The 141,632-nt window shown below is 33.3% G+C and overlaps 15 protein-coding genes and 2 long non-coding RNA genes across 32 annotated transcripts in view; 7 read left to right on the top strand and 10 right to left on the bottom strand.

The window, feature by feature from the left end:
* LOC108470497 (gamma-glutamylcyclotransferase 2-1-like) overlaps positions 1-322 on the bottom strand; it is a 2,901-nt gene extending 2,579 nt beyond the window's left edge. The window contains exon 1 of the mRNA XM_017771836.2: positions 141-322. The gene's annotated coding sequence lies outside the window, so the exon portion shown is untranslated. The remainder of the gene's footprint in view (positions 1-140) is intronic.
* Positions 323-2,209: 1,887 nt separating this feature from the next.
* Positions 2,210-10,666, bottom strand: LOC108454774 (cell division control protein 2 homolog A). The gene is made up of 9 exons (XM_017753347.2): positions 10,426-10,666; positions 10,180-10,231; positions 9,910-10,094; positions 9,263-9,383; positions 7,538-7,711; positions 6,865-7,028; positions 3,283-3,370; positions 3,128-3,181; positions 2,210-2,540 (listed from the first exon to the last, which is right to left on the bottom strand). The coding sequence occupies exons 2-9, from the start codon at positions 10,186-10,188 to the stop codon at positions 2,451-2,453; spliced, it is 885 nt and encodes a 294-aa protein (XP_017608836.1). The 5' UTR covers positions 10,189-10,231; positions 10,426-10,666; the 3' UTR covers positions 2,210-2,450.
* Positions 10,667-36,990: 26,324 nt separating this feature from the next.
* LOC128295117 (uncharacterized) lies at positions 36,991-44,398 on the bottom strand. Of its 2 annotated transcripts, XM_053030325.1 has the most exons (3): positions 43,795-44,398; positions 37,704-37,786; positions 36,991-37,022 (listed from the first exon to the last, which is right to left on the bottom strand). In XM_053030325.1, exons 1-2 carry the CDS (start codon positions 44,390-44,392, stop codon positions 37,746-37,748), a joined length of 639 nt encoding a protein of 212 aa, XP_052886285.1. In that variant the 5' UTR covers positions 44,393-44,398; the 3' UTR covers positions 36,991-37,022; positions 37,704-37,745. The 2 variants fall into 2 exon arrangements, with proteins under 2 accessions (XP_052886285.1, XP_052886286.1); XM_053030326.1 differs by lacking the exon at positions 37,704-37,786 and having other exon boundaries at positions 37,001-37,022.
* A 9,642-nt stretch (positions 44,399-54,040) lies between these two features.
* LOC108450515 (uncharacterized) lies at positions 54,041-56,056 on the top strand. 2 transcript variants are annotated; one of them, XM_017748181.2, is made up of 4 exons: positions 54,041-54,668; positions 54,792-55,100; positions 55,179-55,371; positions 55,456-56,056. In XM_017748181.2, the coding sequence occupies exons 1-4, from the start codon at positions 54,240-54,242 to the stop codon at positions 55,842-55,844; spliced, it is 1,320 nt and encodes a 439-aa protein (XP_017603670.1). In that variant the 5' UTR covers positions 54,041-54,239; the 3' UTR covers positions 55,845-56,056. The 2 variants fall into 2 exon arrangements, with proteins under 2 accessions (XP_017603670.1, XP_052886536.1); XM_053030576.1 differs by having other exon boundaries at positions 54,041-55,100.
* A 512-nt stretch (positions 56,057-56,568) lies between these two features.
* On the bottom strand, positions 56,569-65,959 carry LOC108450507 (protein arginine N-methyltransferase 1.5). Its single transcript, XM_017748168.2, has 23 exons — positions 64,993-65,959; positions 64,775-64,892; positions 64,417-64,526; positions 63,430-63,519; positions 63,267-63,332; positions 62,886-62,965; positions 62,716-62,791; positions 62,475-62,561; positions 62,259-62,343; positions 62,074-62,165; positions 61,953-61,988; positions 61,640-61,708; positions 61,417-61,485; positions 61,229-61,282; positions 61,064-61,138; positions 60,054-60,146; positions 59,846-59,949; positions 58,888-58,936; positions 58,712-58,798; positions 58,527-58,632; positions 57,858-57,945; positions 57,172-57,265; positions 56,569-57,026 (listed from the first exon to the last, which is right to left on the bottom strand). The coding sequence occupies exons 1-23, from the start codon at positions 65,131-65,133 to the stop codon at positions 56,943-56,945; spliced, it is 1,953 nt and encodes a 650-aa protein (XP_017603657.1). The 5' UTR covers positions 65,134-65,959; the 3' UTR covers positions 56,569-56,942.
* A 523-nt stretch (positions 65,960-66,482) lies between these two features.
* LOC128295527 (uncharacterized) lies at positions 66,483-68,837 on the top strand. The gene is made up of 2 exons (XR_008286019.1): positions 66,483-66,791; positions 68,177-68,837. It is a non-coding gene; the product is annotated as an uncharacterized LOC128295527 (long non-coding RNA).
* A 2,805-nt stretch (positions 68,838-71,642) lies between these two features.
* On the top strand, positions 71,643-77,920 carry LOC108481379 (serine/threonine-protein kinase STY13-like). Of its 3 annotated transcripts, none has more exons than XM_053030614.1 (4): positions 71,643-71,922; positions 72,350-72,505; positions 72,813-73,826; positions 77,237-77,920. In XM_053030614.1, the coding sequence occupies exons 3-4, from the start codon at positions 72,919-72,921 to the stop codon at positions 77,574-77,576; spliced, it is 1,248 nt and encodes a 415-aa protein (XP_052886574.1). In that variant the 5' UTR covers positions 71,643-71,922; positions 72,350-72,505; positions 72,813-72,918; the 3' UTR covers positions 77,577-77,920. The 3 variants fall into 3 exon arrangements, 2 of the variants coding, with proteins under 2 accessions (XP_052886574.1, XP_017640013.1); XM_017784524.2 differs by having other exon boundaries at positions 71,747-71,922; positions 72,330-72,505; XR_008285698.1 differs by lacking the exon at positions 72,813-73,826 and having other exon boundaries at positions 71,761-71,922; positions 72,330-72,505; positions 77,237-77,376.
* Positions 77,921-79,245: 1,325 nt separating this feature from the next.
* On the bottom strand, positions 79,246-83,101 carry LOC108481370 (aspartate--tRNA ligase 2, cytoplasmic). Its single transcript, XM_053030613.1, has 9 exons — positions 82,447-83,101; positions 82,238-82,351; positions 81,633-81,923; positions 81,443-81,553; positions 81,194-81,247; positions 80,803-80,882; positions 80,583-80,698; positions 79,781-79,895; positions 79,246-79,600 (listed from the first exon to the last, which is right to left on the bottom strand). The coding sequence occupies exons 1-9, from the start codon at positions 83,068-83,070 to the stop codon at positions 79,474-79,476; spliced, it is 1,632 nt and encodes a 543-aa protein (XP_052886573.1). The 5' UTR covers positions 83,071-83,101; the 3' UTR covers positions 79,246-79,473.
* An 88-nt stretch (positions 83,102-83,189) lies between these two features.
* On the top strand, positions 83,190-85,973 carry LOC108481399 (uncharacterized). 6 transcript variants are annotated; one of them, XM_017784556.2, is made up of 5 exons: positions 83,371-83,495; positions 83,671-83,729; positions 84,095-85,152; positions 85,530-85,566; positions 85,763-85,973. In XM_017784556.2, exons 3-4 carry the CDS (start codon positions 84,257-84,259, stop codon positions 85,564-85,566), a joined length of 933 nt encoding a protein of 310 aa, XP_017640045.1. In that variant the 5' UTR covers positions 83,371-83,495; positions 83,671-83,729; positions 84,095-84,256; the 3' UTR covers positions 85,763-85,973. The 6 variants fall into 6 exon arrangements, with proteins under 6 accessions (XP_052886575.1, XP_017640033.1, XP_017640030.1 ...); XM_053030615.1 differs by lacking the exon at positions 83,671-83,729 and having other exon boundaries at positions 83,190-83,495; positions 84,533-85,152; XM_017784544.2 differs by lacking the exon at positions 83,671-83,729 and having other exon boundaries at positions 83,355-83,495; positions 83,971-85,152.
* Positions 85,974-86,113: 140 nt separating this feature from the next.
* Positions 86,114-88,479, bottom strand: LOC108481390 (cytoplasmic 60S subunit biogenesis factor REI1 homolog 1-like). Its single transcript, XM_017784533.2, has 5 exons — positions 88,190-88,479; positions 87,238-87,765; positions 86,966-87,135; positions 86,673-86,888; positions 86,114-86,550 (listed from the first exon to the last, which is right to left on the bottom strand). Exons 1-5 carry the CDS (start codon positions 88,292-88,294, stop codon positions 86,391-86,393), a joined length of 1,179 nt encoding a protein of 392 aa, XP_017640022.1. The 5' UTR covers positions 88,295-88,479; the 3' UTR covers positions 86,114-86,390.
* Positions 88,480-89,422: 943 nt separating this feature from the next.
* Positions 89,423-95,751, top strand: LOC108476887 (protein KAKU4-like). 5 transcript variants are annotated; one of them, XM_053030836.1, is made up of 13 exons: positions 89,423-89,930; positions 90,546-90,610; positions 90,810-90,889; positions 91,145-91,260; positions 91,349-91,485; positions 92,200-92,382; positions 93,057-93,306; positions 93,447-93,523; positions 93,722-93,758; positions 94,398-94,461; positions 94,622-94,695; positions 94,970-95,015; positions 95,174-95,363. In XM_053030836.1, exons 1-13 carry the CDS (start codon positions 89,651-89,653, stop codon positions 95,175-95,177), a joined length of 1,413 nt encoding a protein of 470 aa, XP_052886796.1. In that variant the 5' UTR covers positions 89,423-89,650; the 3' UTR covers positions 95,178-95,363. The 5 variants fall into 5 exon arrangements, with proteins under 5 accessions (XP_052886796.1, XP_052886795.1, XP_052886794.1 ...); XM_053030835.1 differs by having other exon boundaries at positions 94,913-95,015; XM_053030834.1 differs by having other exon boundaries at positions 89,426-89,930; positions 95,100-95,751.
* A 3,504-nt stretch (positions 95,752-99,255) lies between these two features.
* LOC108469910 (peroxidase 16-like) lies at positions 99,256-101,048 on the bottom strand. Its single transcript, XM_017771022.2, has 4 exons — positions 100,652-101,048; positions 100,360-100,560; positions 100,101-100,266; positions 99,256-100,026 (listed from the first exon to the last, which is right to left on the bottom strand). The coding sequence occupies exons 1-4, from the start codon at positions 100,862-100,864 to the stop codon at positions 99,611-99,613; spliced, it is 996 nt and encodes a 331-aa protein (XP_017626511.1). The 5' UTR covers positions 100,865-101,048; the 3' UTR covers positions 99,256-99,610.
* Positions 101,049-101,892: 844 nt separating this feature from the next.
* On the top strand, positions 101,893-105,591 carry LOC108450993 (uncharacterized). The gene is made up of 3 exons (XM_017748744.2): positions 101,893-102,530; positions 102,929-104,665; positions 105,095-105,591. Exon 2 carries the CDS (start codon positions 103,070-103,072, stop codon positions 104,318-104,320), a length of 1,251 nt encoding a protein of 416 aa, XP_017604233.1. The 5' UTR covers positions 101,893-102,530; positions 102,929-103,069; the 3' UTR covers positions 104,321-104,665; positions 105,095-105,591.
* LOC108450969 (E3 ubiquitin-protein ligase MBR2-like) lies at positions 105,272-109,466 on the bottom strand. 2 transcript variants are annotated; one of them, XM_017748735.2, is made up of 6 exons: positions 108,806-109,466; positions 106,385-107,593; positions 106,234-106,284; positions 106,065-106,163; positions 105,780-105,947; positions 105,272-105,668 (listed from the first exon to the last, which is right to left on the bottom strand). In XM_017748735.2, the coding sequence occupies exons 2-6, from the start codon at positions 107,567-107,569 to the stop codon at positions 105,513-105,515; spliced, it is 1,659 nt and encodes a 552-aa protein (XP_017604224.1). In that variant the 5' UTR covers positions 107,570-107,593; positions 108,806-109,466; the 3' UTR covers positions 105,272-105,512. The 2 variants fall into 2 exon arrangements, with proteins under 2 accessions (XP_017604224.1, XP_017604211.1); XM_017748722.2 differs by having other exon boundaries at positions 108,814-109,466.
* Positions 109,467-116,527: 7,061 nt separating this feature from the next.
* On the top strand, positions 116,528-119,246 carry LOC108476879 (uncharacterized). Of its 2 annotated transcripts, none has more exons than XM_017779242.2 (2): positions 116,528-116,783; positions 117,405-119,246. In XM_017779242.2, the coding sequence occupies exon 2, from the start codon at positions 117,429-117,431 to the stop codon at positions 119,070-119,072; it is 1,644 nt and encodes a 547-aa protein (XP_017634731.1). In that variant the 5' UTR covers positions 116,528-116,783; positions 117,405-117,428; the 3' UTR covers positions 119,073-119,246. The 2 variants fall into 2 exon arrangements, with proteins under 2 accessions (XP_017634731.1, XP_052886405.1); XM_053030445.1 differs by having other exon boundaries at positions 117,396-119,246.
* Positions 119,247-126,342: 7,096 nt separating this feature from the next.
* Positions 126,343-127,909, bottom strand: LOC108456766 (probable WRKY transcription factor 17). The gene is made up of 3 exons (XM_017755462.2): positions 127,029-127,909; positions 126,787-126,912; positions 126,343-126,702 (listed from the first exon to the last, which is right to left on the bottom strand). Exons 1-3 carry the CDS (start codon positions 127,733-127,735, stop codon positions 126,528-126,530), a joined length of 1,008 nt encoding a protein of 335 aa, XP_017610951.1. The 5' UTR covers positions 127,736-127,909; the 3' UTR covers positions 126,343-126,527.
* Positions 127,910-135,206: 7,297 nt separating this feature from the next.
* Positions 135,207-136,720, bottom strand: LOC128295203 (uncharacterized). Its single transcript, XR_008285543.1, has 3 exons — positions 136,641-136,720; positions 136,078-136,160; positions 135,207-135,386 (listed from the first exon to the last, which is right to left on the bottom strand). It is a non-coding gene; the product is annotated as an uncharacterized LOC128295203 (long non-coding RNA).
* Between the last annotated feature and the right edge of the window lie 4,912 nt (positions 136,721-141,632).

Here is a 141,632-nt window from a genome sequence, read left to right as displayed (position 1 = left end):
AGCAAAGATGTATATGTTTTTTTCCACGGGCTTGGGTATCCTCAAACAGCAATTACAGTGTAAGCCCCAGGTCCTCATCAAAGATGTAAACCTTATGAGAAATGATAACGAACAAGTATGCAAAAGAGGAGAGGACTTACAGTAAGAAATGAAAGAGAGAAAGCAGAGGACGGTAGAGGCAGGAAAAGTGAGTACAGAGAGACGAATCCCCACTTTCTCTCTTTCTTCTCCGATTCCGGCTCTTAGTGCATTTGGAATTTGTTTTTGGAGAATAAATGAGGGAAACAGAGTATTTATAGCTCCCCAGGCGCCCCCAAAAAAAAAATTCTCAATTACGTTGTTTTCCAACTAATGCCTGCCTGCCTTCCACTTGCCCACCAGTGTTTTACTTTTATTATAGGGATGTGGGTTGCAACGCGTGGAAAAATATATGAAAACTAGATTCATTGAATCTGGACAGTACGGGAAAGAGGCAGGCAGTCTCGATTTCCGCCACCAAATCTGATTAAAATCTAATTGACATGTCATTCATAACTCCAGGACTTAAGGTTTGAATCTAAGGCAACCGACTCTGGACTTCAAATTCAATGAATCTGGACAAATATTATCACATTAGCAGTTAAGATCAGGAAACGAACCGAAAAAGATAGCAGTTGGGCCATTGACCAATTCTATTTTCCATCCAAATCCAAAGGAAATAATACCCTACAAATCCAAACTTGAAAAGGTAGGCTACACTCAGGCTTATTTTTATTTATATTATTTTATATTTTAGTTATTTATGTTTAAAATATTATATTTTAATTACTTATATTATTATATTGTAACATTTTAGTCACTAAACTATTAGTTGTTGCTAACAATGTAACATAAATTGACTTAGAGCGTTAAATCATCATTTCAAATAAAAATTATGTTAAATTATACAATCGGTCTCTAATTTTTTCATTTTGAACTCTTTAAATTTTTTTATGTTCTTTTAACTTTCATTGTTTTCTTTATTTTCCATTCTCTTCTATTTCTCTCATTATTTTTCTATCTTCTCTATTTCTTTTAATATATAAGGAAATTAAATTAGCACTGAAAAAAAAAAGTCAAAAGCTATCATTGCCTATAACTAAAATCTATAAACCCATTCATTGCTTCTTTGTTCACTACTAATTCGACTCTTGATGTGATAAAAGAAATGGAAAAGGTAGGAAAACAGAGAGAGAAACAAAAAAGAAAAAAAAGAAAGTTAAAAGAATATAAAAAAGTTTAAATTGCTCAAAATATAAAAAATATGAGAACTGATTGTATAATTTAACCCAAAATTTTGTTTAAAAAGATGATTTAACCTGCCACATTAATTTAAAATATTACAACACGATAATATAAGTAACTAAAACGTAATATTTCAAATATAAATAACTAAAATATAATACGAGGTAATTAAGACTATGGGAGTAGTTTACCCAATTTTGGAATTGGAATTTGGATGTTCAAACTTCTAAGTTCGAACAATACATATGGGAGCATCGTCTTTCTTATGTTCAATTCGGTCAAATTCAAAGGCCTAAGTCGCCTATTCAATTAAATTATTCCAAGCCCGAGATATTTTTAAATTCAATGTCGGTGAAATTTCTACGTCGGTGAAAAACAATAAATTTTAAAATAACAAACATATTATTTATTTATATTTTGAAAAAGAAAAACTCACATTAAAAAGACATCCTCATAAATCATTCGCTGACTAATTATAATCAAATTTTAACATTTTTTGTCATTTCAATGCTAAGTTAGTATCGTTGAGTCAAATAACATCAAACTCACCCGCAATATCAGAGACAAATTCAGTCACAATCATTATAATTGTATATAAACATACATCTCTCATGAGTTTTTCATTGTGATTTTGCTGCTACTAATATTCCAAACCTAATTTGGTAGCCATTGCCAACCGGCCTCCATAATTAAATGAAATGAAAGTATAGCTGGATTATGGCTGTTTGTTTCAGCGGTCAAACCAAAAGCCATAGAAAAAAAGTATCCCGAAGGATTGTATTGTATAATATTTGCACTGCAGAGTAGCACCATCGCAGTAACTAGGCCAGGTTATAAATAAAAAATGTTTTTTACCAATAACAAAACAATGGTCCAATACCAAAACAATAACCCAATTACTCATTAGGCAAAGAAACATGCGACAGGCATTGCTTTACTAGACGAGTTCCAAGGTAACTGCAAAAAAGCCAGTTCCATTTAATAAAAGTATATAAAATCTATCTGCTCCGTCCATGGGAAATTGAACACAGCGAAACAAAACAAAACAAAGAAAAATATAATAGACTAGACCACACACCATTTAATTTCTCACAATTAAAATCCCACAAATTGCTACACAATACATTTAACTAATATAGACACTTTCTCAGGAAGATAGTTGGGGGAAGGCGGTTCAAAAGGTATCCTCAGGGTACAAACCCTATATCCTTCAAGTATTCATGCTCAAGAGCACTTCTTGCTGTAATTCTTTTGCTGGGATCCATGCACAGCATTTTCTGGATGATTTATAGACAGAATGTATCATCAGTTAAAATTGCAGAGATGCCATATATGGTTCTTAATTTCTGAGTATGAAATTATTCCAAAACCATCATCCTGAATGGTAATAATATGTTAAAGACCTCAAAAACTGTTCCATATCAGAAATATGGTAGCCTTTAGATAAGAGAAGTTCAAAAGGAAAGCCACTTTTCTAAAATTTATTAAGATCAGCCAATTTGAAGATGGAATGAGATTGTACTAAAATTTATCAAGTCCAGGGGCTTGGTCTCTTTTGCTTAATGATTTACCGAGTGTTAGGTACATGAACCTTTGTAATAACTAGGCTCAAGTCTGAAGCCTACTCTTTCATTTTGGGGAAAAAAAAAAAAAGAGCCGAGATGATAGTCCAAAGTCATCCGTGCATACACTAAAGCTTTCAATTAAATTTTCTCAAATTAGCATAAGAAAAAAATCGGCATGTCGCTTTAGCTCACAACTCTCAAGAACTATGAACGATATTTCATCTTAAATCAATCTGACTTATACTTTGTAATTCACACTCGGGTGAAGCAAAAAATAAAGACACCAAATAAATACTTACAGAAAGAAGGTCAATTCCAGTAGATTCAAGATTTGGAACAACAGTTGCCAAATCCTGCAAGTAAAAGGTGTATTGATTAGTTCAAACAAAATTGTCTCTCTGATAGGTTCACAACAGAACATACAACCTCTAGATGCCATAAACACAAATGTTACCTTAGCTGGCCACTTTGGAAAAGAAGACTTAAAATCAGGCAATGAAGTCACTCCAGGCCATGTATCCTCATTTGGAGTACCCAAGATTCTTCATAAAAAAAAACATGTTATGATACTAGATCAGTCTAAAAAGAACACACAAGTTTTAGGAGGCAAATTTGCACCAATATTTTCCTACAATATATACCTAGAAGACAATTCTTTTATATTCAATGACTTAAAACTAAAAGTGCCCCATTTTCTTTGAACATAAATGTACGAAGGTATCCATGGTTATATACACCTGTTAAATACCAGTAAAGAGCCGAAATAGGCCATTCCTCAGGAGGAAATTAAAAATAATAATACGAAATAAATCCAGTTGTCAATGTAAGAATTTCTGACGTCATTCATATCTTCTAATGCCAAATGACTCTTCTTTTAGCCTCTAGTCAGTATAGACTCTTCTTTTAGCCTCTAGTCAGTATAGCTGCAAGTTGCAGTCTAGCAAAATTCAAAACACATGCAGAGGGTTTTTTTGGTAAGGTGAGGAGACACTACAATCTAGTAAAACAAGATGTCGTGAAGAGATGGTTGAGAGGAAGATTGGAGCAGACTCTGGAAAACAAGTGCTGTGGCAGGTAGTGGTGATGAAGGCAATAAGTAGTTAAGAAAAATGAGAGTTACGTTGAAGGTTGTGATGAGCTTCCAAGCCATGCTTTCCAGGACTTCCCAAAAGTGGAACAACCCAAGAATCCTGCCAACCTTCCAAGGCTGCTCTCGACAAGGTGCTCATGCAAAGAACGATATTTCCCCGAAACAACTATTGATAGAACAATTAATAACCAAAAACAAGTATCTACAAGTATCCATGGTTATGACTTATCACAACGCATTGTCTTCTACATGTCAAGAATAATGTATGACATGTCAGAAGAGCAAAATTGTGAGACTTAAAAAAAGGTTACTACAAAATTTGACCCTGAACTATACCACCTTTCAAGATTTGGAAGGTAAATAATTATTCAAGATTAGGCACCCAACTTACATTCTATCAAGCATTTTGCGCCACTGACGAACAATATTAGTCGAAATGCTGATGTGGCAATATTCACAAATAAAAATGTTCCAAGAGTTATTTATTTTTAATTTTTAACAAAAAATAAAAAATGAAAAAAACTAGAATAAAAAATCACTTCATTTTAAAAATCAAAAAAGAAAATTCCAAAAGAAGAAGATAAAGAAATGTCAAGAAGGAAGAGAAGAGAGGGAGAAGTGGGTAGGAGGGGGAGGGCAACGCATGACCGTAGCAAGGACAGTTTGAGCAAACTATAATTGCCATTGATTAGACCTCGCCTTCTCCCTTGACCTCTCTGTTGGTGTAAAAGCCCTACAAATCACTCATCATTTGCTTGTACTATTACAAACATGTAATATCATGTATACATACATTATATTTTATTTAACATATATGGTGTATATTGTTATTAGCAATAACTTATGCAAATAAGCCAATGAAACAGTAATGGCCTTGCAAAGGAATTGTAAATAAGTTATGATCATAAGATCCTTATGCATTAAAGTCGTGCTGCTACAAACGTTCCTAGTCGTTGCATTGTCCAGATTAGGCACCAGCAATGCTTAAAGACTAGCATATGCTAAACTTCCATGCATATAATGATGCAACCAATCTCATAAATTGAAGTATAAAAGTACTACGGATAACATATGGCCACTAGTTAGTTGAACAAGTACAATGAATATGGGTGTGTTTAGCATTGCTTTTGGTTGGCTAGACTCTAGATCACATGACAGTAAAAGCAACATTAAAAAAGGGCTTTTGCCATCCAAAAGACCCTTAAAAATGCTTTTGGAACCAAACCAAGAAGCCAGCCACTAGATGCTAAACTAACCCAAAAACTTGTTATGAAAGTTCCATTCAGTAATTTACACTAGTGTGACACTACTTCAATGTGGATTGTGATGCTTGACTTTATCATGAATCAATCTCAAGGGATGCCCAAAGATTCATCAACCTAATTGATATATGGGAATCCAGCTTGCTAATGGCCGGTAATAACCAAAAGTCCTTAGCCAAGGCATCACTTAAAAGATTAATATATAAGCTGCTCAAGTAATAAGGAAAAGGTTTAAGAGTAAATCCTACACCATGCTCTTACCTCCAAGACATTTGATAAAAGGATCGAATTACAATAAGATACTCTTCACCGAAAGACTTGTCAAACCATATTGACTTTCCTAGCATTTCGGTGGCCTTGATGCATTGCTAGAGTTCACAGTCTACAGATAATTCTAAACCAAATTGATTTAATTCATTGACATGTTGGGACACACATAAAGGTGACTTGAAGAATTAAAATGAAATAGAACTCAGATTAAAGAAATAATGACTTCTCAGGGCATAATAGAATGGTTCAATTAAATATAAGGGTCACACTGCAACTAAACCTAGCTATAAAAGCTTTGCTTTGGCTCTCCCTTAATGTGTATGTGAAACATAGTTTGCTTCCATGTTCTCTTGCTAGGTGCACCTTTCCTTGAGAAAAAATAAAAATTTGTTTTTCTAAGTTCACGAAATAGACAACTGATAAAAGGCTAACGAAAGTTTTACAAAGCCTAAGTTACTGGTATAATTCTTGGCTAGGCAAAATCCTAATACCTTTTCAAAAGGTTTCTTGAGTCACCTGTGTGGATTACCATTAAAGGTTGGACTCTTAGACAGCTTTGGCATAGGACAAAGAGGTTAGGTGTGCAAGAAAAGAAGAAACCAGATGAGAGAAACAGACTTCAGCAGTTTTATGAGGTATGATATTTCAGTTTCATGCATCTATTAGAAGTAGATTGATTAAAATGAACAAGTGGATTTGATGGGAAGGATTTGGCTTCTCTATGGCATGCTTTCTTTCCATTGCATTGTTCTACATTTCACTTTTAATCAGATAAAAACTCATCATTCAAGCATGCTCCTAATTCCAAGACTCGCTTTACCGGCTATCTTTTTTTTTTTTTTTAAATTTCAAATGTTTTTTGAGGAAAAAAACACACTAATGTAACTAACCATGTCAACACATTATTAACAAAGAGTACCTAGGGCGAAATGCAGGACGAAATGGAAGTTAAAGCACCTCATCAAGATATTTTTTTCTATAGGCACCAAATGTTAAAACTGTAACAGCTTAGGGCCTGAAACCATATTGACCCTATCAATTTAAACATAATCAAGACGACCCATTTATAATTTAAAAAAGAGTTCTACCAAAGAAAAACTAAAAGAGTTTGCCTAGCTTAGTTAATTTTTCTTGTTTACAAGGCATGTAACATTTAAGATACAGATTAGCTCTTAATATCCAAATTCAACCCAAATTTAGCTGAAATGCAAATTTAAGAACAGCCCCATAACTAAATAATATCCTAAATCATTTTTGAATAACATATTCCAAGATTATCAGAGCAAAGACTTTTAATGAATGCAGTAGCAAAAAAGAAAAGATAAAAGGACACGAGAATCAAAAGTAAGAACTTTACCACTTCAGCAATTGAAACTAAAATAAAATGGAGGCTACAATAAGGAGAGTACAACACCTGAAGATCTTGAACAGCTCATCGATCTCAGAATCCCCAGGAAATAATGGCCGTTGATTCACCATCTCAGCAAATATACAGCCCACTGACCATACATCAACAGGAGTAGAGTAATGGCGAGATCCAAGCAGTATTTCAGGTGCTCTGTACCACAAAGTAACGACCTAGAGACAGTGACAATTTTAGAAGCCGGGCCAATATTGGTATGCTTATGACTGAAATATTGAGCATGCAGATAATAGCCAAGCACTTCTCTACTAGAACATTAGGACATATCCAACTAAAAACTAATTTACTGATGCTCTAAAGGGGCCTAAAGTTGCATTAGAGAACCCAGTAACAAAAATCCTAAATTGATGTAAAGGAAACTATTTGATGCTACTAACAAATTGCAGTTCGTCAGACTATCTTTTCCTATTTTAAGCCTTAGAATTTCTTGTCAGAATTAGAAACAAAATACTATTGTCCTACAAACGTGCAGCAAAGTCCGGGCGTTTTGCCAGAAAATTGAAGTTTCTTTGTTCCAACTTGTAATAGTTATTATTCATATAGAAAGAAGATGAAACATTACTTTTGAGAGATAATCGACAATAAATGTCTAGCAAAACACAGCAACATAAACCATATGACATTGCACAGCCCAAAAAACCACAAACTTGGTGATTCTTAGTACCTCATGTGTAAATGTTCTGACAGGAATACCAAATGCTCGGGCCAGACCAAAATCAGCAAGCTTTAGTGCATTGGTACGGCGATCTATCAGCAAATTTTGAGGTTTTAGATCTCGATGGAGAACCCTATGAGAATGACAATAAGCAACACCACGGAGAATTTGATAAAGGAATGTCTGCAAGACGATCAAATGATAAAAGTACTATTATGAGTAATATTTATCACCAGCCAAATCAATTAGATAACCAAGGTCAACCAATGACTGATAATAGCTAGGTATTTATGCATTTGGAACAAGATGCTAACCTGGAATAGTTTAATTAATATGATAAAGAGAAGGGTTCTGCAATTAGACATTTCTTGAACAGCAGTTCAAACAGCACTATATTTATACTTAGTTTTGTCCAACACATAAAAGGTGTAAGATCAAAGATGACATACTTTATGGCTTCTAATAGACACTTCAATGAAAAGATTACCAATGAAAGAGCTACAATTAGTCACACTTCAAAAAATATTTGTAAATCATCTCTACTAAACAGCAGAAAACCAACAGTACCCACTTTATTAAGTCTTCCCAAATATAATTTCTATTCTTTTTTTTCCCTTCCTATTTCTTTTTATTTCCTTTTATATTACTAGAGTAAATAACAAAAACGCTGGATTCTGCAGAACCCATTTTTATGTTATAACTAAGTCCTTTTGTTGAATACTATCTATCAAAACTCCTATAACACAAGCCTTCTGACAAAATGCAGCAATGCTTTAATTTTCAGGATTTTTTATGCTCCTATCTTGTAATCCTATCTTGATTACACTCGATTCCCCTGTACAACAAAGGGTTCTTTTATATACAATAATCGCATTGTAGCGACTATACTTTAGTCGTAAAACTGTGATTCATTCTACCAATCCCCTTAAGAGTTAAGGGTCCCTTGGTTTGATTCATACTCCAAACAAAAAATTTGTTTCTTAAAAGGATTTAATCCTTTACAATTACCTCTCAACTAAAGATTTGAGGGAGTATATACAGTCTCATAATCTGGACCCAAGGGCCAATTAAATTATATATAATTATATAATTATATTATAAATTAAAATTAAAAATTTGGATTATGAAATTACAAAACAAACAATTTTTTTTCACATTAGATCAATACTTTCAATAGAATGAGGAAATGATCCATGTATAAAGAGATAGAAAGGTGTATTTCTAATCGTAACTAAATCTTCCCCTTTTTTTTTTTGATGGGATAGAAGCAAAATAGCTATTAAACGATAACGTTGGTTTACTAGAGACATTTACATCTTGTTTTAGCTTGGTGGAAACAAAATGCTTTTCCTAAGGATTTTGTCAAATAGAAATAGAGAGTAAAGTAACTAGAAAATTGTATTATTCTAATCCCACTTTTCCAGAAAGATCATGTAGAATGCATTCAGACAAAAAAGCTAACATAGATGTTATGGGCCGAATTCTTATTTTGTTTCGTTCCTGACTTATCTTATAAAAATTATATTTTTCTTTTTTCTTTTTCTTTTACTTTTTCTTTTTCTTTTTCTTTTTCTTTTTCTTTTTTTTCTTTTTTTGAATTTATCCATCTTCCATAAAGGAGCCAAATGAAACCAAAATTTCATGTGATGCGTTGTGAAATTTTAAAACTGTTAAACTCCAAAGAGGTAAACCTTGAGCTTATAAACTTTCAAACAGAAGAATAATCTGACTCACTTTTATCATTCGTGGATCTTTCCCAAATTCTGGACATGAATCCATGTGCTTCTTTAAATCCAAGTCCAGATATTCAAATACCAAATATAAACGCTTCTCACTGTGCACTACATCCTGCAACCTGTCACCCAAGGAGCAATCAGAGAAGCTGAGGGAAAAACGATTACAGACATTGTATACAAGAGAAGAATTTTGCTCATATTCTCGAATATGACCAGAATATACCATGGTTTCAAAACTTTGATATCAAAAAAAGACAACTCCTGGGCTTAACGAACAAGCCTATGTTGACTTACTTCTTAAAGAAAGTAGAGCAATACCATAAGCTTCTTTCCGCTTCCAGAAAAGTATGGTATTGTCTTTTTGTTTTTTGGTTGCCTTAACTTTTTAATAACTGATTCACACTTCATGTTATGTTAAAGTAGGAGAAGCAAAATTTAAATAAATAAAAAAAAAGAAACTTAAAATCCTTTGGCAGGCAAGACAAAATGAAGAACTAGCAATAGCACGAGTTCTGTAGTCTGATAAATATGTATATGCCGACGTTAAAGAGTAGCACAAGCAGAAGAAAAATCAGTGTAAACCAATGAGTGGTGAAACAGCAATGTGATATAGGATGAGTTGTGCGGTGAAGTGCATTTGCATACCTGACGATATTACCATGTTGCATTTCCTTCAAGAGAGAGATTTCTCTAATTGCAGTGCTAGGTACACCCTCGTCTTCCTGCTCTAAGCGAATCTTCTTCAAAGCAATTGTTTCATTGGTGACACGATCACGAGCCTTATAAACAACGCCATAGGTTCCCTCACCAATCTTCTCTACTTTCTCGTACTGGAAATTTCAGAAAAAAAGCGTGAGGGAGCAAAACTAGAGGTGAATTGAAACAAAATGGAATGACAAGGGTTGAGTCACTTACCTGGTCCATGTGCAGCTCCACCAGACGAGAAGAATCAAAATGTTCAAATAAGCTAAAACGAAGAGGGAAAAAAACAATTAACTCATCTCAAACATGAATCTCAGAAATATGAATTGATTGTAATCCTTGAAAAGCCCAACTATAGAAATGAAACAGGGAAGCAAGCAAATGAATAAGAATGCATCCAATTCAAACAAGAGAAAATAAAATCAATAGAAGTAAAATGCAATGTGAGAAGAGAAGTACCTCAAGTGACAGTCGGATTTGATTTCAAGCGAGAGTGTGAGTAAGTTGAGGAGGGAAGAGAAGAGACGAGATGTATGTATCTCTTATTTCTATTTAAGTATTTAGAGTAAGAAATGATGCTCTCAAGCATCAACCCTAAAAGTAAAACTGAGAGACTCGTTGTGACCCATTTTGAGTTGACTTCTCTCTCGCTCTCCCTTCCGATATTTTCTTTTCTGCCCAAATAATATTTTTATGGTATTTTTTATCTTAGACAATAATATTAACCGGATAAAATTCAAAATTAAATTCTACCAAAAATAAAAATAAAAATTAGTATTTATGTCACCCATTAATACATCCTTTCTCGAAAATATAATATTTACAACAAAATCTATAATTTTAGGTGAAATTGTTAGAATTAAGTGACCCAAATTCTTATTTAAATAAAATACGATGGAAAATAAAATAAAAGTAAAATCCATATAGAACTAGACTTCTTTTATTTTATTTTAGAATAAGGTTTTAAACCTTATTAAACTCCATCTATTTTATATTGATTAGGATAAGGTGTTTCAATCCTACTAGAATATGGCTTTGCAAGCCTATAAATGACATAGTCTATTCCTCTTGTATTTGAGTAAAAATTTTTCGACATAGTGAATTTTCTTCTCCTCCTGCGTGGTTTTTTCCGAAAGGGTTTCACGTAAAATTTATGTGTTCTTTATTTTTATTTATTTTATTCTATTTTATTTTTCACAAATTGGTATCGAGCTTAGGGTTATTCATCTCGATCACGGTAATGGCGTCTTTGAAGTATGAAATTCATTGTTGAATCGCAATACAGATTTGCGTTGTGGCAAATTAAGATGCAAGCGGTTCTTACAGATGGATCTAGAGGATGCCCGCTAGGATAGATAAGATGCCTTCGACATTAACGAGATGAAGAGAAGAAGCGTAAGGATCGAAAGGCATTAACACAATTACATCGCATTTGTCCAACGAAATTTTGCAGGATGTGATGAAAGAGAAAACCGCCATTGCATTATGGAAGAGGCTAGAACAAATATGTATGTCGAAAACTCTAACAAGCAAGTTGCATATGAAGCGGCGTCTTTATGCTCATCGTTTGGAGGAAGGTGCGTCGTACACGAACACTTAACAGTGTTTAAAGAAATTCTCTCAAACTTGGAGGCCATGGAGGTTCAAGTATGATAAGGAAGATCTAGGTTGATTCTACTTTGTTCGTTGCCCGTCTTATTCAACCTTTAGAGACACGATTTTATATAGCAGCGAGTCTCTCACAGTTGATGAGGTTTATGATTCTTTAACCTCGTATGATAAGATGAAGCATCTTGTGGTTAAACCCAACTCTCGGGAGAGGGTCTCATTGTTCGTGGGAGACAAGACCGGAATGTTGATGATGATCGTGGTAGAACACAGAACGGAATCCTCGTGGTAAATCTAAGGGTAGATCGAAATCTTCAAACAGAGGTAAAACTTGCAACTTCGCAAGAAGAAAGGGCACATTAAATCGAAAGTGCTATAAGCTACAAAATAAGATTAAAAGGAGGCTCATGAATCAAAAGGAAAACAACCGGAAAATTCGGTGAAGGCGATGTTGTAGAAGACTACGATGGTGAACTTCTAGTTGCTTCATCAATGATTCTAAAGTGGCGAGGAGTGGATACTTGATTCAGTGCACCTTCCACATGAGTCCCAATCGGGATTGGTTTACAACTTATGAAAAAGATCTGAAGGTGTTGTTTTGATGGGAAATAATGCTTCATGTAAAATCGCGGTGTTGGAACAATTAAAGTTAAGATGTTTGATGGAGTTGTCGAACACCGAGTGACGTGCGGCATGTTCCGAATTGAAAAGAAATTTAATTTCGTTGAGTACTCTTGATTCAAAAGTGCAGATACACATTTGAAAGTGGGGTTTTAAAGATTTCAAAGGGTCCTTGTTGTGATGAAAGGGCAAAGAAAGATTGCCAAGTTATATGTTTCTGAGGTTCTCATTATTCTTGGTGATGCAAATTGCCGCTTCCTCTTCCTTGTCGATGATGATATTACTAAACTTTGGCATATCGCCTAGGGCATATGAGTGAGAATGGCATGGCGAAATTAAGCAAAGAGGACTTCTTAATGGACAAGGAATTTGCAAACCGAATTTCGTGAGCACTTGTGTTTTGGGAAGCAAAGAGAGTTCGATTCACTAGAGGAATCCATAACACGAAGGAAACGTTGGAGTATATCCATTACGATCTGTGGGGGCCGTCCGAGTGCCTTCGAGAGGTGGAGCTAATTATATGCTAACCTTTATTGATGATTTTTCGAGAAAAGTTTGGGCGTTCTTCACGAAGCGGAAGCGATGTGTTTTCCACATTTAAGTCTTGGAAAATTATGATTGAAAAGCAGACGGAAAAGCAGATAAAATACCTCCGCATGACAATGGCTTAGAGTTCATTACGATGAGTTTAATAGATTGTGCAAGTCGGAAGGATCATGAGACACTTGACGATTCGTCATACTCCACAAACAAAAGCGGCGTTGCGAAGCGAATGAACGAAGCGATCATGGAGAAGGTTCGATGTATGTTGTCAAATGCCAACTTACGAAGTCATTTTGGCGTAAACAACCTCTCTTGCATGTTTTTGATCAACCGATCTCCATCCGTTGCCATTGAGAAAAGACTCCACAAGAGGTATGGTGCGGTAATCCCGCTAATTATTCGATTTAAAGATTTTTGGGTGTCCTGCGTATGCTCATGTTGATAATGGAAAATTGGAACCGAGATCCATTAAATGCGTTTTCTTGGTTATAAAGCTGGTGTAAAAGGCTATAAGTTATGGTGTCCGAAAATAGAAAAGTTGTGATTAGCGAGATGTTGTTTTTGATGAAAGCGCTATGCTACCTAACTTATCTCTTAAAGACTCTTCCAATAAAGAAAACCAAAAGCGGTGGAGCATCGATTAATACTGAATCAACTCCTCAAGCCAAGTACAAAATTGAGAATAGAGTTGCTTCTTCACCGCAATACTCTATCGCCAAAAACAGGACAAGAAGAGAAATTAAACCTCCAAAGAAGTATGCCGAGGTTGATCTAGTTGCTTATGCTTTAAATGTGGTGAAGATGTAGATGCGAATCAAGAGCCATTTAATTATTCCGAGGCGATTAGTGTGAAGACTCGAAAAGTGGATGTTTGCTATGCAAGAGGAGATGGAATCACTCCACAAAAACGAACATGGGATCTTGTAAAACTTCCTAAAGGTAAAAAGGCATTCGTTGTAAATGGGTGTTTAAAAAGAAAGAAGGACTCAGGAGTTGAAGAACCCGGATATAAAGCAAGGCTTGTTGCAAAGGGTTACTGATCAAATTCGTGAATGGACTTCACAGATGTGTTCTCTCCGGTTGTTAAGCATAGTTCGATTCGAGCTTTGCTTGGTATTGTTGCCATGCATGATTTGGAGCTTGAGCAGTTAGATGTAAAAGCGCATTTTGCATGGAGAACTTGAGGAAGATATTTACATGCAACAACCGAGGGTTTTATAGTCTCGAAAAAGAGGACTATGTTTGCTTGTTGAAAAAGTCCCTTTACGGTTTGAAACAGTCACCAAGAAAGTGGTACAAGAGGTTTGATTCCTTTATGACTTCTCATGATTTCAAAAGAAGTAGTTTTGACAGTTGTGTCTACTTTAAGAAAAAATGTTGATGGTTCTTTGTGTATCTACTTCTTTATGTTGGTGACATGTTGATAGCAAAGAAAAGATAAAGAGAGATAAGAAAGGTTAAAGCCCAACTAAGTGAAGAATTTGAGATGAAAGATTTAGGACCAGCAAAGAAGATACTTGGTATGGAGATTCTCGAGATAGAAAAGCAAGTAAATTGTACCTAAGTCGGAAGGGTACATTGAGAAAGTTCTTTGCGAGTTCAATATGCAGAGTGCTAAGCTGTTAGTACTCCTTTAGCGACCCATTTCGGACTTTCATCGGCCTTATCTCCTCAATCAGATAATGAGATTGAGTACATGTCACATGTTCCATACTCTAGTGCGAGGATCTCTCATGTATGCTATGGTTTGTTCACGCCCGATTTATCATATGCGATCGGTCAGATTAGCGATACATGGCGAATCTCGGTAAAGAACACCGGAAAGCGATTCGATGGATTTTAAGATACTTACGAGGCACTACTAATGTTTGCTTACAGTTTGGAAGAACTAAAGATGGAGTTATAGGGTATGTTGATGCTGATTTTCTTTGGAGACCTTGATAGAAGAAGATCTCTCACGAGTTACGTCTTTACAATCGGAGGTTGTGCAATTAGTTGAAAGCCACTTTGCAAACTACGATCGCTTTGTCTACCACCGAAGTTGAGTACATGGCGATTCTGAGGCTTGTAAAGAAGCTATTTGGTTGAAGGGACTATTTAGTGAACTCAATGAAGACCTTCAAATCAGACGAGATTTTGTGACGATCAGAGTGCCATCTTTCTTACAAAAGATCAAATGTTTCATGAGAGAACAAAACACATTGATATTCGGTATCATTTTGTTCGTGATATTATTGCTCGTGGTGATATTGTTGTGAGCAAAATTAGCACTCATGAAAATCCTGCAGATATGATGACTAAGTCACTTCCTATAACCAAGTTTGAGCATTGCTTAGACTTGGTTGGTGTTCATTGTTGAAGTTAAACCCTTAAGGGTTTTTGGAAGAGGTGAAGAACTTGTTTATTGAAAGTTCGCGATGAAGAACTTGTTCATTGAGAATTTGTGTCAAGGTGGAGATTGTTAGAATTAAGTGACCCAAATTCTTATTTAAATAAAATACGATGGAAAATAAAATAAAAGTAAAATCCATATAGAACTAGACTTCTTTTATTTTATTTTAGAATAAGGTTTTAAACCTTATTAAACTCCATCTATTTTATATTGATTAGGATAAGGTGTTTCAATCCTACTAGAATATGGCTTTGCAAGCCTATAAATAGACATAGTCTATTCCTCTTGTATTTGAGTAAAAATTTTTCGACATAGTGAATTTTCTTCTCCTCTGCCCGTGGTTTTTTTCCCGAAAGGGTTTCCACGTAAAATTTATGTGTTCTTTATTTTTATTTATTTTATTCTATTTTATTTTTCACAGAAATAAAAATGCTAAAAGTCGCGGCACCATCTTCTTTAGTAATAGTAATTTTAAATTTTATAGAACCTAACCATAAACGTGACTAGCTTGAATTAATGTTATCAACATTACCAACAAGAATGAGGAAGCAAAATAAAATGAAATTTATCATGAGTAATTTTAAATGGTTACATCAATTTGTGTATAAAATAAGCTATCATAATAAGTGACATATGCATAGCTAAAACAGTTACAGTTAATATTGAAAGTACTATCACAACATAACCAGCCATTTCTCTCTTTTTAACAAAATATTTCATTTGCACCATATGAATGGTGTATAATGACCGCATGGCAGTGTATGAACACTACGTAGAGAATTAGAATGAAATATAAAGAATTAAAAGTAACTTTTACTACAAGTGTTACAAATTAGTTATAATATTTATAAGTGTAATAATAGAATATTCAGAACAAATTTAAAGAATTGTTGATTTGGTAAATATGTTTATCGAGTTAATTACAAGCTAAGCAATTATTAATTTAATTAAATTTGAAATTATTAGTGCAAACCAGATATGAAAGTACATTGAGACTAATTCTAAATTATCAATTAAACTACTTAACTAAATTTTCTTCCTATTGACTTCGATTGTGCAAATTATAAAAATAATGGTTGATTGATTCGTTAATCATTAACTAAGTTGATGAACTTATATTAATTATATTGTTTGTCACTCTTAACTAGGAATCTCCTCTCAGTTTCATCCTAAACTAAAAGATAACATCTAAGTATTGGATAAATTCGATTTAGAAAATGGATCTCTATCACAACGAAAATTTAAAAATTTTGAAAATCGAGTTGGTTTGTAATATGTATAGTAATAATTTTTTTCTTGAAAAGTACTTGTGTTTTGTGTGAGATAGATCCTAGATGTCCTCGACTTTCAATCAAACTATCTTATCTATTTTTCTCGTATCACGAATTGCTTTGAATGTAGGCTCGAACAATCATGAACCAAAAACAAAACCAGAAACGAATTATTACTTTTAGTAGGGAAGTAAATCTATCTTAATAAAAACTGGTAAAATTGTAATTTTCAGAAAATATAATTTATTTTTAGAATATAAATTATCACTACTTCCCAACAAAATAACAACACAACAAACTTAAATATAACTTATATATAAATAATTCTACCAAATTTATCTATTTATAAAGAGAGAAATCATGAGTAAACTAGTAAAATATAAATAATATTTATTGAATAGAAAACAATATTTCACTCTAAGTATAATAGAGTGGGTGTCACACCCTAATAAATAATACTAGGGATGTCGCCCTTCTCTCTTACGATAAGGGAATTTAGGTTTCTCTTATATTTGGTACAATTATATATATTTCTTGGACTTTTAACCCAACATATTTTAATGACTTCTTGGACTTTTAACCCAACATTTTTAAATTTTATCACACTCAATACATGCTTTCTATTCCCAAAATAAATATTTATTTTTTTTCAATTAAATATTTTTTTCAACCAAATTCTAATTCCCTTAAAGCCATGATAATTTTGAAGGGATCAATGTTGGATTTATAGGAGCCTTAGCAATTCATGCCAGGATTGGTCATAGGGGGTTTCTAGAAAGTCCATTTTATAAAATCTTTGAGAGATAAAAAAAAGCACAGATGCTTTATTTATTCCCAAGTCGAGATGAATATTATATACTAGCGGTAGGAAATTTTTTGGCTTGAATCAGGGTATTCAGGAAGAACAAGTTGTTCCGGCTCAATACTACCAAGAATTCCTAACTATTGCATGAGAACAAGTTCATCTTCGAAGTATTTTTCCTTTTCAATATTTTCTATTAAAGCTTCCCTCATTCTTTTTATTGAGCATAATGACGGGAATTAGGCTTTAATGAGTTCTAATATGCAACGCCAAGCAATTTTGCTTTATCGTTCTGAGAAGTGCATTGTTGGAACTGGGTTGGAACGCCAAATGGCTTTAGACTCAAGAGTTCCCGTTATAGACAATCACAAGGGAAAGATCATTTTTATCGATACTAACAATATTATTTTATCAAGCAATGGAGATGCTCTAGGCATTTCATTAGTTATATATCAACGTTCCAACAAAAATACTTGTATGCATCAAACTGTCCGAGTTCGGCTAGGTAAATGTAATACCCTGAAAATCTTTACAGTAATATATTATCCTTGATATAATAAAATAAGGAAATAAAGTGATAAAAAGGGAAGTTTTGAGTTATGGCAACATTGGGAAGTAAATTATGATATCTTGATTCAGGAAAGGACTAAATTGTAAAAGTTAGAAAAGTTTTGTTGCCTAAGAATAAATACTTAAGACTTAAAGGGTTAAAGTGTAAATATGAAAAAGTTGAAGGACCAATAGTGTAAATATTTTAAGGGTAGAATGATCTAGAAACTAAGGAAAATGGATGGATTAGGACCAAATTGAATAAGTGAAGAACTATGAGGGACTAAATTGCAATTTTACCAAATTAAATGATGACTCAAGGATGGAATTCTAAAAGATCATGAAGGGCAAAATGGTCAATTAGTAAGAGAGAGAATTCTAGAATGTAATGATTGTGTTAATGATATTTTAAATTAATTAATTAGATAAATATTATTTTATTAATATTTTATGAGATATTTAATATTATTTTATTATTATTTATTTAGTATATAAGGAAAGAAAGATGAAGAATTTTCATCATCTTTCCTTTCCATGCAAACTAACGTGAGAGAAAGAGAGGAAGAAAGAAAGTTTTACTTTCTTTACAATTTGGTCCTTTACCAAAAATTCACCATTTTCACCCAAAAATCAAATGAATTTCCATAGCTACCAAGAGAGAAAATGTTAAGGAGAACATGGGGAGTTAGAATATCAAGTTGGATTCAAGAAATATAAGCTGGAGGAGAGAGAAAATCAAGTTAAAGATTGGTATCAAGAGAATAAGGTAAGTACATCAAGATTTCAATATGTTTTTAAGTTTGTTATTGTTGATAAATCATGGAAATAATGTTATAGTAGAGTTTTATTACATAAGGTCCTATGTTCTTGATATGTTAGTGAAGAGAAAATAAGAGAAAGTGATGAGAAATGGTGTAGAAAAAGAAAATAAGGGTGTTATAACATGGTAATTAATATCTTGCACTAAAACAGTTATGGACAGCAGCAGTAGTCTAACTTTGAAAAATCACCATAAATTTTATAAATTGAATTAGAAGATGAAAAAAATATGGAATTAAATCTTAATGAGTCTAGTTTCTCATAGAAGAAACAGTGTAAGCAATGAATTTGTAAATTTTGATATATAATGAATTTTGTGAGACAAGGTCAGAATGAATTCGGGTTCCCTGTTCAGACTTTGAAAATAATAAAAAATGAAGAAAAATAATTAGAGGCTTAAATTTATATTTATAGAATCCTGAACGAGTCTAGTTTTATTAGAAACAAACTAGAACATCATTTGAATTCTGTAAAAGGAGATAACTAATTTTTTTTTTTAGTGAAGAAGGGTTAGAACCATGGACAACGTAGCAGGGGTGACTTTAATGAATAAACTGTACTAATTGGCTAAACCAAAAATTCTGAAAATTTTATGATAAGAATACAGTGAGTCTAGTTTCAGGAAAAATTAACGGATCTTAATTTCGAGTTCTGTAGCTTAATATATAAATAATTTAGTGACTATGACGCAAATGGACAGCTTTGAATGTACATATAAGTAAATAGTGAAATTATTGATAATGTTACTTGTTGTATGTTATATAAATTAAGGATGTGGAATGGAGAGGAGGAGGAGGAAAATATGTATGAATATTCATCTAGCATGGCTAATTTGCATGTTTTAGGCTCAGGGACTAAATTGAATAAAAGTAAAATTTTATGGCCAATTTTGTAAAAATGTCAACAATGACTAAATTGCATGAAATAGATTATTTTATTATTTAAATTACAAAATTTAACGAAATTATCAATTTAGTTCAAGATCGGGAAAACATGTTTTAGGGATTAAATTGAAAAGTGTTGAAATTATGGAAAATTTTGATATTTTATAGAATTCATGGACTGTTATCAATATATATGAGAATAATAGTTGGAAATAAGGATTAAATTGCAAGAATTTTACTTTCCATCCCTAAGGATGAAATCGTCATTAATTAAAGTTTAGGGGCAAAATGGTAATTTTGCCTAGAGCATTAATTAAATGTATTAGAATATGAAATGAATGAAAATGATGATCAAATTTATTTATAAAGATCCGGACGACACAAATACGAGACTTGATCATGGAAAAGAAAATATATCGAATAATGAAATAATAAACACGAGCAATCAATGAGGTAAGTTCGTGTAACTTGAATTATATTCGAAATGCTTGAGATTGTATGTTATTGATGTGAATATGATTTGAATGTTCATTGTATGAAAATTTATAAAACATTGATATATTTGATAAAATGGGAAGAAATCCGGTTGAATGAAAGGAAAATTCGATGGATCTCGAAAAGGAATTGACGGTAAAAGGATCTAGCGGACGGGTGATCCTAACTGATATAGCCCTCCGAAGAATATGTGTAAAATGGATTTAGACGGATAATCCGAATTAGGGTCTCAATTTAGCTCGACTGGTAATTCAGATCCAAGCTCATTAGAGTAATTGTCGTTGCGAGGATTTAGCTCGACCGGTAATCCCGACAATACTCTATGAGTTTATATTGCGAGGATTTAGCTGGGTGGTAATCCCGCTGCAAGGATGAGGTTCATGGAGTGTGCTCTCGATATGAAATGTGTAAGACCATGGTTGAAAGATACCATGGCAACTTTGAGTGTAAGACCATGGTTGAAAGATACCATGGCAACTCGATATAAAATGTGTAAGACCATGGTTGAAAGATACCATGGCAACTGATATGAAATGTGTAAGACCATGGTTGAAAGATACCATGGCAACGTGATATGAAATGAACAAGACCATGGTTGAAAGATACCATGGCAACATGACAGAAAATGAGTAAGACCATAGTTGAAAGACACTATGGCATCATGTCAAAGATAAATAAGACCGTGGATGGGAGACGCCTAGCATCATTGAACAATTGATATTCGTGTAATATGTATCGATGACGAATGGTTATATGAAATAATTATGAAGATAGATAAACGAAATAAGTATAAGTACATGAAATATAATTTATGTTAAGTTTGATATAAGCTATTACTAGGAATAAATATACATAAAATATATGGAAATGATGGAGCATGAAATATTGATATAATGAAATGAATGATATATGCTTATGAAGAAAGCGGTAAGAGCATGATATGTTTCATGACATGTACATATATGATTATCTTTGATATGTTGATACAAGGAAATTATGTAATTGAGACTATTATTAAACTCAAGTGCGATATGTCGAGAAAATAGATATATCAGTGTTGAATTTATATGAGATATGTGCAAGTATACTAACAATGTTGCTGTTTGATGCTTATACAACTGTCAAACTGTTGATTGAATGGTAATATATTTATTTATATGATGCATTGAATCGGTAAGTATTTAAATTTTTTTTAGTGATCTGTAAATGGTAGTAATGCTCCGAAACCCTGTTCTGGCAGCGGATACGGGTTAGGGGTGTTACAGTAAATGCATTAAAAAGGGACAAATTTTAGCGAACTATGCCGCTATAAATGGCGGCGAACTTGCTTTGGACAAAAACGTACTAGTAGTTTATAGCCATGGGAAGGTTACAATAACTAAATGATGGTTTGTAATATTAGTTAGCCAGAAATGTTTTAACCCTATTTGCTGTGATGCTCATGAATGATTTAGAATATTATAAAGATTTTAACATATGGACCATTCGGGATGGCCTTACATTGTTGGCTATATATTTAATAAATTCATAATGGCTAATTAATTTAATTACATTTTTTAATTTCAATATTTTATTCATTAAATGATAATTTAAAAAACTTAAATTAATCCTTAAGTCATTTCTATACTTTGTGAGAAAACACATCATTTGTGAATGTGACTTGTTTTTCGGACTTCATCATTTTCATCTATTTTTGTTCATTTGGTTCTACATGCAATTCATTTTTTTGTTTCAATGAGTCAATGAGGGACCAATTAGACATATATAATTAGGGTTTAAATAATTTATAATTAAGTTTTAGTTTTTCGCATATTAATTATAAACTTATTTAGTCACGAAATCATTCCATTATAATATTATGATTGAGCTCTCCCTAATGACATACCATTACTAAAACTACTCAATAAATGCTCGCTCACTGACTTTGTCATAAGTGTGTTACCGTTATAGGATATTTTTAATCTCTTTGGAATACATCTGCTCTCCCAATATCATCCTATTTTATTTCATTATGATCATTATGAATATTTTACCTATAAAGACCCTTTTCCAAGTTTATTTATAAAAATGGGCCAATTTTTGCATTATTTACCGAAAAGGGCTGAAAATGACAAAACACGTTCACGTATTTTTGGTAAAATTTTAGCAAAACACTTTCCTAGAGGAGCAATTTTGCCATGTCAAAACAAGACGCGTTAACGTGGACGCGCTTTGCTGATTTGGCAAAATCGCTCCCCCAGGGGCGCGTTTTGCTCTGTGTTTTTCTAGGTTAGGGATTTTTTATAATACCCCAAAAATTTTTATAGTAAAATATTATCCGTGATATAGTAAAATAAGAAAATAAAGTGAAAAAAAGGGAAATTTTGAGTTATGTCAATATTGGGAAGTATATTATGATATATTGATTCAAGAAAGGATTAAATTGTAAAAGTGAGAAAAGTTTTGTGGCCCAAGAGTAAATACTCAAAATTTGAAGGATTAAAGTGTAAATATGAAAAGTTGAAGGACTAATAGTGCAAATATTTTAAGGGTGGAATGATCTAGAAACTAAGGAAAATTGATGAATTAGGACCAAATTGAATAGGTGAAGAATTATGAGGGACTAAATTGTAATTTTACCAAATTAAGTGATGACTCAAGATTGGAAGTTTAAAAGATCACAAAGGGCAAAATGGTCAATTGGAAGAGAGAGAAATCTAGAGACAATGATGATGTTGGAGATATTTTAGATAAATTAAATAAATAAATATTAGTTTATTAATACTTTAAATTGATTTTTAAATGATATTTTATTATTTTATTATTATTTTATTTAATATATATATATATATGTAAGGAAAGAAAGCAGAGGATGATCACCATTCTCATGCAACTAACGTGAGAAGAAGAAGAATAAAGAAAGTTTTCCTTTTCTTACAATTTAATCCTTCCTCCAAAAATTCATTATTTTCACCTAAAAATTAAAAGAATTTCCATAGCCATCAAGAGAGAAAGATAGCAAGGAGATGATGGGGAGCAAGAATATCAAGTTGGATTCAAGAAATAGAAGCTGGAGGAGAGAGAAAAATCAAGTTAAAGATTGAAGTCAATAAGAAAAGGTAAGTACATCAAGATTTCAATATGTTTTTAAGTTTGTTATTATTAACAAAGCATGGAAATAATGTTATAGTAGAGTTTTCTTACATAAGGTCCTATGTTCTTGATATGTTAGTGAAGAGAAAGTGATGAGAAATGGTGTAGAAAAAGAAAATAAGGGTGTTATAACATGGTAATTAATATCTTGCACTAAAACAGTTATGGACAGCAGCAGTAGTCTAACTTTGAAAAATCACCAAAAATTGTAGAAATCTAATTATAGGAATAAAATATGAGATTAAATCTTATTGAGTATAGCTTATTATAGAAGAAACGGTGTAAGTAATGTATTTTTAAATCATGAAATATAATGAATTTTGTGAGACAAGGTCAGAATGAATTCGGGTTCCCCTATTCTGACTTTGGAAAATCATCAAAAATTGGATAGAAATAATTAGGGGCTTAAATTTATATGTTTAGAATCTTGAATGAGTCTATTTTCAACAGAAATAAACGTGAATACCATTCAAATTATGTACGAGGAGATAATTAATTTTTAGTAAAGAAGGGTCAGAACTGTCAGACAACAGAACAGGGGTAACTTTAAAGAATAAACTGTACTTATTGGCTAAACCAAATATTCTGAAAATTTTATGGCAAGAAAATATATGAGTCTAGTTTCAGGGTAAAGTTTCTGATCTTAATTTGGAGCTCTATAGCTCCAGATATAAATAATTTAGTGACTATGACACAGATGGACAGCTTGAATATTCATAAAAGTAAATAAAAAAAAATATAGATAATGTTACTTACAAGTGTGTTATATACATTAACGATGTGGAATGGAGAGGAGGAGGAGGAAAACATATATGAGTATTCATTTAGCATGGCTAATTTGCATATTTTAGGCTCAGGGACTAAATTGAATAAAAGTAAAACTTTATGGGCAATTTTGTAAAAATGTCAGAAATGACCAAATTGCATGAAATGGATTGTTTTATTATTTAAATTACAAAATTGAATAAAACTATTAATTTAGTTCAAGATAGGGGGAAAACATGTTTTAGGGATTAAATTGAAAAGTGTTAAAATTATGGAAAATTCTGATATTTTATAGAATTCATGGACTGTTATCAATATGCATGAGCATAATAGCTGAAAATAAGGATTAAATTGCAAGAATTTTATTTTCCTGACCCTAAGGATGAAATCGTCATTAATTAAAAGTTTAGGGGCAAAATAGTAATTTTGCCTAGAGCATTAATTAAATGCATTAGAATATGAAATGAATGAAAATGATGATCAAATTTATTTATAAAGATCCGGATGACTCAAATATGAGACTTGATCGTGGAAAAGAAAAGATATCGGATTAATGAAATTATAAACACAAACAAGCAATGAGGTAAGTTGGTGTAACTTGAATTGTATTTTAAATACTTGAAATATGTGGTTATGTGATGAAAATATGATTTGAATGTTCAATTCATGATATTTGATGAAATATTGATAATATTCGATATAAATCGAAAATAAATCCTGGTTGAATGAAAGGAAAATTCGATGGATCTCTGAAAAGGAATTGACGGTAAAAAGGATCTAGCCCGAACTGGTGATCCTATTCTGATATAGCCCTCCCGAAGAATACGTGTAAAATGGATTTAGCCCAGACGGGTAATCCAAATTAGGGTCTGAATTTAGCTCGGTGGTAATTCAGATCCAAGCTCATTAGAGTAATTGTCGTTGCGAGAATTTAGCTTGGACCGGTAATCCGACAATACTCTATGAGTTTATATTATCGATTTAGCTCGATTTGGTAATCCCATTGTAAGGATGAGGTTCGCGGAAGTGTGCTCTCTGAAATGAAATGTGTAAGACAATGGTTGAAAGATACCATAGCAGCCTGATATGAAATGTGTAAGACCGTGGTTGAAAGATACCATGGCAACCTGATATGAAATGTGTAAGACCGTGGTTGAAAGATACCATGGCAACCTGATATGAAATGTGTAAGACCGTGGTTGAAAGACACCATGGCAACCTGATATGAAATGTGTAAGACCATGGTTGAAAGATACCATGGCAACATGACAGAAAATGAGTAAGACCATAGTTGAAAGACACTATGGCATCATGTCAAAGATAAATAAGACCGTGGATGGGAGACGCTATGACATCTGTTGAACAATTGATATTCAGGTAATATGTATCAGATGACAATGGTTATATAAAATAATTATTAAGATAGATAAACGAAATAAGTATAAGTACATGGAATATAATTTACGTTAAGTTTGATATAAGCTATTACCGGCATAAATATACATAAAATATATGGAAATGATGGAGCATGAAATATTGATATGATGAAATGAATGATATATGCTTATGAAGAAACGGTAAGAGAATGATATGTTTCATGACATGTACATATATGATTATCTTTGATATGTTGATACGAGGAAATTATGTAAGTAAAGACAATTATTAAACTCAAGTGTGACATGTCGAGAAAATAAGTATATCAATGTTGAATTTATATGAAATATGTGCAAGTATACTAACAATGACGTGGCTTGACGCTTAGACAAAGGTCAAGCTATTGATTGAATGGTAACATGTTTAATTATAAGAAGCATTGAAATGGTAAGTACTTAGATGAAAATAAAATTTAAGATTTTGCGAAATTCTTTATGATCCTGATTTAATTCCGGTTGGTTTTTAATGTATGTTTGGGGCTTCGAGGGCCCAATAAAGAGACGTTATGATTATTTTCAAAATATGAATAATAAATAACTCAGAATTATCTGAAAATGTTCAGTAAACTCCGGTAATGCCTCGTACCTATTCCGGCAATGGATACGGGTAAGGGTGTTACATTTTTGCATGTTTAGTCTCTAAGGTTTTTTGGTTTATGGTTTTTATGGTTTAAGGTTAGTGTTTTGTTAAACTAATTTATGGTTGGTGCTGTACGTTTAGGATTAAAATAATTTAGGTTTAGGGTTTAGGGATTTTAAAAAATAAACTAGGGTTTAGTTTTAAAAAAAATAATTAAATTAGGTTTTAAGGGTTTTAAATAAATTAATTAAATTAGGATTTAGAGTTTTTAAGAAAATTAATTAAATTAGGGTTTAGTTTTTTTAAAAATAATGTTGTGTTTAGGTTTAGGGTTTAGAGAAAATTGTATTGACAATAAGGATTTTTTTTCTGCACTAGCTCTTGAAAAAATAATTTTGAGAATATGGTTCTAAATAAATAGTGTCAAAAACGCTTCAAGCAGGATACACTATCAACAAAATTAATGAAAAAATGTAACACCCCCTACCCGTATCCGTCGCCGGAATAGAGTACGAGGCATTACCGAGGAGTACAAAACACTTACAGATAATTTAAATATATTTTCATAACAACTTGTCTCGATTTCATACTATTTCATATTTAAGCTTTACTCACCAAAGTATTTGAAATATCATCTTTATGCAAATAGCACACATGAGGTACATAATTCCATAATTAAGAATGAACACATTTATCAAACATATTCCACATTCATATATCAATGTCTCACGTTTCCATATATCAATAACCGTCATTTTTCTTGTTTTTCAGATAATTACGTGTAACCATTGATAATCATGCAATTCACTGTTTCTTCCTGTTAATCACAATTTTCAAATTAGGTGTTTAAATTCTGTCACTTTGATTCACATACTCATAATTTACTAACATATCCTGTCAAACACAATCTCTGAATGACAAAATCACATAATTGAGCTCAGTAATAATAACGATAACATTACTTACATTTCTTTTTCCACACGTTACATTTACGACTTACCAACTTGTCCATTCAAGGAATGGCTTACGGATTTGAGTACATCGTGATCTGAAGCCCGAAGTCTAGCTAAAGCACATAAGTGCTAAACGGAAGCCCGAAGGCTAACTGAAGCACATAAGAGCTAAATGGAAGCCCGGAGGCTAACTGAAGTACATACATAAGTGCTAAATGGAAGCCCAGAGGTTAACTGAAGCACATAAGTGCTAAACGGAAGCCCGAAGGCTAACTGAAGCACATAAGTGCTAAACGGAAGCCCGGAGGCTAACTGAAGCACATAAGTGCTGAACCTAAACCTCAAAAGGGTTAACTGAAACTCATATGAGTTAACGGAAGCTTGTAAGAGCTAAACAGAAAGCAAACACGAGAATTCGCAACAAATGTTGAATCTCGGTTTACTTGGGTAGTTTACCGTCAATTCATCTTTTTCACTGAAAGATTGTGCTCATTTACTTATTTTCAACAATTAACATACATAAATATTAATCACCATTCATAAAATAATATTGAAATTTAATAATATTAACAAATGGTCACTAAATTTAGTTATATAAGCTCACAAGTTCGATTTTTGTATTATAGCGATAATCATAATTTCATAATAAATATTCCAAATAAAACATTATATCGTTTCTAATTCAATACTTATCGATTATAATCGGGCATGTGATCAATTTATACACGAGTCATTCATATATTTTTCCTCCTCCTCCTCTCCATCCACATCCTTGGTATAAATAACACACTTGTAAGTAACATTATCCATAATTTTCACTAATTATTTATGTGAATATTCAAGCTGTCCATCTATGTCATAGTCACTAAATTATTTTTATCTTGAGCTACAGAACTCCAAATTAAGATCCATAAATTTTTCCAGAAACTAGATTCACATATCTTCTTACCATAAAATTTTCATAATTTTTTGTTAGGCCAATTAATACAGTTTATTCATTGAAGTCTCCCCTGTTCTGCTGTCTGATAGTTCCGACCCTTCTTCACTAAAAATTAATTATCTCCTCGTACAAGATTTGAATGATGTTCCCGTTTGTTTCTCTTGAAAATAGACTCATTCGAGATTCTAAAAATATAAATTTTAGCCTCTAATTATTTTTATCCAATTTTTTATGATTTTACAAAGTCAGAATAGGGGAACACGAAATCATTCTGACCTTGTCTCACAAAATTTATCGTATCTCATGATTTACAATTTCATTGCTTACATTATTTCTTCTACAAGAAACTAGACTCAATAATATTTAATTTCATATTTTATTCATCCTCTAATTCCATTTCTACAATTTTTGGTGATTTTTCAAAGTTAGACTACTGCTGCTGTCCAAAACAGTTTTAGTGCAAAATGTTGATTTCCATTTTGCCCCAAATTTCACAATTCATACAATTCAGTCCTTGCTCAATTAACCCCTTAATTAAGATAATTGTAACACCCTTCGCCCGTGTCCCTCGTCGGAACAGGGTTCGAGGTGCTACCAGATTTAAACTCATCCATTTATAAAAAACCAGACCGTAAAATTTTTTGATCAATTTTAAACTTTTCATACACACGTATATTATCCTTTAATCGGGCTTACAAGGCCCAAAATATTCATGAGGCATTATTAAATATTTACCAATATCTTAGTCTTGTATCATTTACTTACTCAACTTTACAACCCTATACATGCCATAGACTCGGAACACTAAGATTTATTTACGCCGATAGCGTAGACTTGACAATATGATAATATCTCTGACGGCCTCCAACCCGAGCTAACCTGGCAACCCTAGGGAATATGGGAAAGAAAAGGGGAGTAAGCTTTACGCTTAGTAAGTTCATAAGAAAACAATAAGCAACTCATTAAGAAGTTTTATCAGTGTGTACAACATAATCACAAATTCACTACAAGTTTTCTTCCTGAGCAATAGTAACTAAATTATTTATAACTGGAGCTAAAAAACTCCAAATCAATTACCGTTAATTTTCCCTAAAAATAGACTCATATATCTTGCATCCATAAAATTTTAAGAATTTTAGGTTTTTCCAATCAATACCATATTTTTCTTAAAGTTTCCCCTGTTTCACTATTTGACTAATCTGACCACTCTTCACTACGAATCAAATTTCTCATTGTACAGAATTCAAAATATGTTCTATTTGATTTCATTTGAAACTAGACTCATTAAGGAGTCTAAGCATATAAATTTTATCTTATAACCATTTTTGTACAAATTATAATGATTTTCTAAAAACAGAATAGGGGACCCCGAAGTCATTTGACTCTATCCCACGCCACTTCAAATATCTCATTATCAGCAATTTTTTTGCTTACACGGTTTATTTTATAAGAAACTAGACTCATTAAGCTTTAATTACATAATTTATACAGCTTCTAACTCAACTCCAACAATTTATGGTGATTTTCCAAAATCACGTTACTGCTGCTGTCTCAAGCAGATTTATTACAAATTTACTCTTTCACACATTCTTTGCATTCACATTATTTAAACATGTATATCACCAATCAATTTCATCACATATCTATAATTTCACTCAAGCATAATCTCAATACAACACATCATGCTCAATGATTCGCACACAACTGTTCAAATTAGCAATTATAAGATGATTCCGCACATAGTCCACCCTTATCGATAATTTACGATGGTTTTGCCCTTACTCACATATATGACATAGGCATTTTCACCTATGCTTTTCATTTTACACTCATGATTCAATTCCAATCGATCTAACATGCATAAGAATATATCACATACCTGGCCAACTTAATGTATTGAACAAATTCAATTGCTGATTTAACATAAGGTCTCATAGTCTTAGACTTTTATCAACTCACCGGCATTTAGCCTGCTAGGTTTTAAACCTGATAATATTATTCACTAGCTTAAAGCTTGCTAGGCTCAAAGTGTAATGGCGTAAATTCAATGTTATCGGAACAGTGGTTTCGTAACCACAAATCCGATTTAAAGAGAAATTTATTTTAATATTTTTGCTTGAAAATTTATATGATAGGAAAATCGTATGAAAATATTGATAGGAAAATTTTATCAATTTAGTGATTAGTTAGAAAAAGAAATTATTGAAGAAATTGGGTAAAATAAGGTATCGGGACCTCTATCTCGTAAAACCGAGTCAAAAATAATTTTATAAATATTTATGAAATGTTATTAATGTGGTATTAAAATTTCGTTAGGAAATTTTAATGTTTGAGTAGTCAATTAAATGAAAAGGACTGAATTGTAATAGGTGTAAAAGTTGCTTGAGTGATTAAATAGCTTATTAGTCTAATGAGAAAGGATATAAAAGGCAATTAGACCCAAAAGTTATTTGGGCTGGACGGCAAGGGTATGAAATCAACAGAAAAATTGATAAATTAAGGGTAAAATTGGAATATTGCAAAATTAACTAAATAAAACTAGGACTAAATAGGAAATATCTAGATTTCTCTTCATTTCTCTTCAATTCCAGCAGCTAAAAACGCCATAGGAGGGTTCTCTAAGCTGGTATTGCATAATTTTGCACCAAGTGAGTTAATCCTTACCTTTTCTTGTAATTTTGTGTTTCTAAGACTTTTACAACTAGATCCTACTATTAAATTCATTAGTTTTTGATTTCATGGATGAAATTTAAAGTCACCATGGTTGAGTGCTGTAAGTTTATGATGAAATAGAATGAAATTAAAGCTTTAATTTGTTTATGAGATGATTTTATTAGGCAATTTCAATGGAAATTGATTTTTGGGACCTAATTGTGAAAATGTTTGGAATTAAAGTCTATTGCTGAAATTCTGATTCCTAAAGGTTGTAAACTAGTTTAAGGTGATAGAATAAAATGTTAATTGAGAAAAATCAGCTCAATTGAGAGGCTAATTGAGTAGGGACGAAATTATAAAAAAGGTAATAAACAGCTTGCACTAAAACAGTTTGGACAGCAGTAGTAGACTAATTTTGAAAAATCACCAAAAATTGTAGGAATCGAATTAGAAGATGAAAAAAATATGAAATTAAATATTATTGAGTCTAGTTTCTCATAGAAGAAATATTGTAAGCAATGGATTTGTAAATTTTGAGATATAATGAATTTTGTGAGACAAGGTCAGAATGAATTCGGGTTCCCCTGTTCTGACTTTGAAAAATTATAAAAAAAATTGAATAAAAATAATTATGGACTTAAATTTATATGTATAGAATTCTGAATGAGTCTATTTTAATAGAAACAAACAAGAACATCATTTGAATTCTGTATAAAGAGATAATTTATTTTAGTGAAGAAGGGTCAGAACTGTTAGACAACAGAACAGGGTGACTTTGAAGAATAAACTGTACTGATTGGCTAAACCAAAAATTCTGAAAATTTTATGGTAAAAATATATATGAGTCTAGTTTCAGGAAAAATTAACGGATCTTAATTTGGAGTTCCGTAGCTCAAGTTATAAATAATTTAGTGACTATGACTCAAGTAGACAGCTCGAATGAACTATAAATAATAGTTGAATTATAGAGAATGTTGCATATGAACATGAAATGTATTAAATTGATAATTAAATTTATTTATTTAGATCCAGAAGATTCAAATACGAAGCTAGATCGAGGAAAGGAAAAGTTCGGGATTAATAGATTTTCTTGTTTACAAACAAGTATCGTGGTAAGTTCGTAACTTGAATTATATTCTTAAATTACTTGAGATTGTATGTTATTGATGTGAATATGATTTGAATGTTCATTGTATGAAAATTAATAAAACATGGATATATTTGATAAAATAGAAAGAAATCCCGGTTGAATGAAAGGAAAATTCGATGGATCTCTGAAAAGGAATTGACGGTAAAAAGGATCTAGCTCGGACGGGTGATCCTATCTTGATATAGCCCTCCCGAAGAATATGTGTAAAATGGATTTAGCCCGGACGAGTAATCCGAATTAGGGCCTGAATTTAGTCTGGACTGGTAATTCAAATCCAAGCTCATTAGAGTAATTGTCGTTACAGGGGATTTAGCCTGGACTGGTAATCCCGACAATACTCTATGAGTTTATATTGCAGGGGATTTAGCCTGGACTGGTAATCCCGCTGCAAGGTTGAGGTTTGCGGGAGTGTGCTCTCTGAAATGGAAATGTGCGCACATGAATATGAATTGATGGACCCGGAATTGTACACTAAAAGTGTACCTCTGAAAATCCATCGAAATTCTGATAAATTCAACAGGATAAATATGAAAAATAATAAGGGAATGAAAATCATGGTATTGATGAGTACATCAATCATGGTATATATATATATATATATATTATTGATACATGAAAATTATTGTACTAACTTGAATGTTGAGTTTGTGCATGTTAGGATAATAATGCATTGAATGGATATATGAATGTTTATTATATTGTATTGAAAATATTAGGTAAGTATAATTCTTGTTACATGAGCTTACTAAGCACAAAGTGCTTACCCGCTTCCTTTTTCCTGTTTTGTAGTGTTAAGAGCTGGAGGTCGATTTGGTGGAGACACATCACCTTTGTCAACCTCAGGATTTCGGTATATAAAGAAACTTTATTTTGGAAATCAATGGCATGTATAAGCTAACAAAGTAAATGTTAACGTGAAATGAATGTAAAGTTAGCCATTAGTATGGTTAACAAACCTAGTTATAGATATGTGATGACATTATCTTATATAAATGCATGAATCTATCATGAAAATATGTTGAATTGAAAAAAAAAAAATAATTCATAAACTCCGGTAATGCTTCGTACCCTATTCCGGCAATGAATACGGGTAGGGGTATTACACAAAGCCCAAATATCACCATTATAAAGTCGTCTCATAAACAATTCATATAATATAGCATGTATACCTGTTCACTTTGCTCTATTTAATCATTCAATCACAATTTATAATTTCCCTTTGAATCATTCGATATTTTGCACACTAAGTGTCATTCTCAATATCTCGCACACTAAGTGCCATTCTCAATATTTCGTACATTAAGTGCCATTCTCAATATTTCGTACACTAAGTACCATATTTGATTGCCCCGCACACTAAGTGCCACATTTTGTTGATATGTCATCAGACGTTAAAATATTCACGTATATACAATTTATACGATATTAAAGCATTAGAAACATAAATTTAACAATGCTTATTGCATACGAACTTACCTCGTTCGCGGTAACGAAAATTAAATCGACGAATCCGATACTTCGTTTTTCCCTTGATATAGACTCGTACGAGGCTTAACTTGATCTAATCAATCAAATTCAACTATTACAATTCATATTCTATTCATTTTAACTCAATTTCATATTTTGGTAAAATTACTATTTTACCCCTAAAGTTTTACTTTTATTCAATTTAGTCATTGAGCTCAAAAAAATGCAAATTAACTATTTTTAACCATAATTAAGCTTAACCGAATATTCATGGTATTAAAACAGCCCATAAATTACTTTATGGAAAAATTACATTTTTGCCCCTGATATTTCAATTTCTTTACAATTTAGTCCCTAAGCTCGAAAAATTAAATTCATTCAATTTTTGGCCAAACCCATGCCTAGAAAAATTTACTACTACTTCATAACAGCCCATATTTTCATTTATTCACACTTTCAACCACATAATTTCAATAATTCACAATTTAATCCAAAATTGACATTTTTACCAAAATTCACTTTACAAAACATGTATATCCAACAACAATAATTTATTTTCCATCATCAACTATCAAAATACTCATGCACTCAACAATGGCAACATTCAAATACTTTAACAGTTTTGAAATCAGAGATACGGGCTAGCTAGAATACGAAGCAACGATCTCAAAAATATAAAAATTATCAAAAACCGAACACAAAACATACCTAAATCACTTCATGCAAATGCCGAAACTAAGGAAGCTTCAATGACTTTCTTTTCTCCTCCATATTCGGCCAAGAGATAAAATTTGCATGGCCATTTTATGTTTTATTTTATTTAATACATTTTAATATTCCATTTACCTTTTGTCCTTTATAATAATACATAATTTCATATATGCCAAACCACCAATCTCCACTATCATAAAGTAATGGTTTAATTGATAAACAGGGACTTATACTTTAGTAAATCATGGAAAATAAACACTTAAACAATTAAAATGTAACTTTTCATTTTACGTGATTTAGTTCTTTTGCTTAATTAACTATCGAAGCGATAAAACTTTTCAACGAAACTTTAATACCATCTTTTGCCACTCGTAAATATTTATAAAAATATTTACGACTTCGGTTATATAAATGAGGTCCCGATACCTCATTGCCTAAACCCACTTGACCTTAGGGTCATACCACTTGAACTTAATAAATCACTTATAAAACAAATATCACAATATCAAAACATTTTTAAAATCACAATTAACTCGTAAATATTAAATATAATATTTACAAACCTACTCGTCGGATTTGGTGGCCCCGAAACCACTGTTCCGATTAACCCTAAAAATGGGCTGTTACAATAATTTTCTCAATTAATACTTTTCCTAAACATTATAAGTTATTTCATAACTATTGAATTTCAGAATTTCCACATAAAACTCTAACTTCAAACTCTTTTACAATTAGCTCCCAAACATTCACTTTCTATTCAATTCGTACAATAAAATCAACATATAAACAATTTAAAGCTCTAATTCCATGCCAACTCATCATATACTTCCAGCACATATGTATAGAAACTTTCAATTTCTTTCATAGAATCAAAAACTAATGAATTCAGCAATAGGACCTAGTTGTAAAAGTCACAAAAACACAAAAATTTCAAGAAATAATCAAGAATTGAACTTACTTGAAGTAAAAATATGAAAAACCAGCTTAATAGAACTCTTCCATGGCGTTTTTCTGATGAGAATGCAGAAAAATAAAGAGAAATCTAGATAATTCCACTTTTGTCCTAGCTTTATTAAGTAAATTTTGCAATTTTTCAATTTTGTCCTTAATTCTCCTTATTTTCTTGCTGATTTCATGCTCTTGCTGTCCAGCCCAAATAGACCTTGGGTCTATTTTCCTTTTAAACCATCTTTCTTTTATTAATTAAGCTATTTAATTATTTTCCACAATTTTGCATTTAATACAATTTAGTCCTTTTTGTTCAATTAACTATCAGAACTTTAAAATTTCTTGACGAAACTTTAATACTAACATATTAGCACTCTATAAATATTTATAAAAATATTTATTTCTCGATTTAAAATTCCCGAGGTCTCAATACCTCGTTTTTGATTCTAATTATTTTAATATTTATTTTTAGTACGCTATTCACTAGTTCAAAATTTTTCCTAACTTCACATTTAACTTATACTCACTAACTTAATAATATTTCATACTCATTTGTCGGATTTAGTGATCTCGAATCACTGTTCCGACATCACTGAAAATTAGGCTGTTACAAAAAACTCCCACGTGGACGCTCTTTTTCTATAATAGTTCCTGAAAAAATTATATTGAGAAGACGGTTCTAAACAAATAGTGTCAAAAACGCTTTAAATAGGATGCACTATCAGTAAAATTGATGAAAAGAGCTCCCATGTGGACGCTCTTTCTCTATAGTAGTTCCTGAAAAAATAATTTTGAGAAGACGATTCTGAACAACTAGTGTCAAAAACGCTTTAAGTAGGATGCATTGTCAGCAAAATTGATGAAAAAAGCTCCCACGTAGACGCTCTTTTTCTAAAGTAGTTCTTGAACAAATAATTTTAAGAAGAATATTCTGAACAAATAGTTTCAAAAATGCTTCAAGCAGGATGCACTATCAGCAAAATTGATGAAAAAAGCTCCCAGATAGATGCTCTTTCTCTATAGTAGTTCATGTTCGGCCTTAGCCTATAAATGAGTCAAATTTTATTATCGGGTTGCATAAGTTATAGCAAGAAAAATTAAAGAGGTTAAGCATAATAGAAATTGAAGATGAGTGAACATATTAGTGTTATTACTTACTATGATGGTGAGGTCCGTGACACCGAAAATAGCGTTATTTTTTATCGGAGAAGACAACGCGACTGGTTTTTAACTAGAACATAGATTTGACTGAACTTCGTAAAAGAATTAGGCGCAAAAATTTCGAAACGACTCCAATAAGGGTTTCTTCTATTAAGTATCGATTTTTTGATTCGATTGATCCCGTGACATATGACTCATTTAATATCAAAGGTGGTCGCAGCTTGGAGGCGATGGTGTAGACTCATCTCGCTAGTGGATACCCTATCTTGAGTTATATGTACAATTTTCATCGCCAAATGAAGCATTTGCGACTTCAACATTTGCTGTTGTTCGAGAAAAATACATGACCTGTAACGCCCCTTACCCGAGACCGTTGCCGGAGTCGAGCACAAGGCACTACTAAACTTATTTGAGCACTTAACCAAATTTAGATAATTTATATAATACTTTTCAGACAAGTTGTCCAACTGTGTCATAGTTGCTAAATAATTCATATCTCGAGTTATAAAACTCGAAATCAAAATCCGTAAATTTTCTCTGAATTTATACTCATATATCTACTTACCAATTTTTTTCTAGAATTTTTGGTCAAGCCAATTAGTACAGTTTATTATTTAAAATCTCCCCTATTTTAGGGTTTGACTACTCTGACCTTTGTGTATTACGAATCAGATATCTCTCGGTACAGAGCTTCAATGACTATGCCGTTTGTCTCTAATAAAACTAGACTCAATAAGGAATCTGTACATATAAAGTATGACTTCTAATTATCTTTTTAAAATTTATGGTGAATTTCCAAAGTCAGAACAGGGGATCCAGAAATCGCTCTGGCCCTGTTTCACAAAAATTTAAACATCTCATAAAATATAGCTCATATACCTGTTTTGCTTCTTCCATATGAAAATAAACTCATCAAGATTCGATTCTATAATTTATTCATTATTTAATTACATTTATACTATTTTTAGTGATTTTTCAAAGTCAAACTACTGCTACTTACCGAAAACTGTTTTAGTACAAATATTGTTAACTAGTTTATAACATCTTTACTTCAATTCATTCAAACTCTATACATGCCATATAAATCTTTAAACATAAAACAAAAACTACCGAATTAATCTGAATAGTGTGCCTGTTGTGTTGATCCGATCTACCCACTTCACTTCAAGTCAATCTACATAAAAATATTAAACACACACAAGTAAGCTTATTGAAGCTTAGTAAGCTCATAGGCATATAAACACAAATCATATCAAATATCGTACACAATCATATATCTATTAGTTTAACTATTTCATCCTCCAAATCACAATTTCATTAATAACTCATTGGAATAATTTCCATATGGCAACTCACAATTTAACTCCCTTAGGCCCATTTCTCATTTACTTCATTGTCAAATTAGAGAACAATAAAGGAATTGAGTGCTTCATTATCACATTGCCATAGTAAACTATGGACTTTCACATTGATACGCATCACACATCAAGCCATAGCCTTGCCATGGTCTTACACGGTTCACATATCATACAAGCCATATCCGGACATGGTCTTATACGGATAATGTACCGATGCCATAGCCCAGCTATGGTCTTATATGGAGTCACATTATCACATTGCACCGATGCCATAGCCCAGATATGGTCTTAAACGGGCGCACTTATCACATATTTTTCGTCAATTCATCAGGGTCACAGAATAGAAACACTCAAATCCATTGTTCCTACTAATTTGTACTTTTATTTACACATTATTTATTAGTTAATGCAAATTGATAGTATTCATCAACAATAAAATACTTTAACAATCATAAGATTTTCATAACAAAACATTGAACTTTGCCATATGAACTTACCTGGACTAATTTGTAAAAGTCGTAGAAATTCAAGGACTATTCTTAAATTTTCTCCTTTCCACGATTCAGTTCGTTTTCTTGATCTCTAATTATAAAATCATTCCTTAATTAGCATCCATTTCAATTCTATTTCACTTCACAATTTATGCTGTTCAAATTTCGAAATTGCACTTTTACCCCAAAATTTACAATTTTCACAATTTAGTCCCTTCTCAATTCACCCATCAATTGAACTAATTTTTCTCAATTAACACTTTATTTTATCATTATAAACTATTTCAAAACCTTTTATATTCTTAATTTCAACAGAAACCTTCAATTCACAACTTTTTCACAATTAGGTCCTAAATATCATTTCCTATCAAAATCACTTAATAAAACCACCTTAATATAAAATTAGAACTTAAATTTCATAATAATTCATCATAAAATTCCCTTATCCATCCAGGGTAACTTCCAATTTCACCCATAAAATCAAAAACTAATGAATTCTACAAGTGGACCTAATTGTAAAAGTAAGAATTAAACTCACATGATGTAAAATATGAAAAACCAGCTTTCTCCAGACCTTCTATGGCGTTTTAGCTGAGAAAATATGAAGAAATGTCTAGATTTTTCAATTACATCATTATTTAAGTATTAACTTTTATGCTATTTCCAATTTTGCCCCTTGTTCACATTGTTTTCTTGCTTATTTCATACCCAAACCGTCCAGCCATTAACCTTTGGGTCTAATTGCTCTTTAAATCCATCTTTTAAATACTTAAGCTATTTACTCACAATTTAACAAATTTTGCGCTATTTTCAATTTAGTCCTTTTAATTAATTAGCCATCCAAACGTTAAAATTTTCTAACGGAACTTTAATACTAACTCAATGACACTCCATAAATATTTATAAAAATATTTATAGCTCGATTTTCAACTTTGAGGTCTCGATACCTCATTTTTGACCCGTTTGACCTAAAAAATTCTTTTAATTCACTAATTTCACCATTTCACAAATTCTTCTAAATTCTTACTTGACTCATAAATATTAAATTACTATCTTGTTCAATCTTATTTGTCGAATTTAGTGATCTCAAATCACCATTTCCGACACCACTGAAAATTAGGCCGTTACATTACGATCTTATCATTGATTATCATCCGGGTAAGGCAAATGTAGTGGCAGATGCACTTAGTTGGAAATCATCATTATTTGCTCTTCGGGCGTTAAATGCTCATTTGTCTGTTAATGAAAATGGTTCTATATTAGTTGAATTAAAGACAAAACCAGTATTCTTTCAACGAATTCGGGAATTGCAAGATGAAGATCTGAAGTTGGTGTTGAAACGACAAATGGTTCGGGATAATTTGAACTTAGATTACTCTATTGATAATAGTGGTATGTTATACCATCGTAATAGAATTTGTGTCCCGAATAATCTAGAATTGAAGAAGGATATCTTATCAGAGGCTCATAGTAGTATGTACTCGATTCATCCGGGTAGTACGAAGATGTATTGTGATTTGAAAAAATGTATTGGTGGCACGGTATGAAATCGGAAATTTGTGAATTTGTGGCAAAATGTTTAATCATCAACAGTAAAATTTGAACATCAAGTGCCTCTGAGGTTTGTTACAATCCGTAATGATTCCGAATGGAAGTGGGAACATGTGACGATGGATTTTGTATCTGGATTGCCGGTGACTCAGAAGAAAAAGATTCGATTTGGGTGATAGTAGATGATTAACTAAATCGGCATTTTATTCCGATCGAACAGATTTTTCACTTGATAAGTTAGCGTAATTATATGTGTCGAAATTGTGAGATTACATGGGGTGCCGACATCAATTATTTCGATCGAAATCCGAGGTTTACTTGAGATTTTGGAATAAACTACGAGGAAGCTTTAGGTACTAAGTTAAAATTTAGTCTGACTTTTCACCTCGCACAGATGGACAATCGAGCGAGTGATTGATTTTGGAAGATATGTTAAGGTGTTGTATACTCGAGTTCGATGGCGGTGGAAAGGTACTTACCTTTAGCTGAATTTGCTTATAATAACAGTTATCAAGCTAGTATCAAAATGGCACCGTTTGAAGCTCTGTATGAAAGGAAGTGCAGAACCCCGTTGTATTGGTCAGAATTAAGTGAATCGAAATTAGTCGGAGTGGATTTAATTCGGGAAACTAAAGAGAAAGTTCAGATTATTCGGGAAAGTTTGAAAGCTACTTCCGATCGTCAAAAGTCGTATGCAGATTTGAAAAGAAGAGATATAGAGTTCAATGTGGGTGATCGTGTGTTCTTGAAAGCTGCTTCCAATTTTGCCCCTTGTTCACATTGTTTTCTTGCTTATTTCATACCCAAACCGTCCAGCCATTAACCTTTGGGTCTAATTGCTCTTTAAATCCATCTTTTTAAATACTTAAGCTATTTACTCACAATTTAACAAATTTTGCGCTATTTTCAATTTAGTCCTTTTTAATTAATTAGCCATCCAAACGTTAAAATTTTCTAACGGAACTTTAATACTAACTCAATGACACTCCATAAATATTTATAAAAATATTTATAGCTCGATTTTCAACTTTGAGGTCTCGATACCTCATTTTTGACCCGCTTGACCTAATAAATTCTTTTAATTCACTAATATCACCATTTCACAAATTCTTCTAAATTCTTACTTGACTCATAAATATTAAATTACTATCTTGTTCAATCTTATTTGTCGAATTTAGTGATCTCAAATCACCATTTAAACACCACTTGAAAATTAGGTAGTTATAACTCTCCCCTTTAAAAATTTCGTCCTCGAAATTTGTTACCTAAAAACAGATTTGGATATTGTGATCTCATTGACTCCTCTGTTTCCCGGTTGCCTCCTCCAATCCATGTCGATGCCATAACACTTTTACTAATGGTACTCGTTTATTCCGTAGTTCTTTAACTTCCCGAGCTAATACTTTCTTTGGTTCCTCCGAATAAGTCATATCGATTGTAGCTCTATCTCAAGATGAGGAATCACATGTGAAGGGTCCGATCTATATCGTCTCAACATAGATACATGAAATACATTATGGATCTTCTCAAGTTCGGAGGCAAGGCCAATCTATAAGCTACCGGACCGATCCTCTCAATGATTTCGTATGGTCTGATAAATCGTGGACTAAACTTTCCTTTTCTACCAAACCGTAAAACTTTCTTCCACGGAGAAACTTTCAAGAACACACGATCACCCACATTGAACTCTATATCTCTTCTTTTCAAATCAGCATCGACTTTTGACGATCGGAAGCGACTTTCAAACTTTCCGAATAATCTGAACTTTCTCTTTAGTTTCCGAATTAAATCCCTCTCGACTAATTTCGATTCACTTAATTCGACCAATACAACGGGTTCTACACTTTCTTCCATACTGAGCTTCAAACGGTGCCATTTTGATACTAGCTTGATAACTCGTTATTATAAGCAAATTCACTAAAGGTAAGTACCTTTCCCACCGCCATCGAACTCAGTATACAACACCTTAACATATCTTCCAAAATCAATCACTCGCTCGATTGTCCATCATGTCGAGGGTGAAAAGTCATACTAAATTTTAACTTAGTACCTAAAGCTTCCTGTAGTTTATTCCAAAATCTCAAGTAAACCTCGGATCTCGATCGAAATAATTGATGTCGGCACCCCATGTAATCTCACAATTTCGACACATATAATTCGCTAACTTATCAAGTGAAAAATGCATTACGACCGAATAAAATGCTACCGATTTAGTTAATCATCTACTATCACCCAAATCGAATCTTTTTCTTGAGTCACCGCAATCCAGATACAAAATCCATCGTCACATGTTCCCACTTCCATTCGGAATCATTACGGGTTGTAACAAACACAGTAGGCACTTGATGTTCAACTTTCACCGTTGATGATTAAACATTTTGCCACAAATTCACAAATTTCCGTTTCATACCAGGCCACCAATACATTTTTTCAAATCACAATACATCTTCGATTACTACGGATGAATCGAGTACATACTACTATGAGCCTCGATAAGATATCCTTCTTCAATTCTAGATTATTCGGGACACAAATTCTATTACGATGGTATAACATACCACTATTATCAATAGAGTAATCTAAGTTCAAATTATCCCGAACCATTTGTCGCTTCAACACCAACTTCGGATCTTCATTTTGCAATTCCTAATTCGTTGAAAGAATCTGGTTTTGTCTTTATTTCAACTAATATAGAACCATTTTCATTAATAGACAAATGAGCATTTAACGCTCAAGAGCAAATAATGATGATTTCGACTAAGTGCATCTCGCCACTACATTTGCCTTACCCGGATGATAATCAATGATAAGATCGTAATCTTTCAACATTTCTAACCATCGCCTCTGTCTCAAATTCACTCTTTTCGAGACATTAAATATTTCAAACTTTTATGGTCTGTATACACATAACATTTCTCTCCATATAGGTAGTGTCTCCAAATTTTAAAGCAAATACTATGGCAGCTAACTCAAGATCATGTGTAGGGTAGTTCCTCTCATGTGGTTTCAACTGTCGAGAAGCATATGCTACAACTTCTCCTGGCTGCATCAATACACAACCTAAACCATTTAGAGACGCATCACTATATACTACATATGGCACTTTTTGATTCATTTGAGTTAACACCGAGCCTCTGTCAACATTTTCTTTAATTGATCAAAACTTTGTTGGCACTCATCGACCATACAAACTCAACATTCTTCGTAATAATTTAGTTATCGGAGAAGCAATCGGTGAAAAATCTTTCACAAATCGACGATAGTAACCACCTAATCCAAGGAAACTTCGCGACTTCGTAACATTCTTTGGAGTTTTCCAATTAATCACCACGACACCTTACTCGGATCTACCCGTATACCATCAATCGATACAATGTGACCCAAGAATCCCACTTCATGAAGCCAAAATTCACATTTACTAAATTTTGCATATAACTGTTTTTCCTTAATATCGTAGTACAATTCTCAAGTCTTGAGCATACTCGGATTCGTCTTTGAATAGATCAAGATATCGTCAATAAAAACAACCACAAATCTATCTAGGTAAGATGGAAAATTCGATTCATTAAATCCATAAAAGCAGCAGGAGCATTTGTCAAACCGAATGGCATAACTAAGAACTCATAATGACCATACCGAGTTCTAAAACATTTTCGGTACATCACATTCCTTTACCTTTAATCGATAATACCCGGATCGAGATCTATTTTGAAAACATGTAGCATCCTTAAGTCGATCGAATAAATCATCAATACGAGGCAAAGGATATTTATTTTTAATTGTTACCTTATTCAATTTCGTAATCTATGCACGACCTCAATGAACCATCCTTCTTTTTCACAAATAAGACAGTGCACCCACGGCGACATACTCGATTCGATAAACCCTTTGTCTAACAACTCTTGCAACCGCTTTTTAACTCTCTTAATTTCTGGAGCCATTCTATACGGTGTCACCGATATGGGAGCTGTTCAGGAAGCACATCTATCACGAACTCAACTTCTATCGGTGGTAACCACGGTAATTCTTCAGAAATACATCCATGAATTCATTTACAATAGATAGTTGCTCTAACTTTAATTCGAACTTGAGTATCAAGAATATAGGCTAAATAAGCTTCATTTCCTTTACGCAACAATTTACGAAAGCGCATATAAAGGAAATCATTCTAACCATGTCATCCAAATTTCCAGACTCAACCAAAATAATGTCTCTGTTTGACATTTCAAGCTAATTCGTTTTTCTCGACAATTCACTATTGCGTCATGTTTCATTAACCAGTCCATGCCCAAGATAACATCAAATTCCCGAAAGGGTAGCAGCATCAAATCAGCGGGGAAATCACAGCCCTTAACTTTCAGTGGACAGTTATGACATATTAAATTAACTACCACACTTTGACCTAACGGATTTGTAACTTGTACATCATAATCATGAGGCTCAACAAATAAGTTCTTTTAGGATGCTAACATAGTGCAAATATATGAATGAGTAGACCCAGGGTCTATTAAAGCATACACAGGAACATCATAAAGATAGAAAGTACCAGCAATTACATCTGGAGCTGTTGCTTCTTCTCTCGCTCGAATGGCATAAGTACGAGCAGGAGCCCTAACTTCTGATCGGCTAGTAGTATCTTTCATACCCGAACGAGTAGCCCCTGTAGCACTGCTCTGACCAGAGCGTCTTCCTTTTTGAGGAAGAATTTTCGGTTTCTCCCTCTGTTCCACTTCTTCTACTTGTAATTGGGGACAATCACGAATAAAGTGATCAGTGGCCCCACATTTATAACAAGCCCCTAATTTACTTCTACATTCACCGGGGTGACTTCTTCCACAATGTTGACACTTGGGCCTTTGGGTATTTTGTACACTACCCACACTAACAGCAGGTCTGTCAGATGCTTTGTAATCAGATTGTCTTGGCCTACTTTTTCCTGATCTTTCTGGTACTGAAGTGGCTCGACTGAATTCCTCTTTAGATTTCTTCACTGGTAAAGCCGATAATGACTTAGATGCACTTCTTTTGAAAGATTCTTTACTTCTTCTATCTCGTTGCATCTTTTTATTATATACTTCTTCAAGCTTCTGAGCACGATCTGATAGAACAACAAATTCTCGTATCTCAATGCCCCCTATCATCATTTTAATCTCATCATTAAGCCCTTCTTCAAATCGATACATTTCTTCTTCAGTGGGTACTATATCTCGAGCATATTTGCTCAGATAAACAAATTCTCTTTCATATTCAGCCACTGACTTGTTTCCCTGTCGCAAGTCGAGAAATTCTCTTTTCTTCTTATCCAGATATCTTCTACCGACATATTTCTTCTTAAATTCATTTTGAAAAAATTCCCAAGTGATCTTCTCAAATAGAAGACAATGACTTCTATTGTTTCCCACCGTTATAAGCTTCTTCTTTCAATAATGACACGGCACATATTAAGTAATCATCCGGTGAGCACGCCATTTGCTTAAAACCCTCATTATACTTTGTAACCAATATTCACTTTAACGGGTCATCGTTTGTTCTTCCCCAAATTCTTCACCCCATGTTTTTCGAGCTTTTTAAATGGAGAACGTTTGCGATTCGGTTGTCGGAGGAGGTGGAGGAGCAACCGGGGTACTACTGAGATGTTGAGATAGGGGAGGAGGTTATGAGTCTGATTTCTTTCTCACATTCTCATTATACCACCGATTCATGAATCCATAAATCATATTTTGAGTTCTTGTTCTCGCATCAATGAAATCGGAGCTTCACTACTTGTTCCTTGTTCGAGATTTGTACTCGCTATTAACTTCTTCTTGCTCGGTTTGTTCGGTCTATCGACATCTTTTCAAATCGAAGATAATCTATAATAAAACAAGGATTAGATCGGATCATACACAAAGACACTATCACGATTTATATGGCATGTAATTCTAGACACTTTTCACATCATACATATTTCGAGAATCGGCTAAACCGAAGCTCTGATACCAATAAATGTAACGCCCCTTACCCGAGACCGTTACCGGAGTCGAGCACAAGGCACTACTAAACATTTGAGCACTTAACCAAATTTAGATAATTTATATAATACTTTTCAGACAAGCTGTCCAACTGTGTCATAGTTGCTAAATAATTCATATCTCGAGTTATAAAACTCGAAATCCAAATCCGTAAATTTTATCTGAATTTATACTCATATATCTACTTATCAATTTTTTTCTAGAATTTTTGGTCAAGCCAATTAGTACATTTTATTATTTAAAATCTCCCCTATTTTAGGGTTTGACTACTCTGACCTTTGTGTATTACGAATTAGATATCTCTCTGTACAGAGCTTCAATAACTATGCCGTTTGTATCTAATAAAACTAGACTCAATAAGGAATCTGTACATACAAAGTATGACTTCTAATTATCTTTGTAAAATTTATGGTGAATTTCCAAAGTCAGAATATAGGATCCAGAAATCGCTCTGGCCCTGTTTCACAAAAATTTAAACATCTCATAAAATATAGCTCATATACCTGTTTTGCTTCCTCCATATGAAAATAAACTCATCAAGATTCGATTGCATAATTTATTCATTATTTAATTCCATTTCTACTATTTTTAGTGATTTTTCAAAGTCAAACTACTGCTACTTACCGAAAACTGTTTTAGTACAAATATTGTTAACTAGTTTATAACATTTTACTTCAGTTCATTTAAACTCTATACATGCCATATAAATCTTTAAACATAAAACAAAACTACCGAATTAATCAATAGTGTGCCCTGTTGTGTTGATCCGATCTACCCACTTCACTTCAAGTCAATCTACATAAAAATATTAAACACACACAAGTAAGCTTATTGAAGCTTAGTAAGCTCATAGGCATATAAACACAAATCATATCAAATATCGTACACAATCATATATCTATTAGTTTAACTATTTCATCCTCCAAATCACAATTTCATTAATAACTCATTGGAATAATTTCCATATGGCAACTCACAATTTAACTCCCTTAGGCCCATTTCTCATTTACTTCATTGTCAAATTAGGGAACAATAAGGGAATTGAGTGCTTCATTATCACATTGCCATAGTAAACTATGGACTTTCACATTGATACGCATCACACACCGAAGCCATAGCCTTGCCATAGCCTTGCCATGGTCTTATACGGATAATGTACCGATGCCATAGCCCAGCTATGGTCTTATACGGAGTCACATTATCACATTGCACCGATGCCATAGCCCAGCTATGGTCTTAAACGGGCGCACTTATCACATATTTTTCGTCAATTCATCAGGGTCACAGAATAGAAACACTCAAATCCATTGTTCCTACTAATTTGTACTTTTAGTTACACATTATTTATTAGTTAATGCAAATTGATAGTATTCATCAACAATAAAATACTTTAACAATCATAAGATTTTCATAACAAAACATTGAACTTTGCCATATGAACTTACCTGGACTAATTTGTAAAAGTCGAGAAATTGTGGACTATTCTTGAAATTTCTCCTTTCCACGATTCGATTCGTTTTCTTGATCTATAATTATAAAATCATTCCTTCATTAGCATCCATTTCAATTCTATTTCACTTCACAATTTATGCTGTTCAAATTTTGAAATTGCACTTTTACCCCAAAATTTACAATTTTCACAATTTAGTCCTTCTCAATTCACCCATCAATTGAACTAATTTTTCTCAATTAACACTTTATTTTATCATTATAAACTATTTCAAAACCTTTTATATTCTTAATTTCAACAGAAACCTTCAATTCACAACTATTTCACAATTAGGTCCTAAATATCATTTCCTATCAAAATCACTTAATAAAACCACCTTAATATAAAATTAGAACTTAAATTTCATAATAATTCATCATAAAATTCCCTTATCCATCCAGGGTAACTTCCAATTTCACCCATAAAATCAAAAACTAATGAATTCTACAAGTGGACCTAATTGTAAAAGTCATAAAAACATAAAAATTATCAAGAAAAGTAAGAATTAAACTCACATGATGTAAAATATGAAAAACCAGCTTTCTCCAGACCTTCTATGGCGTTTTAGCTGAGAAAATATGAAGAAATGTCTAGATTTTTCAATTACATCATTATTTAACTATTAACTTTTATGCTATTTCCAATTTTGCCCCTTGTTCACATTGTTTTCTTGCTTATTTCATACCCAAACCGTCCAGCCATTAACCTTTGGGTCTAATTGCTCTTTAAATCCATCTTTTTAAATACTTAAGCTATTTACTCACAATTTAACAAATTTTGCGCTATTTTCAATTTAGTCCTTTTTAATTAATTAGCCATCCAAACGTTAAAATTTTCTAACGGAACTTTAATACTAACTCAATGACACTCCATAAATATTTATAAAAATATTTATAGCTCGATTTTCAACTTTGAGGTCTCGATACCTCATTTTTGACCCGCTTGACCTAATAAATTCTTTTAATTCACTAATTTCACCATTTCACAAATTCTTCTAAATTCTTACTTGACTCATAAATATTAAATTACTATCTTGTTCAATCTTATTTGTCGAATTTAGTGATCTCAAATCACCATTTCCGACACCACTGAAAATTAGGCCGTTACATGACCCTTACTTGACACTTCGTTAGTGGGAAGCAGAATACATAAGTGCCTGTTTTTATGCAATATGGAATACACAACTCTTCCATGACACTCGGTTAGTAGATAGGACATGCACATGGGTGGGTCGATGTTCGATGCTTGAAATACGTATTAGGGAACAACATCAACTTCTAGTGGTTGGCAATCTACATCTGATTGGGGACGTTACGAAACATCCACAAGAAGGGATGATGTAGTCTCTACGATGTCCATTGGCGAGGGGACCTTAAACGTTGCAGATTATGGTGGGTTGGTTGATAAGTCCGATGTGGATCCACCTCAAGAGCCCGGCCCTGATGGTTGAGAAATTGCATTATTTTTTGAACCGGAGCCTGTTCCATTTGAACCTTAAGACGTTGAAGGGGGTTCAGATGAAGAACAAAATCCCCGATTTAGGGCGTACTCGCCTCTAGCCCACATGCATAATGTCGATATATCGGCAGATAATGTGTTGGAGTTTCTTGAGCTACCACACAGAAAGTGTGATCGTATAAGTTCATCATTAGATTCGAGTGGATTGGAAGTTGGTAAAGAGTTTTCCAATAAAGATAAATTTCCTATTGCATTGAAACAATATAGCATTAATCACGGGGTTAACTACAACATGGTTAAATCCAAATTCGAGAAGTTTAAGGCCTAGTGTGCATTGTAAGACGGTACATGTTCATGGAAAATCATGGCTTCGGCTAAAAAAAAGATAGGCTTGTGGGAAATAAAAAAGTACAAAGGTTCATATACCTATATTGCGGGTACAATATCACTGGGTGTATAGGGTTTTTGAATAATAATGTTATTACTTAGTGTTGTATTATTTAACGTGCTTCGTTGACAGGTGTTTCACAAGATTATCCCTAGATGGATTCAAGTGTGATAGCTAGCTTAATATTACCGATGGTGAAGGCAGATCATAGAATTTCTGTGTCAGTCTTAATTGCCAATATTCGTAGCCAATTGAGGTACACGCCCTCTTACCGTAAGGCTTGGATAGCTAAGCAGAAGGCGTTGGAAAAAATGCATAATGGGTGGGACGCTTCATATAATCAGGTGTAGCAGTGGTGTAAGGTGCTGGAGAGGTATGTCCCAGATTGTATAATAGACCTTGAAATGAGCCTTGCGTACTACAATGACCAATTACTCTGTGGATCCCAAGTGTTCAAGCGTCTGTTCTAGAGCTTTAGACAATGTCAGGACACATTTGTGCACTGCGAACCATTTATTTTATTAAATGAAACAATATAAAAAGTTTGTACAAATATATTTTAAAAAATCAATATATATACTGGTTAGAATCAGTGCCACATAAGGGTGGTTGACGATTACGCACTGAATTCCTCATTGATTCAGTTTCCAGCGGGGGTTGTGGTTGCTTCAGTTGTGGGTGTTGAGAAGATGACTCACATTGATAGAATAAAAAATGTGGATGTGTTTGCATCACCCATGTCAGAGATGTTTGAATCCCATAAGGTGATGGGGATTGGTAATGACATGAGCTCCTAGACGGTGCTTCGTGCGATCCCTCCAGCGATGATGGCCTAGATATTGGGGGTTAAATCAGAGTTATCGAGAAAGGAAATGCATCGGGCCATGCATTCCAACATAGCATAAAACTGGGAAAAGGAAACATATAAAAGTTAGGATACATATAAGGGCTAGGATATGCACCTGGAATAATTTGAAGGGGCTGTGGTGTAGGTGTTGTCGTTTGAAGGGTTGGGCTCGATGATTGTGTGGGTGTTATTAATGGGCCTGTGTCGTCATCCATTCTCATTGGATTTAAATAGCCCCGTCATTCCCTTTCGACACGGATTTGCTGACGCCTCTGCTTTTCTGACAGCAAATATGGTTTGCCATGGATCCTAAACCATGGCATGCAATCCGAAGCGTACGTTAACTTTAGAATGATAATCGGTTCGTGAGTAGGTATATGATCATATCGATTTTCTCAAATTTCGATATATTTTAAGAAAAATACCGGTTAATTCGTATTTATTTATTGTAAGTCGATTTTGTTTTTATCATCGAGCACTTCAAGTGCCTCGAGAATCGATTGTCGGAATTTAAATTACCGCAACACTCTATCCGTCTGGTGCATCTTAACAGTAACATAGTTGACCAATGGGACCTTAACATGCCAAATGTTTTGATTTTGAAAGAATTCATCCAGAATTACTGCCCGAATTGCCGGATCCTCGTATGGTGTCCATTGATACTATATGAACGTGATAAAAATATTAGTTATATACATAGTACTAAATACTAAATATGAAACGACTATTTTATATAGATATATTTTTTATTTAATACTTATTTACGTTTCCGACCATTGGTCTAATAGAAGTCGTATATCTTCAAAAGCGGTAGGTATTCCAACATAACTCACTGGATGGTTCGACCTAATTAAATAAATTTTTAGCATACAATTATATTTTAAATCTATGTAATAATTGTAAAATAAAATATAAATTTTACCTCGTTATGAGTGAGAATGTATATGGGTGGTTCATTTAAGGACGTAAAAATGAAAGCGAAATCGAACCCATGATTATAATAGTGATAGGCAACCTCCAATTTTGGCTTTATTTGGTGACTTCGCCCCGCACATCTCCTAGTACAATATTCCCAACACGAAAACCCTAAACTAAATTTACCAGTTGCTCTAAAATCAACGAGTTTCAGTAGTCACATCAGATGTACGAGGTTTCGTAACAAGTCTGTCATCAAATAATTAACCTCCAATCATCTCAAAGATGTATGCTCGAGCATATCGTATTCTTTCTACTTAAGTCGACTTATTCCCCTACTTCGGGAATGAATCGCGTAACCGGCCCATCTCGATCTGACCTCCGAAAATATTATTCGAAATCACACTTAAAAGATCGTAGCATACGGCTCCCTAATCAGTAGATTGAACGAACTCGGTGAGTGCGAACCCATCCACCCGTAATCCCAGTTGTAACTGCATGTCCTCCAAAGTAATGGTACACTCTCCGCATAGAATATGAAATGTGTGTGTCTCGGGTCTTTACCTCTCTATTAATGCGCTGATGAGTTTCGGGTCCAACTTGCACCCTCGACCTATAGTGGCCACATGCCAAAAACCCGCTTCCCTCATGTAATTTTTTATCAACAGTGATAGAGGACCAGGCATATTACAAATATAACATTATAACACTCGATCTACAAACTATTATAAAAAAATATAAAATAAAAATTAATTGAAATTACATAAAAGGAAAAATATGAAATAATATTCAAAAATTAAAATTAACCCTTACCATTTTCATTTGTTCGACGGAGATATGTTTATGATCGAGATGAATTAATTCCCTGGCCATTGCTAACACGATCAAATATTTTTGAAATTATAAAAAAATAATATTAGTTTAGAAAAAAATTAAAAGGAAATAATTAATTAAACAGAGCTATGAGAAAATCAATGAGAAATTTGAGAGCTTTGAGAAATTTAGGGAGAAATTTGAGAGTTTTTTGCCAATTTTTGAAGAAATAAAGTGTGAAAAAAATAGGAGGCGAGGTTTTTATAGATTTTTTCTTTTTGACCGTTGGACCCCCAACGGTCAAAAAATAAAGTAGCCATTCGGGAAAAAAAAACACGGAGCAAAACATGCCCTTGGGGGAGCGATTTTGTCACGTTAGCAAAGCGCGTCCACGTCAGCGTGTTTTGTGTTGACTTGGCAAAATCGATCCCGTAGGGGCGTGTTTTTTTGAAGTTTCACCAAAAAACACTTCTACGTGGACGCGTTTTGTCATTTTTGGCCATTTCCGATAAATAATGCAAAAATTGGCCCATTTCTATAAATATACTTTGAAAAGGGCCTTTATAGGTAAAATAGTATAATCATTACATCTTCCTTTATGAAAAATCAATTACTATAAAATAATAATTAAATCATTTATCATAAAGACAAACGACTTGTAACCTGTTTGCTTTTCATCTATTATGTAATGTCGATTAGAATATACCATTTACCCATGAGTTGGGCTATGAATTCCAATATTGTAAAATGACGCTACATACTACAAAATTCATATACCCAATGCAACATTCAGTTCCTTATTTATTTAAACTCAAGTTTTTACTTGCATCTAAGTATATAAGTCACACATACGTAGCTTATCATCCACTCGAGATTAATGTATTCCACATATAAATGTCACAAGTGAATAAATCCATAAAGGGATCTAATATCTATTTTACTTGGGTCATGTCAGATATATCTTCAATCCAGTCAATTACATCTACGTTTTTATCTTCTAAGAGTCATCCGTTTCAATGCTCAAGACAAAATATCTTTTCAATTAGTTTTGATAGACCACATATTAATCATACAATTGGTTTGCTAATTTCTGATTAGACTAATGACATATTTAGGTTTATCTATTAATATAAGTTATCTTTTCGTATTACGATTTAACCACATAATATTGGTTAGTATTAATTAAACATTAGATAAGAAGTAAGTCAATATTTGTTTCTATTTTGCTTAGCATGCAAAAACCTTAAGGACAATATACAAAAGGGTAATAATATAATTAATGAATATTATTAAACCAATTTGATCGAAAAATATAAGTATACAGAACGAATATAGTACATTTAGAACACCAGATCCAACATTAACCTCTACTCTCAATTTCACTTTTAGGCATATAGATCTCCTCTCGGTGTCACTATTCAACACAAATGTATCAATGTCCAATACGATAGAATCTCCTATCAGTCTTGTTTATCAAAGTATTTCACTAAAGGCATCAATTCTAGTGTAATACACAATTCAATACAATTGAACAAGCAAATTATCAGGATAATTATCAACTTAGAAGAGCAACTAGTTTTTCAACAACCGTCAACCAATTTAGCACATAATCAAACTCTAATCTCATACAAGCATTTTATCGAACACATGATAAGTAACATGCAGAAAGCAAAAATGGTTGATAAGATGCTCATTTATAAATATGAATTTGATAAAGTGCAAGAGCATGTTTGTGAATAAACAAAGCTCCAACAATAGAGAAGAAAATCTAACAACAAAAATTTACGCTAAAGAAAAATAAAAGAATAGAGAAAATCTACTCTAACAATGAGAAAAAAGAAAAGAATAGAAAAAGTTGTCTAATGTCTAACCTAGTTTTTTACTTTGCCTAGCCACTCTCAAATAGTTTATATAAGGTGGTATTTATAGGCAAAAAGTATTTAACCTAACAATGACAATTATGTGCTCATTTAAAATCTGATTTGAAGCTTGTTTGTTTGTAAATTACCATTCAACTATTTTGCCTCGTCAAGGGTCAGTGTTGCGACATCCACGACAGTCTACACATTTGGCTCATTGGGTCCTTCAATGTCGTGATAATGACATTCGATGCCACGACATTATCCTCAAACAGCTCAACTTTTTCATTCCTAGGGATTATGGCCGGTGTTGCAACATTGCCAAGTTGTTGTTGTGACCATGGAGATTGCTTTCGCGACATCAACCCATTGGTGTTGCAACACTAAAGGTAGATGACTTGAGTGTACAATTTTGTTGAAGGCCAACTCCTTAGTTGATGAAAAATGCATTGGTGTTGTGACCTTAACTCCAATTTAGGCTTATCTTCTCATTTTCGCATCAACCAAGTGCCTGAAATAAGCTTAACTCAAAAATTTACTGCATCATCCAGTCTGTATGTTTCAAGGAGTTCACTTCATACTAGGGAGGGTGGAGATTGTTTTGGCCTATTCAAGGCATGGCAATGTGGGCAGTAATAAGTTATGGGAAATCTTTCTTCCTGGCAACTCCCGAACAACACCCAAAAAAACGTACTTAATATCTTCTGCAATAATACTCTGTTCATACTGTAATTGCAATTGTGTCGAATAGAGGATTGAGCGATATTCTTCATTTCATACTATAATTGCAAAGTAAATTCGACTAACCATTGTGCATATGGAAGTTGCCACCAATGAGTGCATAAGACTATATTGGATTTTCATCCACAGTTGGATCCATTTCATAAATCGTTGATTTCAACCACCTTGATTTGGGTCGATTTTTAGTTAGATAAGATAACTAAGAAGTTAGGACTGTGGAAGGGGCCTGATAAGAAAAGATGAGGCCCAAAGGTTTAGCCTTAGCCCTAAGAGGTTTTAAACGGAAAGGCCGAAGGGAGGGAGACGGAAGGCTCATCATTCGATTCTTCACCTCTGCTGGTTGTTTGTTGCTATTACTACTTTTAGTTTTATCCATTGTCTGTAATCCCTAATCCATGGCCTGGCCTTGACTGGGGACTGGACTGAACTTAGTCGCTCACTTTGTTGGATATCCGGTAGATAAATAATCAATGGCGGCCACTGCAATTGCAAATGCAAAGCACATGATGCTGATGATGTTGTCTGCTTCCATTTCTCTTCCTCTATCCTCACGCTCTACATCGTTATCAGCAAAGCGTCTCCTTTACAATCAATACCCCACAAGATCGCAGACCCTCGTAAGATCCGCTTGTACTAGTATCACCACCGATACAAGCAAGAAGAAGAAGAAAGAAAAGGGGCTAGCCAAAGAAAAGAGAAGAACCCGTTCGCTCAGGGGTGGGGATGTTCACATTTTAAAGGAGGAGGACGATGATTCTTCTTCTTCTTCTACAATAATGATGCAGCAGTCCCATATCCCCGTTATGTTGGGTGAAGTGCTTGATGTCTTCTCTTCAAATTTAAAGCCTCTGTCTTCTTTTGTCGATTGTACTCTTGGAGCTGCTGGTCATGCTTCTGCGGTCTCTTTCTTTCTTTTAGTAGTAGCTGTACTCTGTGTGTTTATGAATATGATATTCTATACAACGGTGGAATTGTCTTGTATTACTGAAAATGGTTGTGCTTGTGGTTGTTGTTGTTCCCAGATAATCCAGTCCCACCCTGAACTCAAGCTTTTCATTGGAATGGATGTGGATCCACTTGCACTCCGTATGGCTCGTTCTCGCATCAATGCTGCTATTTCCCATTCTCACCCTCATCCTAACTTCCAAGCTCTCACTTTTGTCAAAAATTTCAGACACATTAGATCCCTTCTCACCCAGGTTGACCACATCTCTTCCGGAGTCGATGGCATCTTAATGGACTTAGGAATGTCATCCATGCAGGTCAACAATCCTGCCCGAGGCTTCAGTGTGCTTGCTAATGGACCCCTTGATATGCGCATGGATCCTCAGGTATTTCCCATTTTTTTTGCTTTCTTTCCCCATGGAATGGATGATTATTCTTTTCTAACAATAACAGGCCGATGACAGGCTAGTCTGAAAGCGGAAGATATATTAAATTCTTGGCCAGATAGTGAAGTGGGTAGAATCCTCCGGGATTATGGAGAAGAAAGGAATTGGCGATTGCTACAAAACAAGATTGCTCAAGCTCGTCTTCAAGGTGGATTGCATTCCACTGGTGAATTGGTTGATGTTATTCGGAGTACCACTCCTGGGACAAAAGGTAGGTTCCCTCTCCATTCAATCCCATCATCCCATGTAGTCTTGTGCTATTGGATTACTAACGAGTTAAGGACTGTGCCCGTAGGAGGTAGGCAAGGTTGGATAAAGACTGCAACAAGAGTGTTTCAGGCTCTTAGAATCGCTGTCAATGATGAACTCAAGACGCTGGAGGATTCCCTGCACGCTTGTTTTGATTGTCTTGCTCCTGAGGGTAGGCTTGCTGTCATTTCTTTCCATAGTTTAGAGGACAGAATTGTGAAACAAGTATTCCTTAAGATCATCGGTGAAGAAGGGAGGGATTCCGTAAGGAAGATCAAAGGCGGGGAGGATGAAAAGGAATTATGGATTAGACAGACGATACAAGGTTGTAATGGAACAATACTTACCAAGAGGCCAATAACACCATCTGAAAAGGAAGAAGGTTTCAACCGTCGCAGCAGAAGTGCTAAGCTAAGGGTAATTCAGAAGTTGTAGCTATTTAGGTAACAGCTTAGGGAAGTTATTCATAGATACACAACAAATGCATTAACATCTCATGTAGCTATTTAGGTCCTTTCGACATGTAAGCCTCTAAGTTATACTGAACATTTTTATGTCATTGGAAAAACCAATTAATCCTGGGTGATTTGCCTGTGAGCATACAAGTGAAGAATGCCTACAAATTTGAACAGATTGCCTTATGAGAAGAGATCTTTCCTCTATCATGTTGATTTCTGCTTGGTCACGCAGTACAAATGCCAACCTTTTGCTATTATAATACTTTGTTGGTTGTCATTATAATGAAAACTCCAAAACTCAAATTTCTCTTAATCCCGATCTAACAATATGCAAACTAAAGTATAATCTTTGGTAAGTTTAACAAAGGAAAATGATATTTATTGGTCATATTCTGTTAGATGACTTGTGAAAATTTTTGTTACTAACATTATATCAATATGAAGTTAAAGTTCAAGGGTCCGAAGGCTGTCGAAGGTAAAAACAGAATCATTTTGCCTTTGTATACCTTGGACATGACATTGATAAGGTTTTGATGGTGTGCAGATAAACCAAAATCAGCGTACAAAGCTACCCCACTGTTTCGATAAAACCAAACATTTCAAACTTAGCAATTGGCACACTTACAATTCCAAAAACAACGGTTGCATTAGTGAAGCATGAATCAGTAAAAGAACAATAATAAGAAATTCGATGCTTGAACTGGCTTAAACTAATTGATGTTGATTGAAAGAATAAAATCCAGAGATTCACGTAAGTTGATCATTTCCATGTAGTCTGTACTCAAACTCGATCAAGTGTAAAAAGGATCCTGATTCGTAGATTGAACATTGAATTGCCATATAATCCATCCATCATGTTCAGAAACGACACTACAGTGCTGAGAATATCACAGCACAAGCACATTACACTAAGAATTTAAAACTGAAACCCCATCTAAATCCACCCAAAAAGGTAGTACAACTCTCAATTTACTTCAGTTCCAAGGCCACACCTGAAACCATAGAAGGTCGCTGCCTGCTTTGACCTGTAATGAGGAAGCAAATACATCTTCCCTCTCCTCACAACCGAATGGTTCTAAAGTCCTACCCAATATGATCGGCCACTGCTGTTGTGAATAGGTGATGGCCTAGGAGATGTCACGCACCATTCATACCAAACCTGCATCACATTTGTGCCCCACCCAACCAAACAGCCTTAACTTTTTCAATTTTACAACGAACTAGTAATTTGGTTTTAAAATAATAAAATTTAACACAAAAAAGGGAAGTCCTATGTTATAAACAATAAAAGGGAAAGGACTCACCTTGGTAGAACCACAACAACGCCAAAAATGTACTTCTAAAGGGGATCCAGGTTGAACACATATAGGTTGCCTTAGTGGGAAAAATATTGCAAACCTGCCCATCCACACCAGTCAAGATTTTCAATTTTATGGAAGTGCGGTTATAAAGGAAAGAAATTCGAGTAAATTTTGACAAAAACGGATATAGATGGTAAGGTGTGTCCCACATTCTAGCAATGCTCGGTTATAAGCAATGTTCACTAGTTCAACTTCTAAATAAACCGAGTCTGTGTCTTATTCTGGCAAGCCAGTAAGAATCTTCATTAAAATAGCTTTCACGACTGGAAATAAGTAAAATAAAACAAACCACCACTCTCGTGGTCTCTGAGCAAAACCAGAAATCTAATTGCTCCCCAAACAGCAAACAGAACCAGACATCTATAATAACTATGCATATGGTGAGACTATTACTGAACAACGAAATCATATTTTCAGTTCATTGTGGGACTTTTCCAACAAGTGCACGCTATAGAAAATCAGATACAATTAAAGGCCAAAAAATGGTTGCATGGACATTTGTCAATCAATTTTCTGATCTTGCAGATAACTAATAGATGAGAATATCTGACTCCAAATTTGTTCTCAGCTAATCAAGCTTCAAACTTGAGTCCTGGACAAAAGAATCCAAGAAGAAGAAAATTGCATACCAGCTGAACATGTTTGGTGTAGCCATTGACGGCTCAATACCTAGATGTACATCTTTGTAGAGCGTTGCATCAAAGTAACCAGCAAATCCTTCAATGAAGTTTTAAAACAGTCAGGCCTAAAAATGTATTATGATTATCGTTCAAGTAAACTATTTTTTTAAATAAACATGAATGCAAATTGAAATGATGAGCAAGAGAAACATTTCTCTAAGTAATTAGTTTCCTATCTACTAAAGAAATTTCAAGGTAGTTTAGCTTTCTAAACTGCAACCAATAGACCCGTAATGCTCTTATAGATAATGGAAATAAATTTTGAGCCATGTCAAATGCTCCTCCAATTGAGAATAGGACAGTAGTAACCATCAACACCATCTAAAATTTGACATCTCTAAAATTTCATCAACACTAAGCACTTCATAAGTTCAAAACAATTGCCGTGAACCTAACATTGTAAAATTGAATCAAATGTTAAATCTGTGACAAATTGAATAGTAGCAAGAGAGAAGATTCTCATTCTGTAATACCATTTTCTACACTTATTTTCAAGATTATTCATGGAATAGGTGTAAACCAGACTCCATGGAGACTCAAAAGATTTGTCTGTGCACAGCATGATTTTTCTAGAACATTTAATTGAAGGAAAATTAAGTGGACTTGATTGCTACATACCATGTACAATAGCTGATCCAGTGTCACTTGGTATCACAAAATGAAGCTTCTTGTACCGTTGGTTGCTTTTCTTAGTTGAGTAATCTGGATGATTAAATGTAAAAATCTGTACAAATTATAATAAAAGGGCAGGTTAGAACTATAAAATTCTGGTGCTTCATAAACATAAAAGAGTATAGACCCACAGATTGTGAAGGAGCAAGCTTGGCAACACTGTGCAGTTTTACAACATAAGCAGTTTCAAAATGGACAAGATCTTTATGTGACTTGACCTGTGAAAACCAGAAAAGGGAAAAAAAATTAGAAGAAGAACTTCAAAGAATATACCAGGAAATAATAAAGTATAGGTACAAGGGAATACATCATTATATAGCTTTGAAGCAGTTATTGGTTGGATGAAACTTGTGTACCTGAGAGGCATAACAAAAAGAATGCATTTGAATTTTTTAGTTACCATGCCTTTATGATATCAGACTGACCACTTAACAATAGGTTTTGATACTATTAACAATCAGTTGCTTAGAAATTGAGAATTACTGCCTAATTATTCTTTTCCTTCTTTTGCCTTTTGATGGTGGAATATAACCTGATACAAAGTGTTATAAACCAAGTATAGGGGAAGAAGAAATATTGAAAACATTTTTGCAAAGGAAGACCAATAATAGCAATAAATAAAACAAACAGAAGGCATTAGTAAGAAAAAAGGACATAAATGCATTACCTCTTTAGTTAGGAAATCTACAACTTAGATTAGAATTTTCCCATTCAGTAATTCACAACAGGGCAGTAACCCAATCGAAAAACTCTTTCTCAACAAATGATTGAGATATTAATGTTTCAATTAAGACCATTATTTTCTTTAGTATTACCTAATATAACAGATCTGAAGAGTAAAACTCAATAACAAATCTTTGATAAATATCCATCATCAAGTAATGCTTATAAGATTGCTAGTCCGTTTATCATGAGAAATCCAATAACCATTTAAGCAAAACTAATGAAACAATTATCAAAACATAAAGCCAAAGCTGAAGAACCATAACCAAAATATCCTAAGCTTGCCCATTTAGGATCCCACAAGGGGTGTCCATACACAACCCAGAAAATTTCAAGTCATTTACACTGATGCTTACTGATATTGCCAAAATAGTTGTAAATTGGATCATCGAATTTAGATTTCTATCTATTGGGACATCCACACAGATTAGGGTTCAGAATCATCAGTAGAGAATTCGGCTGAATCCTCTAGTGAAACATAATTGAAATGATCCACCGCCTCATTAAAAAGATAAAAAGGAAAAAAAAAAGCATTTACTTACGACGAGGGTATTGAAATTCCATCTTGCTTCAAAAACCGTTGGGCTCCATCAAGGCACTCAGGAGACAGCTCATTATCACCAAAAGATCCCAGCAATTCACTGACCTAGATACAAACATAGCTAAGTCAAAGAATATGAACGTGCAAAAGAAAAGAATATGAGATAAAAAAAATGAAAAACGAAACACAATTAGTAAATACTCACATACCAGGATGTCAGCTTTTTCAGGAGCATTCCAAAGACGCATATCACAAGAAACTATGGTAACAACATTTTCCCACCCTTCCAGTTTAACCAGACTCTGTTTAAACAAATATGACATTATGTTCAAAATAAAAAACTGATTAAATGTTCATCAAACTTGGGCAAGAAATGACAGTCCTCATATCTAAATTGGGACTTCCAAAGAAAACCATCCATGATCAGTAGACAGGCTGGATGTTACCAAACTACAATAACAGACTTTAATTTAAAAGCTTTTACTAGCAGAATACTCTGCAGCTTAAGGGTGAAATTTATACAATATCTAATACTCATGAAGTTGATTTACTTCCCTAATCCTTTAACTTTTTCACAGATGAAAAAAATTGCTATAGATGAATGATATTTTTACACGAGGTAAATTTAACAAACCAAGGCGGGGTGGTGAGACTCAATGATGACTGAAGCATTTTAAGTCTTTTAACTTATACACCTATTTCATCCCTACAAATCATAAATTCTACAATCGTCAGCTACATCAAATGAAGATACTGATCTATATTTGAGTAATACTTGCAAAAGTACTTCTAAAGAACGAAGACATATTTAATTGCAGTTTCTAGATCATAGGAGAATTAACTGAATCCCATTAATTGTAAAACATAGATGCACAATTTCATATTAGCAATTTCTCCAATTTACCTCTCAGTTAAACAAAGCCATTATAAAGGCCATTTTTTACATATAAACTTCCTAGTCCTGAATTTAATAAACAAGAATCAAAAGAAGACAGTAAATTTGTTATGAGTGGAGTGTAACTCTTAGTAAAATCAGCATGGGCTGAATATCCAAAAAAAAGAAAAGCAATGAGGAGCATCATCCAAAGAACTCTATGCATAAACATGCAAATAGTTCATACAGTGCTAGCAGATTATTTTAGCGGAATTAACAGTGCATTATCTTAGCAACCGAAAAATACCACAATTTGAAACATAATAACTAGAATCTGCAACTCACATGAAGTGTGACCACAGCATTTGGGTTTTTTTCTACAGCATAAACTTTAAGCTTGCGTCCAGTTTCCTCAGCTGCCTATCAGATCAACAAACAGAATACAAAGACATCAGAACAGAAGTTGCAGGAATAAGAACATCCATTTGGAAAAATACATAAGAAAAAAACCTGCAATGCTGCTCTCACTAGAGGTCCTCGTCCTGCTCCAACAACCATTAATACCTTTACACAAGAAGAAAACACATCAATATCAAGAATGAAAAATCTTGTATGTGTGAACCACCAATGAAAAACAAGATCATCATATGTTAACTAAAACAGACAAACTAGAAAAGCATGATAAACAGGTAGCTTACAGTTGTTATTGCTGATGCCTTCCCATCGGGGACCCTATCCAGTAAAGCTTTACAGATTGCCCTTTGATACTGGTAAAACATAAGCATACATTCATTCAGGTTGCAAAATATAAAATAAAATAACACAAATAATGACGACTACTGTCACCAATCAATAATATAAGAGGTGAAAGGACAAAAAATGATACTAAAGAAATTATCTATAGGCACAAAACTGCACTACCTGAATATATTTCACCGAGTCTTTCTCAAATGTTTCATATGTTTGAGCCTCCAGATTATCCATCAGAGGCTGCATTGAAATAGCGGAATAAATCAACCTTTAACTTAAACAACAACAAAAATAACAAAAATAATAATAATAATAGTGGCAAGGAAGTAGCAGAAATGTGATGCTATATCATCAGACTGTCCGATACTTCAGCATTTATATTTTGTGTCAACAGCCAAACACATTTAGCTCTCAGCAGACCCTAAACCCTAAATAAAATGGAAAGTTCATGAATCAGAAGAGAATACAGACGAAGAAAACTCACTTGCAATGGAGCCTGTAAAAAATCCCTATAACCAAGCTGGCATATGAGAATGAATGAGTTAGAACAAGAATAACACTTGGGGGAAGAAATCTATCTTGGTCAAAAAGAAAAATAAAGAGACCTCAATCCGTTCTTGCTCCGAGAGCGGAGCCATCCTTTGATAAAGATAACCAACATAATCCAAATATGACCTGAGAGGATGTCTTTCCACACCTGTATCCAGAAAGGTGCAATGTGAGCTTTTTCAACAATAGACTCACCTACTACTCAGCAAGAAATGCAAATTGAAAGAACCTAGGCACTTACTGTTCACATTTTTATCAATATGATTAGCAGCTGAACCTGTGCTTTCTGCAGGAATATTATGTAAAGGTTTTCCAGAAAGAACCATCTGTCAAGACAATGATAGGTGAAATTTAAAAAAAAACATAAATATTGAAGCTGAAAACACATTGGATGGCATGGGAAAAATAATAAAAATCATCAAATGACAAAAAGAAACGTTTGCAAATGTTTCAATACCTGTACAGAATGGTTAAAAAACCCAGTAATTAGCTTCTGATGGCTCTTTGACAGGCATGGGTAACCTCGTGCATTTGTCAGGAAAGACTGGCAAAGAGTAGTACATTAGAAATCCAGGAAAACAACGAGTGATCTGCATTAAAACTAAATAAAAACTCAAGACAAGTTTCATCCTTACAGGATGCCGGACCTGGCTTTTTTAACAAAAATAATAGTAAATAAACCCTCAGAACATACTTACATCAGTATGTACTATGGCTACTCTGACAGGCTCTCCAAACCACCGTCCAATTGAGTTCACAGAAGGTAGCGTACTCCTAGAGAATACGCATTTTTTGTTAGAACTGCATTTCATTTTATTTCATAAGTGTGGTCAAATAAAAAAAAAAAAAACTAATGACAGAAACTCACAGAATATCAAGGGCAAGTGACAGTTGACTATGATGTTCACAGATTAGCCGAAATGAATTCCAGAGTTCCCAAGAGTCTCTCTGTACAAAAAAAGAAGAGGGGGGGGGGGAGGAAGGAAGGTAACAAGTTCAAGCACACATATTATACTCACTTCTTCATAAGCATACTTAGTTGAAAAGAACTCCAAGAAATCCAGACCTCGAAGATATGCATACAGTAGACAACAGAACAGAACTGACAATTTCGTTCTTATATATTTATTTATATATTATAAATGTTTTAACGCCTAAGTTAGAATATAGGAAAAGGAGAATAGTAGCATAGTTGGATCCAGATCATTAAGGGTAAGATACCCACACCAAGAGTGGAGACTTCACTCACCAGATCATCAGAATCTACATCCAGTGAATCCTCATCAGTTTTTAATAGTGGAATCCTTAGCCACAGCTTAAGTGAGGAAACATTAAAAGAAGAAACAGTGGTCAGAACATGTTACAAAAATTTGCATGGGTTCTGACAATGAATCCAGATTAAAAAAAGGCACCTGCATATTGCTTAGGCCCTGCAGAATCTGATTCACACATCTAGCATAATTAGCGCATGAAGCTCGCTTAGGTGAAGGAAGAAGGCATGCCTACAGTAGCCAATAAAATGGAAAATTATATGCTACCAATCAAAGAAGCAAAAATTCTTCAAAAGCTACAGTAACTTTGACATTTCACCATACATATAGCAACCATCAACAAACATCTTACAATTTATTTAACTTCTGCTTTTTGCTATAGAACATTAAGATCAAACTTGTATTTAACAACAACTTAACATTAGACTTACTAACAATTTATACAACACCAAAATAAATTACTAATAAAGAAGAAAGGTAAGTACCAAAAAGATAGCAACAGAAAAAGAGCCAATTATCCTACTATTAAAGCCCACAGAGCCAGCAGTATATATAAATCAAGATTTTTAAGAAGATCCAAGTAAAACATTCAATTTTTGCCAACAATAGCATCAGGAACAGAGCCATTTATTTATTATTAATGGCCATCAGAGTAATCAGTAAATAAAGTAAAATTTCTAAGATCCATGTATATCATTCAATTCTAACCACTTTCAGGTTAGATATGTTTCATTTCCAATAAAACTTACAATAAGTGGTGATTTTGGTGTAATGTGGATAACCCATGCCTTCGAGTTTTATAAAAATAAAAACAAAAATCTTTCAAGGTGGCACATAGTTGGTGAAATTTTGGTGAGTTTCTCAAGGTTTATTGAAATTTATACCACCTGCAGTTAAACTGAAGGATTATGATTTAGAATTGAATGCTAATGCAGGATAGTTCCTTCTTCAGATATAATAAGGTCAACCCAATTCATCAGAATTTGAAATTTGATTTCACAATAAAACATCAAATTACTCTTTGACTAATCTTGAACGTCAAGGGGGGGAAAATGCCAAGCTGTCAGCAATTCTATACAAGCAAAACCTTACAACCCTGTAAAAACAGCTTATTAAAAGTATATACACCTGCAGAGATAGATGAGAGGCCCATGCTATTTCTTGCTTCAAAGTAGTCTCAGAATCCATCCGAAAGATCTCATCCTCTGAATCTAAGTCAATCCACGTGCTGATTTTTCCTGGAAAATTTCAGGAAGCTGTTGAGGGCATTTAAATCAATTCTAGACATTAACAAATTCACATTGACGTAAACATCCAATCAGTAGCAACTCGAGTAACAGTGATTGCTGGGCTGAAGGATAAATATCTTTAAGATACATAATCTCTTTACAATAATGGAAAAAGAAAAGACAAGAAAATTAAGTGACATGATGTTGAAAATGTGATGATTAAAAAAATTGTAATGGATGCCAGTAAAAGTTCGTACCAACAACATGACTACTCCACTGAGAAGGACTCAAAACTAAGTCTGACCCAGCAAAGGGCAGAACGTGAGAGCTACCATTCTCTGCTTCCAACAAGCTTGGTCTGTAAGTAGGATCCATCTAACCATTACACAGACGCAAAAGGGGAAAGTCATAAAAGAGTCGTTAGGTAAATGCCTACTCCTAAGAAAAAAACAACGGCATTAACGAATTAACTAACCAAAGGAGCGACAACAAAATCAAAGCCGGAAGAGGAGAGATTGTAAGACAAAAGGCGAGGCATGTCATCCTCAAATTCAGTCTCCACTCCGCAGTACCTGGACTCGCTTTTATCCCATCCTCCTCTTTCTCCTAGACCCATTTTCGCTCTTGCTTTTACTCCTCTTCCACTTGGAAATGGCAATATAACAAATGGAGAGAAAAGACAAACACTTAGACTAAAAAGAAAATTGAACGTAGAAGCAGAGCACAGACTCCTCTGGAGGGTTTTGCTAGGGTTTCCTTGCTATGTCTGAACTAAGCACAACGCCTTTTTCTAGGTTAAAAAAATATGAATTCGAATACATTAACACTTGTTCTATCTTGTTAGTGGATGGGCCTTGCAGCCCATGAGAACCAGCATCCTATACAAGGTACAATATGCATTTCGGTGAATTAATTGGAATCTACGGGGCCGAAAGCCCGAGATAAAATATAGATTAATGAATCTATATGTATATAAATAGCATCCCCTTTGACATCGTATTCAGTTTTAAGAAGCGGAGCAGGATCACAACCAGAGGAAGAGTAATGCTTACAATGCAGGCAATGTTGATGAAAAGCAAGAAACTAGTGCTTTGAAAGAGGACAGAAATGGGAACAGGTTCTGCTTTGTATCAGAAATGCAACTAATAGGTAGCCCAGAGGCCAGAACCACTGATGGATACTTGCAAATACCCACATCTTTTCCATCTGCAGCTTGTTTTTACATATATATCAACATCAATAACATAAGCGTGTAAAAGATTGGAGGTCACGAAATATATCATTTTGATTTCATTTGATGGTGCTCCGCATCTGCAATGAGATATATGGTAGAGTATTAAGTCTAACAGGAATTGGGTTTAATGCATTCACTTGATAGGCAGTCACAACTTGCTTCATAGATCGGCCTGGAAAGACTCAAGAGAGGTCGGGAATACATGTGCACTCTTCTCAAATCTAAAACCTTTATTTATAGTCCGTTATAATATATGCAAGAGTAGATTCAGTTTCAGGCTCGAACTCTCCCTCCCCTAATAATATAAATATGCTTCTTCTCCCTGGGAATCTCTCCTTATTCTTTTATCATTCAATACTGCTCCTGCAACATTCCAACTCCAACATTTTATATTCCCCAAGTTAATTATGTCCCTTAAAATTAAACAAGAGTTGAGTTCTTTTGGAGATGGTTATTGAGTTATGTTATGATAATTAAGTTACACAAGGTGTTTGGGTAGATTTTGGTGATGGTTCTCACCATACATAGTGCAAAGAGCAATTAAGGATGGAAGTTTAGGATGGTGTTTAAGAGTGATGACCAATGGTTGATCTTGTGTTATCTGTGTCTCATTTTTCTGTGTCTTTATTCTCGTCCCTTTGATCTTGGAAAAGGGAGTATTTAAAGCGAGAAAAGCCTTCACTTTAACCTCATGATATGACTTAGATGTATTCTGATATGGGGTTGGTCACCATGGTAAATCAAGAGTATTGATAAGATTGAATCTGATGTGACGGTTTTCTTTAATAGTATAAATAAATAAATAATTATAAAGTGAGCTTCTTTGAAACTGAAATTTTAGAGCAATGAGGCTTGTATTTTTTAGGCGAAAGTGTAATCTCCACGACATGTTTAAAGTATATAAAGGCCTTGAGTCTTTTGAGAAAGACTTCGCTTATGCAAACTTTGGGGAATCATCACTTCATTCTTTGAGTTTCTTGCCTTTTTGGTGTTTGTCTCATCTTCTTCCAAAGTTCATCAATTTCCTTCTTTTTTTCTTGGTAAGTTTTTTTTGTTGCATTTTTGCCCATTGCAAATTTTGTTTTTAGGAAAGCTTACGTCTTTTACTTGTTTGTTTCCTCGCTTTTTTGTCATACTTTATAATCAACCATTAAAAGATGACTTCCTAGCTATTAGCGACGGTATTTCGTGTACAACCGTGAAGGAGTATATGCTATGGGCTCTTCAATTTAGGAGGATTAGGGATCCCTATGATAAAATAGATTCGTCGTTAGAGACGTCATTCATCTATTGAGCAACATCGTAGACAATGAAAAGAGTATGTTTCTGCTATTATACATCTTTAAGCTGGATTTTCATTTGCATCTGCACCCATCGTTCGTAAAGGCATTCAATTCTTTTGGCATAGCCCTAAGGCAATTGGTTGAGAGTTCAAGGTTCCACTTGGCGGCATTCTTCCTAGATTGCCACAATAGTGGGAAGGAGCCCTGCTTGAGTAGCTTTTGGAACCTAAACTTCCTTCGATTCTCTCACAAAATAAGCCAACAATGACTATTATTTCCAACAATACAAGAATGTGGGCTTGCCAATTTTTGATAAACCAAACAACTAGTACCAAAATAAAGGTCAATTTATCTTTTTAGAGGATAAAATGGGCGTCTTTCCTTTTTCTTACACTGTGGAAGGAACTTGGTCGGAAATTGAGCGTGGTTCCCAACTTGGAAGATGACAATACTATGGGTTAGTATGATCATTACAAACAGGGTCTTGTTTTGCCCTCACCAGTCTGCTAAAGTTGAATCTTATTTGGGTGCATTGCCTAAAGAAAATGAGCCCAAATGGTGTGGCTCTATTTGTCATTGATAGCTTTAGGGATAAGTTGGACATATATAGGTGCGATTCATACAGTCTAAGGGTGGGCCACTGAGAACCACAAATGAAATTGGTAAAATGAGTATAAGCACGCTGAAGAGGCTTGAAGGATTTTTTTGAGTTCTCCTTTGTGGTTGTCCCAAGAGGAAGGCTTCCAATAAATGAAATGAAGTTATAACCTTATCTACGCAAGTTCCAAAAAGCATAAGGTTGCTGATCTTACCTCCCCAAGTTTCTAAAAAGCAAAAGGTGGCTCGCCCAATGCAATCTAACACCGGTATTGGCATTCCCCAAAATAAGGAGGTTTGCCAAGCATTAAGTGGTGTTTCTATTAATGTTCTCTACAATGAGGAAGATGATGACTTAGACCGGGAAATTGACAATTATACGAGCCCCAAATCAATGCCTTGTATGATTGTGGAGAGTTTAGGTCCTTTGGTTGTCAAATAATCTTTTAAGATTGAGGATTCTGGTTTGTAATGACACTATCATCAGTATGATCTTGATTGAGCTTTGTTTTCTATTTACTTACGACTTTGTGAATTTTTTGCAGATACGTTAGCTAGCAGGTTTGACTGGTATAACTTTCTCCAAGAGTTGGATAGAGAGGACGCCCTATCCATAAAAAGGCAAAATGTTGGTGGTGGGGTTGACATTGCTGCCATGCAATCAAGACAACGCCAACTCCTACTCTAACAACCACTCTAATGGTTGTTGTTATGTTAACTGTTGCAGCCCCTTATGCCCTTACTATGCTTATTTCAACTATGCTTATTTCTTTATCACTGTTCCTTATGCCCTACACTAGCTATTGACACTCCTCCTTCAACTATGCTTATTTCTCTATCATTGTCCCTTGTGACTGTCTTTGCGACGAACCAACTTGGAGGCGCTACTAATGATACTGCTTCCACAGAGGCCTTTTCTGTAGTTTAAGGGTCATAATGTTAAAAAGAAGATACGGAGGTTCAGAAAAAGTCATTTTGTGATGTCTCCATCAGGAGTATTCCCATGACGTAGTCATTTGTTTATTGATAAGTTTCCACGAATTTTCCATATTTAGTTATTTAGGGAAACCATTAAACAAATGTGTTAAAATGTGAACATGATTAAAAAGAGCAGCTTGAGTAAAAAAAAGTTAACGAGTCAATTTTATTCTTGAATACTTGATGTGAAGAATTTATTGTTGCATTTACTAAATTTGTTGATTTAAATTGTCTCGAATTGCGTTGTACGCCGATTGTATGCTTAAAATTTAGTTATTGTATATGGTATTTTTAAAGAATAGTTGATCATCACTGAGCTTTGAAGAAAGCTCAGCGTTCCAAATCACAAGTGAAGCTTTCAAGGAGTTTGTTGGTTGAGTATCATCAATCTTAAAAGTCTTCATGAATTCCATTTTTCGAAGAGACTTTTTCTTGGTTTTAGCTTTGGATGTACTTAGGACCTTTTAGTTTAAGTTTTAGCACTTGTGGTTTATGACCTTGTGGTGTGCCTTATTTCTGAACTTATGGTATATTTTTTGTATTTTGCTTCTAAATCTGATAAAGGATTTGAATTGATAAGATTCCATGGTTTTGAGTTTTAATTTAGTCGAGGTATGATGCCTACCTAGCATGATTTTATTTGAGTGTGATTTTGGATGCTAAATGTCTTGGTTAAGGTTTGGGTTTATGTTTGGTACATTTTGTTTTATTTTGAGAAATGTTTAGCTGTATTGTTTTGGTCTAATTTTTTCTTTTCAAGCTTGAGTATAGGTATTCAGACCCATGGTTTTGGTACCTTTGCAAACAGTAGCTAAAATTGAGAAACAAGAGAGGCAAGTATGGCCTCGAATATTGATACTCTAGACCAAGAATTGATACAACCCCCTAATGTATCAGTATATTGAAACTTCGAACCTAATTTGTTTAAAAATTGGACCAAGTGTTGATACCCACAACCTTAGTATCGATACTTGGGTCGTTGATTGCCTAGATAGGCCTTCAAACGACATTTTTAAACTCGTTTTGAACCTGATTTTCGTTTATAATGATTTATGAATGCCTTAGTTGTTGTTTGAATGATTAAAACTTATGTTTAGAAGTGAATTGTTTAAAAGATAAAACGATCGATGTTGATTCAATGATCAATGTGATGCTCATTATTCGACCAAAAATCAAGGCTGGGTAAAGGTTGTTACAATTATTGTGTCATGGAGTATTATTTTGCATAGTGGGGTTCTTGGCCCCTTAAGGCTGTGATGATTGGTTGCCTCTAATAATATCAGGTTGATTCAGATAGTTTTGATAATACCTGGGTGATTGTTTTGCCTGAATCTTTTTGGTTGTAAGCAACATAACCTGATATTCCACCTTTAGTTGTGGCTGATAATATTGCTGTCCTACTGATCATGTTGGTTATCTCCTACCCATTCTGGTTTTAATATCGGTTCCGATATTATTGATCACCTTGCTCATTGTTGGTTTTGTTTTCTTGTACTTCTAGGATGTTTTAGGTTAATTGAGTCATAGCTTTTCATGTAGTTTCTCATAATCGGTGTCAATTATTATAACAATTAAGTTATACAAGGTGTTGTGGTAGACTATGATGGTGGTTCATGATATGTAGTGTAGAGAGCTACTAGGATGGAGGCATAAGATGGCGTTTTATAGTGACCAATGGTTGATTTCGTGGGGTATGTCTCACCTGTTTCTATGTCTTTATTCTTGCCACTTTGATCTTGGAAGAAGGGTAGTTAAGGAAAAGATAGTTTGGAGAGAGGCCTCTATAGCATGATTGTCTTTTTAGTAAAGTGAAATTTAGACCAAGATAGAGTATGACTTGAATGTATTTCGATGTGGGGTTTGTAAACTAGTTTTATGTCTTTATTCTTATCATTTTGATATTGGAAGAAGGCTATTTACAAGAAAAGGACAGTTTGGAGTGAGGTCCTAATAACATGATTGGCTTCTTTAGTAGAGTCTAATTTAAACTAAGTTAAAGTATGATCCAAATGTATTTCAATGTGAGATTTGTAAATTCGAAAAGTAGAGACTACTAATTTAATAACAATCGTCTTTAATAACGTTACAATGATACTTTTGTTATGGTGCAAGTGTCTCCTAGTGAGAATATTGCAAGTTTCATTTTTATTCTTTCTGAGACCTGGTAGTGGCATGAAATGCAATTGCTATAGCAACTGAATCCAAAGTCAACCTGTACGTATAGGGAAATTATATATGGGAAGCTAGCTGTTACTATATGTAATAATTATGGGAAGCTACCACACGTACATAATTGCATTGCAGGATTATATAGCAAATATTCTCTAGATTTGGTAGTATCAACATTGTATCCTAGTTTAATTTCACCAATGTTATCAAGAGCAGCTATAATGAACTAGTTTTTTTAATCATTACGGAAGGGAACGAGTGACATATATACCAACGAACAACACTGCCACTCGATTTGTAGCTTCATTCCTCGTATAATTAGACAAATCTCAAAATTATATATTAACTTTAATTTAATGTATATTTTAATACATAAATTTTAATTTTAATATAATTATACATATAAAATTTTGATTGCGTTTAGATGTATAAATAAAAGTTTAATTTTGATTTAATCAAATAAATATATCAATTTATTTTTATATTAGATAAATATAATTATCTGTTTATATAATATATATAAATATAAAATAATATTATATTATTGATTATGTTAATAATTTATAAAAATTAGATCAAATTAAAATTTTATATATAAAATTACAGATTAAATTAAAATTTATATATAAATTTGAGATTTTTCCCATGAAATTATCCTCCTAAATCTTTTTTATTATTAGTTAAAATTCAAAATTATGAATTTGAAGTCTACAAAACTAAAGGGCTTAGAAATAAAATAGAAAGATGTGTGTCCAAATCCAACACTACTAAGGAATTAATTAATCGAGGAAAAATAAATAAAAACGAGACAAAAATTTATTAAAAAAAAGAGAAAAAAAAAAAAGAAAAGAAAAGCAGAGCAAAGGGAAGAAAGACACGCGCGCTATCACTGGATGGAGGAGGAAGACCTCGAAAAAGCAAAACAAAGAAAAGAATTACGACACGTGTACAGTAGATAGAGCGATTGGAAAAGTAGAGAGAGAAGTGGCGAGTAGTACTGGGTCAGGTCACAATTAAAACGAGGCTTCGAAAGTAAATGAGAAGCGTAGACTGACTGGGAGAGCTCCTTTCCTCCTCTTCATCTTCATCTTCTTTGTTGTTATTTTCATCCCTATCTGTGTTCAGCTCTTCTATCAAGGAAAAGGTATGTATCCCTTATATCTCTCCCATCTGAATCGGCTCTCTTGATCCCCTGTCTTCCCAAGGTTTTTACCTTTTCTTTTCTTCTATTTCCAAGCTTCCTTTAATTTGATCTGTGTTAGATTTACGAAGGAACATGTTATTCTTTTAATAATTACTTTTTGATCAAAATGGAATATTTGGATTCAATTTGATGTTTAACTTGAAAAGGAAATAAAAGAAAGAAATTTTGAATTTCAAATTGTGTTTGGTTTGTGGAAAATCTGTAGCTGAATCGTTTTCGTTCTGCTTCCTTCTGTACGGTTGATCTAAGGACAGAGCTGTAGGAAACCTTTTTTGCATTTGGAAGTTGAATGATTTAATCCCTAGTAATTTTTTATTTTTTTAAGCCTAAAATTCACTTCTTTGCAGCTTCTGCATTTCAATCTCAGTTATTGGTGGTGCTTTGGAGGTTTGACTGTTTCGCGAACGGATATTTTGGTGTAGGCGCTCCGATTCAGCGTACACAATCTTAGATCCGGGTAATTGCATTTCTAGGGCGTGCTTGCAACTCCAAGGCTTTTTTCATTATCCTTTGCCAAATTAAGGTTTGTCTTATTTCTTCATTCTATTCTTTTAAAACTAAAGGCATGAACAAACATTTCGAAACGGGAAACTAAAGCTAGTTTGTATCTCCATTCTCAAATCGGTTAAATTAAAACCAAGCCAATTAAGAAAAATGTAAGCTCCGCTTACCTCCCAAAACAACTTCATCTTAATCTCTTCAATTCCTTTACTTGACAAATTAGGTACAACTTCTATCTTAAAATTTTAAGCAATGCTTGTTGTATGCCCCTAATATCTATCACTTAGTGTTAGGTGGGAACTCACGAGCTTTCATCTTGTTGGTTTTAGGTGATATCCTAAGCAATTGAACCATCAAATGAGTGTCAAGAGTTTGGGCTAAAGAGAATTGGTTATCCTGATTTTATCTTTTGGGGTTTCATTCATAATTGGGAAAATGGTCGAGGGGCCTAAATTTACAGGACTTATGGGAGGAACCAACAATAATGACAACAATTACTATGATTTTACTCAAGGGTTCTATCAAAAACTTGGTGAAGGCACAAACATGTCTATTGACAGTTTACAGACTAGTAATGCCGGTGGATCTGTGTCCATGTCAGTTGAAAACAGTAGTGTGGGCTCTAATGATTCTCTGACCCACATTTTAAGCCACCCTGGTTTAAAACCTGTGAAACGTAGCAATTACTCTGTCTCTGTGGGGCAGAGTGTGTTTCGTCCTGGTAAGGTTGGCCATGCACTTAATGATGATGCATTAGCACAAGCATTGATGGATGGCAGGTATCAGACTGAGGTATTACAGAATTATGATGAGTGGGCTATTGATTTAAGAAAGCTTAATATGGGTACAGCTTTTGCTCAAGGTGCTTTTGGGAAGTTATACAGAGGTACATATAATGGTGAGGATGTTGCGATTAAGATATTGGAAAGGCCAGAAAATAGCCCTGAGAAGGCACAAGTTATGGAACAGCAGTTTCAGCAGGAACTTATGATGCTTGCAACACTAAAGCATCCTAATATTGTGCGATTTATTGGGGCTTGTCGTAAGCCAATGGTTTGGTGTATTGTCACGGAGTATGCTAAGGGAGGCTCAGTTCGACAGTTTCTAACAAGGAGGCAGAATCGTGCTGTGCCATTGAAGTTGGCAGTCAAGCAGGCATTGGATGTTGCTAGAGGGATGGCCTATGTGCATGGACTTGGGTTTATTCACCGGGATTTGAAGTCAGATAACCTTCTGATTGCTGCTGATAAATCAATAAAGATTGCAGATTTTGGTGTCGCACGTATTGAGGTGCAGACTGAGGGCATGACACCAGAGACAGGGACATATCGTTGGATGGCGCCGTAAGTCTTTAGACAATAGATTACAGTTTCTTCCCAGTTATATGTGACATTCACACTTTTCTTTTTCCTTATTTGATGGTTCTTTTCATCTTTAGACTACTCTTGCTAGTTGGCAAGTATTCTCCAGAAACTTTAAAGAAAACCCCTATTGATGTTCATTCGTTCTGCATAGATTTCTTACCCTTTCGATTAATTAACTTTATCTTTTTGTCAATTATCTATTATATTTACCCGTAGTGGATTATGTTAGGGAGTAAATCCTGCTGTCTAAGGTTCTGCTATTTTCTGTTTTTGCATCTTCTTAGCTTTTGATTCTATATTCTTTTGAGGTTTCTTTAAAAGTTCTCGTCATAATATAGAACTTTCTACGGGGATTATGTTAGGGAGTAAATCCTGCTGTCTAAGGTTCTGCTATTTTCTGTTTTTGCATCTTCTTTGCTTTTGATTCTATATTCTTTTGAGGTTTCTTTAAAGGTTCTTGTCATAATATAGAACTTTCTTTACGCTTTGTCTGAATTCTGAATTTGATTATGCAGTTCCTTCTAAAATACCTTAATGAATGTGATTTGATTTAGAATTTTTTAGATCCCCATTTTCAACTGGAATATTGTAATGAAATTATTTAACAAATTGACATGATTGTTATATATCCAGAAGAAAGTTGATTAGATTATTGTGGAACACAAGTATCATCTTAGGAGATTAGATGTTTGAGGCCTCTCCGTAATGTAATTGTGAATGTTTGTATTTGGATGTCTTACTGCTTAAATTGAATTAGGCTTCTTCTTGAAGCAAAATAAAGATGTAACATAACTATTAAGTGGGTACTTGATAAATAAAGTGCTTGCCAAGCTTACATTTATGTCCTAGATTAGTTTGGAAGGGTGAGTGTTCTTGTGAAAATTTGAACAATTGAGATTTTAATGATATGATCCTAATATGCAGAGTTGATGTTGTGCTTTCAAGCAAGACAAATTGTGCATAGCTTGTCTTAATCTACTTCCACTATTTGAGGCCAGGAAAACATGTCTTCTACCTTTATATGTTGTCCCTATTTCATGTTTGGGTGCATTTTCACAGTCAAATATAAAATTTTTTCATAAGAAACTAGTAATATTTTTTCCAATTATACTTCTACTTTATGCTTGGTGTATCCAAGGTTATTTGTTTTTGTTACTCTCAAATGCCTTTTGATTTCATGATTTATTTGGGATTCATTTACATCAAGTGATCCTTTTTTTTTTGGTTTATGCCTTACTCTCCTCATTGCTGTATGCTGTCATGTTACACATCCATTAATTTGTTTATAATTCATAAAACTATATATAACTACTAGAAATAGGGACTGAGGCTTCCATGTGGCTCCGTGACTAGCTTTGTCTGCTGCATCTAAACTATATTGATTGTGCCATAGCATGATAGGAATTGCAAAAACTTCCTTGAGACTATTTGGAACTTATACATTATTATTTGCATATCTTCTTGCATCGCATTGAGGTTTGACTTACAGACAGTACTCACGACTTGTGTCTCTCTATAGTTAAGCGTTATTGTTCTAAAGAGGCTAATTCTCAACATTCAAATCTACCTGTCACATCTACTGGAACAAAACCAGTTCATGATGGCTAAAGGATCAGTTGCTCCTTAAAGCTTGAGGCTTCATTTTTCCCACTTAACAACTTTTTGCCTCATTTGGTTATTTAGTGTATTAACACAAGGAAAAGCTTAATTCTTACATAAGTATTAAAATAGTTTATCATAATAGAAAGAATTATTAATACAAATTTAAACTTGAAATTAGGAAGGATGAGTAAAACTCTAGTAAAAGATAAAAGATCTCTTCTAAATAAGTAAAAACTTCTCCTTCCCTTTGCTGAAATCAAGTCATGTGAGTGACTAAAAATTACCAAGTGAAATTAGTTTATTGCTAACTCATTTTCTAAAAACATGTAAAAAAAAACTTATACTCCTACCAAGCGAAGCATTAATGTTATTTGCGGCCTTTATATAAATATGACTGTGCATGGAATAGTAGTGATGTAAACAAACGGATGGGTTAAGAGTTTTAATTAGATGTCGGGAGGTTACTGTGTCTTTTGTGTCATGTGAATCAAGGTAGGAAGACAATTGAATCAACGTACTTAGTAATGGCCTAAATTGTGTTGAAGCAAGGAGTTAAAAGGAGGAAGCTGAGCAAGTCATTTGTTGCACTCAGTAATGCCTACTCTGGAGTCTGCGCAAATAAGGAAATTTGGAAAGCAACAATTATGAATTTGCGATTTGGCCAACTATTCTAAAAATTGGGAATATTCTCCATGGGTTATACATATTAAACAGATTGCTAAAGTGATTGTTGTATTCCCTTGTTAAGATGATACTTCAAATTATCATTTTTGAAGTATTTGCTTTGGTCTTGTTGATAGTTTGGGGTGGGAAAATTGTCAATGCCTTTATAGAGGGCAAAGTTCTGACTGGCTTGAAGGATACATTTTTATGCGACAAGTTCCAGTTTCACAATTCAACTTTGATGTAATGTCAAAACTGTGTCCATGAGTTGATATAACTATATTTGATAAGGCAGAAGGCCATATCAAGTTATTACTACCATACAATATATATTCTTGTATTTATTACCCATCAATGGTTTTGAGCCTAACTTTCGTTGACTGGAGGTGCAGACTTAAATGCATAATGTACTCCGTATGTATTATACCCAAATAAATAGAATAATTTGAGGCATCGAGAATTGTGCATTTTTAATTCCTCTTTCTTATGTGCTTGGTGTAATATGCACTGATAAGGTGATTCCCCATTGCAAGGGAAAGAAGCTGAGAAAATTGCATCACTTCATCTTGTAACTTTCTACTTGCCATGTTACATGCATGTTTCAAGTGGAAATACTTTCCTGTTTCAAATGGATTAGTAGGAACTGATTAGGAATCATATATCAATCATAACTACATAGTGATGTTCAATGGGTGTATTTGTTTTGGTATTTAGTTCATCATTAGCGTTCGCTAAATTACCTTTTACATGAAACTGCATTAATTAGCTAACCGGTTGATTTGGTGTCCGAGTTGCCTATACGTTACGTGTTTCAGTTGAAATTTGTTCTGTATTCATGATAGTAATATTGTTGGTTGACTTGGATAAGGACACTCTCACCCACACCCACGTCCATCTGGAAATGAATTATAATTGAAGTGATTCTGTGCCTGTCTTTTACATGAAACTGCATTAATTAGCTAACCGGTTGATTTGGTGTCTAAGTTGTCTATGCGTCACGTGTTTTAGTTGAAATTTGTTCTTTATTCATGTTGACTCGAATAAGGACGCCCTCACCCACGCCCACGTCCATCTGGAAATGAAACGTAACTGAAATGATTCCGTGCCTGTCTTTTCACTTGCAGAGAGATGATACAACATAGGCCATACACACAAAAAGTAGACGTGTATAGTTTTGGAATTGTCCTTTGGGAGCTCATAACTGGCATGCTTCCTTTCCAGAACATGACTGCAGTGCAGGCGGCATTTGCTGTGGTGAACAAGGGTGTAAGACCGGTCATTCCAAATGATTGTCTCCCTGTGCTGAGTGAGATCATGATCCGTTGCTGGGACACTAACCCAGAAGTTCGTCCTCCCTTCACTGAGATTGTAAAGATGCTTGAGAATGCGGAAACTGAGATACTGACAACTGTTCGGAAGGCTCGGTTCAGGTGTTGCATGACTCAACCAATGACAATCGACTGATCCTGAATAAAATAGCGAAGAACAGAAAGGAAAAGAGGATATAAATGAAAATGAAAAGAGCAAGCAACAGTAAGAATTTAAATATAAGTTGATGTATGTATCAGTATTTCTCTTTTGGATTTGCTTTTACCCTTTTTTATTTTCTGAGATAGGAGAAGGTAACAGTTAAGACTGCTGGTGTTTGGATTTGGTGTGAACTGTACTTGGACTAGTGGTGGTCGTAGCTTTAGTGGTAGGAAGGGGAATCATTAGATGTGGTTTCTCTGTGTAGCTATATATGTGTGCAGTGCCTGCCATATCCGTTACTCTTTGATTGTTTAAATGCAGGTTCTCAGTTGGATCCATGTCTTATTTTGGTTTTCTTTCGGCATCTCTTCTTTCTTTTGCCTGGTGTTTTGTGTGTTAATATCTATTTCTGCCTGCTGGTTAGTTTTTTTTTTTTTTTTTTTTTGTGAGGGTCTGCCCGTTGGCTTGCTGCCCTTAGGTGAAAAGGCAAGAAGGGTAAAATAGAAATTTCCAGGAAGTAGTCTCTTTTTCTGGATATGAAAAAGATTTTTCCAAATAAGCTTGTTTAACTGTTCCTTGTACGGTGCATGAAAAACCCTTTTGCTCTGCTAAACTTATTAGTACAATGATTTTCGAGTTTTAAGCCCCATAATGGCGTGGGTTAAGGTTTACAAGATCTGCAAGTTTCATTCTGACAAGTCTCCTTAATCCATGCAACTCCGTATCTTGCATCTGATAACTAAGCAGTCTTTGCTGCAAATGCAATAGCTGTCGGCATATTATCAAGATATGGCATTGATGAGAGTAATAATTTAATTTCCCTTTTTAGCTTCTTTACTGCCAATAGTTGGCAAATGCAAACGACAGTTTCGGGTTGCGGGAAACAGCGCTCATCTCTTAATTCCCAACCTCAAGATTGGAATCTGTTGGGCATAGCTACTCAGGAAATAGCTCCGTTTTTTGAAATATGAATCCCAAAACAATTAAACTGAGTACCTGCCAAATAGCAGTAACTGACTGTCGAGCCCCTTAGAAAGGCCAGAATCAGACAAGCTCTCTTTCAGGCTTACTAGTGAGTTAACTGGAGACCATAAAAGAGGTTCAATATGTTTTGAATAACAACCAGAGTCCAAAGTCCCTTAGGGAAGGAAAAGAAACACCTTGACAAGCAATTGCATGTAATCCATCTTGCTAGTGAACAATTCTCTTCGACAGATGCTTTACTATTTGTATATAGCTTTTGTTTAATAGCAAACTTTTACCTTTTTAATTTTTTTAATACACGTGTCCTTTATATATTTACAAACAGTATAAAGTATAATTTCTTGATATATAAAAACACATTTAAGCATATTCATATTACGTCCAATAAGGGTAGCATAGTCGATGCTGTCAAGCGCACTTGGAATTTTAAAACCATTATATTGCTTGTGTTGAGAAACGCCTTGCATCCCTCAACCGCCCAAATCGGCAGATATACCTCAGATTCAGGAACTGCTTATGCAGAGCAGAAACCAAGACCCGGTGGCATAAATAGGAAGATTAGTACTTTGAGCAACAGTTTAACAAATCATTACTACTTTATGCATGTCACCATCGGGAATGTTTAAGTTGACTAATATTGCTTGACATTCAAAAATCCATCCCTCCATTTGCAAAGTCCTTTCTTTAAAATTCAATAAACTGTTTTAGGCTCGGCTTATTCTAAACACGTCTCAAAAGTCAAAACATAACAATTAGTAAACAAAGGAAGAGTGTGCTGGGAAAACAAACTAGCCAATTTTTAAAGATAAAAAGCAGAAATAAGATTCTTTTGATTCTATCCAAATAACACATCGAACTTAGGAGAAGATCCAAGAGTTGCATTGGCAGAAACTCTGCTCTATCATGATCATGGAGTGATTCTTTGAGGGTCACGAGGGTAAAGTGAAGTTTTACGAATGTTACCCAGAGCACAGAAGAGCATCACCACACGCTCCAATCCCACTCCAAACCCACCGTGTGGTGGTGCACCATATCTGTAAAAGCGTAAAGAAATATTCCTGATAAGCACTTCTCTAACTAACTTTATCTGTACCCTAGACTTTACGTTAAGCTCTAGGATCAACCGCTTCATTTGGTCAGTAAAAATTCAGAATTGAGATTTACTACTAGAAGGAAAGTAAGGTTTATTGAGAAATTGTGTGATTTTTAACTACCTGAAAGAATCAATATAGGTTGAGATTGTATTGACATCAATTCCACATGCCTGTGCACGTTCTGCCAAAAATTCTGGTACATGGACACGCTGAGCTCCAGAAATTATCTCCTCACCTAAAGGATAGGAAACAGTTTAGCAAGTTCAAATCAATTGAATCACTCAAGTGAAAAGGGGGCAACCAAAAGAGATTTTGATTTCATTGATAACATAACCATTAATAAGTTCGAAGAAAATAACAGAAAAAAAAAGGTGGAAATTCCAAAAGCTTAAGACCACCCAAGGGGAAACATGGAGAATTAACAAAAAATGCAAGCTGATAAGGAAAAGGAACAGAGCTTGAATGCCATTATTCAATAGCACAGGATACAAGCAAAAAAAGATTTAGAAGGTGATTATTTCAATCCACTAAACCTCTTGTTCCTTAATTTTCACTTCAGTATTTGTGCTATCTTCTATTTACAACTTCATCTAGGCAACACAACCACCACCACATCAAAAGAGCTCCAGATTTTCTTGGCGTTCATTTCTAGTTTCATTTCTAGTTTCATTTAACATTGTCATTTATTAACAGAGGAAAAGCTGACAACTTCAATCCGTTCTTGTCACTACCAGTACCAGTGAACCCAAAATTCTCACATGAAACCTTTGCAGGAGAATATCAAGCATACAAAGAGAAAAAAGAAAAAGCACAATGCCTAACCAAAACACGCGAGCGCAGAACAAATGTAGCCACACATAGATATGAAAAATAGATCAAGTACCCCCCCCCCCAAAAAAAAAGGATCGATCTAGCTGATTACCTCGTATGAAGACATCAAATGAATTACTGTAAAGGGCATTATCATAGCAAGGCATGGTGTAGAATGGCCTCACAGCCAAAGGATAGCGATGCAGCAAATAAAATTCAGTGTCATACCTACAATAAACAATTTTAAGTTCATAATTGAAAGGTCACAATCAGTGAAAGAAAAGAATGGCAGAACAAAATTGTACAAGAAATAGGTATAAGTTATAAATTACTTCTCCAAAACAAGCTGGCCCAATTTTCTCTCTGCTTCTGTATTAAGGTCCCCAAGAGGGTCAACTTCCACACCAGCATCCTGAACAAACACAAGAAATTTGGGAGAAGGTGAACTACAATAAAAATCATCTAAAATGACAAAACCATTTCACAGGACAAAATAGGTCTGAGAAATCCTTAGCATCAGATCCAAGTATAACAACTTAAGCAAGCTACTTCCTTCACGTCTTTATATCCTTTCCTACTACCATTCTAATTACTTTTATTGCCCATGCATTACGTCACCTCATTTATTTCACCTATTTCTTCTTTAACATGAAAAAAAAGAAAGAAGAGCAAATACCACAACATGTGACTTAAATTTAAATAACCAAAAAGCTTTAAGATTACCTTAAGCATCTGAATTCCTTCTTCAAATGTAAGTCGCAGGGTCTTTGGCTTGTACTGCATATTGCAAAATGTTAATAATAGAATATAGATTAAAAAAAGAAACAGAAATAATTCCACATTTGCATGTTTCATTCTATTCCAGCAATATTTCACTGGCTAATACAAGAATATTTAATGGTACAAACTCCAAAATAACACAGAAGCTTAAAAGATATACAAGTATTGCAGAACTGAAGAATGGGTAAAAACCTTCAGAGGTTCAAAGGGATACTGCTTCCCTACAGCTTCAAGTTCCTTCCGACACTTCTCATTCAAACTATCAAACATGGTAACAAATAATCGGTCCACAATGTCCATCACCTGCATGCAGAGGGTCAAATAGCCATTAAACCATAAAGAAAATTCAGGAGTCATGACTAAAGGCAACAACCAATCATACCTCAGAGTAATGCTTCTTGATCTCCATTTCAACATCAAGCCCTGTAAATTCACACAAATGCCTATGAGTGTAGGAATCCTCAGCTCTAAAAACGGGGCCAACCTCGAAAACCCGTCCAAAGTCCCCACATATCGCCATCTGCTTGTGAAGTTGAGGGGACTGTGCCAGACACGCAGGTTGCCCTTTGTAGTCTAGCTTAAAAACAGCAGAACCACCTTCACTAGAGCCAGCTATCAGCTTAGGGGTGTGGATTTCAACAAAACCCTCAGACAGCAAGAATTGCCTAAATATCTGCACAAATTTTTGGACTTGTTTGAGATACCATTTAGCAATTTAGATATAAGATGGAAATGAGAAAGTAAACAAACAGTTACAATCCTCAGTGATTGGAGACGATATAAAACAATGGATAATGAAAACCAAATTTGTCATCTGATGTGAGAAATGCAATGCCAAGACATATCCATATTTATTAAGTTAGAAATTTTGATAGACAAGCAAAAGGTAAAGGGCAACACAATTGCATGTAGTAACAATCATATCGATGGAAATAAAGAAAGAGAAGACGATGGCATGTTGGCAACAGCAAAGCCTTTGAGACTTACAGTTCCAACTTGGCACTGGATGCGGAAAATTCCTTGATTAGCAGGGGTCCTAATATCAAGAACCCTAAAGTTCAATCGTGTATCTTGATTGACACGAGGAAGCTTATCTCCGGCCTGTAGTAAGATTAAATGATAGATATATGATATGAGTGATAACAAACACGTATACGTATAAATTGCATCAAGATAAAGAGGTGTGTATTACATACTTGCAAAGCAGCTTCAATTTCAGCATCACTTCGAGCAGCATCCTCAACATTAATGGGTAAGGTAGGCATAGCTTTATTCACACAATACAATTTTCTAACATGAATCTCGACCTGCTGGGTGGTTCCCTTGATGGGATTCCCAGGGACAGATACCATACCGATTGCATCAATGATGGATTCTCGATTGAGTGCAGCTACAAACTTCACCATCTGACGACTCACTCCCGCTTCATGCGTAGCAACCAAGCACTGCACGGTAAATCCCCTCTCCCTCACCACCACGAACGCCATATTCTTCGACACTGGTCGTGTTGTGTGGACTCGTCCCCTTATAAGCACCTCCTTCTCCTTCAGCTCTTGGGTAAGGGCTCCGACACGAGTCCAGTCCATGGAAGAAATTGCCATGCTCCAATTGCCAGCATCTGGTTTGGAGCAAGATTTAAGCTCCGGGAGAGTGACGTCACCGTAGTTGGAGGAATAGGGGTCCTCCTCCTCGACGGAGAGAGAAGAAGCCGCTGAGGCCAAGGCGGCGGCTTCCTGGCGGCGGCGTATCTTCTCCAGCTTGGCAGCTTCTTTTTTGGCGGCTTTCTTGCTCAGCTGCTGCTCTTCCGATTCGGATGACATGTTGCCGATGATAATAATATTATACTTTCAAGTATCAAGCTTATAAGAAAAAATTTTATGAAGCAATCAGTCTTCCAAGAGAAACCCTAATATTTAGAGGTTGGGGGCGCGCTGGGACAATGGGAAAGGGCAATAAAGTCAAGTTGTTGAAAGTGAAACCGAAAAATGAAAACACTATATACGGTAATACAAGTAATTTGCCATTTTTATCCCTCCGAGAGTTCAAGTCCTCTCTACTTCCACTAATCCCTTTGCTTTCTATCTCATATGGAAAGTCAATTTCTTTTTTATATATAATAGCAGAAAGAGGGCTACCCATTATCAATTCTAGCACTCAAACAAATTGCCTTTCTCAATTCAGAGAGAAGAGCAAGTGCAAACGAAGTCTCTCTTTCTTTTGCGCTTCAAAACAAAATCCATCTAAGGTAAATCCCCCAATTTTCTCACTTCTCTTTATTATGTTTTCTTTAAATATGGTTCACTAGGCAGCTTTTAATTTTGGTTGAATTTCTAAGCTTTTCTTCGTTTCACCCGGTACACATGGTTGCCTTCCTTTAATACTCTACCAATTTGGGTGTGATCTTTTTTTTTTTTGACAAGATTGATTGCTCTCTGGACACTTTTTCCCCTTTTTGCTGAGTACGCAATTGATCATTTTGGTTAGTGACGAATCTGTTTGTTTTCCTGCGCTATTTTTCTTTTCTTTTATCATTTTCGTTGTTGCCTATTCACTTTTTATTCTATTCATTTTCTGTCGTTTTGGTATTTCGTTAATAACAGTTATGGCGTCAAAGCTCAATCAATCTGTGCTTCTATTTATCTTTTTATTGTTTATTTCCAAAGTATGAAAATAGTATCCCTCTGGAAATCAGTTCGTATCTGATTGTAGTATTGTACTAGTTGACTACAGATTCAAAATTGCTTGATCGCTGAGTTTCCATCCTATTTGACTGTTGAATTTGGATATTAGACTGCGATTAAGCTGTTGCCGGATGCAACTTAAAACTTTCTCTGCTATATGCAGCGCTTTAGTTGACAACATATAGTAGTTCAACGGTTGGTTCTACTTGTTTGACACCTTGAAGCTTGGTGGGTTTCTTGCGAAAAGTACTTTTCAATTTTAATCTAAGTTTGTTGTATGAGGGAGGTGCATGCCATGTGCTTGTAAATTATTATTGCAATCTCTATGGAACAATTTCATGAAAGAGGGCACCAACGCAAAACATCGTCTTATATGGAGGATGTTCAGTTGAATACAAATTGGGACGATGTGATTTGTCCTATATGTTTGGATTTCCCCCACAATGGGGTACTTCTTCAATGCTCGTCTTATGAGAAAGGCTGCCGCCCTTTTGTTTGTGACACAAATCACATGCATTCAAATTGTTTGGATCGATTCAAAAATGCACATGGAATGTCGTCCATTTTGACGTCTGATACATCTTCTATAGCTAACATTCAGCTAGAAGTATCTGAAGACAACTGTAGGCCAACTTGTCCCCTATGTAGAGGGCAAGTCACTGGATGGGTTATTGTCGATAAGGCTCGTTTACTTCTAGATGAGAAGAAGCGTTGTTGTGAGGAGGAACAGTGTACATTTGCGGGAACCTACTTGGAATTACATAAGCATGCTCAGATAGAGCACCCTCATGCACGCCCTTCAAGAATTGATCCTGCTCGGCAGCTTGATTGGGAAAATTTTCAGCAGTCCTCTGAGATGGTAGATGTTTTGAGCACTATACACTCAGAAGTCCCACGTGGGGTGGTTCTTGGAGACTATGTAATTGAATATGGTGAAGATGATTCTGGAGATGAATTGGAGGACTTTCCTGGTGATGAGGGCAACTGGTGGACCTCTTGCATTTTATATCAGATGTTTGATAATTTCAGGAACTCTAGAAATAGAAGGAGATCAAGAGGCAGTGATACTCGAAGGAGAATTCACCGCTCTAGTTATGCTTCATCAACTTCTGATGAGGGTTCAGTGCATTCTGTAGAATTTGCAGAATATAGAGTAGATGAGACTGATGATGAGTTTGTGAGCACAAGTGGCTCCTCAAGAGGTAGCACCAGCTATCAAAGGTCAGTAACGTTCCTTTCTGCTTCCCTTTCTCTTTCTTAGATGTTTTCTTGTTCTGTTCTTATCTAGTTTTTAGCTTATTTGTTTTAGAATTAAGATATCGTAAGGTACATCACAGAAAAAAGAGTTGCTTTACGTTGGGCTTAGATGGTTGAAAATCATCTAATAAGTTATTGTTGGATTAATTGGCTTGGATTTTGAGTCCGCTGAAGATATCATAAAGACAATTTTTTTAGATAATCATGAGATGTTTGGCCTACATTAGTTAGAACAGCTTGTGTTGTTGGGCATTATTAGAATTACATGACAAGAGTTACTAGTTTCATGACCTCAATTTTTCTTCAAAGTTTATCCATTTTTTTGTTCATGATTTTCACAGTTCTCAAAGACGCCGATCCCGCTTTTATGATAATTAGGTATGTACTTTATGGATCACCGTGTCCCCTTGTATCCAGGCTTTACTTTACATAGCAAACTGTTGATGATGAGGCCAGCCTACCTTCAATTTTCACTGATATTTGACAACCCTAAAACCCATGGCTTTGCTCAAAGGGTTCTGGGGTTATAAACCAGTCATATTCATTAACTAATTTGCTCAATTTTTGCAAGCAGCCGCATACCCAAGAAGTGAAGCTGAGGGTTGATCCTGTCCATGTGGTGAGCGATATGGTAATTGCTGCTGCAGACAGTTTTAGATTCTTAAACATGTAAAAATACCCTTGGAGCCTGTTATGCTTGTTTTGTTTCAGACTTGAATTTCATGTGGTTATATTTTGTTCATTTTCGATAATATATATTACGCAAATAGACATCCAGTGGGAAACGATTATGAGTTTTTACAGGTTTTCTTTTTAATATTTTCATCATAAAATGATTACCAAAGAAAAAAAAAAAAAAGAACACCATCGCAAAAGATTTAGAAGTTCGAGTGGAATTTACATGCAGTAATGGTCTTGGATGTAATTTAAAAAAATGGTGGACCAATTTGCTCACACATCTGATTTCAACACATTCAGAAGTACCTAAGTGTAAAGAACACTCAAGAGCCAAAAACTCTCGAGAGAAAGGCAAAACAAAGGCATATATATTGTTATAGTGATGTAATTCATACAATATATTGGCTGCAAATAAAGATATGTAATTCATACTTTTAGATGCATACAGGAATATAAAGCACCTGATTTTTCAAGAAAACAAATACTACTCCAGTAGTTATGATATGAAGCTTGAGAGTTACCAACTAATATGGGACATTCTTAGGCAAGTTTTGAATGACATTATTCTTCATGCCAACTTTTGTCCGCATTGTCTCCACTCCTGATCTATTCATTGCTTTCATCACCTTCATCCTCACGATTTGTTCCTTTGACTGCACAGTTGCTAAGCCCATACTCCTGTACCTGAATGGCAAAGCAATGACTTTAGTTGTGTTCCTTGTTATTCCAAAGGAAGAATTTCAAATCCTTGTACTTTGTTATGGTAACCAGTGGTCCAAAATACCAAAGTAAGAGTGAAAGTAGACCTTGAGGCTAAGGCAGCAGTAATCGCCATGTTATTTGCAGGAGATGGGCGAGGACTTTGGCGGTAGTAGCGCGAATATTCTCTAGAACCAAGTGTTTTTGACATAATTCTCTCATCAGATTTTCTGGTTATAATAAGCTCCGAGCCACCACCAAGTTCTACAGTGCTGTCCTTATCACCAACTGCAACCAACTGCTTCCCCCAATCATCCACATAGCTGTTTTCACACAAACAATAAGCAACAGTAAGTACTTATAAAAGATAAACCTGATTATGGATGAAGAAGACGCATACCTGCTGCTATAATCGTAGAATTCTTCCAACTCAGCTTCCTCATCTTCATCACCATCACCGTAATGCACTTTACAGTGACCTTTGGCTGCCATATGTTTCCGAACAGCTTCCAAACTAGTAAAAGGGTGGCACCGTTCATTACAATACAGACAGATGAAATCCCTCTTAACCTGAGGTAAATAAACCATACCATGAGCATTAACAAACGAAAACTTATTAATGTACATAATGTATAACATATTTATCCAAAAATATCATATAAAATATGTTACCTTAAGGCCAAGGTAGATGAGCAAGCCTTCAGGATTCTTCAAATACTCAACATCAGGGATGAAGAAACCATGAAACTTATGCATGTGAACCATGCAGCTTTCAATGGTGTCATGCTTCAGATTGCACATAAAACAACAACATGGATCTAATTCCTCTCGTCCTGTTTCTTCACCATTGTCAATATGCATTTCATCACCAGACGCCAAGTCCTCATCTGGATCAACCTCCACCCAATTATCGTCACTTTCCTCATCATTCATATCCCTTGGTTGTGGAGGCTTATTTACAGCACGACGTATAAATGGCTTGATAATGGCTGCCTTCTCCTCTTCAGGGTGTTGAGAAGTCTGTGCAATATGAGCCCGTGACTTAAGATGCTGAGAGTAAGCCTTGGAACTTCGATAGCCCTTGCCACAAAGACCACAACTGTAAAGCATGGGGGTTTCATTCTGCTTATCTTTCTCTTCAGCAAGTGCTGTTTGCCTTGCCAGAAACAAAGCTTCCGTCACCCCTGGAACCCCAGCTACCTGATTTAATTTTACCATAATAAAAGAATCCCCATAATTAATCAAGAGCAATCATTGATTGCACAATCATTCAACAGAGACATCAAACTCTAGCATCACAAAAATTTCAATTTGTTTTATTTTAAAAAATGATGAAATTGATAACATTGAATTGCATACAATATATGATTAAAATAATAAATCATACGAATATTGTTCATTTAGGCGCAAAATAAATATTTCAAAAAGTGACCTTTAAAATTACTATAAATCAGCTGCTGATGCAACTTTGATTTTGCAAACTAAATTAGATCCCAATAAGCAATATTTCTAATTTGCATCTCAAGATAAAAGATATTTCAGAAATTTCATCTGAAATTCAAAATATAATAATACTGGTAAGAGATAAAACAAAAATAAAGGAAAAGAAAAAGAAAAACAAGACCTTGCGCTTGAGATTGTAGCGGTGCCAATCGGACTTGTAATGGAGCTTCCGCTCGGCCTCGTCAAGGAATTCTCTGTTGCAGGCGTTGCAGGTTAGCCCAGGCATTTCCCTTTTTTTTTTTAATCGTTGCCGGTGTGAGGTATCGGCCGATATATATTGAACGATGCCAAATCCCAATCAATTTGGGAATTCGTTTCCCACCTCATGGCCTGTGGCTGTATGTTTGTTCTTGCGTTGGATCAAAAGGAGCACCTGGGCTTCGGCCTTTTTTAACTCATTAATTTCATTTACTTTTTAAAAAGCTTGACATAAGTACTTTTCTGAAAATTTATAATTTATTCCTATATTTTTTTCAAAATTTGGTCTTTTATTTTTTAATTTTAAAATTGTTAAAATTATTCTTTTATTAAATTCAAGATAATTACAATATAATTTTTAATTATATAACTATCAAATAAATTTTTATTTAAAATATCACATCAACAAAATCAATAACAAAAATTTAACCATGTTAATAGTTGAATTTTTAAACATAAAATAAAAAATTAATTTCTAAATTTCCGAAAAGAAATATAAAATTTATAAAGCATACTTTAACCATTTTAAAATCACTAATACCATTACAACCCCAAATTATACCTTTAATTAGACATTAGCTCAATTATAAAAATTTCTATTTGTTTTAAACAAACAACAAGAATCACATTGCAGTAATATATATAAAAATTTAAAAATAATTAAAATATATTAATATAGTTTGCAACTTTTAAAATGTATCAACCATTACTCATGGGATGTTACATATTTAATTAAGATAAGATTATAAATATACATTATTTAATATTTTCACTCAACCATGAAATCACATAATCTAGCATCAATAAATTTAATTATTAGTTAAAATATTAAATGCTGGTTTGAATTTATCATAAATAGCAATTAAAATACGTAGAGTCAAGCTGTAGTAATTTGGATTTGAAATAATTAAATATTAAAATAATGTTGTTAAATCTAAATTGTCAACATAATAATTAAATTTATCTTATAATTTAAATAACATGTTACATCTGATATTACACATCCAAATTAATGATTAAATTAAGAGAATAATGTTATGGTTATGGTGACGATATTTTGATAAATCATTTTAGAATATCTTTAAATTCAAGAATTAATTTAAAAACCGAATTACGTATGAAATTTCATTTTTATTTTTCAAATCATTAAAATATATTTCCAAAACATCAAATTTTCCTAGTATCCACTGCCAAAATAACCGCTAAAAGAAAAACCATATCATCCATTTATAAATCCGCAGCCTCTACTACTTTCTCTCTCTTCTCTTTTCCATTTGTTTATGGTTGAAAAAGACGGAATATTGACAAACCCTTAAACTTGTTTTCAACCTCTGCGCAATTGTAACTAGCAACTAACGACCCCCCTTTCTTTACCGACTTCCATATGGCCTCGATTTCTGGAGCAGCCGAACGCCGAGACCCCAGATCCGGCGGCAAGATTGTGCGGCCGCGGCGAACCTTGTTGCGTAAGACGCCTTACGACCGCCCAAGATTGCTCAATTCAACTCAGCAAAACCCTAATTGGATCTCCAGGCACATCCTTTCCCCCACTCGGGCCATCGTCTCCGGTGCCACCAGGGTGCTCTCCTCTGTTTTTGGCTTTGAATCTTCATCCTCCTCTTCTTCGTCGTCGTCGTCGTCTTCAGACCGTGATTCAACTTCAGGTTCCACATACCACTCTTTTTTTTTTTAATTCTCACTTAAAAGCATAAAATTTTCGAAATCCGACTTTCCCCTTTCCCTTCCTCTCTCCTTTTGGTTTAATTATATTTGTTTTGGTAGCAATAGCTTAAATTCAAGGTTTTCGTTTGACGGGTTTCTACAATCGAAGTATGCATATATATATATATTGGTTAACTTTGAATTCCATAAAATATAATATTAGAGTCTAGAATGTTGATTGCAGCCACAGCATGCCAACAGTGTGTTAGTGCTAGTAATGATGTTGTGTGCTCTCGTTTTGCTTAGTACTTTGCTTGGCGGTTAAACTGTTTAAGCTACTTGTTTTCAGTGAGGTTACGTACTGTTATCTTGATTCTTGAGGCTTACATAATCTCTCATACCCTTTTACTGGGCACTAACCTTTTAATATATGATAAGCATATTTCTTTTTCGGTACAAGTAGATATGAAAAATCAGATTAATATGGGAGGGGATAAACATTCCGAGTTGTTACACTGTTATTCTTCCATAAGATTTCTACTTGCTCAGGTGGTGATCCGCAGTCACGCTGCATTCATTTTTACTCAATAGATTTTTTTTTTTTCTTTTCGGTGCAGATGACACAGCTGGTACAAATAATGGTCAGGATGTCTCGACTGAAGGGTTTAATAACATAGGACATGTAAGTATGACATCCTTTATGCTTTGCGCCATTATGCAAAAGGGAAAAAAAAACATTTTTTTTCTGGTGATACTGGTAAAATTGGTGCTGATATGATAATATTCTTCTTCACTGTTTTGTTTATGTACTGTGTCTTTATAATAGTGATGATCATAATGATCTTAGAGGGTTACTTAGTTGTTCCTTTGCGGGTTACCAGAGTGAGCCCCAACCTTTTGCAGGAAAGATTGAAACCAAGCGTCTAATAGAGCAGCTTCTCATGCAGGAGTCATTCTCAAGGTAAGTAAAGAACTTTTTTCTTATGTTCTTTGGATGTTTTGCCTGTTGTAATCCTTTACTTCCTTCCTCCATAAGTTCTGATAAAAATATTTGGTCAAGACCAAGAAGCGCATGTATTATGGAATTTATGTCGTTTGATTATTTGGTGAACCTTGCATCACATTTTGAGTTGGTTGTGCATTCAACTGTTATCCCTCATTTATATCTCCCGTTAAGCATAAAGTTCAAGTTGTATATGGATGCTATTTTGACCAGGGAAGAGTGTAATAAACTAACAAATATTATCAAGTCAAGAGTTGTGGATTTTCCAATGATCAAAGGCATGGGGCTTGAAAGGTTAAATGAAACGCCTAACAGAACAGGTGGAACTGGTATGGCTTTGACAACCTTGAGAGAACAGATTTCAAGAATGAACTTCTCAGTACCTATAGTTGACTGATTGTGTTTCTCATTTTTCAGATGTTGGTATTGATGATCTTTGTGACACAGCTGTTATAGAGGCCAAAAAGTGGTTAGAGGAGAAGAAGTCAGGATCAAATTCTAAGTCAGAGTTTCCCCATGGGACCTCTGCCCCAAATTTTGTTACGTTGGCACATGTTTGTAACTCTTTTCTCTGTGATGCTCATGTGTTGCACCTTTTTTGTGAATTCTTTTCTTGGGAGGAACAAATGCATGTGAATATTGATGAGATAGGAACTTTTTCTTGGGAAAGGGGTAGATAACAAGGGCTTTGGTTAGATTATCACTATGATACGTACTGTTTCATCAATGGTGCTAGTTTCGAGTACAACTGTGTGCTTTTGTCCTTTGCCTCATGATTTATGCTGAATGTTCTAGTTCTTCGACTTCTGCTTTTGGTTCTGTGCCATCTCCTTTCTGCTTTCCTGAGTTTCCCAATTTCTGTCTTCATTCAATTTTCAAGCTGATATTTTGTTCATGTATTTCCTCTTTGTCTTCTATAACTTATGCTTATACATGTGTGTATACATATAGATCACGCATCTTGTACTTATATGTTTGTTTTACCTACATGGAAGGCATTATACAGAAATTAAAAAAATAAAATAAAATCTTAGGGGCAAGTTGAATATGAGCCATAAATGGATATAAGTTACCTATCCTCTGCCCCACTTTATAATAAGTTCTTATAGAATTCAATTTGCTTATAATGGGCGTAGCCGTGCCAGTAATGGAGTACTGTTGTAAACACCACTATTGTTGAAAAAAAAGCTTACGATGAATGTTGATATTTAAGTACTATGTTAGTGTGAAAAATATGTCAATATCTTAGTAAGCTTTTATTGCTGCAGAGTGTTGAAGGTGAAGCAGGATCACCTGTGGACATGGCCAAAACATACATGCGAACTCGTCCTCCATGGGCATCACCTTCTACAAACAATATTGAATTTAGATCTCCATCACCACTTGGAGTGCCCCTTTTCAAGGAAGAAACACCATATTCATTTGGGGGCAAGTATTTGTCCTCATCCAAGGTGCTCTTATATGCTTATTTCTCTGCTGATTGGATGTAATGATGCATATTTGTATTTTATGGGCTTTAAGATTTCTAGTCTTCTTTAAATTATCTATGAGATTATTGTCTGGTTGCTTTTTTTTGGTTGAGCCCATGGTTTATCTTTTTTTAGTTTCTATTGCAATTCAGGTTGTCAATATGCGTAATTTCGTTATCATCAATGTCTGTTTTTGAATACCATCAAATATTGAGAAGTATGGAGTTTGATACTATCCCTTTCTTACTAGTAAAAATATATGTAATGAAAAAAGTGAAAAATAAAAGAAATTAAAGAGAATTTCAATCAGTCGAACACTTTTTAGGCCTATTACCTTACAAGGAAACGCGCTTAGGTGCACCAGGTGTATACCTGAACAAACGGGCCTTGTCCAAAAGGGTCTGAGGCACTTTTATTGCCTAGTGCTGTGGTGCTGGGTGCACGCCTTGTCATCACTGTTGCAATTATACCCTAAAAGAAATAATTTACAAGTTTCTTTGACCTCAAGCTTAAAGAAAATTTGTTTACAAGGTCAAAAGAATGCTTGCACTTATGCTTGTATATGGGTAATGTGCAGGGGAGTATAGGTATAATTGTCTGAGTGCTTTCTTTTGTTATGATTTAATTTGCTGCTTATACATTTGGCATGAATGCAGCGGAAAAGGGATTCTCCTGCCACTGGTTCATGGAACATCCAAGAGGAAATACGAAAAGTAAGATCTAAGGCAACACAGGAAATGCTGAGAACTCTATCATCCCCAAAAATTGACTGGTCTTCACTTGCCTTAGAACATAAAAGTGTTCCTGATACTTTAGCTGCCAAAAACTTAGGCACTGCCGAGGAAATTAACCTGCAGAGCTCTAAAAAAACAGTAGATGCATCTGAAGACTCGGCTACAAGACCAGGTGCAGTTTAACTTGTTGGAAGGAAGCTCCAATTATCTTGGACAATTCTCTTCAGATAGTACTTTGTACTTTTCAAATTTTGATTACTTTTTTAGTTTCTGAGTGGTTTTTTAAGACATTACATCTTTTTCTCATTTCAGTTTCACTGACTCCAGAAGTTGCATTAAATAGTGATGCTTTACCAGTCCCCGCAACTCTTGGTTGTGAAGAAAACCAGGTATCTTAGTAGTTGAATGTGAAGCTTACATGGTGCTTGCTGAAAAGTTGTTAATTATATAGTTATGCATATTCTTTTTCCATTAGTTTGTTACCGGAATCTTTGATTGTTCTTATAGGGTAGATTTATGATATGTTGATATTTCTAATAATTTGTTAAGCATTGTGATATTTGACATTTTTCTTCTTCCTTGCAAAGGATATGGAAGCTGTTCAAAGCAGTGAGGGAGAAAGAGGTATTATTGCAGCCTTTTTAATTTTTATCTTCTATTGTCAATTTTGCTTCAAACAAATATAGTGGCTTTATATATGCATTATGAATATTATTCTATTAACTTGAGGAGTGACAGTTATGTCTATAATTCTTATACTTGATACATGTTTGCCTAATTTATTTTTTTAATGAAAAAAGTTATGGATGGTGATTTGATTACATGGTGTTTGTAAGTGTCCTGACTAGGTTATTTTTCGTTTAACTGAAGTTTTGCATTCATGCTTTTGGCATTGTTCATAAAGAAAGGTAGGAAAAACTAGGCAGTCCTCAGCTGGAGGTCTGTAAGTCATGAATTTATGATTATTAATTCGTGGACAAAACTAAAAAGGTCGTGGTGTCCTACCAGTAGAAGAATAATGTGCTGGTTCCTGCAAGATCTCCCTGTAATTTCAATCTCAAAAGGAAGTGTTTTTATTTTCTAGACTTGCTCTTTGTCTAATGAATTTATGATCATGGCATTGTATGTTTCATCTTCCATTGTGGATAATTGCAGTCATGCTTGATTCCATTATTTTCTGTTTTGTGTAGTCCTTATCATCTGATAAATCTTTTCCCTGTAGGCTTTATCAAATGTTTCTAAGTGTGTTTCTGGATTGTGCAGGTAAGACACTAGATGAGGGACAGAGACTTCAATCAGCAATAGACTTCAAAACTGCGTCAAATAGGTTGGTCTCACTCTATTAAAGAATCCCCTTCCAACAAAAAAAGGAATTTTTAGTTTTGATATCAAAGGGGTTTTACTGTTGTGGAGTTCCTCACTTGTCTCTTTATGAAGCGGCCAATGCTTTTTCTTTTTGTTGTAACTTTTAACCTTTTATGCCACAGTGATGTCGATCATTTCAAGGACGCCAATGGGTCTACCCTGCAGTTTGATTCCACTAGGGACGGAACTGTACAGGGTAAGAAATTACTTATTTGCTGTTTTTCTGCTTGACCTTCTTACTAAGATCTGTCGCTATCCTTCTTAACCCCTCAAAATATTGGCTCACGAACACAGCTTTAAAGATTATATTATGTGGGTGTTGATGTGCATATTTAGAGGACAATGGTTGCATAAAGTCTTTTGTTGATTTTGTAATTACTGATGAGAGTTTTTCATCTATAAACATATATCAGTAGGCTCACAAATAGAAGACAAAAATTGTTCGACATTAAAAGAAGTTGCTGAAACAGGTGGTGCTGCATCTACTGCCAATGGGTTACCTTCTTCAGGATACAGGTGAAACAGCTGCTAGCCTGAATAGTTTTGTTTTGTGGCGTTTGAATATATATATAATTCAGTTGGTTTTCTCCCTCATTTCAGTAAGCCAGCTGAAGTGGAAAAAGAAGAAAACCATGGAGCAATAAATGAGGAAGAGAATAATACAGTTGGTTCAGGTGATGAGAATGCAACAAGAGTGGGTGAGGCTTTCATAGAAGTGGCAGAAGTAAATGAAAATGATGTTGCTGTATCCGATTCCCAGCACAGTTCAAGCATGAAGTTTGAAGGTGAAGGTGAAGATTTGGCACAGAAGCCGAATACACGACACTCAAAAAGGAAAAGCAACAGTGTTATGGAGAAGCAGGAGGTAAAGAAAGTGAGCAGAAACAACAGGAGAGGGAAGGGACGGGTGAGATGAAGTATATTGTACTAATAATGTGCTCATAGCTTAGTGTAAAATGACCTGTAAACTATGATAAGGATAATAATATGGCATGCCTGTATTATTTGTAGACTGTAGTATGTATCGTAATTCGGTGTTAACCCTTTTAATGGCTGTCTTGTCTGTCAAGATGGAGGGGGATTTATTTAGGTGTCAGTGAGGTTTCGTCAGTTCAGGAATTGATTTTTGTATGTCCATCATCACCCTTGTAAACCAATCGTGACTCTAGTGGGTACTAGTTGTAAGCACTTTTTTCTTGTCTCGGTACAATATCCACTTGAATACGTTAATCTATATGGATTTCAAGAACAATAGTTACTATTACGTAAATTTTGTAGTAATATATGTAATACATTACTACTTGATGAACATTGATGATAATAGAATAATGGTTAATGTATTACATATATTACTACAAATTAATTACTATAAAAATTATTAAAAAGCATGGGATTAATGTTTGATATTATTAAAAAGCATGGGATTAATGTTAATGTAGAGTTTCCTTACATATGTTCCTATGTTCTTGATATATTAGTGAAGAGAAAATAAGAGAAAGTGATGAGAAATAGTGTAGAAAAAGAAAATAAGGGTGTTATAAACATGGTAATTAATATCTTGCACTAAAACAGTTTTGGACAGCAGCAGTAGTCTAACTTTGAAAAATCACAATAAATTGTAGAAATTGAATTATAGGATGAATAAAATATGAAATTAAATCTTATTGAGTTTAGTTTCTTATAGAATAAATTATGTAAGTAATGGAATTATAAATCATGAGATATAATAAATTTTGTGAGATAAGGTCAGAATAATTTTGGGTTCCCCTGTTCTGAATTTGGAAAATCATCAAAAATTGGATAAAAATAATTAGGGGTTTAAATTTATATATTTAGAATCTTGAATTAATCTATTTTCAAGAGAAATAAATGGGAACATCATTAAATTTTTTTACGAGGAGATAATTAATTTTTAGTGAAGAAGGGTCGAATCGTCGAGATAGCGAGCAGGGTAATTTTAAAGAATAAACTGTACTTATTGGCTAAACCAAAAAATTCTGAAAATTTTATGGTAAGAATATATATGAGTATATTTTCAGGAAAAATTATCGGATCTTAATTTGAAGTTTTATAGCTCCAGATATAAATAATTTAGTGACTATGACACAAATGGACAACTTGAATATTCATAAAAGTAAATAATAAAAATTTTAGATAATGTTACTTACAAGTGTGTTATATACATTAAGGATGTGGTATGGAGAGGAGGGGGAGGAAAATATATATGAATATTCAACTAGTATGGTTAATTTGCATGTTTTAGGCTCAAGGACTAAATTGAATAAAAGTAAAACTTTAGGGGACAATTTTGTAAAAATATCAAAATGACCAAATTGAAGGGAATGAATTGTTTTATTATCTAAATTAATAAATTAAATGAAATTGTTAATTTAAGATCGGGTGAAAATTGGGAAAATGATAAATTAACAAAATGCCCCTAAATCTTAGTATTTCTGCAATTTAGTCAGGTAGGTTCGTATAACTTGAATGAGCATATAAATATGTCAATTTAAATATTATATTGTATTTTATATGATGTTTGAATTGAATATATGAAATGTATGGATGTTGAAATGAAAGAAATAATACATGTTCTGAAACTACTTGAAAGGGATAAAATTTGTTTGAATATTGGGTTCCAGATGGATATAGGTGATTTCCCAAATGAAAAAAGTTTCTGCATGTGTTGCAGAAATAGATAACCCAGACAGTTAATCTGACAAAAGCCTTCTCGAGAATATAAAGTGGATAGGATTCGTTCCTGATTCACTATAATACCTCAAAGTGGATAGGATTTGTTCCTGATTCACTATGGTAATTTAAAGTGAATAGGATTTATTCCTGATTCACTATGGAAACTTAAGGCGGATAGGATTTGACCTGAAAAGGTAATCTTGATTCGCTACAGTTATATGATATATGATTCATTATGGTAACCTAAGGTGGATAGGATTTGACTTGAAAATATAATCCTGATTCACTACAGTTACATGAGATGTGACTCGAGAGAGTGCTTGACGATTAAACGTCCTAAGGGTTATTTCTGAATATGAATTGATGGAATATGGAAATGTACGTTTTGAGTGTACTGTTGAAAAATCCATTGGAACTCCTATGGTTCAACGAATAGAATATTTGATATGATACGAGAATTATAATATAAAAAGGATGTTACATGAAACATGAAAATGAATGCTAAACGATATAAATTAATTGAAATTATTTTGAAAATTTTGGTAATGCCTCATATCCTATACTGGTCTCGAGTACGGGTAAAAGGTGTTACAAATCATATTTTACCATCCTAACTTAATTTGAAATTTTCTCGAATCAAATTGAGTGATATTTAATTCTATTCGAATTGAATTGAATATATTTATTTAAATTAAATTAAAAAAATATTTTAGGTCTTTGTAATCATTGTCACCCCAGAGTAATCAAATTTATCCACCGTAATTAAATTTGTTATTAACTTTTATCCCTTATAATTTATTTATTAATCTTTTATGGGATTATCAATATTTCAATTTTAGCAAAAATTTATAAAGATTCAATATGATAAAATTATTCGAGTTATTCAAATTCAAAAATCAAACTCAATTTGAACTCGAAATTCGAAAAAAATTCGAATTAACTCGAATAACTCGATACATTTAACTCACACGTAGTCTTTTCTACACCAGTCTAGAACAAAAGATATTAGTAGCAAGAACTCTTATCTTGTTGACAATATCTATCAGTTTGTCTGAGTATTCTTTCATTGATTTAGACTTCTTCATTTGTAACCTCTCAAATTCTTCAGTTAAGTTCAACACCTTCATGCTCTCTTGATCCTCACACCTCCTTAATAATCAACTTTCTTTGCTAATCCAAAACCCACAATTCCATTGAATATGGCTAGTGAGACCGAAGCATAAAGACAAGCCTTTGCCTTAGCCTTCTTGGTGGTTCTCTCCTTGTGTAGTTTGATCTGGTTCATAGTAGGATTGTAATCAAGTAACAAACTTTTAACAACTCTCCTTAAAACTTAGTCTTATTAATAAAAAATACTTTGTTGCCGTTGAGACACTTATAGACTTTGGTGTGCATTGTAAACGGGTTATTATGTAATCCCATCGACTTCTGTTTTTTTATCTTTAATGCCTGTTGTTTCTCTGTTTATTAACACTTGTATGTTTTGTTGCAGTATTATGCATTTGATATCACTTATTTTATGTCCTCTCTTGATTGCCACCTCTTGAATTTGTTATGGAATAACTAAGTACTGGGTAAATACGCTTTCTTCTTTGCTTCTTCTGGGCAATGGAGATTATGTTGCTGGGTAAATTTCAGATTTAGGTAATTGTTCTTTTGTTGTATGCATAGTATAGTTTTTCTTGTTTGCACATGAAATGCAGTCCAAGTTTTTTTTCTTCATTTTGGATCCCATTGTTTCATTTTTCAGCTGAAAAGCTGGAGCAAGCAGAGAATCAGTTGGCTCACTATCGCATTGCCCCACTAGGACCCCCTCGGAAGAAGGTCAATATAGTTTCTGTAATTTGTATAGTTGGCTCGAGCTATTTAGAGGGTAGCTTTTATCTTCTTTTTAACTAAATGCGATGTGGATACCTACTTATGAGTTGCAGGAAGAGTCACAGCTTGCTAAGATTACCAGAGATAGTGCAAAAATAACTATGGAGCAAGTTCATGGTTTAATGTCACAGGTGACTAGCTATTTTGATTGGATTCTTAGAATTTCTCTATTTTGAAAACTTGGTTGGCATTTTTAAATCTACCCTCTTCTCTTACTTCAGATTTAACCATTACTTTTGAACTTTTAGGTTATCAAAAACATCCTTTTTTACTCTGTACGACAGTCGAGCAGGTCTCGGAAGGAGCAATCTCTTCCTAAGCCTATGGTTGAAGCCTGACCCTAACATCCTGCATTTTTGCAATGCAGCAACGGTTGAAATGATTACAGTTGCTGGTATTTCCTTTAGCTAGAGATAGCAGCTTTTACAAGAAAAAAAAAAGAAAAAATGAGTCCCGACTTCATAGTTTTGTAACTTTTTGTTCCCTTGCAAGTTACAACGTTTGTTTCTTAACACCAATGAAAGATGATGCCAAATCAATTATGAAATCTTGTTTAGAACAAAGCAATCATTCCTGATTTCACCTTGTTTTCCTGTCTTGACCCCTATTCTCCCAAGCTTGGTTATGGCAGCTACAAAAGCCTCTTCAAATGCAGTACTGTTGGATGCAAATAGGTTAACAATATTTCTAGATCTTGCATTAGTGAACAAAGACTGATCAGAGGTGAAAAGTCCCTTCCCTTGTTGAAGGTTAATGTAGTACATGTTATCGAATATTCGGGGCGTGCTTGGGTCCATCTCAATGGCCATTCTCGGGTCAACATTTTCCGGGCACATCTGCGAAAGCTGCCTTGCATATCGCAGGTTAAGTGTAGGATCAATTCTGCTCTTGCTTTTAAACTTGTAAATTCGTTTGGAGAACCGGCTGCAGTGTGAGAACCCAATTGTATGTGCTCCTACACACAACACAAGTGTATATTTATTTATATAGCTAATTGATATGATGGAAAAGGTGGAACAATTTTAGTACCTGATAGTGCAACCAGATCTGTAAGAGTGAGACCATGAGAGGCAAACATGGCCTTGAGCTTGCCTAACTTGAAATCTGGATGAGGGAGATGATGACGCACGCTGGCTCTTGTTGAGATCCTGCCATCAAGTCTTCCCAATTCTACTGCATAAGATGGCCCTCCAGTCTCCAAAACAGAAAAGATTTGATTATTTGTAGCAGGCAGAGAGTATTAAAGTGGACAACGATGGATCAGATACCAGGTTTTATTGAAAAATACCAAAGCTATGACATCCCTAGTAGCCAGGGCTAAGATGTCAGCACATGAAACCTTGTTACGGCACTGAGGTACACTATCGACAGCAGCCTTGGCTTTCATCACTGTGTCGAATCCATCCCCAGCTAACGAAAGATTATCCGTATTATCCTTCTCTGCACTTTTGTTCCATGAAGAAGCTAGCATCACCGAAGCATCACACCCCTTTCAACATGCAAAATAAATATGTAAGTGCCCTCTTAATCTGATTCTGATTAAACATAGAAAACAACGGTGGCAAAGGCAAAGGATAAACCCGGACGAAACAGTCATGAAAGAATAGTCTAAGAGTTGCTGGAGCTGTAACAAATGTCTGCTCCAACTTCTGTTTAACTGCAGATTTGACGATTGATTCAACGCCAGGACACAAGTTGTGATAGTAACCGACCCCGAGTTGAGCATGGCTCGGACTCAAAGTAAGGAGGAGAAACAGGAGTAGGCAAAAGAGACTCGGGGTCTGAGAACTCATTGTTTGAGACAAGACAAGATGTTATCAATCCATTTGATGTTGTTCTGTTAATATATTGCAAAGATGGATCCTTGAAAGAATCTTACACATAAGTCTAGGACAAGGGATTTCTGACAAGGACACTCTTTAGCACAAAGCTGGCATTTTTATGGGTATGGGAGGGAAGGAGGTGTTTAATAAATAATCAATAATTAATTAGCAATGGATTGGATTTGCTTTTGTTTTGTAGTAGAAGAAGGTATGGTTTAGTGGGGGGGCTCACTTCCTTTATGAATGGTGATGCGCATTATATTTCATTCTGTTATTTTGTGTTGTGTGGACATGTGATGTGAGTGAGAGTCTGTGTGTTTTCCCAACATGAAAGCTTAGAGAATTTAGTTTTAGTGCTTGTACCACTCTATTGGACAGACAAGCATATTATAGTTTGAAAAAGTTAAAGAATATAAAATAAAATCATGGTCATGCAGCTGAAACTTTTCTAAGATATTATATTTTGTCTCCTTCGTTAAATAAATAGGTATATTATTTTTATACTTTTATTAAAAATTTTATTTATTTTTACTATTAAAATTTTATCTATTATGTCAATATGAAGTACATGTAATACGTTGTGTCATTGTCTAATTATTTCATCTATCACACCATTTTTTTTATAATCACAAGTATCTTTATCTGTTTTAAGGTTTAAACTTAGTTTTTTTCGGATCAAATGTAATATTTAGATAAAGTTTTTTCAACAATGTTGACTCTCATATTCGAATTTGATCTAAATATCAGAATAACCACACCAATTTATAATAGTATAAATATATAAATATTTTTAAAAAATTATTTTCTATTTAATTTAACCTATAAAAATTAATTTATTAATATTTTTAATAGAGGTACAAAATGCCATTTCCTAATACTTTTATGGAATGAAAGGAGAGGTAGGTCCTTCATGTCAACCTCATAAATATCAGGCACCTTTCTCCATCAACTTCAGTCTCCCACTAGTATACACTTCAACAACATAAGCAATTGCTTTCAAACACTTAAATAACGCTTAGCCATAACCCATACCTAGCTAGTTGCTAATACCTCCCTCCCTCTTTCATTCCTTTAGGGATAAAAAAGAACAAGGAAAATGCAATTTCTTGTCAAAGTAGCAGACACCAACGAAGAAACCTTCTCATACCACAATACATTCATTAACATTCATCAAAAAGAAAAAAAATATTTTTTTTTCTATTTTATGTTCATAAGATTGTCATAGAAGAGATACCATAGTAAATTATTTGATGCATAAATATAAACCAGAGAAAGAAGAAGTTTGAGCATCACTGGGACTGTGTTTGGCTTTAAAAGTCAAAGTCAACGTCAAAGTCAAAGTGGCATCACTAACTACAATATTACATGCACAACCTAGTTTTGAAGTTGAAGATATAGCAACACAACACAAACATAAACTCTAATCATTAATATAAAAATATTTCTTTAGGAGAAAAAAAAAAAAAACAAGAAGAAGAGAACAGAGCTGAATCAAGACACGGAAATTGAGATATTATTCATTCAAAGAGAAAATTCTCGAGAGGGAGGAGATCCAAAAAGAATCCAACAACGAGCTGAGTGAGTGGCTGTGGCACTCGATTTTTCTCTGCAAATTGGTCAACCGAGTTTGTCTAAGGTTAGCTCTTTCTCTTTCTCTCAATCTTTTAACCCTTTCTTTGTTTTCCTTCTCTTTCGCTCTTCATTCCCTCGAATTCCCCTGCTTCTGTTTATCCCATTGATATCTTTTTTCAACTTCAATTTCTCAATTCTCAATTCTATTTATTTTATTATTTTCTGAAACAACAACAACAACAACTCTTTGCTGGTTTTAATTGCTGCTGTTCGTTTTTATTTACTGCCTTGCTTTCGTTAAGTTCAGTATTAGGGTTTTGATTTATTCATTGACCGGTTAGGGTTTAGGGTTTTGATTTTGGCGAATGTGTGATTTGGGTTATGCATTATTTGGTTTATAGGTGGTTCAATTTGTATTCTCTTTTTTCATTCTGGAAACTGAAATACAGCTATGTGTCTTAGGAATAATACTGGGATGAATTGCTATTTTATTCTCGATACCCATGCAAATTGGTGAATTTGAACTTGTTGGGTGCTGGAGAAATTTGTAATTTTGGGTGGAAACGGCTTTCTGAATGGTGTAGGAGTCTGTTTTATTGAGCAATGCAACCCCAGCAAGGGTTCAGAATTGATTTAGCTGAATTGAAATCTCAGATAGTGAAGAAGATTGGGGTTGAGAGGTCAAAAAGGTATTTTTATGATTTGACTAGGTTTTTAAGTCAGAAGCTCAGTAAAAAAGAGTTTGATAAGTCATGTTACCGCTTACTTGGGAGGGAGAATCTGCCACTGCATAATCAGTTGATACGTTCAATGTTAAAAAATGCATGTCAGGCTAAGACTCCACCACCAGTTTTTGAAGCAGCTCCCGTGAAATCTTTGATACAAACTGCGAAAACTTCTCCTGCTAGAGAAGATGATGGACATCAACATATAGGGTCACATCCAAATACAGATAAATGGTCAAATGGTGTTTTGCCAGTGTCATCCCCACGAAAGGTTAGGTCTGGAATTCGGGATAGAAAACTCAGGGATAGGCCCAGCCCGCTGGGGCCAAATGGAAAGATTGTTGTTTCATATCAGTCAGTTGGGAAGGGAGACAATGGCATTAAATTGGGTATGGACAATGGGGATTTGACTCCATATGACTATCAGAGACCAGTGCAGCATCTTCTAGCAGTTGTCGAGCAGCCTGAAATTCAAAGAGAAGGTTTGGTGCATTCCACAGGAAGACCAAGGGTGCCTAGTAAAGATCAGAGTGAAGGAGGCTTTGTTGAAGATGGGGAGGAGGTGGAACAAATTAATCCCATTAATCTCCTCTCTACAGGTTCTTTGCTTGCACCACTTGGGATCTCATTTTGCTCAGCTAGTGTAGGTGGGGCCCGCAAAGCTCCTGCAGTGGCTAGCAGTGGTGGCTTCATTAGCTACTATGACAGTGGCGGTTTGTATGATACTGAGACATTGAAGAAACGTATGGATCAGATTGCAGCAGTGCAGGGCCTTGGAGAGGTTTCCGCAGAATGTGCTAGCTTGTTGAGTAGCATGTTGGATGTCTACTTGAAGAAACTGATTAGGTCATGTGTTGATTTGGTTGGATCAAGGTCAACAGGTGAACCGAGAAAGCACTCTGCCCACAAGCAGCAGCCTCAAGGCAAGCTTGTTAATGGTATGTGGCCAAGCAATCACTGGCATATGCAGAGTACCACCGGGCCCACAAAAGTTTTGCATGAGCAGGGGCAGCAGCGCTTAGTATCTCTGCTTGATTTCAAAGTGGCAATGGAGCTAAATCCTCAGCAGCTGGGTGAAGATTGGCCATGGCTGCTTGAAAAAATTTGTTTGCATTCCTTTGAAGAATGAGTTCCCTGCAAAAATTTGTTTATCATGAAGCTGTGATTGGTTCAACGTGCAACTGAAGCTCCTAGATCTTTTGGATTACTGACATGTACCGGATGGATCAGTCAGATAAAGCTCTGCCCTTTGCAAGATGAAATTATGGGTTTGAGTGTCAGGATGCCTGTACACCTGCTGCTGAGCCGGGATTGATCATATAATTATCTTTAAGCAACTGAAGTATGCTGCTTGAAAAGAAAGTGCTTACAAGTGGTTGCTCTGTCGTACGATTAGTAATTTTTGTTGGCTGTTTGCTGCCATTTCAACAGATCTCAAGTTTTTCTTGTAATTTACAGCCAATGAGGAGGAAAGGTAAAATTACTTATCTAAGAGATTCATCATTGCTCTGTATGTAATTTTAAAATCTGAGAATTGATTTGAGTTATTAATAAAAAATCGACATCTATTAAATTGTCCATTGTGGTTTATATTTAGATTTTCCCACCAGATGCCCCTGAAAATTCTATTTGTTAAGCTCTGATTTTATGTTCTTGTGTAGCTTATGTATATATGCATATAGAATTAACATTGCAAGTCTACACATTAGTTATGAGTTGCTCATGCTGAGCTTAAGAATGTCAAGCAGTGACTGTTCTTGTTGTAAAAAGGCAGTTCTTATTTACTAAAAGAGGCAACAGCTTCTCAGTATTTGGACCTGTTCTTTTGGAGTAGATACACTTACTAGTGTTGTCTTTTATTGTTGAGCTGATTTTCAGTACAATTGTTTTCTTGTTTTTGTAGGTACAACTGAGAGGCATGATCATGAAGGGCTTATGTTCGACATGAGGATACATCTGAGGTTTTGTGCTTGTCAATGTAAGCGCTTGAACTTTGAAGCAAGGGAGGATGAATGTAATTATATAAGTATTGTTTATATAGTAAACCTTAGGCAATTGTAGCAATTAAGAGAGAAAACACTTATCAATTCAAACAGCGGCACCAGCAGTAAGTGTACTTTGATTCACATTTGTTTTTATTACCAGTGAATTGAGTGTTCCTTCCAGTGCAGAGTCAGTCCAAGCGCATCTGCTTTATTTGTTTGGATTTGATATTTACATGTGATCCATAAAATTAAAATTTAAAAATGCTGAAGAGAAAAGCCATCAATTTTGTACAAAATGAAACTCAGTCTGTTGCTTTCTTCTATTCAAATTCCAACTCAGTTCTGAGGTGAACAAGAAGACTGCATCGCTTCTGCTGATGCTTTGCAAATAGGGCACCAATTCTTCACCTGCAACCACTGCTGTATGCACCCAACATGGTACCTATGTTCACACAGCAACCTCCCTACTTCATCTCCAACAACATACTCTTCCTGCAAAACCAAAACCGTTAACCAACAATGTTGGAACTGAAACCATTGCACTCACTAAATACCATAAGCCGACATCTCATTGATTGAGCTTAAAGTCACATAGGAGAGAACCTGGCATATACTGCATTTCACATCATCCTTTTCAACCTCACAGCTGACCTTTGCAACATCCTCCATAGATATTGCCTCGTAGATGCTTTTTTTAAGGCATTTTGACATTGCTTCTTCGGATAGTGCAGTGCTCACATTACCCATCCTCTCTTCTAGAGCTAGTAATTCCTATCATGATACCAACACGAGCTTAACTTGATACTTTACCTTTAACAACGAGAGCATATAGAATGGAGAAACTTAAAATGCAAATATCACACCACCAAAGTGGAAATTAAAACAAACCTCGTATGACATATTGTCTATATCCAATCTCATGTCTCTATGTTGGTCGTAAAAATTCAGGCCATTAAGGAACAAGCTGGTCTCTAGAACAAGTAATTGCTGCAAGACAGAAACAGAATCAACAAACAGAGAACAATCAGGCCAAGTGGAACACTTCAAAACTAGTTACCTCATACGTCAACTCTTCATCTTGTTCGATCCTCTCAAGAGCTAATAACACCTGTGTAAACATAAAATAATTGTAATAGATGAAGCTTTAATAACAAGCAAGTTATACGGCCATGCCTAAGACAATGCATTGAACTATAATGTTAATATACCTCTGCAATGCCATCCATATTGTAGCGCCGGAAACTATCCCCGGTCATTGAAGAGAGGTTGATGCCAGCTTCAGAAGGAATAGACGGTATGATACTGTGTAAACTCTCACTTATTCTACCTGCTCGACCGTAAGAAATAGCACAAGTTGAGCCAGTTTCTGTGGAAACAGGTGCATTCAAATCGATGGTTACAGCAGCTTGAGGCACTTGTGGCATGACCACAGGGGGCTCATTCAAAGTTAATATACTCCCATTGTCCTGGTTAGGGAGTCTCCCTCTACCATAACTACTGCTTGATCTTCGAGTCCTAATTGAAGAAGCAACACTGCTATCACTATTCGGGGACCAATTTCTAGCTCGCCTTGAATCAGAAATGGAGACACTGTGACTAGAAACATTGCTCCGTCCCTCCAAAGATGACCCACTCAACTTCTTTCCCTTAGTTGAAGAACTACCTTCTCCATCCGCATTTCTCTTTTTTACTGTGTCTTTCCTTCTGCTGAGGCTTGAATCCGAAGATGAACAACCAGAAGGAACAACATCAGAAATAGAGTTACACTTTATATTTCTCAAACTGTACCTGCTTGCGTTGGCACGAGTTGCCAGGGAAGCACTACGAGAGGCCAAAGTAACCGATGGACCAGCAAGAGCATCCTGGTTGCCCAACCCTGAACGCTGACTAAAGCTTCTCCTCGGTCTTGTGTTTGATGCTGTGCTAGAGCTTCCAACTTCCATTACTCTAACTTCCCTAGAAGCAGCATCATCGGCTCCGGGCTGCAACCCTCTTTGAATCTTTCCTGGTGGAGATATGAGCTCTGACCCTTCTGGCTCATCCTGAACACTACTAGTTTCAGATGAATCTGTTTCCAGCTGAGATGATAGCTTTTTCTGAGGATTCGTAGAGGATTTTCTAGAGTTGATAGGTGCAGAGTATACCCTAGAGGAGCTTCCAATTATTTCCTTACCAATCGATGAAGTGCGGTAAGAAGGCCTCAAAGATTTAGCTTTTTCTGAGCAGCCACTCAGAGTACCTTTCATTGAGTTCAGCCTGCCACTGCACCCAATTCGGTTGCAAAATTGAGCATTCCGTTCTCTGTTATTAACATGATCCTTCAAGATAATGCCAGAACCCTTGCCAGGTACAACAAGCCCATCAGCAGCTCTTTTACTAGTATATCCATCCATCTAGTTAACAAGTATCCTTTATATCTGGAAAAAATATCAAAATCAACATATCATATGGTAATGAAAAAACCGCTAAAACCATGAAATCCATAGGAGAGCACAAATGGTCATACACAATCCGACCTCAACATACCACTCGGTCCTTTCCACTAAAGCCGAAGTTTGTACCTTAAAATTATTTACTTTGGATATTTCTAACTTATAAACAAGTCAAGATTTTACTTTGTTTGCCATTAACATGATCATGACCGATCAATCAGCAAGGCAATTGTCGATTAGATTCAAGAAATTCCCAAAAGGACAGTGACAAGTAACAATAGTTAAAAGGCTATTCAAATTTGGGACCATAAAGGTAAAGCTTTGCAATCTATTTTCAACATAATATAATCCCTATCGCTGTAACATATGCCAACCCCTCCTAAAGGGAAAAAGAATGCAATCCATAAACAAAGAGAATTTTGCAGAACAAAGTCCTAAACTTAAATTAGAAACTCAATTCTATTTCAATATCTGCTTGACTTATTCACCAAGAAAGGAATTTTTATTTTTATTTACCTTGTATGAGAAACAAAGTATGCTAGAATTGCATGATAGGATTATGAAATCCCAAACAAGAAAATTCACAGAAAGAGTTGACAAAAAGAACACCTGAAAACTGAATGGAACCAATAAAGATAAGATAGATAAGCAAAAAAGGGGGAAGTCACCTTTGTTATCCAACGATCAAATACGTTCAAACAGAGAAGCTTTGAGATTTTTTTTCTCAAAATAAAAAAAAAGTAAATAAATAAATCAGAAAAAAAAAAAGAGCAAAACAAAAGGAGAGATAGTCACATGCTCCCAGTACTGTCTTTGATCCCAACAAAAGTGGGTTTTTTCTCTCTTTGGTTTTCGAAGGCCAATGTTTTGTTTGAATTGTTCTTCACACAATCATTTCAAATTTTTTTTTCTCAAAAAAAGAAGAAACTTGGTCCGTGATCTAAGGGTAAAAAAAAGCTGATCACCACATTTCTTCGTTACTTGCCCATCCCTTTCCCCTTACAGACCACCATATACCCCAACTTCTTCAAAAGACCAGAATCATCATCGACCCATCCAAATATATAAATAAAAAAATTTTAAAAAAAATCTTTCATATATATACAGCATATATAATATGTATGATCATGAAACAAAGGAAGACCCTTTTTTTGTGGGGGGCATATTACCAAGACCCTTACATGCCAAAGATAATACCTTTTTACCTATTTGATTGCTTCACCGTCTTCTGTTATTGATTCTTTGAATATACAAAGAGAAGGGGTTGTGAAGTCCTAAAAAGAAGATGAGGTTGAAGATGAAGATGGAAGCTTGGTGTTTCAACTTTATATTAGAGGCAGCCAACAGGAAAGGGAAAAAACAAGAAGCAAAAACGTGTGTGAAAGAAGAAAGAAAGACCCAAATAAATTGGCTGAGATTGTGAACCAAAACACCTAATCCTATTGTTATTCCTTTATAATCATTAATAAATGAAATAAGCAAATAATATTATTATTATGATTAAATAGTTTTTTTGAAAGGGAAACAAGCCATATATAAAGAAACAAAATAATGAAGAGAAGGGAAGGGAAGAGAAGAGAAAGAGAAAAGAGAGGCCTCTGTGTTTGTGCGGCCGACTGCTGCCTGCCGTCCCCTCCTAATACCAAATTGGGACCCCTTGTTTCTTTCCAACAAAACTTTCATTTTATTTATTATCAATAATATAAAAATGAGTTTCAAAGAACAATAAATTTTATTTTTGTGGACGGAAAAGGAGCAGAGTACCCAACCCCGCATCACCAGCTCAGCCCCCTTCCTCTTATTTTCTTCAATTTCCTCTTTCTACTCTCTATAACTTAATACTTTAATTCAGGTTTTATACTTTTTCAAATTACTTCAGGTAAATGTGTAGTCTTGTACTATGCTACATGAACTCTTGTTGGATTTTTTTAGTGTTTTTTTCAGTCAAATTCTATTATTAGTACTTATATTTGTATAAATTATGGATTTAATTTTGTATTTTAATGTGATCAATTTTAATTTCATATACTTTTTTCGAATTGATTCATTTTAGTATTGGTATTTTCTAATTCTTGAAATTTTAGTTATGATTAAATGGTAAAAGTTAAATTCTTCCATTGATTTTGTATTATGTGTAAAATTATAGATTTAGTATATGTTCTCAAGTTAAATCATCTTTAGTCTTTATAGTTCTCAAATTTTAAAATTTCAATTTTAATAATAACAATAAATGTTAAACTTAATTAATTAATTAATTAATTTTTATGAGTAATATATAAAAATAGCGCATAAATTTCAAATTAAATTTTATATATCAGGACACAAATTTTATTCCCCGTTTTTTGATATTGAGTTAATTGGTCATTAGCTTAATACCCAAGCATTTGTTTGTATTGTTTAAATTTGATATTCACTCTTAAACCGCAAACTAGATATTTGGAATTTAGTTTCATATCAAACAAGGAAATTTGGTTTGGAAAGATTTGATTTTAAATTCTAGTATTTATATTTCATTTTTGACTTTTTTTAACCAAATCTGATATAAGAAGCAAAGTATTTTATTTTTATTAAGGTATAGCATATGGTAAGCTGCATTTAAAATGTGGATTATATTCATGGCCGCCTCCTACCTCCTTTTCTTTTCTTTTCTTTACTTTACTTGCCTCAGTGTTGGAGTTATTATAATTTTAAATTATTTTGTATTTTATTCTTTTTCAAATTTAATCAATTTAAATTTAAATTTAGCTTAATCTTTTATAATCAAATTGAATTGAGTCTGATTTCATATCAAATCAATATATCTTCTCGTAGCTTATCTAACATTTTTCATTTCTTTTTTACCACTAGAATAGAGATGGTAATGCAATAATAAACTCCCCATAAAAATAAACTTCAATCCAACTTGAACTTAAATATTAATTTACTCTTACATATCTAATTCAAAAATTAAAATTATATTCGACTATGACATAATTTTTATTTTAATATTTTTATCAAAATAAAGTAGTATTAACTTTTTAAGTAGAATTATGGTATATATAAGGGCATTTTAACAATTATATCAAGGTAAATGAGTTTGTAAACCCCATTCAAGCACTTAAAAAGTTAGACCCGACCCATCACGTCCCCAATGGATTTTGTAGTCATCCCTATATTAGAATCTAATACTAATACTAATACTTTTTTCTTTTTAAAGGAAAAGGGACCCACAATTGCAATTAGGAACGACAATTTTGATTGGTATCAATGGTCAATCATCTAATTAAAAACACAAAAATTATTCCAACTACTTAAAAAGGTAAATGATTAACCTTATGTATTGACACAAGGTTATATCCTCTCTTTTTCAATTTATAAACTTATAATACCCAGAAACAAAACTATCGATTCATCAACCGCATCTACAATAATGATCCAAGTTTTGGACTTGTTTTATTTGCAAATTTTGAGACTTGATTTTGATTTAGATAGAAGAAATGCGACTAATCAACAAACAAATGATGGAATCATTCCATTGCAGTAAATGGTTCAAAATGTTGACTGGGGGTGTGAAAGTATTTGAATTGAATAAGAAAAGTTAGTCAATTTGCACTAACACATCTAATTCTCCACCAACTTTATTGTAAAGAAGAAAAATTACTACTCACTTAACCCTTTAATACAATAATGAATCCCCTTTCACACCTCACTCATCGATTTTATGCCACTTGTTGCTTTCCTTACCAAAAATAAAATTATCAATAGCTCTAATTATAGATTTTGTTATATGTATCTCGTTGTATAGGCTTCGCCCTCGTAATTTTACTGCATTTATTTCGATTGCACCAACATCAATACTTTGTCAAATTTAAGTTTCATGGACACATACATAAGATGTGTACAACTCCTTTGACATGTACCGCTAAAAATAAGTGTTAAGTCATTCTTTGCATGATTTACACGTGGACTTTGTTTAACTCTTTTTTGTCTCATATTCGCTTATCTAAAAGTTATTGTATCTTTTTAAGTGTTGGCAATGATAGGACCTATATCATACTCATGTTAGAATCCAGGTTAAGAGAGGATTACCTTCACCTATAAATACTTCACTTTAACCTTGGGTGAGACCTACATCATTAAAAACATGTCTTGAACTTTTCCTTGCATGGCTCACATGTGGACCTCACCTAGCTCTTCTCTATCCTTATCGGCCTACCTAGAAGCTACTATATCTCTTAAGTGGCCAACTATGATGGGACCTGCATCATACAAATGTCAAGACTTAGGTTAAGAGAGGGTCACCTTCACCTATAAATACTTCACTCTAACTTTGGGATGCAACCTTTATCTTCTTTACCTTAAGATCCTTTAACCTTCCTACCAGAGTAAAGACATCGTATGAACCATCACTTAAAGCCATTAATATTTATTATTTTGTTTCTTGTTAATTACTAAATTATTGAATTATTAATTTTCAAACTTGCAAATTAAGGATTAATTTTCTTAAAACATCAAAATAAAAATTGTAATCAATTGTAATGATGGAATTTATTTAGGAAATTTTAATTCCGTAGTGGGATATGAAAAGATTTGTGCAATATATCAATTTAATTTCTAAAAATATAAAATGAAGAATGAGGCATGAATGATTAAAATGGGGAAGGCCAGCTAAGGCTCAAGCGTGGCTATTGTTAAACAACACATATAATCAAAAAGTTATTATTATTGTATTTGAAGTTAAAGTTATACATTAATTAACTAATGTTGTTAGACAAAATGAATTTCTTTTCTTCAAAATATGTTCATTTCTCATTGATATCATAATCAAATTTGTATTAGACAAAGACCTTAGTGGACTTTTCTTTATCTTTCTCTAAACTCGGTGCTTACATTAATTAAGAAATTGATTTCTTGAAGAGGAAAATGAGATAAGAATAAATGACTTCGAAAAAGAAATAGCAATTTTATTTTTAAATATAATATATCAATTTTTAATATTAATATATTTTTATTGAGTTTGTCTCATAAATTAATTATAATTAGATATTAACTTAATTAAATAATACTTGAATTTTTTAAAAATAATAAATATTATTATAATAAAATTTTATGTACTTAAAATAATCAAATTCAAGTATCAACTCAAGATCAAATAAAATTCATATAAAAGACCTTTATCACTTTATTTATAGTTCATTTAATCAATAATTTCATTTTGTTGAGGGAGGCCGACCCTTCTATCAAAGAAGTCTTCGTTAGGTTAAGTTGTGCTTGGTGCACGACTACCTATCAAAGGGACATGAGCATCTACACATGGTAAAGTTCGAACCCTTGCCCCTTGAATGGAAATTATGGGCACATAAGGGTCTATTAGCTTTCGACATGTGACACTTAAAAGATTTCTTTAGAAAAAGAATCGTCCTTCCCTCAATAAAAAAGATGCCTTTTTGTTTGAGGGAGATTGACTCCTTTCATAATACCATTCATTCAGAATCAATTAACCTCTCAATAAATTTATGTTGTCTTCAAGTTAAGTATGAGGTTTTGCCTCTTAAATTTAATGAGAGTGTGAGTGATTGAGGCAAAATTCACAAACCGAGTATCTTTGAATTGGACAACATATGAAGCACAACCACCCACCAAAAAAACGCGAGCATTCAGGCATGGTATGATTTCAACCTTGCTGGTAAGTATATGCGCATATATTACCACTTGATGAAATGCGCCACACACAAAACTTTTCTACTTTATGAACCCAAACTCAAACACTCACAATTTTCTCCTTCCAACACTTGTATAAATATAAAATATTTTATTTCCAGCCATACAATGAATGTGACGTAATGATATATAATATAATGCAAGAAAGTAAAACTAGAAAAGAAGGAAAGAAGATGCGTGGGCGGCAATTGTAAAAGAATGAGAGGTGCAAGTCCCCACCTAATTGAAATAGTGATGATCGATGTAGCTAATAATTATATGTTTAGGTAAAGCTCTTAACTATATATTATTATAAGATAAAGTTTGGGCTATAAAAAGAGATGCATTTAAATAAATATATTCACTTCTTTTATCATTAAGATAACAATTTGACATTTATTAATAAATTAGTAATACAGGTTGGTTTTAGCCACTAAACGAACCAAGTGTTTTGCTGTTGATGTAGAAATAAGGTGTGGCATCTCCTCAAACAATTAGCGTGCTAATTTTAAGCATGGAAAACCTGCAAATATATAACACACAAAGTTAATTACAAATTAAGAAAAGCTAATAGCACCTTTTTGAAACTTACATAACAATTAAGTTGCCACCTCATCATCTCATCTCATTTCATTAAATATATATATAAAACCAGCTCCCCTTAGAGATATTTTAGAAAGTATAAAAATCATTAAGCATTGAAACTTAAGAAAGGAAATTTAGGTATTTTGTAATAAAAGTTAATTAGTGTTACCAGTAAATAGATCTATAATAATCTTTCTCTTTCTTTTTTTTTAATAATTGTTTTTACTTTTTATTATTAGTCTATATCTATTTATACTTTAAGCCATTTAAATCTATTTATTTAGTTTATTTCCTTTAACTCTATTTAAATTTTTAGACAAAAAAACTTATAATAATCATTTCAATTTACTTTTTTTCTTAGTTTAAATTTAAATAAAATAACTTTTTTCTTAATGTTCATTATAAAAGTAAATTAATACAGTTGAATATCTAATTCTAACAATTTCGATACCAATATTTTCCTTCATATTTCAACTTTAATTTAACCATTTGTTTTAAGTATTTTTAACCTTTTATTTTTAAAAAGAAACTAAATAATATAGTTTTGAGAAAAAGTATAATCTAAATATTATATATCTAACTCCCAATTAAAATAAATTGGATGAATCTAAACCTTTTAAATATATTTAAAATAAATAGATATATTCTCAAATTCTTATTATGAGCTTTAAGTTGCCTTTAATGAAATGTTTGGAACATCTACCAATGGTAACCGTTACATTGAAAAAATATTCCACGAAATCAAACATTTGTACTCGAATTAACAACCATTTTTATTTCTTTTAATTTTTATAATAATACACAACTTTTCATTATCTCTTGCATGTGTAACCTTTAATGAAGTTTAATCTCTATATAAACCTATCATATTCTTCACCAAAATCTTATCAAACATCGTTCTGCAATATCATCACAAGAAGCCAACATTTTGAAGCATCATATTCATCATAAGTTTTTCTCCTAGTCCTAATAATGATGCTGTTCACCCATGCACGACCATTTGAAATCTCCAAGTTAACCCTTGAATCTCGATGGACAGTTAGTAATTTTTTTCTTAATTTCATTATTATTTCATGTACAAATAATTTTAATTATATATGATATGTTGTTTTTAATATTTTCACTATTGAACGTATTATACAGAAGAGGTGGTTATCGGTGATTTTTCTTTTATAAATATGAAAATATAAACATGTTTTCAATTTTAATCTTTCTCTACAATTTAAAGAAAATTCTTTTAATACTTAATAGATTTACAAATTTATAGTTTGTCTATGATGTAGTCAATTGGTTTGACAAAATAACACAATTATAAGTAACATTACATCTGGACCAAAACTTTATCTCTATATTAGTGCTAAATTAACACAATAATAATTATAAAAGTAATTGATTCAATATTGAAGATTAATTATTATAAAAAAGAAAAATAAATTATATATATTATTACGAGAATCAAAGAAAAATAAATATTTGAAAATAATTTGTTTTTATTATAATAATGAGTTAAATAGGTTTGCTTTTGCCATTGAGAATTATTATTACTTATTGAAAATCACAATTATAAATAAAATTTAAAAGCATATTTTAGACATAAAATTATTATTATTATTAGATACTCAAACTATTTTAAATGATTATTCATATTTAATAATTAAAATTTGAATATAGCTTTTGAAGTTACTTCACTTCAAGAAAATCAATTAGAAAATTAAGTTATTTTGTCAAATATACCATATTCAAATGAATTGAATTTAGGTCAATAAATCCTAACACAATGGACTAAGCAATAAAGCAAGTTTATTACAATAGAACATGGAATGAGTAGCAGTAGTTTCTCCAACGTATAGGTTTAGTTTAATCATTTTGAACGGTGAGAGATTAATTTTTTTCTCATTTTCGTTTACCATTTTTCTATTAACGAATTTTTTTGAGAATTTTATATTTTAATTTTTAATGTTAATTGACTAACTTTAATATTTTAACTTTTTATCAATCATTTATCTTCAATGGATAAAATAAACCTACTATTACCTTAATTCGCGCATATATACCTCTGACGGTGCTAATGCTAATAAAATAAAAACTGGATCCATCCTAGATTATGAATACGTAAAATTATGGACTTATGATATAAGATGTCTCTTGTATTTGGTCCACATGGTGTACGTTGCTTGATGAGGAGCACTTGCTTGGGTCCCTCTTTCTAGCACCTCCATATTAATATTAAATATTGAAGAAAGTAACAAGTGGGTGGGTATTTTGGATTTTGAGGGATGTCATTTTCAGGTGGAATTTTAAAGAAACGGGTGATTAATTGGGTCCAAGCCAATGGATTGCAAATTTGCAAGCAAGTTCTTGGTTTACAATTTGGATAAGGACGAGGACGACTTCACATTGACAAGAACTCATTTGGTTTATTAAAGAATTAATATTGTTCTAGTAAATATATAATTTTTTTATGTATAGTCTCTATCATATGCATATCAATCTAAGATCAGCAAAGCTATTATCATTCATTCACGTAATGCCAAGAAATTAGAAACAAACTATTTTTAGCTATGTTTGTTTTTGGTTGAAATAGTCAACATTCACCTCCCCATATGTCTCGGCTACTTTTTTTTATGCTTTTTACTTTTTTTAATTTAATTAATTAATTTCAATGGTCGTCTTCTCTTCTTCCATATATATGAAACCCCTACGTACAGGCAGCCACTTCTTCCTTTAAGTTGTGTTGAAATTCAAGCTCCTAATTTTTCTTTTTCATTTTAATAATGAAAAAACCACCTTTTCTTCTCCTTCTTCTTCCTCCTGTTATGTGCTGTAAATTGTAATCCATATTTATATCCTCCCTTTGTCCTTCATCTATTCCCACATTTTCACACTACATGAATTTGCTGTCATAATCAAGGTGAATATATTGTCTTCAAATTTAATCTATCATTTGCTTGTCTTAAGGGTGGTGCAACTTTATAGGAACTTTGCACGTTATTCTTTTCTCTTGTTTTCTACTTTCAATGGATAAAAAGGTCCCATGTCGAATCCAATTGTTTCTTCATTCAATGTTATGTAAGTGTATTTTCTATAGAGAGCTAAGCTAAAAGCCCAAAACAACAATGCCCATGTCCATGGCCTTCTTTTAATGCAGATCAAGCTCATGGTAAAAGCTTTTTTGGAAGTTTCTGGATTAAGAATTAGATTGTATTTTATTATTTTTAGATTATATTAATTTTCGTATATTAGATATATTAAAAAGTAAATTGATAATCAAACAAAAAGTAAATCAATCATAGTACCATACAAAGACTAGTTTTTAATCATAGAATTGAATGAAATTTTTAACAAAACTACTAGTTTGATATTTAATTTAACATACGAAGATAAATTTACACATTTTGTATAAGAGACAAAATGCAACCCGATTTCTATTACAAGTGACTCCAAGATATCTTTACTGAAAGCAACACTCATTTAGTTGAGCCAGATTGGTTAGATGGTTAAATATTTTATTTGATGATAATAGTGAATGCAGGTTCATTGTGAGAGAAAGTTGGTAATGGAACAGGGCAAAGGTAGAGACACCCTGCGATCGATGGCAACCAAGAAAAAAGAAAGTAGCAGTTTGGGGAAAGAGAAAAGGGTCACTTGCCCTTCAAAACCAAATGCTTCCATTACCACCCTCGGAGCAGCAAGCCAAGGGCTAAGAAGACCCACTATAGCAAGCCTTCAAGGGCAAGAGCAAAGAAGAGTCTCTCTACCTGCCACCTTACCCACCCATATCAACAAGTCTACAATAAGCACATGCAGTGATGGTTCTACCAAGACTGCTAAAAAAATTGGGGTTGTAAACAGCTCCACCAAATCCCAACCCCAAAGACCTGCATCGGCAGCTCCAGTCCAAAAGCCACTTGTTTCTTCGGCTCCACGCAAACCAACAACAGCCAGAGCTGCTGCTTCTTTGAGTTCAAAAGTCACTGCTACTGCACACAGGCCCACCTTGGAAAGGCTTGCCAAAAACCCAATTGCAGGGAAACCATCCACGTTATCATCTTCTTCGTCTAAGACTAGGACTAGGACTATGTCTACGACTAAGAGCTTGAAGAAGGCCCCTACTACTACCACTAAGAGGGGAACTACTACTTTTTTGGCTTCAAAGAAACCTCCATTAACTAAAAAGGATGTCCAAAAAGAAAATTTGGATCATCAAGTTGAGGAGGTCGTGAAAGATGAGGTGGGTGAAGTACATGATGTTGAAATACCAAAAGCTGAAGAAACCCAACAACATGATTACCAGGTTGAAGTTTTGGATGCTACCCATCATGTCCAAAGTGTTGAAGAAGAAAAGGAAAAAGATACCCTTGATGATGTTCCCGCAGTTGTGGAACAACATGAAGTTCCTCAGCTTGAAGAAATGGAAGAACATGATGGAGATAAGGAAAATGACAGCAAAGAGGAGGTCAACGATAGTGATGGTAACAAAGAAGAAGAGGTTCAACAGGAGGAAACTAAAGCAGAAGCCGAAAATGGAGGAGTAGAAGAAGGTTATAGAGCTGAGGAGGTGACTGAAAATGGAGAAGAAAAGGGTGATCATGAAGGGAAAGAACAGGAGTTTGAATTAGTTAAAGAAGAAACAATAGTAGAGGAAGCAAATGTGGTAATTGCCACAAGCCAAGTACAAGAAGAAGCGCTGCATGGGGTAAAGGAAACCATTGAAGAGGAAGCAAATGTGGTAATTGCCACAAACCAAGAACAAGAAGAAGCGCTGCATGGGGAAAAGGAAACCATTGAAGAGGAAGCAACTGTGGTAATTGCCACAAACCAAGAACAAAAAGAAGCGCTGCATGGCGAAAAGGAAACCATTGAAGAGGAAGCAAATGTGGTCATTGCAACAAACCGAGAACAAGAAGAAGCGCTGCATGGGGAAAAGGAAACCATTGAAGAGGAAGCAAATGTGGTAATTGCCACAAACCAAGAACAAGAAGAAGCGCTGCATGGGGAAACGGAAACCATTGAAGAGGAAGCAAATGTGGTAATTGCCACAAACCAAGTACAAGATGAAGCGCTGCATGGGGAAAAGGAAATCGCAACACCCATCATAAGTGATATGGTGATGGAGGGGAAAGCTAGTGATAATAAGGTAGTTGACGGGGGGAAGAACAGTGTTAGAGCACTGATTGGGGCATTTGAGACTCATAAATGAAAACAAAAAACTTACAAAATGCGTGAAGCCATGGTTGAGTTTTTTTTCTTTTTATTCATTTCAATTGTTGGAATCTTTCCCCCCACTTTCCTTTGTTCCTGTAAGAAATTAAATGTAGCAAGAATTTGTAATATTCAAAGATTAATTTAATATGTGTATATATTCTTTACCGAAGGGAGTGATCTGGTCCAAACTTTTAAAGCAAATTAAAGCATATAATATATATATATATATATATTATCCGTAAATTAAACAAAAGAATCTCCTTGTTCGAATTAAGAAAATCAATCCTCTTTATATTTATAACATCGCCAGTACTTGCAAGTAGTAATTTGAACGGTAGAATTCAATTTCATTTCAAGGGCAAGGAGAAAGGATTTGCATCTAGTACTTGCAGAAATATATGAATTAAAGAACCAGCAAACACTTTATACCCAACGGTGTTTGCCAAATTCTTGACAATAAACGTGTATAAATTCCCAACAACAGGTACATCTATCCACAAACATAAATAAAGAGTTTTTTATTTTTCTTTGTAAAAACTGATGACTAAATAATTTATAATCATGTGAAATTTGTGCATGAAATCTAGCAGATTATAAGTTTTAATGTAACCTAGCTAGTAATTGAATCAATGAGTGAATATGAATGTTGTAAATGATCTTTTTGGTTAAGTGAGGAAATGTTATAAATCAGTAAAATGAAATGTTGTGAAGTGATGATAGAGAAGAATATCGGAGTAGACGGAAAATAAGTGCGCTGGCAAGCAGTGGCGGAGCGAGAAAAAAAAATTTTTGGGAAGGGGCAGAATTAAATTATATATTTTTACGACAATAAAAATACAATTTTTATCATTTTAATAATTTATATCTTTATAATTTTTAAAGGATTAAATCAAATCTTTATCCTTTAGGGGGTAAAGTGCAATTTTACCATTATTAATTTAAAATTTTATAACTTATAAAGGGTTTAAATGAAAAAAATTTCATTTTAAATGGGCCGGGGCCCCTGCCAACCTGCTGGCTCCGCCACTGGTGGCAAGTGGTGATGATGGAAGCAATAAAGTCAAAAAAGGTGAGAACTAAAATGGTTATTGTGATTGTAAAAAAAAAGTTGCATAGAGAATTTTAGAATGCACAAATTTGTCAAAAGTTAAAAAATCTCCAAATGAAATATTCCCATATCTATTTATAAGCATTAGAAAGGAAGTTATTAAAGAACAATTATAAAAATAAACTAGGAATGGACGTGCTAAAAAGGTGGATAATGAAAATGGAAGAGGTTACTTGAACGTGGATAATGAGAGGTAAGTTTTATAGATCGTGCGTATACTGATGGTTACATATGGAAGTTAATTGCATATAAAATATTTTGACAAGAAGAGCCTTAAGTTAAAACACACATTTTAAAAAATTATTAAAAAGAGAACTTTTCGCTTCACAAAAAAAAAAAAAAACTTCTCAACAGTATTTATATTGAGCCTTCAAGCTATGCTCTTCAAGACATCCTAAAAGTGGAACTACCCAAAAATCTTGCCAACCCTTCTAAGTCTAGCATTCCCAAAGATAATTTTTCCCTAGAGGTTCTCTTGTAGTTGTAGAGAACGAAAATCCCCGGAACTACTATTAATAGAAATGTTAATAATAAAAAATAAATATGTACATTTTGCCTCCTACATGAGAATTACCTTTGTTGAAAGGGATTCTCATGAATTGGACAAAATAAAAATAATCAGACAATAAATCAATAATGATATAATACAAGTTGCATGCAAAGCCCAATAGTGAAACAATTTGTTCCCTCCTGCCAAGGCATTTAATGGTAATTGCTTAAGCTATTTAGGTAGGAGCAATATGTACACAATTGGGATGAAAACAAGCTTCATCCAAGCAACCGGTATGTGCGCAAGTGGGATGCAAGCGAGCTTCACCCAAGCAACATGTGCGCAAGCAGGATACAAGTGAACTTCTTCCAATTGAGCGGCAATGCAAGCAAGCGTGCTTCATCTAGACGAGTAGAATGTGGGCAAGCAGGATGCAAGCGACCTTCATCCAGGTGAGCAACATGTGTGACAATGGGATGCAAGCGAACTTTATCCAGGCAAACAGCATGTGCGCAAACGGGTGGTACAAAGTTTAATCTATAATCGCTAAAATTTTTTTAAGCAATTCATTTATTATTATTCGATAGTAATATAATTGGTAATATTATCAGCCTTACTTGAGTTTTAAAATTATATAATTAATATATAAGTAAATTACACTAATAATTATCTAACTATTAGCATGTTTTTATTTTCACGTTATGACATTCGATATTTTGATGCATTTTTATCTTATATGTTACTTAGTTATAATTTAGTATTTTGATTATTAGTGTGAATTCTAAATATAACATTGATAGTTAAAATTACTATATTATGTACTAAGTTGAGCTTTGTACTAAGGAGAGTATTGTTGATTGTGATAGTTAGCTTCCTGTATTATTTGATTTTATTCATCAAATAGCGAAAACAGGATATTGTTGAGGCAAATTGAGCTAGGAGTTGATGAGTGGCACTCGACAATGCCAATTGTATACGATGGTTTAATACTTTCCTTATTTGGAAAATCATTAAACTTGTTAATATGTTGTATTATTGAAGATCCTTGGTCCATCTATGGAAAATTAATCTTTGATATATATATTTGGAAATTGGATTAGATTAATGTGAATCAATTAAATTCTTGGAATTTAGAGATTTGATCAAGATAGTGTTGTTGATTTTGGAGAGCATATCTTTGAGTGATTTTGTTTTGATTGTTATTGATTATAGCTATTTTCAAAGAATTACTTTGTATTCACTTAGATTCTATGTTAGCTGTAACGCCCCTTACCCGAGACCGTTGCCGGAGTCGAGCACAAGGCACTACTAAACTTATTTGAGCACTTAACCAAATTTAGATAATTTATATAATACTTTTCAGACAAGCTGTCCAACTGTGTCATAGTTGCTAAATAATTCATATCTCGAGTTATAAAACTCGAAATCCAAATCCGTAAATTTTCTCTGAATTTATACTCATATATCTACTTACCAATTTTTTTCTAGAATTTTTGGTCAATCCAATTAGTACAGTTTATTATTTAAAATCTCCCCTGTTTCAGGGTTTGACTACTCTGACCTTTGTGTATTACGAATCAGATATCTCTCTGTACAGAGCTTCAATGACTATGCTGTTTGTCTCTAATAAAACTAGACTCAATAAGGAATCTGTACATATAAAGTATGACTTCTAATTATCTTTGTAAAATTTATGGTGAATTTCCAAAGTCAAAATAGGGGATCCAGAAATCGCTCTGGCCCTGTTTCACAAAAATTTAAACATCTCATAAAATATAGCTCATATACCTGTTTTGCTTCTTCCATATGAAAATAAACTTATCAAGATTCGATTCCATAATTTATTCATTATTTAATTCCATTTCTACTATTTTTAGTGATTTTTCAAAGTCAAACTACTGCTATTTACCGAAAACTGTTTTAGTACAAATATTGTTAACTAGTTTATAACATCTTTACTTCAATTCATTCAAACTCTATACATGCCATATAAATCTTTAAACATAAAACAAAAACTACCGAATTGATTTGAATAGTGTGCCCTGTTGTGTTGATCCGATCTACCCACTTCACTTCAAGTCAATCTACATAAAAATATTAAACACACACAAGTAAGCTTATTGAAGCTTAGTAAGCTCATAGGCATATAAACACAAATCATATCAAATATCGTACACAATCATATATCTATTAGTTTAACTATTTCATCCTCCAAATCACAATTTCATTAATAACTCATTGGAATAATTTCCATATGGCAACTCACAATTTAACTCCCTTAGGCCCATTTCTCATTTACTTCATTGTCAAATTAGGGAACAATAAGGAATTGAGTGCTTCATTATCACATTGCCATAGTAAACTATGGACTTTCACATTGATCGCATCACACACGAAGCCATAGCCTTGCCATGGTCTTACACGGTTCACATATCATACCGAAGCCATATCCTGACATGGTCTTATACGGAATCACATTATCACATTATACCAATGCCATAGCCCACTATGGTCTTATCCGAGTCACATTATCACATTGCACCGATGCCATAGCCCAGCTATGGTCTTAAACGGCGCACTTATCACATATTTTTCGTCAATTCATCGAGGTCACGAATAGAAGCACTCAAATCCATTGTTCCTACTAATTTGTACTTTTAGTTACACATTATTTATTAGTTAATGCAAATTGATAGTATTCATCAACAATAAAATACTTTAACAATCATAAGATTTTCATAACAAAACATTGAACTTTGTCATATGAACTTACCTGGACTAATTTGTAAAAGTCGTAGAAATTGTGGACTATTCTTGAATTTTCTCCTTTCCACGATTCATTCGTTTTCTTGATCTATAATTATAAAATCATTCCTTCATTAGCATCCATTTCAATTCTATTTCGCTTCACAATTTATGCTGTTCAAATTTCGAAATTGCACTTTTACCCCAAAATTTACAATTTTCACAATTTAGTCCTTCTCAATTCACCCATCAATTGAACTAATTTTTCTCAATTAACACTTTATTTTATCATTATAAACTATTTCAAAACCTTTTATATTCTTAATTTCAACAGAAACCTTCAATTCACAACTTTTTCACAATTAGGTCCTAAATATCATTTCCTATCAAAATCACTTAATAAAACCACCTTAATATAAAATTAGAACTTAAATTTCATAATAATTCATCATAAAATTCCCTTATCCATCCAGGGTAACTTCCAATTTCACCCATAAAATCAAAAACTAATGAATTCTACAAGTGGACCTCATTGTAAAAGTCATAAAAACATAAAATTATCAAGAAAAGTAAGAATTAAACTCACATGATGTAAAATATGAAAACCAGCTTTCTCCAGACCTTATATGGCGTTTTAGCTGAGAAAATATGAAGAAATGTCTAGATTTTTCAATTACATCATTATTTAACTATTAACTTTTATGCTATTTCCAATTTTGCCCTTGTTCACATTGTTTTCTTGCTTATTTCATACCCAAACTGTCCAGCCATTAACCTTTGGGTCTAATTGCTCTTTAAATCCATCTTTTAAATACTTAAGCTATTTACTCACAATTTAACAAATTTTGCGCTATTTTCAATTTAGTCCTTTTTAATTAATTAGCCATCCAAACGTTAAAATTTTCTAACGGAACTTTAATACTAACTCAATGACACTCCATAAATATTTATAAAAATATTTATAGCTCGATTTTCAACTTTGAGGTCTCGATACCTCATTTTTGACCCTTTGACCTAATAAATTCTTTTAATTCACTAATTTCACCATTTCACAAATTCTTCTAAATTCTTACTTGACTCATAAATATTAAATTACTATCTTGTTCAATCTTATTTGTCGAATTTAGTGATCTCAAATCACCATTTCCGACACCACTGAAAATTAGGCCGTTACATTAGCAACCTGAAATTGAATATATGTTTTGAGGCTTGTATAAGTTTTGTAAGAGAGTTTATTTAATGCAATCTAATATGTTCAACATGGAACTATTTTGTAAGAGTGTAAATTTAATTGTAAACATTATTAATTGTTTACTGTCTAAGTTTTCAGGGAGAAGATTTGGAGGTGAGTGTTATACTCTTTAGGTGCAAAAGTGAGATCTCTATACTTGGGAAGTGATAGAGTATGAATCACTTGTTGCATTGAAGATTAAAGATAGTGGAATACTCGCTAAGCTAGGCTCCACAAACATAAGAAATTGAATTGCGTAAACAAACCTCTATGTTATTTCTATTTTGTTTGTACAAATTTTCGCATGTCAAACTGTAGTAATCATTGTAATCTGGCACTTCTATTATATTGTTCATTTTTGGTAAAAAAAAACAACTCAAAATAGCAACAAAATGAAATATTATTTTGCTAGAAAAAACAAATAATATACTGGATTTTGATCATTAAAGTATGTTGCTTAGATTTTTTATGTTGGATTTTACTTTTCTTTTCACTCCATGAAAAAAATGGTAAAATTTAAAAATGTAAAATAAGTAATTTGACGGTTTTAGTGAATTAATTAATTAAGTTCATGGTTTTGTAATATTTTAAAGGTGGATTGTCATTTGGATGGTATTAATAAAATTAAATTTATTAATATTTTTACTTATTTTAAAGTAATTTGATAAATAATATAAATTTAAAAATTAAAAAATCAAAAATTTAAATAGAGAACTAAAATAAATTTTATTTTAAAGTAGAGGTCCAAATAAATTATGCTTTTTTAAATGATTGTTGAGCAGTGGCATCATCTGTGTCTTCTTCACCTAAGCCTCAATCCAAGAAAAGCAAAACTCAACAAGAACGGTTTTGGGGAAAGCTAAGCCATGGTCCTTCAGTCTTTCTCAGGATTCCTTGCTAAATTCCATCTGCAATTCCTCTTCTTTTCTTTTTCGCCTTCTTTATACCATAAATAGTCTTTGCAATAATATTGCTCATCTTTTATTAAGATGCAAGTTGAAAGGTTTAGCAATTTTTTAAAACAAATTATAAATATATAAAAATATTTTTATGATTTTTATAAAATTTGTATGTATTTTTAGAATTGGATTAAATTGATAGGATGTTTAAAGTTAAGGGTTAAATCTATTGAACTTTTTAGAATTAGGACCAAACTAATAGAATCTATAAATATTAGAGGATTAAATTTAGTATTATGTCAAAGAAAATGGCCAAGTAAACATTCCATTAATGATTTAATAAGAAAGTGATGAAAATATCAAATGTCAAAAATGATGTTGAAAAATAAAAGTATGTGAATAATTAGGTGGTGGGAATATATCTTAGCGTTAATATAAAATATTTGTCCAATTCTTATTTTACATATCTAAAAGCATATATTGATTTAAATTGATTCAGATTTGGTTTAAGAACAAATACTTGGGTTGATTTTTCAACAATGGACTTTATATACACGTTGATTATAATATAAACCAATTGAGGTTGAAAAAGTTATAAGACATGTAATGAACATTAACCAAGTACTAATAAGATTATATTATGAAAACAGCTGGAGCTGAACCATACAAAAGATTGAGTTGAAGTCAAGTCAAAATGTACTTATTTCTTTAAATTTATACAAAAACACCTTACCAAGTAAATTAAAATAGAAAATGATAACCCTCCTGTATAAAAGAAATTCAGTTGAAATGTTTGTAGAATTATTAAGATATTATTATTGCTATTTTCATCGTCATCACCAAATCAACAATTAATTTAATTAAGCTTTACTTTTTTCATTAGGAAAATTTATAAATATATCTAAGGAAAAAACAAATTTACATTCAGCCCCCTCAACCACTAAAATATTACAAAACTCTTTAAGTTTATTTGTTTATCAAGTTGACTTGAATACCAGCCCCACACCTGGAGCCATGTTCTCCTGCGCCGCGCCTTCCCCGTGCCGGTGCTCCCCTTCGTATGTTACAATCAACATCGACGGATCATCGGTCGCTCGCTCCACGTGTTTCCTAGCGGGACACCCTCTGACCGTACTACACTTGTAATATCCCCTGACAATAAGTCAACGCAAACTCAGATCACGACTAATCCTAGAAATGCTCTGATTTCATGATTCTCAGGACTAGGGTAGTTACCGTGGGTATGGTGAGCCCTTGATCGGTTTTTGACCGTACTTCCTCCATGAATATTCGTCTGCCGGAATGTCGGCGATCTTAGAACTAATGGCTGGAACTCTGATTACTTTTTTCACCCTGTTTTTCCTGAAATCTCAAACCAAATTCAAATCAGTTTTGATCTTGACTCTATACTTTTTCATGACTCACAACGTGAGCTAATTTTGAAAATTTTGAAAATCCAGAAAAAGCCTCGTATGTACCTTCGCTTTGAGCAGTGACACTTGCCGTTGCCGGAGACGTTCTCGGAGTGCTCATGTTCGCGGCACCTCTTCTTGAATGGAGCAGAGGATAGTGGTGGTTTTCCCGCGGAAACGGCCGCCGCCGGTGTCAAAAATAGAGATGATCCTTGCTTCCCATTCGAAACGCTGCCGTCTCCGGTGATGGCAGAAGACATAAACGAAGAGTTCGACGACACGCTGAAGCTTTCTTTTGTGAACTCCAACTCAGTACTTTTAGTGTTAGAGCTAAACAAACAAGGTTTCGTAAAATCGAGAGTTACACTCTGGGGTTGCGAAGGAACGAAACTAACAGGAGCCGTACTTGGAGCTTCAACCGGCGCCGGATTTACGGTCAGCGGCGGTGCTTCAACCGGAGCAGGAGTTCGAGTTAGAGCCTTGTGGGAATCAGTAACAGTTAGAGAAGCAGCGGATGATGACGGTGAGGAAAAGGAAGACGAGGACTGAATCGGTGCACGTCTGAACCGAGCGTGACCGGTTCTATTAATTAGTGAGATGACCTTTTTGAACTTAGAGACCGTGAGATCGGCAACCTCAGCGCAGTCGAGTCGGTTAGACTGGTGAGAAAGGAGGCTAATCAGGTGCTCCATGCTCTTCATACCTTGCGTTGCAGCCTCTTGAATGGCCATCTGATCATCCATCTTAGGAAAACTCATCAGATCCACCGCCATTTTCACGAAAAACAACGACGACAACCAAAGGAAACTAAGCAAGTTGAGAGGTCAACAAAACATTGAAGCCTGGCGAAAAGTAGAAGAGTTGAAATGTGAAGGGGAGGTAGAAGGTGAAGGAGAAGGGGGTGATATAAGGGCTAGGGCCGGCTAAAGGATGACCAGATGACCGGGTAAAAAGGGGATTTCAATCCGAGGGCCTAGATTGATTTGAAAATTTCCACGAGAGAGAGTTGAATACAGATTAAAGAAATCGGTGGGTGGTGGGCGCCAGCGCAGAGGGAATATGAGGTAAGATTTGGTTTTTGTTTTGGTCCAAAGGAGGAGGGTAGATTTGAAATTTCCGTTGAACAAACAACGTTGACGATAATAAAACAGACAATGCGCTGTTACAGATCAAAGTCAAAGTAACAAAAGTAGCGGTTCATTTTCAATTCAAAATAATAATAGTAATGGTAAACTAGTTGACTAAGTTATTAATAAGTTTGTGTTTGGTAATTTAACTTTAAAATATTATAAAATAATTATTTAATTATTTAAAAATTTTTATTTAAGTCATTAAATTGTTAAGTTTATTTTTTAAAAGTCTAATTAATGGGCTCTAAGCGATAATTTAATTACTGGTACAATAGATTAGTATCTATCGACAATTAGAATAATACACCTAAGGTCTAAGCCTATCTAGTGATTAGTGTTGCAGATAGGAGAAGAAAATTGTTTGAATTTGTTCATAGATTCGTGACGTATAAAAATATTGAACTATAGAATAGATGAGGAATGAGAATTTTCAATTGGTGTAGGGCGATACAAACAGAAAATATCATAGAACAATAATTTTTACATTTCAGTAATTTAAATAAAATCTTTCAAATAATTTAAAAATTATTTTATAACTTTTTAAAATTAAATAATTAAAATATAAATTTATTAATAATTTAATAATTGAAATCTACCTAATAGCGGTTCAAAGTTATGTATGGATTTATGTTATTTTTTTATTTTGGTCAATCTTTTTCATTTTTGCAAATTTAACGCTTAATGGTTTGACCGTTTGATTAAATTTGAAAAAGTGATGATAGTGCAGTAACTCTTTTTATTAGAAAGTCAATTTTATTTTTTAAATTAAAATGCCATTTATTCAAATTAAACACATGGGTTCGGTGCTATTCAACTCTAACTTTTTGAAAGAAACCAAGTAACTTCAACTTTAAATCATTTTCTAAAACAGTTATTAATAAAATCTTATTTTTAATTATTGTTTTTAAGTTTTGTTCAGCAAATTTATTTATTAGGCTCAATTGCACGTCATGTTCGTGAACTATGAGTCGTATTTTAAATTAATTTTAAATTTATTATTATAACATATTTAAAACACAAAATTAAAATTTAAACACGTATATTCTTCAATATATGAATAATTTAAATTTTACATTTAAAAAAAGATAATATTATACACCACAATTCTTTTTTAATAGGTTAGATTCAAGTTTTAAAATGTATTTATATTAAATCTAGGATAATATTTAATATCTAAATTAATAAAAAATTATTTGATATAATATTAATAATCGAAAGATTTTAATTAAAATATTTGAAAATCGATTTAGAATATAAATCATAATTTAAAGATGTTGCGCAAATAATAGAAGATTTTTGTGTCGGCAGTCAATGTTTAAAAAAAAAAACGAGTTGTGAATTTATTTATAAATATTAATGAATATAGTTAAAAATTATGAAATTTTTGGGGGAACGACATGCACAGTAAAAGATGGAATGAAAGCTGACTAAAGTGGGGATCACGTGGAATCATTTCCTTTTTTTAACTCAAAGCTGTTGACCAACTTTTTTATTTTTCTGGGTCAATTTTTCTCTTCAATTAACCGGGTGATACCGGTAATTCCCTCCTAAATCGTTCGATTATCTTTGAATTATCCAACGGTTGTTAGCTCATGAATGAGTTTTTAATAAAATAGTACGACTTTAATTAATTTTTCTAGAACTTCGAAGTGCGACGACTTTTGGATCCCAAAACGTGGCATATTTTTAGTGACTCGTCAAAATTTATGAAGAAAGCGAGTCTATCATTTTTTTTAGGGTCAACTTTCTTTTTAAAAGAAATTAATCACATTGCTTATTTTGAAAAATAAATTACATCAAATAATTGGTAAAATAAGGTGTGGAAGTCACTTTTGCGTCTTTGATCTATTTATAGGCCGTGGGAACTTGGACGATATTGAAATTTAAATGAAAATTTTTATTTGTTGCTATATTCAATTTTGTTTGGAGTGTATATCTGTATGTGATATAAAAATAAATGAATAAGTGTATTTTAATACATCACTCTTAATTGAAGATATTGTCTTGGTGCAGATTAAAGAGATTGTCCGAGCTTGCTTAAGTGGAAGATCAATAAACAGAACTAATCCTGTTAATACTTTACTTTATGCTTGTTGAGGTATCATTGGTTAATTTTTTTGTAAAGCATAAAGTTAATGTATAATGTTTTTTGTTCTTTTGTAGCAGTTTAACTGTATTATTGGATTAATGAATTACATCATTCATCTAAAAAGAAAAAATAGTTTAGAGTAGAAATTGATCTAAGCATGATATTAACTCATTTTATGTTTGTCTAAGCTCAATCCAGTTCGAAAAATAAGTTTACAATTTTGCTCAAATCCATCCATATTTTTAAATGACTAACCCAAGCTTATTTTAGGTCCCTTCATATTATTTTTTTTAAAATTTGTTAAAATATATATTTATGTTGATTTTATTTAACATTTAATAATTTTTTATATTTTTATTTATTAAAATTTTTTATATAGTTATTTTAACTTTTTTAATGTTTACATTAAAAGAGTATTATAAATTTAATATATATTTATTTTTATGTTATAAATTACATAATATAAAGTATTACAAATTTTAAAAATAGGTAAGTCCATCTTGAATCATATTTTAAACTGGTCTAATTTTTTTCTCAAGCCCATTTTTACATCTAATATTTTTGCCCAAACCCCTTCAAATTTCAAGCAAGCCTTTAATCTTAGGCAATAGCTTAACTTATGAATAGGTCTAGTATAGAGGCTATCTATTAAGAATCAAATTACATTTTACCCTATTTATTGAACAAAATAACCTCTATATGTCAAATTAAAAATAAACTAAATATTTCTATTAAAAATCTCATTTATTTTTTCTCAAAGATACTTTTAGCTCATATTATTTAATAAAATTAATGGCAAAAAGTTTTATGTTGCGATTAAAAACACATAAACGATTAAATTATAATAGAAGGTTAAGTAAACGAAAATATATAATATAAATAACTATAGGATTAGGATTTGACGTTAAAAAGAAATAATCGTGAGTGTTGGGATTAAAATTGCTCTCTTTGAAAAACTATTTTTATATCATTGACAAATTGTATTTTTCAAAAATCAATTCGGTCAATAAAAAATAAAGTAAAAATTTTCAAACATTTTTAAATAAAAAATGAAAAACAACTTGTGAGGAATAGCATCATCAAAGCTCTTCCACCCATTAAAGTCAAACAAATTGTTTTTATTTATTGAATTAAAAACAATTAAATGGATCCGTGTGGGGATTTGATTGTGGTTAAATACGTTAGGGTCAACCAAAAAAAAAAAAAAAGAAGGAGATTCCCAAATATGGGTTTGGGGTATTATTGCTAATAAACAAATCCAAACAACATTTGTCAACTTCTTCCATTGCCATGTCTTAATAAAAGAATCATGACAGATAGAGATGGCAATCTCAATACTATTTTAATACTGTGTATATAAAATAAAAGGCAACCTATTAATATTCTCTTTTTCATCACTCAATTATCGATTTTTTATTTGTTGATAAAAAATTTAAATTAAATAATTATTTTGTATTTTAGACCTAACTATTAATTTAATTCTTCCTAAAATAAATGAGGAAAACCCAGAGATTTTGAGTTTGGATATAGGATAAAGCTACTCAAAGTAGTTCTTTATCAATTTTGATGGTTTCTTTGTGTGTTCGGATGGCAGCATGGGTGGGAAACACGAGTGCTTTGTGTTTTGATTGATGAAGCTTATACAACTGAATCGGTTAATACGTTGAGTAATTTACTTAATTTAATTTAGATTAGATTTACAAATGATAATTGATATCTTTATTACATTAGTTAAAACTTATATTTGATTTTGTTTATTTTATCATGTAGTTATTGTACACATAAAATTGGAATTAAATAAGACTTGAAAATTTGGAAGATAAACTTTATTGATAATTTCAAAAAATATATAATCTCTAAAAATTTCCTGATTACAAAAGAAACTTCTTTTAATTCTTCTATCCAATTGAGTTTCGATCCAAGAGTTATCTAATCTTGGTCTCGGATGAATACAGATTGCTTCAAGTATCATGGTTGTTTGTTCTTAAATTGAATTTAGACCTCTTTTATTCAATTGAATTGAATCAAAAAGATAATTTTTTTCAAAATACGATATTTACCCTCCTTTCCTTGATTCAAGTTTGCTTATGCACAAAGCGAATGAGCAAGCATAATTTTGCTTATTCAAGCACTAGGTCCTCTTCGAAGCCAACAGGCAAAAACTTAGGGTGCACCACTCTTCAACGTAATGACACTCCAAGAGAATAAATTTTTACTTATGTTTCGAACATTAACATATTTATATAATATTGTACTGTATATGAAAGATTTTTCTTACTAATTCCTATATCACCTGTAAAATGCATGACATGAGAGCCATTTGCAGTTCTCCTTTTCACCTCTAAAATTTCAATCATGAAATTGTTTGGTTTTTAGCATTATACTGAACAAAGAAGTCATTGGCACTGGAGTTTGATGTCCAAGGAACTTAGACCTCCCATTTTCTGTATAGGAAAATGACATTTAAGACATTTTTATTTTTTGATGGAAACAATTGATGCACACATAGGTTTTAAAAAGCCTTACGAGTTGTTATAGCTGGTGGAAAGTCTCCTTCCGCAGATTAGGTATGTCGCTTTGCATTAAAATACGTGCCAATAGATGCAACTAAAAAAAATAAAACAAAAGCTAATTTCCTTAGATCTCCTAATTTGATATTAAAAGAACAATAATATATCCACCTATTGTTGTTTTGATTAAATTCAACAAGATGGAGACATGAAATCAACTGAAGATGCTATTTATGTACAACTCTCTAGACAAGCTTCAACTTCAAAAACTTGGCAGATTTAATGATCCAAAGGTAAATGAAAAGATCTTCTGGATGCGAGTGGTCATCATCTGTTACTGGGTTTATGAAGAAATGAATAGCATTGGTCAGATAATACCCAAAAATGATGATATATCTCACGGTGATGACGAAATTGTAAGGATTATTTTCGAATGCCCAACTTCGATAAACAGTTTACATATTAGCTTGGCCTATTGTTCCTTCTAATTTCCAATTTTCCTTCTTCAAATTAGTTGTAAATATGATCCAATCGAGGCGTGGTCCTGTTTAGGAGAGAATGCACAATACCTGGACTACTTGCTATACAACCAAACATGGCCATGTGTGCTTAAACAAAAAATTGAATGGGAACTAACAATTACTCATGCGCTTCTATGAATGAATCCAATTTCGTTTGTTTGACCAGTAGAATTACCACACTTGATACACTTGCTTCTTGATTAATTCCATTCCATGCTTGTGATGCTGCTAATTTCTATTTCCAATGCTTACAGGGGATCTAGTGCTTTTATCATTTCCATCGCTTCCATTCTATTTTGGCTTTTTTAATTGTCCCTCTATGCTTCATTTTGCTGCTATTGTTTTCTGTAATGGTAGATTGTTGAATCGGTAGCATTTATTTAACATAATATCCTCTTATGTTTTTGATTTACCTAAAACGATATCAATGTTAGTGATTTGTAAAAATTATTGGTTAAATCAAAATTTCATACATATGATTGTATAAAATTAAAGTTCATATATTACCTCGCACATTAAACTAAAAATTAAGTGTAGTTTTAAATTTAACCCTACATTAATATATTAAAACCCTTATTAACAATTATTTATTGTAACGGTTATGAAATTATATTTGATGCATTGAAAATGCATAATTTTATACAGCATCAATAAATTAAATAACGAACATCATAAAAAAGCTAATTTCACTTAGCTTTATTTCTAATAATGTAGCATAATTTGGTTCATTGATGATGCATAGAATTATAATACATCATCAATGCATCAAATATATATTGTTAATATAATCACATGGTACTCATCCGTTTTACGGCGACATAATGATGGGACTAAAATCCCATAGTTGTTGAGGTCAAAAGTTTAGTAGAAATTAAAGAAATTAAGATTGAAAAGTATTGAAATCTGATTGGAAATTGAATATAAAATGATGAAACTGAAATAAAAAGAAAAGTGTAGAATTTTCTACACTCTCTGGAGAGTGAAACGGAATCAAGCATCAGCCGAAGAAATAAATAAATAAAATGGAAAGAAAGGAAAAGAAAAAAAAAAAAAAAAGGAAGGAAACATTTTCATGCATTTTTCTTGAGTTTTTATTTAAAACCACAGTCTAATTTCATATTCTAGAGTGCTATAGAAATATTTTCCATCATAGAAACTACTTAGATGAAGAAGAAAGTGATTGAAATGCATAGGAAAGTGAAGAAAAATGTTGAGTTTAAGTGAAGAAATAAGTAAGCACTTAATTGAATTCAAAGATTGTTTATTTTAATTTGAATATTTGAATTTTAAAATAAAATAATTAAATAAGATATAGTTATGATTATTGAATAAGTATTTTTAATTTAATTGTAACGCCCCTTACCCGAGACCGTTGCTGGAGTCGAGCACAAGGCACTACTAAACTTATTTGAGCACTTAACCAAATTCAGATAATTTATATCATACTTTTCAGACAAGCTGTCCAATTGCGTCATAGTTGCTAAATAATTCATATCTCGAGTTATAAAACTCGAAATCCAAATCCGTAAATTTTCCCCAAATTTATACTCATATATCTACTTACCAATTTTTTTCTAGAATTTTTGGTCAAGCCAATTAGTACAGTTTATTAGTTAAAATCTCCCCTGTTTCAGGGTTTGACTACTCTGACCTCTGTGTATTACGAATCATATATCTCTCTGTATAGAGCTTCAATGACTATGCCGTTTGTCTCTAATAAAACTAGACTCAATAAGGAATCTGTACATATAAATTATGACTTCTAATCATCTTTGTAAAATTTATGGTGAATTTCCAAAGTCAAAACAGGGGATCCAGAAATTGCTCTGCCCTGTTTCACAAAAATTTAAACATCTCATAAAATATAGCTCATATACCTGTTTCGCTTCTTCCATATGAAAATAGACTCATCAAGATTCGATTCCATAACTTATTCATTATTTAATTCCATTTCTACTATTTTTAGTAATTTTTCAAAGTCAAACTACTGCTACTTACCAAAAACTGTTTTAGTACAAATATTGTTAACTAGTTTATAACATCTTTACTTCAATTCATTCAAACTCTATACATGCCATATAAATCTTTAAACATAAAACAAAAACTACCGGAATTGATCTGAATAGTGTGCCCTGTTGTGTTGATCCGATCTACCAACTTCTCTTTAATTCAATCTACAAAAGAAATTATCAAACACACACAAGTAAGCTTATTGAAACTTAGTAAGCTCATAGACATAAAAACACAAATTATATCAAATATTGTACACAATCATATATCTATTAGTTTAACTATTTCATCCTCCAAATCACAATTTCATTAATAACTCATTGGAATAATTTCCATATGGCTACTCACAATTTAACTCCCTTAGGCCCATTTCTCATTTACTTCATTGTCAAATTAGGGAACAATAAGGGAATTGAGTGCTTCATTATCACATTGCCATAGTAAACTATGGACTTTCACATTGTTACGCATCACACACGAAGCCATAGCCTTGCCATGGTCTTACGGTTCACATATCATACGAAGCCATATCCTGACATGGTCTTATACGGAATCACATTATCACATTATACCGATGCCATAGCCCACTATGGTCTTATCTGAGTCACATTATCACATTGCACCGATGCCATAGCCCAGCTATGGTCTTAAACGGGCGCACTTATCACATATTTTTCGTCAATTCATCAGGGTCACAGAATAGAAGCACTCAAATCCATTGTTCCTACTAATTTGTACTTTTAGTTACACATTATTTATTAGTTAATGCAAATTGATATATTCATCAACAATAAAATACTTTAACAATCATAAGATTTTCATATCAAAACATTGAACTTTGCCACATGAACTTACCTGGACTAATTTGTAGAAGATATTGAAATTTAGGGACTATTTCGCAACTTTTTCTTTTCCTCGTTCTTCTTTGGATTCTTGATCTATAATATAAAATATTTCTACTCATTAGCATTTATTTGATTTCTATTTCACTTCACAATTTATGCTGTTCAAATTTCAAAATTGCACTTTTACCCCAAAATTTACAGTTTTCACAATTTAGTCCCTGCTCAATTCACCCATCAATTGAACTAATTTTTCTTAATTAACACTTTATTTTATCATTATAAACTATTTCAAAATCTTTTCTATTCTTAATTTCAACAGCAACCTTCAATTCACAACTTTTTCACAATTAGGTCCTAAATATCATTTTCTATCAAAATCACTTAATAAAAACACCTTAATATGAAAATTAGAACTTAAATTTCATAATAATTCATCATTAAATTCCCTTATCCATCCAGGGTAACTTCCAATTTCACCCATAAAATCAAAAACTAATGAATTCTATAAGTGGACCTAATTGTAAAAGTCATAAAAACATAAAAATTATCAAGAAAAGTAAGAATTAAACTCACATGATGTAAAATATGAAAAACCAGCTTTCTCCAGACCTTCTATGGCGTTTTGGCTGATAAAATATGAAGAGATCTCTAGATTCTTCAATTTTATTCTTATTTTATATGTTAAAGTTGTAAAATTTCCAGTTTTGCCCTTATTTCACATATTTTTCTGCTGATTTTCTTGCCTTTGCCGTCCAGCCTATTCACTTTTAGGCTTAATTTCCCTTTAAAACTTCCTTCTTTTAACACTTGAGCTATTTATTCCTTTTAGCAAAATTTATTTTTATTACAATTTAGTCATTTTTATTTAATTGACTACCTAATCGTTAAAATTTCTCAACCAAACTTTAATACTAGCTAAATGAAACTTCATAAATATTTATAAAAATATTTATAGCTTGATTTTCAAATTCGAGGTCTCGATACCTCATTTTTGACCCGTTTGACCAAAAAAATTCTTTTAATTCACTAATTTCACCATTTCACAAATTCTTCTAAATTCTTACTTGACTCATAAATATTAAATTACTATCTTGTTCAATCTTATTTGTCAGATTTAGTGATCTCAAATCACAATTTCCGACACCACTGAAAATTAAGCCGTTACATTAATAGTCAATAAGACATGTTAGTAATATAATAAATAATAAAATGATAATTTAGTAATTAGTGAATTTTATGAAACTATGAATTAAATTTATAAAGAGTGAAAAGTTATTTATTAATCATTAATTGACAAGTGAATAGATATAGCATCATAGTGAAATTGTTGTTGAGAGTACTAAATTGAGTAGATTGTAAAATTTGACATGTGAATAAATACTACAATGAAAGGTTTAAATAAAATGTTAAGTGATAGTAAATTAAGTGAAAAGTGATATTGACGTGTTATATTAGTGAATAATGAATCTAAGGATTAAATTGTAAAATGTTCAAAACATACTACGTGAGTTAAAAATAGTGAATAAAATATTTAAATGAAGTATTATATGAAAGTAAAGTACTTAATGAAAGTAAGATGAAATCAAAAGTATAAATTATTGTGAATATGTGATATGTTTGTGCTATGTGAATTTTTGAAATGAAAGTATAATGTATGTGTTTGTATGTAGCACCCCCTACCCGTATCCATTGCCGGAATAGGGTACGAGGCATTACCGGAGTTTACTGAACATTTTCAGATAATTCTGAGTCATTTATTATTCATATTTTAGAAATAATCATAACGTCTCTCTATTGGGCCCTCGAAGCCCCAAACATACATTAGAAACTAACCGGAATTAAATCGGGATTATAAAAAAAATTTCGCAAAATCTTAAATTTTATTTTCATCTAAGTACTTACTATTTCAATGCTCCTTATAATTAAACATGTTACCGTTCAATCAATAGTTTGGCACTTGTCTAAGCGTCAAACAACATCATTGTTAGTATACTTGCACACATTTCATCTAAATTCAACATTGATATACTTATTTTCTCTACATATCGCACTTGAGTTTAATAATAGTCTCAACTTACATAATTTCCTTGTATCAACATATCAAAGATAATCATATATGTACATGTCATGAAACATATCATGCTCTTACCGTTTCTTCATAAGCATATATCATTCATTTCATTATATCAATATTTCATGCTCCATCATTTCCATATATTTTATGTATATTTATTCCGGTAATAGTTTATATCAAACTTGACATAAATTATATTCCATGTACTTATACTTATTTCGTTTATTTATCTTTATAATTATTTCATACAACTATTTTGTACATATATTTCCATATGACCAGTTCTTGTAAACATTTCACACAACCATTTCATATAACCATTCGTCATCTGATAAGTATTACCTGAATATCAATTGTTCAATAGATGTCATAGCGTCTCCCATCCACGGTCTTATTTATCTTTGACATGATGCCATAGTGTCTTTCAACTATGGTCTTACTTATTCATTTTCTATCATGTTGCCATGGTATCTTTCAACCATGGTCTTACACATTTCATATCAGGTTGCCATGGTATCTTTCAACCATGGTCTTACACATTTCATATCGAGAGCACACTCCTGAACCTCATCCTTACAATGGGATTACCGGTCAAAGCTAAATCCTATAATATAAACTCATAGAGTATTGTCGGGATTACTAGTCCAGGCTAAATCCCCTGCAATGACAATTACTCTAATGAGCTTGGATCTGAATTACCAGTCTAGGCTAAATTCAGACCCTAATTCGAATTACCCGTCCGGGATAAATCCATTTTACACGTATTCTTCGGGAAGGCTGTATCAGAATAAGATCACCCGTCCGGGCTAGATCCTTTTTACCGTCAATTCCTTTTCAGAGATCCATCGAATTTTCATTTCATTCAACCGGGCTTTATTTTCAATTTATATCGAGTATTAGCAATATTTCATCAATTATCATGAATTGAACATTCAAATCATATTTTCATCACATAACCACATATTTCAAGTATTTAAAATACAATTCAAGTTACATAAATTTACTTCATTGATTGTTTGTGTTTATAATTTCATTAATCCGATATCTTTTATTTTCCACGATCAAGTCTCATATTTGAGTCGTCCGGATCTTTATAAATGAATTTGATCATCATTTTCATTCATTTCATATTCTAATGCATTTAATTAATGCTCTAGAAAAAATTACAATTTTGCCCCTAAACTTTTAATTAATGATGATTTCATCCTTAGGGTCAGGAAAATAAAATTCTTGCAATTTAATCCTTATTTCTAGATATTATTCTAATACATATTGATAACAATCCATGAATTCTATAAAATATCAGAATTTTCCATAATTTCAACACTTTTCAATTTAATCCCTAAAACATGTTTTCCCCCGATCTTGAACTAAATTAATAATTTCATTCAATTTTGTAATTTAAATAATAAAATAATCCATTTCATGCAATTTGTTCATTTCTGAAATTTTTACAAAATTACCCATAAAGTTTTACTTTTATTCAATTTAGTCCCTAAGCCTAAAACATGCAAATTAGCCATGCTAGATGAATATTCATACATATTTTTCCTCTTCCTCCTCTCCATTCCACATCCTTAGTGTATATAACACACTTGTAAGTAACATTATCTATAATTTTTATTATTTACTTTTATTAATATTCAAGCTGTCCATCTGTGTCATAGTCACTAAATTATTTATAACTAGAGCTACGGAACTTCAAATTAAGATCCGTTAATTTTATATGAAACTAGACTCATATATATTCTTACCATAAAATTTTCAGAATTTTTATTTTATCCATTAGGTACAGTTTATTCTTTAAATTCACCCCTATTCTGCTGTCTGACAGTTCCGACCCTTCTTCACTAAAAATTAATTATCTCACAGTACAGAACTCGGATAATATTCCTGTTGATTTCTCCTGAAAATAGACTCATTATGAATTCTAAAAATATAAGTTTAAGCCTCTAATTATTTTTCTTCAATTTTTGGTGATTTTCCAAAGTCAGAACAGGGGAACCCGAATTCATTCTGACCTTGTCTCACAAAACTCATTATATCTTATAATTTACAATTCAATTGCTTAAACAGTTTCTTCTATAAGAAATTAAACTCAATAAGCTTTAATTCCATATTTTATTAATCCTCTAATTCAATTTATACAATTTTTGGTGAATTTTCAAACTTAAACTACTGCTGCTGTCCCAAACAGTCTTAATGCAAAATGTTGATTTTCTACTTTAATTTCAATTTAATCCTAACTAAATTCACTTACTTTTCTATCTTAATTCATACTTTATTTCTACTCAATTTTTAACCAAAATTAGACATAAATATCTATTTTCATCATAAAACCATAATTTTGAAATTCTTTCAATTTAGTTCTTAAAGCATAAAACTTATGGAATCACTTTACAATTCAATCCTTATTTCATTTCTAACTTGAATTTCTATCAATTTAGCCCTTAATTCATCTTTTTGTTCAACTTAGTCAACACATAAAAATTTATTAACTCCCTAACTTTTGATAAAATTCATGTAGTACTCTTCTCTAGAATTTCATAAACATCAAAATTGCAAGAAAGGGGATCAAATTGACTTACCTAGTAAAGCTTAAGGCTTCAAAAACCCCAATTTTCCTTTTTATTTTCTTTCCTTCCTTCTTCTTTTTCTTTTTGTTTTACTTTATATTTATATATAATATATAATAACAATAACAATAATAATGACTTTATTAAATATCTACTTAATATCAAATATTTATTTTACACTTGGGCACACATATATTATTACATTTGTATTTCATCCCCACCATACACTTGTTATTTTACATTTATTTATCATATAAATATATTATAATATAATTATTTATTTAATAAATATCTTTCACAAAATAATAAATATCCATTTAATATCAAATATATATTACAAATGTATGTATTTTTTTATTAATACATTTGTACCAAATCATTACCATACACTTGTCTTTATTTAATCTATTCATCATATAATATCAATTTAATAATAATAAATACATTAATTATTTACTTAAATAATAGGTAAATACATACATGTATTACAAATGTATGTATAATACTTATTACACATGTATTTTATTTTGCCATACACTTGGCACTCCTTTGACTTATTTACTTATTTAGTCCTTTCAATTTCTTTATCCTATAATTAAACTTTCACACTTCATTCAATTTAATCCTTTTATCTAATTATCCTTTATTTAAGCTAATTTATTTCATTAAACTTTAATTAATCACTCTTTTAACTTCGTAAATATTTTAATAAATATTTACAAATCTATTTTTCAGAAACGGAGACCCGAAAATGTACTTTTTTGATAACTGTAAAAATTCGGGTCATTACATTGTATGATTCAAGTGATTGTGCAAGGTGACAATTATGTGTCTTTGTGAATTATGTGCAACGTGTAAAATGGGTTATAAAGTGATATGTGTAAACTATGTTATGTGAAACTGAACATGGCAATA

This window comes from Gossypium arboreum, chromosome 7 (genome assembly GCF_025698485.1).
Source record: "Gossypium arboreum isolate Shixiya-1 chromosome 7, ASM2569848v2, whole genome shotgun sequence".
Lineage (NCBI taxonomy): Eukaryota > Viridiplantae > Streptophyta > Magnoliopsida > Malvales > Malvaceae > Gossypium > Gossypium arboreum.
This window is presented reverse-complemented; position numbering and strand designations above follow the sequence as displayed.

Coding starts and splice junctions, on each gene's coding strand:
- LOC108454774 (XM_017753347.2), bottom strand. Junction 7,029..7,537: donor TCAGAACATTTACACATGAG/GTACTAAGAATC, acceptor CACTGTCTCTAG/GTCGTTACTTTGTGGTACAG. Junction 3,182..3,282: donor TTCCAAAGTGGCCAGCTAAG/GTAACATTTGTG, acceptor TTTTACTTGCAG/GATTTGGCAACTGTTGTTCC.
- LOC128295117 (XM_053030325.1), bottom strand. CDS start 44,392: ATGATGATAGGGGGCATTGAGATACGAGAATTTGTTGTTCTATCAGAT. Junction 37,787..43,794: donor AGCTCCAGATGTAATTGCTG/GTACTTTCTATC, acceptor TTATAATTAGAG/ATCAAGAAAACGAACTGAAT.
- LOC108450515 (XM_053030576.1), top strand. CDS start 54,240: ATGGCGGCCACTGCAATTGCAAATGCAAAGCACATGATGCTGATGATG. Junction 55,101..55,178: donor ATATGCGCATGGATCCTCAG/GTATTTCCCATT, acceptor GGCCGATGACAG/GCTAGTCTGAAAGCGGAAGA. Junction 55,372..55,455: donor TACCACTCCTGGGACAAAAG/GTAGGTTCCCTC, acceptor CTGTGCCCGTAG/GAGGTAGGCAAGGTTGGATA.
- LOC108450507 (XM_017748168.2), bottom strand. CDS start 65,133: ATGGGTCTAGGAGAAAGAGGAGGATGGGATAAAAGCGAGTCCAGGTAC. Junction 63,333..63,429: donor AGGGCCTAAGCAATATGCAG/GTGCCTTTTTTT, acceptor TCCTCACTTAAG/CTGTGGCTAAGGATTCCACT. Junction 57,266..57,857: donor ACACCAAACATGTTCAGCTG/GTATGCAATTTT, acceptor GTGGATGGGCAG/GTTTGCAATATTTTTCCCAC.
- LOC108481379 (XM_053030614.1), top strand. CDS start 72,919: ATGGTCGAGGGGCCTAAATTTACAGGACTTATGGGAGGAACCAACAAT. Junction 73,827..77,236: donor ACATATCGTTGGATGGCGCC/GTAAGTCTTTAG, acceptor TTTCACTTGCAG/AGAGATGATACAACATAGGC.
- LOC108481370 (XM_053030613.1), bottom strand. CDS start 83,070: ATGTCATCCGAATCGGAAGAGCAGCAGCTGAGCAAGAAAGCCGCCAAA. Junction 82,352..82,446: donor AAATTGAAGCTGCTTTGCAA/GTATGTAATACA, acceptor ATCTTACTACAG/GCCGGAGATAAGCTTCCTCG. Junction 79,601..79,780: donor ACCTATATTGATTCTTTCAG/GTAGTTAAAAAT, acceptor ACGCTTTTACAG/ATATGGTGCACCACCACACG.
- LOC108481399 (XM_053030615.1), top strand. CDS start 83,190: ATGGGAAAGGGCAATAAAGTCAAGTTGTTGAAAGTGAAACCGAAAAAT. Junction 83,496..84,532: donor CAAAACAAAATCCATCTAAG/GTAAATCCCCCA, acceptor GCTAACATTCAG/CTAGAAGTATCTGAAGACAA. Junction 85,153..85,529: donor GGTAGCACCAGCTATCAAAG/GTCAGTAACGTT, acceptor TGATTTTCACAG/TTCTCAAAGACGCCGATCCC.
- LOC108481390 (XM_017784533.2), bottom strand. CDS start 88,294: ATGCCTGGGCTAACCTGCAACGCCTGCAACAGAGAATTCCTTGACGAG. Junction 87,766..88,189: donor GCTACAATCTCAAGCGCAAG/GTCTTGTTTTTC, acceptor AAATTAAATCAG/GTAGCTGGGGTTCCAGGGGT. Junction 87,136..87,237: donor TCATCTACCTTGGCCTTAAG/GTAACATATTTT, acceptor TATTTACCTCAG/GTTAAGAGGGATTTCATCTG.
- LOC108476887 (XM_017779255.2), top strand. CDS start 89,651: ATGGCCTCGATTTCTGGAGCAGCCGAACGCCGAGACCCCAGATCCGGC. Junction 94,462..94,621: donor TTCAAAACTGCGTCAAATAG/GTTGGTCTCACT, acceptor TTTATGCCACAG/TGATGTCGATCATTTCAAGG. Junction 95,016..95,099: donor TTACCTTCTTCAGGATACAG/GTGAAACAGCTG, acceptor CCCTCATTTCAG/TAAGCCAGCTGAAGTGGAAA.
- LOC108469910 (XM_017771022.2), bottom strand. CDS start 100,864: ATGAGTTCTCAGACCCCGAGTCTCTTTTGCCTACTCCTGTTTCTCCTC. Junction 100,267..100,359: donor CTAGGGATGTCATAGCTTTG/GTATTTTTCAAT, acceptor TCTGTTTTGGAG/ACTGGAGGGCCATCTTATGC. Junction 100,027..100,100: donor AGATCTGGTTGCACTATCAG/GTACTAAAATTG, acceptor TGTTGTGTGTAG/GAGCACATACAATTGGGTTC.
- LOC108450993 (XM_017748744.2), top strand. CDS start 103,070: ATGCAACCCCAGCAAGGGTTCAGAATTGATTTAGCTGAATTGAAATCT.
- LOC108450969 (XM_017748735.2), bottom strand. CDS start 107,569: ATGGATGGATATACTAGTAAAAGAGCTGCTGATGGGCTTGTTGTACCT. Junction 106,285..106,384: donor ATATGGATGGCATTGCAGAG/GTATATTAACAT, acceptor ATGTTTACACAG/GTGTTATTAGCTCTTGAGAG. Junction 106,164..106,233: donor ATGAAGAGTTGACGTATGAG/GTAACTAGTTTT, acceptor TCTGTCTTGCAG/CAATTACTTGTTCTAGAGAC.
- LOC108476879 (XM_053030445.1), top strand. CDS start 117,399: ATGCAGGTTCATTGTGAGAGAAAGTTGGTAATGGAACAGGGCAAAGGT.
- LOC108456766 (XM_017755462.2), bottom strand. CDS start 127,735: ATGGCGGTGGATCTGATGAGTTTTCCTAAGATGGATGATCAGATGGCC. Junction 126,913..127,028: donor TGTCACTGCTCAAAGCGAAG/GTACATACGAGG, acceptor TTGAGATTTCAG/GAAAAACAGGGTGAAAAAAG. Junction 126,703..126,786: donor AAGGGCTCACCATACCCACG/GTAACTACCCTA, acceptor ACTTATTGTCAG/GGGATATTACAAGTGTAGTA.